This window comes from Ptychodera flava, chromosome 10, assembly GCF_041260155.1.
Source record: "Ptychodera flava strain L36383 chromosome 10, AS_Pfla_20210202, whole genome shotgun sequence".
Classification (NCBI taxonomy): domain Eukaryota; kingdom Metazoa; phylum Hemichordata; class Enteropneusta; family Ptychoderidae; genus Ptychodera; species Ptychodera flava.
Genome location: NC_091937.1, coordinates 1,829,988 through 1,974,166, shown reverse-complemented (window position 1 = coordinate 1,974,166; position 144,179 = coordinate 1,829,988). Strand labels below are relative to the sequence as shown.

General features: G+C 35.9%; 2 protein-coding genes across 3 annotated transcripts; both read left to right on the top strand.

The window, feature by feature from the left end:
* The first annotated feature begins 1,779 nt into the window (after positions 1–1,779).
* On the top strand, positions 1,780–20,996 carry LOC139141722 (probable ribonuclease ZC3H12C). Of its 2 annotated transcripts, none has more exons than XM_070711333.1 (7): positions 1,780–2,144; positions 9,463–10,241; positions 12,668–12,807; positions 13,436–13,670; positions 14,700–15,389; positions 15,832–15,958; positions 16,286–20,996. In XM_070711333.1, the coding sequence occupies exons 1-7, from the start codon at positions 1,944–1,946 to the stop codon at positions 16,817–16,819; spliced, it is 2,706 nt and encodes a 901-aa protein (XP_070567434.1). In that variant the 5' UTR covers positions 1,780–1,943; the 3' UTR covers positions 16,820–20,996. The 2 variants fall into 2 exon arrangements, with proteins under 2 accessions (XP_070567434.1, XP_070567435.1); XM_070711334.1 differs by lacking the exon at positions 1,780–2,144 and adding an exon at positions 8,308–8,460.
* Positions 20,997–76,979: 55,983 nt separating this feature from the next.
* On the top strand, positions 76,980–132,118 carry LOC139141721 (glutamate receptor ionotropic, kainate 2-like). The gene is made up of 14 exons (XM_070711331.1): positions 76,980–77,407; positions 84,664–84,831; positions 119,570–119,821; positions 121,556–121,731; positions 122,869–122,922; positions 123,810–123,971; positions 124,241–124,420; positions 124,943–125,050; positions 126,281–126,394; positions 126,500–126,709; positions 127,251–127,811; positions 128,259–128,487; positions 129,461–129,720; positions 130,131–132,118. The coding sequence occupies exons 1-14, from the start codon at positions 77,326–77,328 to the stop codon at positions 130,284–130,286; spliced, it is 2,712 nt and encodes a 903-aa protein (XP_070567432.1). The 5' UTR covers positions 76,980–77,325; the 3' UTR covers positions 130,287–132,118.
* The last annotated feature ends 12,061 nt before the right edge of the window (positions 132,119–144,179 follow it).

The following is a 144,179-nucleotide window of genomic DNA, read 5'->3' as shown; positions in this document are numbered from 1 at the left end:
CCAACCTCTTCATGTGATGTTTATCATTAATAGTTTCCATGACAACTAGCGGCATGGAAACAATATTAGAAATCCAACCATTTAGGTAACGTTTACAGGAAACAAAGTCAATATAGTAGTTCACTAAAGGAGGGGGAGCTGGTATAACTACCGGTCGTCATCAGAGGGAATGTATCACCTGCAAATAGTGGCTAAACATTTCACTTTCTCGAGAAGAGCAATGACCCGACTCGAAACCATTGAAATGAAAGATTTTATCGTGAAAAGTCCATGAGGAGAAATTGACAACATAATGGTTCCTCAAGGAACTAATGTCGTACGAGCTTACAGTACTTCCCAAACAGGTCAAAATCTCCTCTTCCGGGTTCATTTGTGGCAAACATCATCATGCCATCAATGTTCCACAAGTGTGTATGTGACAATTATTTTCAGTCACGCTGACACTCAAAAAAGTTGGTCAAATCAGGAAGACAAGGGGCTAAATGACCAGCGTCGTGCCGTGTAATGACAATCCCAAAGTGGTATTGTCTAACAATTGACCCAGGATATAGAATTTGTATCGCAGCTTCAAGATGCACAACACTCTCGCTGCCGTTCGTTTGGGGCCATATTATAAATAAAGTTCACCTTACAGATTCGAGCAGGTCATATCATGTTTATTGACTCCTTGGTGTTGATTTAAGGTCAACTTATCGCGTACACAATACTTTCTGTATTTGGTATCCCAAGAAGACAACAAAATATGGCCATGGTCTTTTCTGACGTATAGGCTGTTTGAACCCCGGTTTGAACACAGGAAATTTCGTAGAAATATGGTTGTCGTTTTATTTATGTGTTATTTGTCAATAAAACTGATGAACATTAATATGTTTTGCTGTTTTTCAATCATATTTATCTCGTTGAACACAGTAAAGGAACGCCGTAGGCCCTTATAGAAGGCTTCAACCGGGCAGATATAAAACAGTGCCCATCGGTCCCTCCTAAGCGTTTAAATTATGATTTTAAAATTGGATGTTAGACTAAACAGAAATGTAGATGTACGTAAAGATACTTAAACTTACCTCTCATATACCAACAAGAAATCCAAAACAACATCAAACTTTAGGCAGGCGAAAGTTGCACCATATAGAACTAAATAAGCCTATACGACTTAGCCTATACTCCTTGTTTGCCTTTACCATCCTGTAGACACAATGCTTGCTGTATTGAATTGACTGATTATTGGCTCAATGTAAGAACCATTTTAGTTTTGGCAAAAGTAGGACATTAGACGGATAAAATTTGAACTAATAAATAAAGAAAGAATTGGTCTTTTACTTTCACAGTTATATTAAAATAGGCCTACAGTCAAAGTTTTGAGAGGGGAATTCGTTCGGTTTAACATCTATAACACATTTTGGTTCGTAAAATGACGTAGGTTATTTTCATTCTACTTCAGTGAATATAACATGATGCTGACAACGAATAGAAATATTTTTCCGTCATTTTTCAGCGTCCCCTCTTTTCTGTTCTCGATGTGCACTATGGATTGTGCGTGTCAAATAGACTATAGGCCTAAAGCAGTGAATCATACAAATCGAAGGTTTTGTCTTTGATGTGAAAAACATAATTTGCAACTAGGATTAATATATCGGTAATTTGGTCGAAATGGAACCTGTTTCAATGAAACGGCTCCTTTCCATTACGATTCATGTTACGCACGTTTCCAAGTACGCTGTTGTTTTGCCCTTTCTGATGACGTCCGCATAAACTTCCGACGGTTGCCGAATAAAGTCGAGCTATTGACCTTTCACCTTTCTATTGATGACTCGTAGGGAGAGAGAGCCACCCCACAGTATTGAACTAAGTGTCGTCGTCGCTGCTCGGTTGCCGATCACATATCCCGCATACCTTTCGCTATGTGGATGGATTTTATGCGTAAACAAGTGTAGACCTAACAGGAGATGGAGAAAGAAGTCGAGTTCGTCGTACCTCTCGAAAGCATCGGGTTTTTAAAGAAGAATCAGGGGCGAGTTGAAGAACTATTTCGTGTGTGTGTTTTACTGGCCAATCTGGTTGCAGAAGGCCATAGCAGTGGCCAACAGTGGATCCGAGTTGTTGCCCGAAGTGACACAGATGGTAGTTCGACGGTTGAGAAAGCCAAGGTTAGTCACAATAACGTAATTTATTGCATCGAGAGATTCAAGTTAGTGGCGTAGACATACTAATTTCGACAGTGATTCTGCAAAAATGGATTGTTGAGGTATGGTGATTTTTTAAATTTTTATTTCCGGGTGTAGTGTTCATTGCCGCCATGTAGGATTTTGCCGTAGGTGGCTATCGGTATCAGACACGTAGTAGATGTACTGTTGTACATTTACCCCGAAGTACGCGTATACGGCACATTGCCAACATGGTCGTTTACTTCGGTTCGTCCAAAAAGGCGACATTCTTTGATATAGCGTATCATAAGTATAGTTTCTATGACATTATCTCCATATCCCGTAATATTTTTCAAAGGGAATGTGTTATTCCAAGCCAAGGTCACAGTTGAAATCAACATACATTGGCTTTGTTTTTATACACATGAAGTCTGGCGTCTGTAACGAATCCGATACGATCGTCGGTTATCGACCTTACCAACTTCAGGAAACGTTTTTTTTTATAACATTGTGAAGTGATTACATCTTCAACTTTGCATTCCAAGAAATGGACATCCACGTATTTACAGTGCAGTAGAAAATATTTGGTCTTCAATTGAATCACGAATGGCTCATGCGAATTAAATATGTACATTGGTTTATCGCCGCCGTCTTTACCAAAGAAGTATATTATACATGATATGATATGATATTTCCACTCCTAAACAAAAGACATCAGACTGGAGTGATAGGGCTGCGGATTGCAGCAATAATATATGCAGGCCTCGTAGGGTTCATTGGCCAGATATTCACATTTCAAGTGTGATGGATTTTGATGAAAACAAATGATGTTGGAAACATGCTATACTGCTCATCAAAATGAAAATCAGAATCTACTGTGGAACAATTTCAGTGATCAGAGAGAGTCATTTGGCAAGATACTATTGGTTATATGGTATGAGTCTAAAGAGTTAGCAAAAACTGAACTGTACACATGATACATTAGGGTCCAGAAGAGCAAGAGTATTTTTTTACGGTTTTGCATTTTAAATTCAGTTACTGCAAATGATTTGTTGTGGCATTCCATAAAGATCAGGCGATACACTGTGTATAACTCATTTTGCATGCTTTCATTATCAGAAATTGCTAGGGTAAGGTAGAGGATTGTTGAATACATGTACATGTAAGTCTGTTATGTGCAATTTTTAGATCAGATCAACTGTACAATGAGGATGCCTAAATACTAGTACCATACATTTAAATGAAAGTACATTGAACTTGGTTTTGGATTTCAAGTTGATTGAAAACGTTGTTCACTAAATACAAGCAACAAGGCATGCACCCTTGTGTTGTAGACTGCAGTTGTGAAGATGCAAAAACAGAATCAGATTGTACTTACATGTACGTACTTCATAGTTACATTTACATCACTTTAAGACATGTCCTTGTGACAGAGATATTGGTCCAACTTCAAGCATATTAATTACATATTTCAAGACTATTACGTGTAGTCTTTCCAACCTTGCCAGTTCTCAAGATTTGTGTTTTGCAAAGATTAAGCTCAGTTATTCTATCTGAACTTCCTGTTTTAATGCATGTCCATTGAATATAAAGATAGAGATAATCTATATTTAATCCCTGAGATGCCTTTGTTTTCATTTATCCTATTGATAAATTCTTGAATATTGGTGACATGGAAATCTGTACTTTCACACGTTTAACAAACAATGTATAAGGCTACAAGCAACAGATCATTTAAACCACCTTCAAGTGAAGTCACTTAGCATTGACCAGTGAGGGTGTTGAAACTGGAAAATATTATATGTTAGTTGCATTCTGGTGAAAACATAATGCAGTATTTAACATATTACCATTAAATTAATCATTTACATTAGACTCTGAAAAGACTGTTTCTTCAAGGAGTAAGATGTCTTAAAAGCAATGGCAGGTACAACACAATGAAGACAATGAACAGGAAAGAAACATGAAAAAAACTGTCAACATAGTAGATGATTATCAGATTATACTTTTGATGATATTAGATTCAATTTTGATTTAAATCAAAATCTCTATGAATTCTCATTCAGAAATGGAATGTAGTAGAGACAGAGAAGGATGTAAAATTTTAATTATTGGAGAAGGAAGGCTATTGACTCCTATGTTTAATTTTAATCTTCAGACAAAGTATGTCTGTTTTTGATGGTTTGTATCATCCAGTTTCACTACAACTGGCTCAGCATTTGCATTTTAAAAACCATTCTAAACATCAAAACAGCATAAGGGTAGAAACTGGTTTTCGCAACATAACAGCATTGATGTGATTGATTCAATACATGTATTAAGTATAGAGTACGGTACATGAATTATAGGCAAATCATCATCTCTATGAAGACCAAGCCTTAAGAGCTTGTTGCGCAGCAACAGAGCATAAAATTACCAGAAATTTTTTCAAAAGTTTCATCATCATTAGAAAATTATGAGCCTATTTTCATTTGTTTTTATCCCATAGCATTTTAGATATGATTAGATGTTTAAACTCCTGATCAGACCGTAAGTTTCAAGTGATGTGAAACATTACATTGTAGTAACATGTGAAACTAAGAAGGGAAATGTTGAGTCATAAAGAGTGGCCTGGTATGGCAGTTCAGATTGGACACTGTGTCTGCCAGACTTTCGGTTACCTCACCAGTGCACTTTTGTTTTCATTTTCAACAAAGTTCTGGATTAGATTTGCCATTATGAAGTTAAAATGATAAAAAAGACAACTTGAAATTTGATGAGTCACCATTACTCTGTCTTACTAATCCTAATGTCTTTAGACACAAAGGAATAAAATTGCACATCACACTTTGTAAAGAACGGTTTTCAGAACAGATCTATGTCTTCAGGGTCTACAAATTTGATGTATGTTCCTACAATTTTTCCTCTGAAAAATGTAGCTTTTAGTTTTGATTGTGCGGGAAACTCCATTATTTCCAAAATATATCTTCAATAGATTACAATTATGTCATTATTTTTCAAGTTTTAGCATTAATGTCGCAAAATGCCCACATAATCACCTGATCAGTAAGTTATCAGTCCAAGCTTGTCTGGCATATTGAGTAGGTTCCTCAAGATTTATCATATTTGTGTCCACCATCAAACAAACAAGGAAACTATTAGAAGGAAATTATTTGATGATAGTCATGAACTCAGTAGAGTACTGTAGAATATTGTATTGCAGATTAATTTACCACAGTGCGTTCATTGCATATTTCATATATATAGCAACTTGCAAGTAGTGACACTGGATACAAGTAAGTTTGCATGAAATAATGGTTGAAAGATAAAAGCCCCAAACATTATTGAGATTTTTTCCCTTGCAGTGTGATAACAATTGGGAGATCATCAATGTTTGCTTATTCTGAGAAACTGAAACCTGAATTCTTGGAATTGGGCCCTGGCTAAGCCATGGTTGCTAGTAGTTACTAACCTCAGAGTGAACTTGGATATAATGTGAAAGTTACAGGTCACAATGTCAAGGGCAATGAAATGATTTTAAAAGTCTTTTAGACTGGGATTATTCTTGTTCTCATTCAAAAGAGTTCTATTCCAGGAATATTTGAACAAAATAGTTTTAGTTGGAATACGTTAGTTCCTCTCTCAACTGAAATAACTTATGCAGTAATGTAGAGTCTGATTATTGCTAGCACAGCCTGCACGGAACTCAGAACTATTAAATACACAACAGTACACCAGTATTATTAGGTGTAGAAATTTCGAGTTTTACAGTGGCATGAAAGGATATCAAATTTAGCTTTCGATAAACTGAGTTTAAATGTTGTTAAACAATGGCATGTCAGTCTGTCATAACTTGAAAGATGTCCTATAACAGAGTTTCCACTGTAAAGTTCCTTGCATACAATGCATGAAATAAAAATTATGAATTTAATAGGAAAATTAAGTGCAAATCCCTTTTCAGAAATGATGAGCTTGTATTAACTAAAAGGTAACTTTACAAGAATGTTAATGAATTTATCTGTACCTTGTACACTTTGACAACAGTTGTAGTTGACAAATATGCTGTGATCAGTGAGTGCAATCATAACATAGTGAAAACCTTATAAAAATATGTGACAAAAGTTTTGCATTTAAAATATTAGACTGGTTAGGAAGTCATGAGACTTCACCACACATTTCAAAGTCAACTCAAGTTCATTCTGATTCAAATAATTCCAGAAACTGTGTAGGATACTGTAGTTACATGAAACGAAAGCAATCTTTATTATGTGGTATGACAGTAATCCATCCACCCACCTATCTTACTGATTTTATCATGTGACAAACATGTGAGCCTGATTCATTCACTAAGGTGCTAGGATTGTAATTTCCTCACAGACTACATGGAATTTGCTAGATTCAATGTACCTGGAATTCATAGCATTTTATTCCAATATGTTCGTGTACTTCATCCGGCAAATCAAATGACATGTATTGTACTGACTAGTACATCAGAATTTCTTCTCATAAATACCATACAATTTTAATGCAGTCAAAGATTTATCTTCCAAATCATACTGAAATACAACATTACAGATTTGTCAAATTTGGCATTTTTATATGTATCTCTGCAGTCAGAGACACGTCTAGCTTATGTAGAACTTTTGGTTATGCTGTCATACTTTGACAACATGTGGGCATGTTGAATGTATAAACTGAAGATTTCTTGTGATAATAATGAAATTTTCACTTTTTTATTTTGTAGATTGTCCTCTCATATTTTCAGAAGAAAAATAGATTTCAAAACCCCAAGTGTCGTATAGATTTCAAAGTTGCTTAAATAGCTTTGAAAGAATTGATAATAAGAAACAGATTGCTATAGATTGCATTGAACTTTCAACGTAAGAAATGTTTTTTGATATTTTCAACCTCAATATTTGTACTTCAAAATTTTCGTTTCCTTTGTCTCATATGAAGATCTTGCATGCTGAAAGTGTAACACTTCTCTATCAATTTTTATGCAAACATAAAATACTTGATAGATTAATAAGTTTCTATCACAAAGATGATTCCCTCGTAGACATTGCCTATGATAAGCTGTTAAGTGATGAACACTTTATAATATTTTAAAGTTTATTTTCATTAGGACCAAAAAAGCAAAGTGTGATCAAGAGATTTTGAATCATGTGCGATTGTTAGGTGCAATTTTGTATTCTTGTTTGTGGTCTCATACTTCACAAAATATGTGATTGTTTTGAAAACTGTAGGTATATTTACAAAAATGTTTATTTCAATTACTCATTAATCAAATTTAGCAGTATATGAAAAAATGATTTGAATCCTGAGAGAATTAAATGTAAGTAAATCAGCCACATGTAACTTAATAAGTTTATCTGTCAGTGTGTATTTGCATAGAAACTTGCTGTAAACAGTAAATACAAACAGATGGTAGATTTGATGTAGATAATCTTATTTGATTGTTGACATAACTATTGCAATAATGGGCATGACCCTTGACCAAGTATGGTACATGTACATATGTGTGCTGGTACAGTAGCAGGGATTGAAACCCTCATAAGGAAAATCCAGTAGTACTATCCTGGAAGTTCCAGTATTTCCTTGCATCTTGCATTACCAATCTTCCTCCTTAGACTTTATAAAAATCTGCATGTGTATTATCCCTCATTCTTGGGAAAGACCATCTGAATAATGTGACCTTGCCCACCATGTGCAGTGTGTGGTTGGACCGTCCCAACCATGAGTCACTTCAATATGACCCCATTGGAGAAGACAACTTTCATGAAACCAAGCAAAAAATTGGTTTTGCAGAGAACAGCATGTAAACTGACAGTCCATTCAGCTTGATGTTCATATAATGGCATTTTTGGAAATTTAAAAAAATTTTACTTGAGTGGAGTTTTACATTCGCCAAATTATTAGCAGCAGGTCTTTGGCAGAAATGCATTTTCACAGTGTTCAGACACAGCAAACTGTTGACAGAATGTACACATACATATGATAATAAGACCAAGGTCACCCACGCATTATGCCCATATATGGAATACCGTCTAAATAAGGGAAAAAGGGAAATCCCCAATGCTACCCCATACACAATACACTTTAGTATGTAAATGAAGGCTATGATTGGACTCTTTTGACGTCATGACTCACACTGATCGTCAACCAACTTCAGTGAAATTACGCACATAAGGCGTGTAATCTGTAAATTAAGCAAAACGCTGGTATAAATGTAGAGAGACCTTGCAGTCTTTTCAGATATACATCTACCTCGTGTTTGCCTAAGGCTTGCTTTCTACATAACCTCACAAGCAACATGTATGTGTACTCTGTGCCTGCTAAAGTGAGTGTGTCTATTTCGGTTGTATTGCTATTTATATCACAACTAACGTACACTTTCACTGAAATCATTTACTGGTGTTTAATCTCATGAAATCTGCCAAGGTACAAAGGTACCACTGATTTCCAACTGAATAAAGATACTACAAATAGTGGAGAACCAGTGAATATCTCACATGAAGCGACTCACTTGCTATAAACAGCCATTTCATAGGTGTTTGTTTACATTGTGTGTGATAAGTCAAAACATAGCCCTTACACATTGTTGCAACAGACAAAGAGCAAAATGAAAAGTTCTATTATTAGTCCATTACAGTTGGCAATGACTCATCGTTATCAATAGCATAACTTGCAAAAGACTCAGTAATTCAAGACCTTTAGTAAAATAGTGTTGTGTATTAACAAGCCGTTTAATCTCCTGTGCATGTTACATATCTATTCTGGTTGCTCTAAAATCTCCATAGATATGGTTGAACTTCTGATATTAGTAAAACTTTGGTGCATACATGTACCATATACTCTATGTATCTAATCTGCATTCTATCCATAATGGTGTTGTACATGTTGTTGCAACTCCCATAAAGATACTGACCACTGTGGCATAGTTTCTGAAATGGATCATATTTAAAGTGGCGTATCACATGGCAAAAGCATATATTTTGAAGGAAATGTGTATGACCTACATTTGTGACTTGTCAGTGAAAGTCAATCTGCAACCTCTGTCTGACAAAATACATACAAAGACACAAAGCCCCTAAACCATGATAAGAACAATCAATAAACGTCCTGCTGCTGCTCCTACATCCATGGTTTTGGTATAGTAGATACGTATACCCAGTCTCTAACAACTCTATGAAATTACATGTTGAACTATTCAATGAGATTGTAGAGTCATTTTTGGACTCAGTATACATGTATGACAAAAAGCTAGCTTTTAAATGTATTCCAATGTATTCCAAATATTTTTTACTGATTATTGAAAACGTTTCTCACATTTTCTTCTCAGGACTATATCTTGTCACTCTGTGATCCACAATATCGAAGAGAAGAAACATATCCTGCAGAATATGATTCATATTTGAGACGTTGCCGGGATACCATTGAGCAGAACTCACAAGCAGTAATAACATTTACAGATCGACATTCAGTGATTATCAGTGGTGATGAATTCAAAGTTATAATTGCATGCTCACTTTTTGAGGAAGAGATCAAGAATGCACAAAGCGGGCTTTGCCACGATGAGGATTATACTGATTCGGCCGCTATATTCGTTGAAGAGGCTCCAAGACTATCACCGGCAGTAAAATCTTCATCAAAAGACTTACATGACAATGATTCTGACACTTATACACATGATGGTGTGACAAAATATACTGATGAACAACAGAGTACTTGCATTGACCAGACTTGTGCAGACCAGAAAACTAAGAACAATAATTACAAATTCAGTGGTATTACACAAAGTGATGGTTTACCAGGATCCACAAAAACCACAGATCATAATGAAACTTTGAGCAAGCAGATTGACTTTGCTGCAAAACTTGGCTACTCAGAGTCACAAGTTTTCCAAGTTTTACGCCAGCGTGGAACTGATGTAGATCAAAATGATCTCCTTCATGCATTGGTTAAAATGACCAAACCTGAACCAGATGAGAAAACAATGGCACAGGAATCGAATTCACAGATGTTTGATATCCCTGAACAAATGCCAGCAGAGCAGATAATAGAGGATGATAGTTCCAACCTAAGACCCATTATTATTGATGGTAGCAATGTTGCCATGAGGTGAGTTGCTAACTCTCTGTTTTGTAACTTTTAAGCTTACCTGGCACCAGTACTTCATGACCTGTTCATTTGGATCCCCTGTAAATAGGTCCACAATCACCATTGATAACAATGGGTTTGGGCCAGATCTTGTGGTGAAAGGAGTCACTTTCATTATCACATGTACATGTGAAATACAATTACTTAACTTGTTGTAATTCTGTTTCTTACTTCAATTAATTGAATGGAAATGGCTGATATTCTTCTATCGTGGTTCATTTTTACTGTCAGAATAAATATTTAATCAAATCAATGTTTACCTAATAACAGGTTTATTCAGTGAAATTAGCATGGCTGATATGCTTGTCTATAATTTCATGTTGGCGTGTTTCTTTCCAATCTTTTATTATAGTCCTTACCTTCATATCTCCATTGTAAAGATACAGTATGTGCTTTCTCCATTATAAAATTAGCTGCATTCATGCAGTACATACATACTCAATACATGTATAATACCAATACGTCATTTATGAACATACTAGACAGCACTTTCCTAATTTAAAAATATTGTGGTATTGAATTTAAATAAGTTAGCATTATTACAGTCACAAAGCCACTATATTTTAGGCAAGAAAGGCATATATGTTAAGTACCAGTCAATGTGTAAAATTCTGGAACAGAAATTGAAATAACAGGAAACATTGTAGCCATGGGTATTTCATTCAGTCTTCTGAAATACCTGGCAGTCCTAAGCTATAGACATTTCATAAATGTCTTACAGGATGTTCTTTGTAGAATGTTAGACATGGTAGAGGGTTTCCTTGGGCACTGCAGTGTACAAATCATATATTGAAAAATCTTCAAAATGGAGATTTGCCATCCATACCCCATGCATGGTACACTGTTCAGTTATGCTGAAATAGTGTGTTCAATTTTAACCATGATGCATTATAGAGATATCATCCTGCTGTAAAGATTTTATTACAAATCATTTTATTTTGACCTTTAGTATTTGAGTAATTTCTTTAGGAGGAAATGCCATGAGAGTCAATACACTGATGAAAGCCTTGACCTCAAGGAATTTTCAAATGTCAAGGACACACTTTCCAATATCACCATGAAGAACTACTTATATTTTCAGAAATTCCTGAATGCTTCTAACAATTTGCTAAAACATAACAGAGTTTGTTAATACACTGTGCCACCACTGTGTAGAGTGACATCAGACTGTACAGCTTTCACATCATTGTCTGTATCTTGGTGTGAAATGAAATGAAATGAAGTGAAAGTTATGTTGGCTCAATGTCTGAACAACTGTGATAAAGAGAATAACTGAAGTGATAATCCACAACTCCTAAAGATTAGAATTACAATTTACACCTACATGTGTACTGATCTTTGTGTCAATGCTAAATTCATGTACATAACTATAACACCATAGTAGCCTGTACCACCATCTTTGACACCATTCATTCATAAAACAAAATGTCTGCCCATTGTATTCTATGAACACTTTCCTTTGACAGTTTTCATTCTTTCTATTTGTTCCAAGTCCACAAATATGCTGCATGACAACTGTTGCAGTGTACATAGTAAATGTAGAAAGTCTCCACCCATCAGCTGCACCCATACAGACATTGGGTGTGTTCAAATACTGGCTTGATGAGAAGCTTTGTCTAGGTGATTGGTCACCTGTAAAATATAGAACTAACTCATCGAAGCCACCTGTGATAGATTAGGCTTGAACTAATCAATATAAATAGCACATGTATTTATTTCTGTGTGGGCTAGTTCTATAAAAATTTCATTGTCATGGATATAGAATTGTTACATGTATGCATGTTGTCGGAGCATACACTTTGTACTTGAAAACTGCTTTTGTAAGTCTTCTCACAAGCAGCTACATTGTTAGAGAAACAAACTAACATCTGCCAATCAGTTCAATTAAAAAGAGTTGTTGTTTCCTGGTTGTGTACATGTACCTTTTAGACTTTGTTGATGTTATTGATGTGAAAATCTGTAAATCTGCCAGACTACCTTCAAATTTTGGAGTTTTTGTAAATATAAAATATAAGACCATAAATTTGGAATTAGTGATACTATTAATTTGGGATACACGTATCCCTTATGAAGCATGTTTGTGAAAAAATTATCTTTACATAAGACAATTTGCTAGTAATGTCACAGCATTTGTACATCTTCTAGTTAACATGTAGTTTCATTTCAGTGTCATGTAAATGAAAGTCTTACTGAAATATCAGCAGGGATAAAAATTCTTGTGTTATCAGAATTCAAGTACATGTAATAACAGTTAAAAACAGCTGACTTTGAAAGATCTGTTGATCAATTACATACATGTACTGTATACCAGTAACTCAATCCACTTCCATTTGACCATCTTTTAATGACAATAGTTGAAACTAGAATCTTTGTTTTTTTTCCCGTAGTCATGGTAACAAAGAAGTATTTTCATGTCGTGGTATAGCCATTGTTGTTGACTGGTTCATTAAACGTGATCATCCAGACATCAAAGTATTTGTACCACAGTGGAGGAAAGAAGCTTCAAAACCAGATACACCAATTACAGGTAAGATTAGGAACCAGGTGGCCTTATTCAATTTGTAGTCTGCACAAGATAATTGAAGAGTTTCATTTCCCCTGTGACTGGGGATAAGGAGAGATTATCCAGTGTGTACCATGCCAGTATGTGAGGACTAGCATATTACAAAAACTGTATAGAGTAATAATACCCAGGATAAGTATAGTAAATCATTGCTGATACTCAACTTATAACCTTCCCTCCAGCAAATGAAGTTGTGTTCTACTCTGTACATTTATGTGCCAAGACACAAGGATGCATTTGTAATTTAATGTTCAATAATGTCATGAATCATTCTTTGATCAGTTTTTATTGTAGTCACATGAGTTCTGTGGCAATCCATTTTGGATTTACAACTTCTGGGTATGTCAATTCATTTACAGTCTTCTGATGTAGTAAAAAAAACAACAATACCTTGTCAGCTCCACTGAGAATTACAATGATTTCAGAATAGTAGTGTTATCCAAGATGAATATCATTATTTGAATTCACTTCCGTTCTAAATCCTTATACACTTAACATATAGCTACTTTATAAAGAAATCCATCTCAGTTAAATATGAATGATGTCAGATCTTCTTATTTACACATTGAATACCTTTATTGGTATATTTCAGAGCAAGAAATATTAAATGAGTTGGAGAAAGATCGAATTATAGTGTGGACTCCCTCTCGACGTATAAATGGCCGTCGTGTTGTGTGTTATGATGATCGGTACATTGTGAAAACTGCAATTGATATGGATGGCATCATTGTGTCAAATGATAACTTCAGAGATTTACAGAATGAAAATCCTGACTGGAAGAAGTTTATTGAAGAGAGATTGCTGATGTATTCATTTGTTAATGACACGTAAGTTGATTGCTTTGTAGATATTAAAATCATGGATTTGTTCTCTACTGATTCATGAGAACAATTGCATTTCCTGGTGATACTACAGTTTAGTTTCCCCTGCATTTGTTGTACAAAATTGTCACATCTGATAAGACTTTATCGTTGATGTTGTGAACTCATTGACTATGTATGATGCCAAACTGAGATAGTTTGACCCTTTCACTGCTCAGCTCAGCTGTGTTCTTCTTCCTAATAAACTCTTTAAAAACTTCAATCTTCAATCTTTAAACTTCAAGTGTATTGTTGTAAAAAGGGGAAGGGTGGGATTAGTTGTCAGGTACAAAGTTCGCCACACTGATGATTCTTTCAACTTCCTTATTGGTTTTTGAAACCAGGAAACGATTTGGACTTTGTAGTCATGCATTGTGACCATACACAAACTGTACACGTTTGTCATTGAGAAACTATTCTTACAGCAATGGCTGTAGCCCAATATGGCAGCTTAGTGATGATAATGATGCAAACAAACTTTTACATATGATCTCTGCCTCGTCAAATAGCTGTTGGTTATTTTATGACTCATCAAAACATATATCTAATGCTTGGACTTGATGTATAAATTGTTTTCCTCAAGAAATAATAGTCTTGGAAAGAATTTCGACTAGAATTTGGACTCAGATTGTTTGAGTCAGTTTTTTCTTCCTCCTGTGTTGTTTTGTATACTTTGTATTTCAAGTAGACATGAAGCTTAGCTTCCATCCAAATTTAATTTTTAAGTACTTAGCAAGGATCTAGGGCCTTGAATCTGCGCTACAACTTAATTATTCACTGATGGCATGTCTGTATAAAACCACCCTGTTTTATTCACTTCACTCACATTGTTTAAAAATTTGTCAGATGTATCTTTTTCCTTACTGGATTTTTATTAAGTGGATCATTTTAAAATTCTAGAGTGGAAATCCTCTCTTTATTATGGGAAAAGGCAGTCAAATGTGAATACAGGGTAATAAATTTTAATGTTTACATGTGTTTGTTTCTCCTTTTCAGATTTATGCCACCTGATGATCCCCTCGGCAGACACGGACCAAGCCTCGAAAATTTCCTCAGAAAGAACCCCACTGCTCCAGAACCACAGGCACCTCCTTGCCCATATGGGAAAAAGTGTACCTATGGAAATAAGTGTAAATATTACCATGCGGATCGTCCACAGGGCCAGAAGAGTGTCAGTGAAAAGTTACAGGAGCAGGCAAAAACCAGGAAAGAAGTGCGTGCTAGAGGTGTACAACCAAGGAGTACTGCTGATGTGCCAACTACAACAATACCAACATCAGGTGGCGAGTTGAAAAAGAATGTCAGTCCTCAGAACTCTAGCAACCTAGGAGAAAGACGTTATGCTAATTTTTCAAAGGCACATCAAGGAATGACAAGTGATGTACCAAGGGAACTCAGACCTGACAGTGGTAGGCTTGAACAAGCACGATATGATCCATATTCTGAGCAAATACAAAATCCAACATACCGCCCAGTACCATTCATACGAGAACCATATCCATATCCAAAAGCACATACTGAACCTCTTCAGGCATATCACAGAATTCCACCAACAGCACAACACTACCAACATTTACCTCACACAGTAGAACTGTACAGACGGGATATGTACTCCAACCAACCAAGATATGATCCTTGTGATGAAATGACTACTGATATGAGAAAAATGAAAATGGGCGATCATGGGTAAGTCGCAATTAACTTCATATGTGTTTCAAAGAAATTACAGCCTGTAATCTATTACTACATTTTGTACTTTGGATGTAGTGCGGTCATTACATTAATGATACTTTATGTTGATAGCATGATAGTTAGGTGTGAATGACCACTGTGACTATGGCAATTGACTGTATTGACTGCATACAGATGATGAAATACTGAGTGTACATACACACCATACATGTACGTGATATGTCAAGTAGATACGGGCTCACTATGATGGATTTAAATGTGGGGGTTTTGTCAAAAGTTTTGATGACCACAAGAAGTGACCTGTGATTAATAATACAAAAGTACAGCAACATTTAGTATGTGTCCACATTTTGTTGAATGGAAAAGTAAACTTAACAATTTGACAAGAGGAAGAAATACATTTAGTGTGTTTTATTTTATATTTGATCTATAACAGGGGTTACCACGGTGGATTCCCATACAATGGACAAAGTGCAATGCCACAGTATCCAAGGGAAACATACAGACATCCACCTTTATCGCGACAACCAAGCTATCACCAGCCAGAAATGTTTCCACCACAGGTATGTAATAAGTTTAGATTGTCGTTGGATAAATGAGTGGTAAACATGAATAGTGCAGAACACGTTCAGTCATGCTGTTCTAGAAATCCTTCAGTAACCATTTTATGAATTTCCTCCCTCCCCCCCCCCCTCCCCAAATAAAAGTACTGTTACAATGTGAAATAGGTCCAACAAGAGTAACTTTCCTATATCACAAAATTACAATATGTCTTGTCAAACAAGCATTTTTACATCAGGATGTAATATTGTCAGATTATTTATACATTTATACTGGTCACTATTTTAGTTTACAGCGTTTTTAATCTTTGGTTTAATTCTCTTTGTTAGATGCATCTCCACCCTGACTACCATACTGAGTCACACAGTCTCCATCCAAATGTAACACGGTTAAGAAGTTACCCTGTAGAGGGGGCTATACCAAACATTTGTGAACCACGACCAAACATGACCAGGCAAAACAGCACATCAGATCCTCAGCTCTACCAAGATGACGTACGTTTAGGAAGTGGCAGAGTCTATAAAGCAGATGGGGAACACAACCAATGGTGTGGTGAACAGATGTACAGTGGTGGAAAACCCCCATCTCGGAATGGTAGTGAACCAATTCTTTGGCCCAAACCTGCAAATCAACCAGTTAGACTGTCATCAGCCCAGCGTATCGAACGCCCCACAAACATTGGTCCACCTCCAACTGTTAATAAGGATATACCATTTCAACCAAATGATCCAAGATACAATATCTTTCATAATCTTTCATCAATATTCCCAAGAGAGGATATCATAGAAGCAATGAAAAACCATCCAGAGGAGATGGATCCACAGAAAATATGTGGCTACATTATCAATAAGAAGAGTTTATAAATCTTCAAACTTAGTAAAATTGGCATCAGAGATTTAGGATGTCCAGAATCAGCAAGAAGTAACAATTGCCAACTTGTATTTTCTAAATATGGCTGGTTTATAAGTTAAGTGTATGATCTGCACCATACCAGTGGGTTTCATTGAGCAGGTGTGACTGCTGTAGTCGTGAAAGGTGAAAATCCTAGATGAAGTTGGTATACATTTATGTACATGTATATGTGTACTGACGTGACAAGGAGTTTGAGATTGAGTTGGTCAGTGAATGAGATCTAGGCAGTCATGAAGTCTGTTGCATTAAATATCTCACGTGATATTCAAAGGAGAGCACCCATCACATGTTCCTCTTGACAAGTGCCCACAAATTAAGCAGAGAGTGGAGGAATAGACAAATTAATCACCATGTCTTGTAGAAATGTACCGGACAAAATGCATCTTGAAACCAAGTGTTTGTTATGTTCACAAATATCATCACTTACAAGTTGAGATTCTTGGCAAGATTCAGCATATCTTTCAAAGGCAAACACCAATCAGATGATACAATTTTCTTCACAAAGGAAATATTCAGGGGATAGGTGTTTTTATTTGACCTCAGACTGTTAGGTTGAAAGTATTGAAAGTACATTGGTGTTGGAATTCACATTTTTTCATATTAAATCTTCAATCTCACACTTTGGAGAAATATTACCATATTTTGTAATAATCTCACAAGGTATAGAGTACTGATTAATATCAGTGAAAATATTCCTTTCTCTGTTGTTTTAATGTATATTTTAACTGCCTTTCTCTGTTCTTTTATTGATGATTTGACTAGTTGCAATCTTTAGATCTTGTTAGCAGTCAGTAGCGTGATTAGGTCAACTTTTTTTATGGAGAAAAAGAAGGCATGAGTACATTATAGCTGAAGACTAATAGGATTTCTGTGAATGGATTTCTATATCCCTATGGTGTTGATCTATATATGTGTCAGCCATACATCTATCATTGACATGGCCCTGCAATTATGTTTCCCGTAAAATCGATCCCATGGAACACAAATTTGATGATGTAACTAGAAATTTTGTATAACCACATGTTGCATAACATGTTATCAAGATGTTTGATTTCAAAGTTTGCCATTTGTGTAAGTTTGAACAATTGGCAGATAAGTTGCATCAGTGAACATTGAGAGCTTTTTAAAAATTAGGTTATTTTTGTCTTTTTTTTAAAAAAAGGATCATTTACAGATGAATGTCATCATTCAAAGATTAGAATGGCATGTTTTTGACAAGCATTGTGTGAACTCTTTTTTTTGTGTGTAAGGACTTATTTTGATGAAAAAATTTACAAGTAAGAATGTAGTTATTTTAATCCCATAATTGATTATTATTTCATTTGCTTCAATTGCAAAAACAAAAGATGATCTTAAGTAAGACAATTTAGAACATTTTAATGTATAGTCAATCTATTCTGTGAGTGTATGAAACTTCAATGAAGAGTTATCTCTGTTTTTGAGATGTATTAACCAAGAAAATAATTAATATATGGAAGTGTAAATCAGGCTCCTCTACATTTGGTAACAATTCCAAGTCAAAATAACAGTGTAGTTTGCTGAAGACAAACATTACTGAAATACCAATATAACCTTATAAAGACTGTCAAAATACAAACTATTTTAGTTCTGTAGCAGTCAACAACAGTTCTTTAATCGGATGTATCTGAAGATACGACGTTACAGTACTGGCAAATTTTCCTGACACTTTTCAAAATACTGCAGCTGTATCTCATGTGTGCTCAACTGCATCAAGTTATCATGCTACTTTGGATTTTCAACACAATGACAGCCTACTACAATGTTTACTTGACAATCAATTTGAAAACTAACTGTACAGGAGCTTGATCGTAGTGCAATAATATTTATTGTGCTGTAATTACACCCAAACTATGTTACAGATGATGTAACAGTCCTCACAGGTGACATGACATCAAGTGTGAAGCCTCTAGTATTCAACAAGATTCTATAAAAAGCAGGATAACTAAACATTTCAGAATTCCACAATACACAACCATTTGAAGGTATCAGAATTACAAGCAGTGTACAAATGATATGTACTACTGATGTACATTGACATACGTAGGTATGCCAATTACTGAATCCTGACTTCCTCAGATGGCCTTTTTAACTCTAGGAATATGAATGTGAATTCTGACAAACGTTGATATCAACCCCTTGACTACAAAGTACCATGCATGTTGGAAGTTCCAGTGCCATATTGCATTTCTATGTACCTTGATAGCTGGAAAAGTCTGACCAGATCCTGTTTACATTTAGTATGGCAGTTCTACTACACTGTGGTATTCAAGGGGTTACAAGAAGGATTTTGTGAATGCTAGAGCTGAACAAAAGAAAAAATCCACTTGCTGAGGACTTGCAGTAAAAAGTATAGCCGATGCAGGCTGCCTAGTAAAATTTTTACTCTGTTTATCTTAAAAATATAAATAAAAAAAAATATTCGGGTTGTCAAAGTAGGCTGATATTAAAGGATAGCACCTCATTATTGAGGCATTGACCTAGCTTAAGCATCTTTAGACTAGAAATAGCTCCTATTGTGCAAACAAGCAAAGCAATTCTTCTGTCGGTAGCTTAAGAGCGATTTGAACTTTGACATGTTCAGTTGCACTGTTTTGCATTGTTATATGTAGTGAAATTACATTGCTAAAATTATTGCAACTCAGAAGGATTGTTCTAATTACATTCATGTGATAAATGATTATTTGTAGTCTACTTAATTGTAACCTGATCATTAATATTGTAGCTTTCACATTTTTAGCATTGGTGGTAATATTGTACATATTTGAATATCTCATCCAAAGTATAGAATGTGAGTAGATCATTGATACAGCTGCAACAATTGAAACTCTCTCTCTCTGTTGTATTAAGAGTCAGTGAGTAAGCTTGAATGGAATGCATTTCTTTGATGTAAATTATGTTGTCAGTGTTTATCACATGGTTTGTATGCTAACCAGTGTATGATGTGGTCTTGTGTGTACTGTACAGCACAAAAACCCAATGCTTTCAACTTTTATCAATATGTGTTAGTTATATTTATTGATCAAAAGCCAATAATATCCCAAGAAGTAATATTAGTCGGTAGAAGTCATACATTGATGTTAATTTCCAAATATGCCGTACTCGTAGTAAGTTAACACAACATTTTGTATGCTGCTCTAACTTGTTGTACCATAAGGTTTGTAAGTCCACAGTCTGTTTGACTTTGTGTTCTCATGTATCCACATGCTGTCCTGTAATCTCCTTTTCTTTTCATCAGTTGTAAAGTACAGTGTGTGATATCAATGTATTCTTACTGAAGCACCAAATCAAAAGCAGAAATACTTTACCTGCACATACTTTATTGAGTCTGTTTTTTTGGAAGTTTCTGCTGTACTTCTTTGGTGTTTATTTGAAACCAGTAAAAACCCAGATCTGTCAGACATTTGATTGTCTAATTACCTTTGTTTCAAGTTTGGCACATTTATCATTTCTGTGTGATTGGCAGATTCATAATTGATTGGTTTACCAGAATGAATCAGTGACTCACCTTGCCAAATTACTGTTGCGATGGAAACAAATGTCAGTGCTTGTATGATCCTAAAGATGTTGTCTATGAAATAATGACTTGAAATAATTCACCTACATCTATTACGCAGTGTTACTTTGGTAACATCGTGATGTAGAAATGTTTCTACATTCTGTAGTTTCACCATCCAGTCAATGATGGTGTACTTAATGTTTGATTCCTGTCAAGTTTAAATCATCCTGAGGACAACATGTTTTATGGTCCGTTGTTTTTAATCTTTAGGATGACTCTTTCTCTGAAACACTGCTAAAACAGTACTCTGAAAATACTTGTTTTTATTGCTAAGGAAAGAAAACAAACAGTTCTGTTATTTTCAAAACGATTACAGAAAATCTGTTCAGCCGTATGCTTTACTAGAACATAAACATAAAGTGTACAAGGGCATTTTGCAGGGCCAACTGCCAAGAGTGTTCACCATCTATCCCAAAGTTTCAAATCGAAATGTTTTCCATTTGTAGGTGTAGTGTACTGTAGATTTTCATAGATTTTCCCTTAAAATGTAAATATGTGAAATTGTTGTGTGGTTGATGTAAAGTGACAAATTAAATGTACTGAAAATAAAACAGTGTTGCATTTTTTTATGTTAGTTTGAATGCGATTATCTGTTGTGTGCATGTCACATACTGAATTGCAAGAAGAGACAACACGAATGGTAACAGTCTTGGTGCTGGTTTACGTCTCTGTCCATCTGTGCAGGCTTTACAATCCCTTCATACCTTTTTTCATTCTGTGAGTTGATGAATGTGTTCCTACACCCTTTGTCCAAAAGATGACCAAGAAATCCACAGTCTTCGTCGTTTTTTTGAGCAGTCCTTTTTCTCCAAGACCTCCTTTTTCAAGCTCATGAATACTGGCCAATCAGAAGAATTTCAATGTTCACCAATAGAGGGCTCACTGTATCCTGCACATGATCAGTGCACTGGTGAAGGGTTGGTAGTGCCAATGGTAAATTGTTATGTTGACTGTCATACTCAAAATAAGTGAAACAACATCATAGAAATGGTGTTTTTATTAAACTAGATGAAACAAACACTAAAAAAGACATTTTCATACATTAAAAACAATATATTTGTTTCATTTGGTAATATGGAAAAAAGGAAAGTCTGTTTTCCATTGGTACTTTCTTTTACATAGTCCAACAAAATTCTCTCATGGGATTCTGTTTGCTAAGAACCACTTTAATTTAATATTAACTAAACTCATGCATGATAAACCAAACTGAATCATATAAATCTTCTGACTCATTAAAATCAGCAATATTAAATCCACCAATCAAACTATATAGTCATATAACAGTGTTATACTATACATGCTTCATACAAACCCAAACACAGGGAACTTTTTATCTGGTTGTCATTGTTGTTTATGTCATTGTTTGCTATTTAAATTGATGAACACCAATTTCAAGTTAGTACAGGGTAAAACATCACACATCTGGTCATTCTGCCCTGCTCTCTTTACCGGCTCTGCACTCCTGCCATGAAATAGCATCCACTTTTGGGGTTTTAATCTGGTAAAAGTACTTTTACAAGACTGAGTTACCAGTCTGAAACCCCAAATGTGGTCACTATATTTCTTGTTCACCTCACACTTGTACTATAATTGTAGCATTAAATCTATGTATAACCAATATACCTTAAAAGTATAATAGAGTGAAGTGCATTCAGTTTTGATATGTGACCTAATTACACAAATTCATTTTATATGCAAATGAGCCTCAGTATGTCATACTACTCAACTTTCATCATAACTAAATCTGAGTGTGACCAATGTATCACAGAAATCAGATTAAATTCATTGTATTGTTTTGGCAAAACACATAATTTCAATAATTCATTAAATTTACTGAGGTTAGTCAGTATGTCGTGCCCATCTAGCCTTACCTCATTATAAAATAGTATAGTTTTAAAGTTACATCAAATTTTGCTTTTGAGCTGAAATCATAATATCAAGTTATCTTAATTCTGCAAGCTAAAGAAAGCATCTAAAAGCTAATCAGATTGAGATCTATCTATGCATGAACATACAAAATTTCATCACTTTTGGCAGTGAACTCTTTGAGTTTTGAGTGGAACAAAACTTTAGTCATCAACACACCCACAGACACACAGTCCAACACATGTAGACATAGGCTAACTTTATGATTTATGCCCACATATGGGCCATTCATGGTGCTTAAAATTTCCATGTGTAAATTTCTGGGCTAGTTTTTTCAACTTTAATCTACTAACCAAATTTGAACTTTGTTGCACAGCTACTTTTTGAGAATGATTTTTAGCATGGGGTAAACAGTACCTTGGTTAATTTTTCCCCATGATGGTCACATATGGAATGTGGACAAGTGTCACATAAGTCCCTAAATGTGGTACATCATTGAATTTCAGGCTGTAGAAAGCAATAGCAAAATTTGTTTGTGCAGCATTTTTCAAGACAAGTGGAAGAAATTACAATAGAATTTCATTTGTAAAAAACAAAAGTATTTTTACTCATCTGACGGTGATGGTTTTCACACCGTAACATTTTGCATACATGATGTACTCTTATTGTGAAGTGACCATACATGTACTTGCACAGTCCTATGGTACTACTAGGTTTCACTGGTACAAATCCTCTCACTGTATTTTTTGTCTTTGGCTTGAAGAAACTAGAAAAACCCTGCAATTTCGAGCAATGGTTTTGGTGGTGATCCCTGTCTGTATACATATACAACCTCTGGAGGCAGCATATATAGAAAATATTGGCAGATATTCTTTGCTCAAATCCAGTGAGTTTTGAGGGAATTATTGGTACTATTGAGTGCTATTTAATTTTGTTGTTACATAGTTAGATATATTGCAGATACAGTTACAATGTCTAGTGAGAAAATGACCATCTGGTCTTTATGAACTTGAGTTCATTTGGGATTGTTCAAACTTCTGTTACATTGCTGTTTTAATGGTGACATTGAGTTTCCTACTCAACGGCTGTATTCACTACAACTGTATTCAAGCCCATCTATATTGATTGTCAGTAAGAGAAATAAAATATCTTCGTGATAAGAAATATGAATGAGTGAATCATGTTGCAACACAGTAAAAGAAATTACCCAGAAGTCCCAGTCATACTATTGCAGAGTACCTGTTTATTAACTTTTTCTGTTCTTAATTTTCATATAAAGATGATACATAATAATCACCTTTTCATAATATGCAATAAAAGTGCCTTAGTGTGTGGTGTAAAAGTATCAAATTTACTCCAAAATTCAAAATTTGCAGGTGCTGTGAATTCCATACTTGATAAAGGCAAGCAAAGACCTGGAGGTGGTTATTCTCTGTTGGTCTGTCAATATATTTCTTTTTTCTTATCCTTTGGAAAAACTTGATACATTTCCTCTAAAGTATTATGTATGGCTGGCAATACAATACTTTGAAAAGTTTGTGTCAATCAGTATGAGAAAAAAACTTCATTCAGGAATCTCCAAGGTATATCATCAGAGTGAATTATGGGATATCTCTATAGTGCTGTTCATTTTTCAAAGCAACTATCTGAAGAACCTGTAAATTCTTGGTTATAACAAATTTTAAATATTTTAATTGAGAATCAACAGTAGTATACTTGATGGCTTTCAAGCAGAAATAAAAAGTTCACTGTAACATGTATTCAATAGAACAATGCAACATGGAACAGTTCTTACAATATTTCCAAAAAAACAGGTCAGTTAATTAAAAAAAAGGAATACTTTTATGTTGGCACATCATAATAATCAGGATGATTACCACAAAAGCATAACACAGAAAATTAATATTAATTATAGGTATTAAATTTTAATGATTGAAGCTTAGCTATATTAAAGCAATTGTTAATCAAATATCAATTCATCAGTTTAACCCTTTGACTGCTGTAATTTTTTTCACAAAAATTTTAATGCAATATTTTACCAATTTTTGTGAACTTTTCTGAAAGATTTCTCATAATTTTGGACCAAATGGGTATCACATTTCATGGGCTACAGTTTTTTACCAAAATTTTGGCAAAATCAGAAAAAAATTGACTGTGGTATATTTTATAAAGGTGACAAAAATAGACTTTGGCGCTCAAAGGGTTAAATACAAAGGTCAAGAAATGTTCCAGTCCAGTGAACCATGTCTGCAGCTGTTGCCAAGGTTACCAGTCTGATGACACCATCAGTGCAAAGTTCAGGAAGACTGTGTATCACACCATTGCATCCATGGAGCTTTCACCTTAATTGTCATACAAGAGTGGAATTTTTACTGTTACCAAGGCTGGCACTGCATACTTTCATCTCATGAGAAATCATGATCTCTAATTTAGAATAAAACGAGATTCATCGAATACACAATAGACTCCTTAAGGTGCTGTGAATAGTGACAATCGACGAAGCAGATACAACCTTCTAAGCCAGTTGCGTATCAGCAGCAAATTTGCAACATGAAAAAGTTATTTAAGAATTATCACACAACTATTCCTTTAATTATTAGAGTCTGCTAATCCTACTTCTTATCTGAAAATCTGACAAAGTGACGGTGACATGTACAGAGATCTGAGTATCTAACATACTGAAAGTTTTTCTTGACTTTCCCAGTCACTGCTTTTATGCTAAATGTGCTTTATTGCCACTCCCTTAACCATGTTTCCAATTGTGAGGTGACTTCACATAAGGACCTGACAATACTTCAAACAACAAATTATTTGTTTTCATAGAAAAAAATTGTGCAATGTTTTGTATTTCAACAAGTTTTGAACATCTACTGGTTTCTATGACTTCAATCTAAGTGTAATGGACTTTAGTGGTGTCATTCTATCATGTTATTCTTAACTGATAATAATTAGTACTCTAGGAGCCATTAAATCATCAGCTACTGCCACTAACTCTGTTCAATTTATTTTAATGCTTTAAGAAAGCTGGTAACCAATTTGTTAAAACTTAAAGTTTGATGGCAAACTCTGGTTAAATGTGATTATTGCACAAACTCAATCTTATCAAACTATTAAATTTTTTGTGATAGATTTTAACAGAACTTGATGAGACACTGAATCATTATTATCAATTCTACATTTTTTGAGTCAAAATCAAAATATTACTCCATCACCTGTATTACAATCCTTCCAATATTGAGCCAATTGTATAATATTTTATTGAGCAATACAACCAAATCTACCATTGAAAATCCTAACTTGACTTCCCATGATGATATCAGCTTACATTTTCCAGAAAGATCAGTGTTCAATGAAAAGTAGCATTACATAAGGCTGTCAATTAACACAGTACTGTAAAGTGCTTTTAGTAAATTAATAGGTAAACCTAATTACAATTAAACTGTGTAAATACAAATATTCATTTGACACCGTGCACACATCTTATTATGCTCAGAAAAAATGAAAAAAATACTGTATCTCCCTTTATAAATGTAATTTCAATTCTCACTACCTTGAATAGCCTTTATCTTGTGCTGTGTGTGTGTGTTGGGGGAGGGGGATGGGGGAGGTATGGGAACCAAACTACATGATTTACTTCCTTATTCTGCATAATATAAAGATGCTGGTGTATACAGCACAGTAAAACCCTCACCTCAGATTTTACAATTGAGCAATTTGAATTATCCTTGGTTTTTCAGACTTTTGAAAGATTTTTTATACTTTACTCTGATCTAACAATCTCTTTGCAACTTGCTGTGTCTAAAGCCAAGTGTGCAGCTTTCCTTCGTATGTAGAGTAATTACCCATAATGCATTGTAACATGCCATATCTTCATATGAGAAATACAGCTTATGGTCTCAAAGTTGTAAATTCCAGGCCAATGGATGACAGTGGATGCTTTTTGTTAGATGCTTTACCAATGCTACATCATTTTTGTACATGCGTTCTTCAAACAATGTCTTTTAATTGCCACAAGATGGCGCATTTCAAGTGATATGAAGTACCAAGTGGATTGATCACCCATCAATGAGAGAAAAACTGACACAGAGATAATTATACTAAATTGATGATATGATGCAATGAAAGTCATCTTCAATGAGTGAATAAATAGTTGTATGTGCACTGTGATATTCACAATGTTGGAACATTAACTACTATTGCTATCACTATACAATACTTATGAGTATATATTATGCTACAGAATTGACTTGCATTGACATAATGATTGACTCAAAACAATTGTTATGGAGGTTATATTTTACTTGTACAGGTCAGTTTTGGATACAGTGTACCATTAATAACTGTTGAAGAATTGATTGACAAATATTAAAACTTCATTTTCCAAATCACTCAAGGAGATGTATTTGATAGAAGGAAGGAACTGAAGCGATTCAATCAAAGTCACTCCTTAATGGTTTGCTTTCATAAATCAATCATCAAAACCTAATGCAAACACTTCTGAATGTTATCTGATTTTCCAAACTAAATTAAAAAAAGGATTGAGAAGAGAGCGTGCATCATGCACGTATCATCATTTGAGCTGATTTGACAATGAATGAGCTTTCAGATATCGTATCAGAAATAAAATTATATGTATAACATGTAATTCAATCTTCTACTCAACACATATATAGCTACTGAAGAGTTCAATACATACATCAGAGTCTTAGGGCTATTTTAGAACATCAATTTTATGACCTAGGGAGAGTCACTGCTTGAAATTTTATGAAACAGCAGGGCAAACTACCTCTTCATCAAAATGTTCACTGAATCAAGTTATTATCAGTGCTATCAATACTCTATTTCCTTACAAATTTTATTGTTTGTAATATTGTATAGGTTACATTGGATTCAATACATTGAACATTCAGAGCTGTACTCTTAGCTTGTTTGGCAGAGCCAAGACCTAGGGAGAGTCACTGCTTGAAAGTCTCTGTGTATTCTAGAATAGTTGTAACAGGACTGCTATTATTGATGGTGAAAATAATGTTAAAAATTGATGGGAAAAGCAAAAACTTATTCTTTTGTCATTTTGCATATGCCTGGGCAAGGATTTGACCATGCATGTCTAAATGGATTTTTGTTGAATAATAAAAACTGACAAATTAATCACATCAATACTCAATAATGAATTAAATATAATGGTGAACTACTTCATAATGTCAACCACTTGAAGCTACAGTATTATTCAACTCATTGTTGGACATACACTTGAACCTTCAGAAGCAATTTCAATTGATAGATCAATGACCTGCACCAGTAACAATGCAGATAATCTGTTTTTTGTCTCATAAATTGTTGATAGTTTTACAAAAATTGAAAATTAATAGGGTCGCAAAATGAACTATTATTCATAACACATCATTCCCTATAAAGAATTATTTTCATCTTTTGTTAACTGAAACCTAAGCTTTAAGAGCTGTTATCTTTTCCTCAGTTTTTATTATTAAAAAATAGTTTACTGAAATCATTTCCAGTAAACATACCAGGATTGACACCAGAAATGTTTTCAATGCAATAGCTACACATGTAGAATAGACATTTTAATCAATATACATTGCATAGCTGAGACATCAGCATAACATTCAATCCACTTATATCATCAAAACAAAAAGACAAGAAAAAAAAGCATTGGATTTTGTTCAGTCTTATGACAGATAAAGTTGTTGAAATCTTGCTGTGAATATTTACTAACCAAAGGTTATAATCCTGAATGTAAAGTAAACCCATGAAAGAAATATACATCCTTGTTCAAAACTGGAAATGTGATATAACCATGATATCCACCATTATTTGTTTCAAGTGTTAACATATGTGGAAAGGAGCATATTCTCATTTTAGCAAAGTAAAATTCAATAATTGTGAAAAATATAAATTTTGCCAGAAACAATAATCCATCATTCCTCAAAACGTCAGCTTTTACTCTAGACAATTTGGAAAATTTTTGAAATGGCCGATAACATATTCATTCATATTGCAATTATTTCAGTGAAATGGCCGATAACATATACTTTCATATTGCAATCATTTCAGTGCTGTTGTAAAGAGGCTAAAATATTGGGTCAAAGTAAAGTGAAGGAGTACAAATGGCCACCTTTAGGACATTACAATGACAATATTACAATTCCTTTACTTTTGAGTGTATATTTGTTGTGCATATTTATACAGTTTTTGTTTTTTTTTCTGGGAGTATGTGAAAATGTTCAGACTTTGTTCTGTAAACACTGTCTGTAGGTATAATACCTCTATTACTATGGACAGTCACTGTCTGTATGTATAATATCTCTATTACTATGGACAGTTTGTAAAATCTAGACTCCAAGTAATCAGTAACAATTTAACCAGCAGGAGATTTTGCTGGTTTGTAAAAAAAATATTAAAAAAATATTTTGTTCACCTGAATCTGTAGCTTTACTGAAACAATCCGAGGAATGATAAGTTTTTTCTCTGGCGATAGGACATGGTTTATAATTCTTGACAATTTTTTTCACTGAGCACAAGATAGAGGAAAGGCATTACAGTTCTCATCAAGAGTTCAAGATTATCAGTCAGTGTATGATATCCTGCATTGATGAAAATAATGTCACAAATATATCACTGCAAAGTGACAGCTAGGTTACACATGGTAAATGACTGTTTCTGAGATATATACTGGAATAAAGCTCAGGAAAATTCCAAAGACATTTCTCTGCACATCCCTCACAATATTTATTAGTGCCTCTATCACCAACTGTGATTAAGCTTCAGCCAAACTTAATGGAGCCTCAAGTATTATTGGACAATAAAACATTGTAGGTTATGTTTTTGTCATGGATTTTATTTGCTTATCACTTACCTGTGTAGAGTCTGATTCATATTTTCATTCAGCTTTTTGGAAACATTATAGAAAGGTTCTTTCTTATGTTTTTGCTCATTTGTAACTTCTGTATATTTTTTTTGCACCTATTTATTTTATATTTTGGGCATTCATGGCCTGAAATAAAGAATAATAATAATAATAATTATTGCTTAAAATTCACTGTTTGTTTTTTATTACCATGAGTTTATGTCTCATCTATATTTTTGTAAAGTCTAGCATATGAGAATTTTCACTTGCATTTTGTGCCAGAACTGAAATAAGTAGATCACTGAGTGGAAGTATTAAAACATTCCATAGCATTTGCTTTGTGTATTTCCTTCAAAGAACAACAAAAATGTATGATGCTAAAATAAATATATTTGATCAGATGTATTCTCTCCGGATCCTTCGGCATATTCTTATGGAAAATATATCAAGTCTGCATTCCTACCAAAAAATAAAATTTGCTTATCACAACGTCAAGAAAAAGTGAAATACTGCTGTTGTAAAATACATGAAGGAGACTTGAATCAATTTCATAAATAGATTTAGTCAGCTTGTACACATAATTCCCGGGACAAAACCAGCAGTGTAAACATTCCCTACATGGCAACTGGGAGTTGGTTTTCAGATCATTTTGAAGATATAGCATCCCAAAATAGAGTTTAGTCAGTACATATGCAAATACGTTCATTTCTCCTGCACAATGTGGAGCTAGCTATCATAATTACACACACATTAATTTGATAAATTCTGTTTCCAAAGAATTAAATCATTTCTTATGATGTCATTTTATATAATTTCTCAAAAAAAAAAGGAAATGAACACTTTGACATTTTTCAAAATTACATGCCAGAAATATATTTGTTTTTCATTTCATGATAATTGTTTGTTTGTGGATACATTTTGAAAATTTTGGAAGATGGAAATGAATAAGATATATCTCATAGTACAAACTCTTTAGTAAACATAACTCTTTAGGTTGACCTATGCTTAATGATGTATATTGAAGGTGGGATGGTGGCTGTTAATTCTTTGATCACTTTTCTGATTAAAAATTATAACTGAGATTGGAACCACAAATTTCACAGAAACGGTTTTATAGTAAGTATAAACCACTTTTCTACAAATCAAATAGTTGTCAATGTCTCACAAAATATTTAAAAACCAATACTATTATTTTGCTATGATCCATTCATCCATACTTGGTGAATTTTAGCAACTGTTCAGGCTGTGAAAATTATGGTTTTATACCAGGTATAGGCCTAGAATAGAGATATACATTCTGTTTCAGCTTTTGCGTCATTATTATTCCGTGAAAGTGTTACATTGAGAACAAGTAAGAAATTGCCCGATACATTGCATTGTAATAACACAGTCTCATTCTGTTTACATATTACCTACTTGACCATTCCTCTCCAGTCATAACATCATTAAGATAGTTACCCATCACAATCACTGTATGTCTGTCTTGTAATTAGTTCTCTTTGTAACCATGACAACTGGTCATCAAAATAGATAACATCTGTTAGCGATGAAATTCATGGATGCTGTACATACAAAGGTTCAAAGTTGACAAGAATAGCTTGAGGTCAACATATTTTCATTTCTTCCCCAATAATTAATATTATAAAAAGATATCACAGATAATCAGTTGGTAAACATGTTTTGTGTTTATTATTAAACAATATTTTGATTGCAAGACCACTCCTGTTTATTTTCAAAGATTGATATATATGACTTACCCATCTTGAATGATGTTGAATTATCTGCAGTATCTTCACTGTCTGCTGTTTTAGCTTGAGGTCAATCTCTTTCTTCACATAATACATAAATAAATATTTAGGTGCATATGAAGAAATATGCATAAATCTGTCCCATCCATACACATTATTTTACAACAGGAAATTTACGCTGAATTATTTGTATTTGGTGTAAGATGTATGACTTATTCCTTTCATATGACATTTTGCACCGTAGGTAGTGATTTCTTCATGGACTGATAAAGTCTACAAACGTGAGTATACTGAAATGGCAGTGCTGTGCTGAATGTGTAAACTTAAATTGGATAGATGTTTTGAAACTTTTAAGATGCATTTCATCTGTTCTGGCATTTGTCAACTTCTGTATACTCTTTGTAACCTACAGTTACTAAATTGCAGGTGCAAAATTTCTATGAAACAATTTCATGGCTAAAGCGAAAATATAATTTCATTGTAGCAAATGTGTTCATAAATTATACTAGTACAGTCCCTACATCACCTTGAATATAAATTGAAATATCATCCAAACTAATGTTTTAAATGAATGTATAGACTTCCTCATGAATTTAGATCAAGATTACACAGAGTAATAATAGGTTATAATGTTTGCCATAGATGTCACAAAGGTGTAACATAGAACTTCATAATTGTCAGTAATTGTTCTTGGCATTTACTCCATTTACAAAAAATCTCTCTAATTTATGTATTTAATTGAATTAATTTTCATTGCATAAATACGTTATTTTACTGTATGAGACTAGTGTTTCCAAAGCTACAGAATAAGAGACTTTGTAGAAATTATAAAACTCGACCCAGAAAGTGTCAGCGAATTTACATGAGTAAAACATTTCGTCACTACTATTGCAGAAGTAGCAGAGAGGTGTCTCATTGTCCATACACCTTCTGCAGAGATCTTAAAATTAAAGGGATATAAGTATGGGACCCATACGACCAATGGCAACACTGTATCCAAGGTACGATGGTGATTGATGAAAGTTAGAACATGTCTGTCATAATCTACACCGTATAATTTAAATGTTGCAGCTATGATGATGAGGTGCATCTAGATATCGTGCACGAAATACATTGTTTGTAAACAAGAAACTCTGACAGGCGCAGTTCTGACGACTATATCCCTTTAAGGCAATGATTAGGCAAGAGACCAAGGATTGAATTCGACAAAATAATATATTTTTCCATTTACGATTATGAATGGATATGAAAATCAAATCCTTAGCAAGCTACAACTATTCAACACTCATTCTAAAGAAAATGCGTCAACATGCCTATTCCCGCTTTCTAAGACCCCCAACCCCCACCCAATCCTTCATATTATTTCAACGACCTGTCGCGTCTGCTTCGAGAAATGAAGAAGAAGAGCTGTATCGATGATAAACTATGAATGTGTTCTCAACATCTGGAACCTGTACCTTAGTCCATGAGCCAGACCCCCAAAATTGGTCGATTGGTACCATTTGGGTGGGCAAATTCCCCCATACATTTTCTGAAAGCCCGAAATCTGAACTTTCTGAAAATCTTTGGTGGACATGTCTCAGAGTAGCTTTCTGTCTCAAAAGTTGTTGTCATGGCAACCATACTAAAAATCTGAAAAGTTAAGAATACTATACAAAACTGACTATTTAGTGAACAGCAAAAGATATTTACATGATTTCATGACACATACTGGTACCTCACATTATGGCCTTTCAGTTGACCCCATGACATCTCAGAATTTCTGTAAAGGTCAAGCATTTTCACAACATCTTTTCTGCTACGCATTTACATAACATATAATAGAAACTCAAAAACTTGCTCAACAATAGCCACATATGTGTGCTCTTTGAAATTAGTATGTTTTGTATCAGGGATGATGTCATTAGTGAGTAATTACCAAGGCAACCATATGTGTGTTTTCAGTTATGCATGTAGCCTATGAGCCAGACCCCAAATTTTGTCAATTTGCTTCCATTTGACTCGAGTGGGGAACAAAGTCGCCTTTTAAACCTGAAAATCTGAATTTTGAGAAAATCTTCATTGGACAGTTTGCTGAATACACTTTCAGTGTAAATATTGTTGTCATGGAATCCGCATTCAAAGCATTAAATTGAGCATACTATGTAAAATAGATTATCAAATACACGACAAAAGATATTTGATTGATTTAAGGATGCATATCAATAGTTCGCATTGCTTCTTAATTGACCCCATGACCTTTAGATTTGTAGGTCAAGGTCAATAGGCATTGCCTTCAGCAACTTAGAAATTGTTTAAGGTGGGATTTTTTTTGCAAATAGCTTTGCAACATTTTTACCAAACCAAAAAGTACAAACATGAAAACCTAGTCAGCTATAAGAGCTAATGCGATCTCTTTAAAATACTAGTGTTTTTATCATATACCTTGTTGACAGGGCGGCAATCACCATAGCAACCATCAATGCATTTTCAGATACAGTAATAGAGCGACATTGGACATACCTTTGCATGTATATTAATGGTTATAAAATCATAACTTTTGTGTGCTAAGTACACAGCAATGTCAACTAAAGTCATATCGACAGTAAAAGAGGTCAAAAGGCAAATATACGTAAGTGTGTTTGATTGTTTAAAAACAAAATTTTAAAGTTTTATGTTTTTGTTTTCATGATTAAGAAACATGTTCACTTATCAAAAATGAGTATCTGTGTCAGGACCAACGTAGTTAGTGGGAGATGATTATAAGCTTGTCAACGAGTAGACAAGTAGTCTGATCTCAAGAGATACCGATATACTATAACTTTTTCCGGATTTCATGTTGAGCTACCCTGTATCTCCAGATAAATGCTTTTGGTTGTTATTTTCCATTGGGGCGGAGCTTAGGTCACACGGGGAAAAGCTTAACACAGGCCTAGCAACCGATAGACTTCTGCTGTTAAGTATTGCTTAAAAATAAAATGTTTAAATAAACTTTGTAATACTGATACATCTGCTTATGTCGATTTTAGGAACACTGAAAAGGACATCCTTGCAAATGCATGTATTACTATTATATAATAATGGGTTCTTGTTTTTCATCTCTACCATAAATATGCAAGTATTAGCAAAATTTGAAGAACTGAAGTAATACCTAGGAACCTTTAAAGATAATTGTGAGAAAATTGTGTTTTTCAAACAAAAACGAAAAAGGGCCTAAAAATTTCAAGTACGAAACTTTTCTTCTGAACTTGATTAACCTCACTCAGGTTGTCCCTAGGAAACCACATAACACATTTCAAAGTTGATAAAAAGGAAGAAATGCCCCAAAATACAAATATGTAAATTTCACCATGATTTGAACAAATCTAACTGAACTCAGCCAAATGAGTGCATACCAGTATTGAAAGCAATTAGACCAGCAGTTTCAGAGAATAAAACAATTGTTGATAGATGACGGATGACGACGGACATCCACCTATCTGATATGCTCCACGTCACTGACAGCGGAGGTAAAAACTGCGTAACCACCTTAATTCCTGAAAAATGATCTCTGTGTCGTGAATATCTTGGTCCAGTTAGTTGCGCTGATTTAATGACTGTCGGTTTCAATGTTACACATGTTGCTACAGCAAGTAGAATTGCAACTTCAGTTCGCCTTTTTTGAATCTATCTATTCGCCTTTTGTTGAAAGTTTTGAATTTTGTCTAGGCATGTACAATACACATATCATGCGCATATAATATCCGAGTAATTAAGTAACAAAGAAATCATCAACATATAAAATAATTCAGCTTCATGCGATATTTCTTATAAAACTGGAAAAGTGAGTTGTGTGTTGTGTAAGTAATAAAATCAAACATCTTGAAATTAAACTTCACTAGTACTCCAAGGGAGTGATTCATTTGTTGTACATCCTATTGGTTTTGTGGTCATATACTCACTTATTTTTCAGACATGGAAATTCACTTAACCTTTGGTGAATACAATTAGTCACCTCCTAAATAATATTTAATTTAATATATATTTCAATAAAGTAAAAAAGATTAAGTGGCATTTCTTTTTTCACGCAATATCATTGTCTCGATTGAGTTTGTGAAAAATTTTGTTACATCGAACGTAATGGATGTTTCAGAGGATGTTAATCAAACAAGCGGGCGAAAAATGTGCAAATATTACGTCCACGTATCATTTAAGGTGCTATGGCTCACATCTTAATAAGCTCGGGGAACTCAACTTTTGGAAAGGTTTGTTCAAAGCAACCAAAATTCGCAAATTTGAAACTGTATTACATATTGTATAATCTAGACCGCGGAGAAAAAGTGTTCCCACAAGAAAACACTTAGTAGACTTGAATGTGAAAATTCAGTTCAATCTACTATTAACTGCAATCTGAGTCTAGGGTGTCACAAAGGGATGCTACAAATGTAAATACTGGAGTCTATCAGAAAAAGATGTATAATTTGTGAAAGAACAAAATATGTAATAAAGGGGCTAAACACGAGAACCCCTACATCAAGCAGTAGACTTGAGGCCAAACATAAGTCTTTGGGAAAATGCTGTAGAAAGGATGATGGCTATAACGTCTAGGGGTATTGTAGCAGCAGAAGCACACTGCCACCGCAGCTGCTATACAGTACCCGACAGAACTAACGCAACAAAAGGCAAGCCTCGGGCAGGCCACAGGCTTGCCAGGCCAGCCAGCTCAGCATCACATAGGCTTGCCTGGGTCTGCTACAAAAAACCCTTGATTTTACAGAATGCACAGTCTGAGCTTGTGTTTGATAGCTGGCATACCTTACAACATTACCTTGTCGTGATTGGCGACAGCAGCTGGAAAATTTGTCATAGCTTACGCTTCGTTGTTATAATATTCGACAAATATTCGATATAATGGCTAATATGAACACATCTTGTAAGACTGAAGGACAGCCAGGGCGTAAACAAGTGACAAGATGGAGTTCAGTTCAGATACAGCGCTGTGATGGAGACACTTGTAGAGTTCAGTAATTTTTCCCACTACGTAAATGAAAATTGGTCAAGGAAAGAAAATTGGTCAAGGAAAGAGCCGATACCGTGCAACAAAATATTGGAAAATGGAATTCCATTGTGTGTCGTAAATGTCCAGAGTCGTTCATTGCCGTCACACACGACGTTAGGTCGTTATCGTTCAGCTGTCAGTGAATCTGATTCCGCTGGAGCCATTCAAGTCATTTCAAACCCGTCGAATATGTTCCGACGAAGATTCGCCCAAGAAGAAAATATTTCCTTCCTTCGCTATACGCTATATATGTCGTTTTACATTTCTGCCAAGTTTTTTTTTAAAGTACGCCGAAGTTTTCTTTTTTGTTCTTTAAAATGTATGGACAGGCATATTTCTCATCTCAAAATTGTATATGTCCCAGGATAATAGTAAAAAAACACCCTAGCTGTCTTTATTTTTGGGCACATTACTAACGCTAGGATTTTTTTCCAGAATCTGAATAACAGAACTATTATTGTTCAGAGTTTTCCACTGACTTTTGACGGCAGGGCGTGACATCTGGCCACAATTTAGGTAACAGAAAAAATTGTGTAGCCTGTCAATTACCATTCAGGCCTCAGTTAGGAGATGAAGCCATGCAAGTGGTTCTGAAAGTTTATTTTTAATTTACTAAACAACAGACATCAAAACAGGTCCAATAATCATTATCATTCAAGGTAACTAGAAATTTACCAGGTCCAAGGGATATATCAAAAAATGACAAAAGCAATGGGGTAATCTTGAACCACGAAATACTTTTGGTACCACTTGTCCGGAATGGGTACGCGTACCCTGCCAGCTAGCTGCCCCCATCAAAATTGACCCAAAGCGACAAATCTAATACAACGTTACCGGAAATTTGATAAATATCTGATAAACATTACGTCGATGCGCAGTTAGTTTGTTCAAGCGTTTGGTTGACAGTTGATGTCTTGATATCGATGATATAATGCGTTGATATGCAGTCAGCAACAGGCTGCCCTGGTTACATTGTCCGCTGGTTCTGTAAAATTAGATATTAAATGTCTAAACCTTCGCCAATTTCAAAATTAAGACTTTCTACAGCTGAGTAGCATACACACGCAGATCTAGATCGCTTAAATTTGATAATTTTCTCTTGATACATTTTCAGAAGCATTCCCTTGTCTTACTTGTTCGGCGTCGATTTTCATGATGAGCGTCCATTTTTAGTAATCCGTGTTAAGTACCCGAGGAGCCCTATACATGTAATTATAGGAAATACGTCAATCCGAAAACCACTGGCGCAACTGGCGCAGCAACGGGTTGTCTGATGAATCTGATTAAAATCAGATGTAGGGTACGCCGACGCCTATACGGTATTCTGCTGCTGTTACCTCACAGCACCAGAATACCGTTTAGACGTCTGATGACCCCTTTAAGGTGGTGTGGCATGAAAAAATGTGATATAAATCAGTACATCATATACTACCACCTTGTGAGGATTGCCTTTACATGCATGCTTTGCGTGCAAACTATCAGACTGCTGTCTGGAAAGGAAGCCTTGCTTGTCATCCATATATACTAAATTTTCATGAAGGGCATGGTTGGGTTAGTGAAGACCGTTGTTTGTCAATCAAATCGATAAGGGGCATACCAGGGTTGTTGGAGTTTGAGGCATGTAAATGTTCAAAATAGTGCAAATTTCGCCATGCCAATGTCTGGTAAACGGAATAAGGTATACTCCTATATATTTAATTCTGACATATGGAAATATTGTTGAGTTTGAAGAACAGCTAGGTTACTGATGATGATGATGATGATGATGATGATGGAGAAGAAAATAATAATGAGGATCAATGTAAAGATTGTTACCTAGATATTACTACTTTCTTATGAAATGCTTTATAGTGTGTTAGTGGTGGTTGACTAATGTACGTAAGAATTACTGGTACTGTATTTTGATAAAACCCATGCCAGGGAAAACGTAGAGGATCATAGAAAGTCAACATAACATTGGTCGTTGGTCATTTGTAATTAGTAAGTTAACGATGAACGTTAATATGTTTGTTTTATTTAGTGCTATTTACTTTTGATCAAGCGGTTCAAAACAGTAGTTTTATTATTAGCTCTATCAGACACATTTCATTTTGTTATCTATCATTGATATATTTACGGCTGATGTCCAGCAGCAATAAAAACTTATTTCTGACTGGTCTATTTCTTTGTTAGATCAGGTGCGGGCCACGCATATAAAGGTATAAGTACTGGGGCTCAGTACGTTGTTCAAATTGTCACGTTAAAGTTCAGATGTCATGTCACTAATGATTTTGCATTTACGTAAACGTTCGAAAAAACATTAAAATGACACATGTTTGTTTACAGTAGTATGAAAATTCTGAAGATATACATTGTTGGCCAATACGTATAGCTATAGCTAATAGCTGTAGGCTGTTAGCTAAATATAAGCTTGTTGATATTGGCTTATCATTGATAATTATGATGTTTAATACAAACTGGTACCATAAAATACTCTTTCCGTGTAAAAACATATACGTAACACCACAGAAATCACCATTTTATTCTATGTTTATACTTGTTCTCTCATTGACCTTGACCTTGGTTTGAAAAGAGCATCAGACAATGAGGTCAAATTGTAATACCGTAGAAGCCACATGTATCGTTTATCAAAGACAAGAGTGCATCTTTGCTGACAAGAGTGCACCTTGCTTGAAAATGTCAAAAAGTGCACAACAAAAGAGACACTATTTCTGTGCATAGCCACCTGAAATGTAAACTTTCCATGTTTTGAACTTTGACCTCATTTGGTCATGTACGCCTGACCTTGACTTAAAGGTCACATCTTGAGTGAAAGTTAGAATGTGTAACATATCCTATTTATGTTATCAATTTGGTATGAACATTTTCATAAAGCAGGATATTCACTTTTGTATACAATTGTACTTCTAATATTCAGATGTTTGTTTCTATGGCAACGGTTTTCACCCATTACTAAGCTACCAAAACTTTTCAGAAAATTCAGAGTTTCAACTTTCAAAAATATATAAGTGTGAGATTGCCCTCTGCTTGCCCCAAATAGTACCAATTGACCATAATTGGGGCCTGGCTCATAGAGTACATGTATAACTGAAAACACACTGATGGTTGCCTTGGTAATTACTCACTACCAACAACATCCCTGATACATAACATACTAATTTTCAAAGAGCACATATCTGTGGCTATGTCTGAACAAGTTTTTGAGTTTCTATCATATTTTATGTTAATGTAGCAGAAAAGTATTTATGAAAAATGCTCTATTTTATCGAAATTCTGAGATGTTTGGGCATGACCTATTGACCTTGACCCAGAATGTTCAAGGTCATGGGGTCAATTGAAACGCCATGATGTGAGGTACCAAGTCTGTCTTGAAATCACGTAAATATCTTTTACCGTTCCCTAGAAAATCAGTTTTATCTAAAATTCTTAGCTTTTAAGATTGTAAGTATTGTTGCCATGACAACAACTTTTGAGACAGAAAGCTACTTCTGCGACCTGTCCACCAAGATTTTCAGAAAGTTCAGATTTTGGGCTTTCAGAAATGTATGGTGGAATTTGCCCACCCAAATGGTACCAATAACCTATCTGGCTCATGGACTACCTATCTCATGCTAATCTCTTAAATTCTGTGAATGGATGATCATTTTTCTGGCAGTTCAACTAAGCTCAGGTGTTCTTTTCAGCGAGCCTATAGGAGTACCACCCCCGAGGTGGTCTCCCACCAATCTCTGTCGTAGGGCAGAAAAGCATCGGTATATTTTTGCTCTATAGACTGCCGTCACATCACTCCAGAGGTACTTTCCACAAATACTGATTTCTCAACGGTGAAACATTATCTTCCATAGTTCTGTGAAAGAGGTTTTCAGATACGATCATTAATAATCAAAGTATACTGAAGTGCTCGACTGATTAATGATTATTTCAACAAAGGGAAATACGAAGCACCTGCGGAAAGATGAATTTTGTTTCTGTAAATGCACTGTTTACATCGTGTGTAGCTTTAATCGTGTAATTTTTACGAGTAAATATTGGCCATCATCAATATCTCAAGAAAAGATGTTAATTACTTTTTGTCCCGTAAAAAGTCTCTTTAGAACTCTTTATAGTCCCGAGGCTGTATTTACAGTTCAAGGCCGTGTTTAAAGACATCTCCTGCTCATCCCTTCTCTTTTGTCTTCAAGGGAATAACGTTTTTTAATTCCACGGAGAATGTACAATATCGAGGGAGAATCAAATTTCCTTTACATTCCCGATGGGAAATCTTAATCTGTCTCTGAGTATATGAACAAATATCCAATGTACCGCTGCAATATTGAATAACGTTAGAGTGCGACATAAACCAGTTGTTATTGTCAAATATTCTAATTCAGTTCAAAATAATCCGTGACATTATTCGGCCAACCATTTTTAATCCGTGACATTATTCGGCCGACCATTTTTTCACCCTGAAATCAAAGAATGAAAGTCGAAATATGGGCAAATTTCATGATTTCATCGCTTCACTTGACCATTTACATTAAAAATTGGACCAAATTTCGATCTTGAATTTGCTCTGTTAGCATTCTATTTCTGAATTAAGAATGACAAGTTCAGCGCGGTATCTTTATCGGCCAACCTTATTTTTAATCAATAAATGCAAATAGAAATTAGGAATTGGGGTAAAATGCTAAATTGTATTTGGTTTTCCCGAGTACGAATAGCGACTTTACTGACGAAACCTCTATTTGTGCAATGTTAAAAGCAAATCGAAATTAGAAATTAGAAATTTGCACCACGTGATTCCAACTTAGCATTTCCGCCATTTAATTTTTGTTGACTCATTGAAAGGTACATTTCGTTTAAAAAGAAAAATCAATCTAAATTGATGTTTGGCAGGAAAAGATCGTTCCATCTACGGCAAAAGTAGACCCACAATAAAATTTGTACATTTTTGTCTTTATTTACTTTTCTGACGGGAGATTGGTAGTACTGCAGCGGCATACTTGTGGGCTTCTGCTTCTTGGCATCGTCGGCATACAAGCTGAGCTTTGCAGAAATGTCTAACAGTGAAATATCGTTAATAAACATAACAAAAAGTAGTGGCCCCAAGAGTGAACCCTGACGCACACCTGACGAAGCAGTGTACCATTTTGACGAGCAACTACCGAACACCATACCCTCTGTCGTCTAAGATGAAGATATGAAGCCAGCCAACTATGCAGGTTACCACATATACCAAATTTGGCGGATTTGTACAGGAGAAGTGTGTGACAGACACTGTCAAAAGCCTTGCTAAAGTCCGTGTAAATTGAATCTACCTGTTGTTTATTGTTCAGTGAAACAGAGATGAAATCTGTATAATCCGCTAAGTTAGTTGTAGTGGATCTGTTTTTGACAAATCCGTGCTGGTCGATGGAAATATTTGGTTTAATATGTTGATAGATATGAGGAACAATAACTGCCTCGAAGATCTTAGCAAAAAGAGGCAACAAGGAGATTGGGCGATAATTTTATTTCAACAGCTGATTGACTACCAGATTTAAACACGGGGACAACATTGGCCTGTTTAAACTGAGAAGGAAACTGACCAAGACAAATGGATTTTTGGAATAAAATTTGGAGGGGAACAACAAGAACATCGGTACAGTGTTTAATGATGCAGGCGGAGATACCGTCCGGGCCACTTGCTTTGTTCAAGTCTAGAGAAGCGATGCCCTTCTGTATACTGGATCTATTATACACTGGATATAATAATTCCTACAGACAAAGATAATGTTGTTTGAAGCTTTGTCTGCAGGAACTACAACATATTCGTTGTGTAAAGCATCGAGGCATGCTTTGACAGATGGGTAATCTAATACTGAGGAAGTATTTACATCTTTACTGTGAGAACAGAAATGTGAAAACCAACACCAAATTTAGTATTTCACCCAATTCGTAATTCCGTTTGCATTTTTGATTACAAATAAGGTTGCCGCAAATGATACCGCGCTGAATGTGTCATTCTTAATTGAAAAATAGAATGCTAACAGTGCAAATTCAAGATCGAAATTTGGTCCAATTTTAATGTAAATGGTCAAGTGAACCGAGGAAATCATAAAATTTGCCCCTGTTTCGACTTTCATTCTCTGATTTCAGGGTGAAAAAAATGGTTTGCCGAATAATGTCACGGATTTAAATGATCCGAGTGATTTTCATTCACATTTGTTGAAATTGTGACAAAATTAGAATATTGTAGTCAAGAGATATTTTTTGTCATTTTGATCAATACGATGTATTCTGAGAAACAGCGGGAAATTGCTCTGAAATCAAGCTTGCAAATTTTTAAGGCGTTGACGTTTTAGATTTATCAATTGATGACAAATTATGAACATTACATATTTTAAGAACTATTGAGAGAACTCTGTTGAATTATCATGATATTTTTCAACAGTTTTTTTTTAAGAAAATAGGGAGCTTATGCAAATTTAACCACATAGTTGTGAAAACAAAACTTGAAATCTTTGAGGCTTTGTTAAACAGTGCTCGGCGCTTTATTAAGCAATACGGCGTACAAAGTTCAAAGTAGGAAATAATATTGCAAATTTGCTCAAAGACCGATGGCGAGGCGTGAAAGTCAGAACAAATCTTTCAAATATATAAATGGGATTGCAAGCTATTGATATTCATTGGCAAAATTTTCACAAGCAGGAGACATCTTGAACGCTGTTTTGAAAATTATATTTTTATCAAACAGTACTTACTCTATAAAGTCCACCCATTTATTAAGGAAAGATCAATGGACAAAATAGTGCATTTCAGAAGACTGAACGATTTGAAGATTATTTCTTTTCGTATATTTACTAGTAAAAGTGCCTGCAAATGAACGTCTGCAGCAAAAACAATGACATAAGGCTGCAGTAGATAAGTAAAAATAACGATTTTCAACTAGGTTGTGTCTGTACTGAGTGTCTCTGATTGTCATGTGAAACACATCAGCTATCTTGCACTTGGCGTTACGTTACCCTGACAGGTGTATAATCAACAATAACTTATTTTCTTACTTAACCTTTACGTGTTTGAAATCATAGTAATAATACACACGTAACAATCAATTGTAAACTATAATCCTTGTTTTGCAAACGTTAGTGATCTTTGTATTGGAACAATAACATCTATATATCTGACAACACTTCTCTCTAGCTGTTCGGCAACATTCTACAATAAATGGAATGATTTCCCAAACGTTTACAAGAACTCATTGAATGACCCTCCATCCACCATGTCTACTTTATGCCCTGGTCAAAAGCACTGCGTACTATATCAAGCCCACTGGTTGTATTTTTTGTTTGGATTTGAGAAGGGAAAATAATTTTCAAGCTAACATTATCATTCCCTTTTCATTTCGGAACTTTGCCTGTTTAATTAATTAGTTAATGACTTGCCGGTTCTTATGATTCTTTACTGTGGCTGAAGTCCTACTCACGTTCATCTTGTTTAATATGTGAATGTTTTCTTTAATGAATCAAGCTGGCTCTTCTTTATCATTCATTCTCATGCATTCAAATGTACGCACATGCGCACTGTGTTTCTGATTTAGCATTCTAGTCACGGCTTTCATGTCAGCGGTGCCCCTCGGGATTCTTCCAAGGTTGTATTGATAGTAGGTATTTGGACATCGCGTTTATTCGTCGGCATTCCGATTTTTATTGCGTTAACACAGTGCCTTAGATTGAAGTACTTCACACATCAGCGAATAAGTTCCTTTGCACAGCCACATACGTAGAAGAGATAGGAAATATACAAAAGATGTTTAAATAATGGCAAGGTAAGACGATTTTTCCTTAATTTGGCTGTGATTTTATTTCATGTTGTCAATGCTGAATGACCAGCCCCAGACATGCTGTGTCATTGTTTCGGTCAAACAAAAGTAATTACACATTTCTTATTATTAATCATCGTTGTTTGTAAGTCTATCATAAATAATACGGCCCGTTGCTACTGCTGCATTGCTCAGTCTACAGACAAAAGTTAAATAATAAAATTGGCAAAAAAAACCCTGACTACTTCCCATGAGCTTTCCCGTTGAGCAGACCGGGAATCTTTGCTTGACATACCTTGTGGTTAAATAAACTGTGAGTGGTGTCTCTTTTCGGATCAATTAAATTTAATCAATCTGTTGCCAGAATGGCAAGTGTTATCTCATTTATCAATAACTTAACTATCATTTTGAATTTAATATGTTTGACAAACGGCATTTAATATGTTCAATTAGTTTGCTAGTCACGGTCACTTCGAATGTTATTGACTTTTTAATGACAGTCGACATCCAATAATCTGTTTTAATCTATTTTGTCAGAATGAAATTGATTTGAGGCATCTTACGAATGTAGTGTACCAGTCGAAATTGATAAAGAGAAAACAAGTGGCGTTTGCCTATATTGCTTTTCAATAATTGCTATTTTCAATAAAACAGATGCATGGTTGAGAAAAATACTATCGCCCGCTAGAAAACAACGAATATATTAAATAAAAGCTGGCAGACCAAGTGACTTCCCAAGAGATACAACGGAAAAGAAACGTAAATAAAAAGCAGAGGCAAAAAAGACAGGCATAAATGATAATTGTAGAGTGTACCCTAGAACGGTGCTCAAGCCTTCATTAAAACATAATAAGGCTTACAAAGTGTAAAGGCGCAAATCATATGAAGGGGATAAATTGCAATAAAACGACTAATGGAAGGGACGGGTTTTATCGAATCAAGAAAACTGAAAGTGTCACAGTTGTCATAGCTCGTTAAGCAGAGACAGAGTTCTGAAAAGAGGCCGTAAAGTAATCGGATAAATACGTATTAATAACATTTATGGGCAAATCAGGCTATATTTGTCGCATTTTCAGAGAGTTTCCAATACTTTATTTTATATGTCTCTCCAGAGACATTAAAAACTCTTATGAGACATTCAAGTCGGCCAGAATATAAATTGGGATTTATTATGAATTACAATTGCGCAAGGTCACAAATGATAAGACGCATAATGTATCGTTAGAGGTGATGTCTGCTGAAGTTATCAACTAGAATGGTTTATCAGTCATCCAGGGAAAATCCAAGTAAAAAGACTATCGATAGAATTATCGCTAAACGTGATTACAGTGTCCTGCACCTGCTAACTCGGCACTACTGTCAGACCTATAAATCAAAATTAACCAACTTTCCGATGATTAGCAAGAAAAACGTACAACAACCAAAGCTGAATTTCTAAAATGAAGGCGGTGATTTAATGGATGACAGAACTGTTGAGAGAAATGAACTCAATCATCATGATGTTTTCTGACATTTTTTAAATAAGCGGATTTATGCAAATTTAAGCAAATAGTTGAGAGAGCGAAACTGAAGAAAATTATTTGTATTGAGGGCCGTTCGTAAGTATATCCAGGTGGTTGGACTTTGCGATTGCTGGTTACATTGGTACCATTGAATACCAGTTTAACTTGGCATGAGGACAATATGAACGTTTTCAAATGTTTTGTAGCCAAATTACGTAAGTCACTTTTCAATGAATTGTATCACGGTTACTTTAGCCCACCGTGATTGTATCTACTTAGATGCGTTTGCTTTAGGAAGACACCTGTGTGAGGAATTTGAAACTAAAAGCACAACTTGCACTGTGTTTACTTTGGCTTAAGGAAAACTAAACACCTCGTTTGAAAGCACTGATCATGTAACGATCGTTTCTAATCGCACATTAGGACGCACTTACATGAAGCACTCTTGGCCGGTGCTACAGCTCATGTGATTCCTGTAAAGATCGCCGACGATTTATTGTCTAGATGTCTCTTCGGCAAATATGGAAAGCCTGTAACAAAGTATGTGAATTTAATCTCTACTGCATGGTCTGGAAACAAATCTCAACGACAAGATCTGGAAATAAAAAGAGAAATGTACTCATATGAACGTAGCAGGCCTGCTGATGTATAGGTAACATGCATATGTATTATTCATGGCAGTCCTGGATCCACACACGTAAGATAGTGTACGGACAATGCTCTATCCGCTATTGAGATTCAGTGCCCTACAGAGTCTGCAAATTTGGAAGGCTGAAGTTTCTAATTGTGGACACGCATAACTGTACAAACAAGATCTGCCAGAATTTCGGACAAATGATATCTGTGGTTTTCATGACGACCTGTACAGTTCTGTGACGGGTGACGTTTTGTCTTGGTACCAGCTGTAATAAGACACACTATCTACTGGATTGTGAGATTATCAACAAAATATCTGTGACAACTCTGTTAAAGCACTGTCGCATCTTTTTTTGACACCGACCAGTAATAAGGCGTTGTGATGAACCTGCAATGTGATCTGATTAACTTATGTTTTCAGCTGTGTATTCAGGATTTAACTGTCGGACAATGCTATCAATCTATTGGCGCTCCGTTTAATAACGCACATCACATGTACATCTTTGGACACCCTTTATTGCTTTAGCATGTCAATAGTGAACATACTCCTGTTTAATTCTTTTAAATGTATATTTAAGTATTCGCACACTTAATTAGACAATCAGATGTTTGTTTGTGTGGGAATGACTTGAAATGCCCCAATTGAAGCAACAGAAATTTGTACATGGAGTGACACAGTCAACATAGTTTGGTTTCTGTTGTGCATGCTAACGAACAGTGGCGCAGATATAGAGTGCTTCTATCTGCAGGGTTGATCTCAGCTAGGATATTGAGCATATCTGGCAGGTCAACGTGCGTCATTTGGTCGAATTTGGTAGAAATAATGCCGTGACGGTATATGAGCTATGACTTGTAATAGCGTTGACAACACCCTGACGTGTCGTAGGCACTATTTTGTCTGCCAAGATCAGTTAAGTACTGACTGACACTATCAACGAAAAAAACCCAAAAATCTTATTGATTTCAGTGAATTTAATTTCCGGGTGACGAGAGTCTAATTTTTTCAATTCAAATTAATACAGATCGCTCCACGAATATTGACGGCGCTTACAGGTCATCAAAACATGCTCGACAGGCTGTATGTTGTCAATATCTTGGTCGTTTAGGGCTTTGACAAAGTTAAAAGGGGAGAGAGGGCCGGTGCTTTTAAGGGGAGGAGGTACCGTTTCTCAAGTTGTTGGGGAAGGTCATTTGATTTGATGCATGGATTGAATAGACTGGTCTAAATATTGTCAGTCCAATTCTTCAACAAAGTCTTTCCATCACATTCTGTTGAATCACACTACAATTTTGGTATTATTGACTATGCACCCTGTGAGTGGAACAACCTTGGACTAACTGACTGAACTGACATATATTGCTCAGTGGATGTTGGTAGGATGTGCCTCGGTATTCGGACTCTTAATTTCTCACAATTCTATCCTCGTCTACAGCTTGCATGCACTCATTTTTCATTTTTTAGCTTGTGGAATAAATCAAGTTTTCACCTCATTTTTGTAAAAGCCAAAAATTTAATTTCTTCGCATGGAGTAAACACAAGGATCTCGGCCATTTTGAATTTCAAGTGCCAGTAAATATAATTGGGTATTTGTTATTCTTGAATCAAAATTTGCACGATGTTTCATTTTGTTGGTATTGGATTTCTCGCCGATTTGCAGTGTCAAACCTTCCATTATTTTAGCTACTACCGAGGTTCGTACTAACATTCCTTATGCCTTCGATGGACTTTCAAGGAGCGGCAACGGAGTACCTGTAGTCTACCCAAGTTAAGGTAGTTCGCGCCTCGAAAATCCAAGACTTTAACTTTTTCTCAAAATTTCCGCAAACCATCCCTGTGTTATCTCTATGGGGAAAATGAAATTCCCGAGCCAATGAAAATCTCACTCATTCCATGAGCTTCAAAATAAAATCCCATAAATGGTAGACCAAAACATACTTGTAAAAGTTTGAGCGTCTGGATATTTGTCCCCCGGAGCACATTCTACCTTAAGCTGATTTCAAATCATATTGAGTCATGCAAATTCAGTTTTGGAGTTCCTACTTCATACTTCATACAAGCTATACCAACCCACCTGTTACCAAGCACATTCTTCTCACAACATCAATTGTTAGAGTAACGACGCTTTCGAAGGGTATGAAGTCAGAAAATTCCCCGGCAATTGTAAAACAAAGTTCGCACAGAAAGCCTGTAACTTTGGAATACTGACCCTCTAACATTTAAAGGTATGTGTAAATTCCAGCCGTGCTCTCTTTATGCTAATCATTTTGGATATATTTATTTACACAAGAATATTGACGCTTTCACGACGAAACGTTGGAATGGTCAGCGGCGTATCATAGATGCGACACCCGTGCCGTTTTAATATGCAAATAACCTGTGGCCAGTTGCCTTCTATAAACGTATGATAGGGGCGGGGCCACCAAATAGTAGACATCTACTGCAGGGGTGGGGGGGGATGGGGTTAGCTGTCGGAATCATGATTGAAATCTGAATTTCTTTTGGTCACCCTGAATATCCTAAAACATTTCAAATCTCCCTTTAAATGATCATAAAACTGTTCAATATCCCTCTATTACATGGCTAAACGTTTATTAAGCCAACAGTATTTAACTAAAACTAAACTCTTTGTATTAATTCCAATATCTTGTTTTACACCCTATAATGTTGAAATATTCAGTATTCAGCTTATCAACACAGCCTGCATATATGTTATGTACACTTATGTTGTAATTTGAAATGTCAATACATGTATACGCTTGCCAATGAGTATTCATTTATTGTTTGCATTACCCACAAAAATGTTGAATCTGAAAATATGAAAACATAAAGAACCAAAATTTGATCTGATCCCAAACGTATACCCAGTGCAAACTCTCAACCCCCTATACTACCCCAGAACTTCGAAGTCCCCCTTAAATTCCTCCCGCCCCTATTAGGTATTTGTGGATTCAGCGTGACGACATTTTAATACATTTAACACATTGACTTCGATAAATAGATGCAAATATGGCAATTTTTTTATTTTGCGGTCTTACATTAATTGAAGAATTGCATCTGTATCTTTTAATGAGTATTGGTTTTCAGTATTTTGGTTGCATGTATCAATTAAATTTCTTGTGCTCGACTTCCTGATTGATATTTTTCAGGCCCCTGACTACGAATTTCTACAGAGTAGTTGCTTTTGCTTTTGCTATATTGATACGTTTAGTCGCAAACGGTCATGGGTGAGTTTTCATTTGATGGGCTATTTGAAGTGTTTCGTGCGGATTTTTTTTGAAAATTAACAATGCGCTAATACGTTGTAGCGATATGATTTGCGGCACACTGGCGTTGCGGCACACTGGCGTCGTCGGGCGTATTCATCAACGTATTGACACCTAATGTGTAGTCAACTAATCCAGAACGGTAAACTGTATACCGACCTAAGGCTCACTAGAGTATGTTTTGATAAAAAACCAAAACAAATGTAAACTGTATGATTTCCAGCAGGCACACAACACTGAATTGCTAACTTTCTGTACAAGATGTTAATGACCAAACAGAGATTTGATAAGTTTGTCTCTGTCAAAAGAAAAAATCTGAAAATGTTCGTTATTTACTCACACCTTATTTCGCAATATAACAATTGTTTATTCATTTATGTACGGGGAGCACGGTTTATTGGTGATATCACAGTCCCACCACACGGGGACTGTGGTGATACACTTTTTTGTAATACTCAAATACATTTAACACTATATAGTGTTCGATCAAGGGCAATTAGCATTACTTAATGGCCTCTGATGTGTTATTTGTGCTATACCAACCAATTTTCCAACTTGCCTATTAAATGAAGCGTATAGTCTTGTGTACGAGGAGAGAACTAAAACGTAGCAGTTGATGGTAAGGTAATTATGACTCATAGATAGTAATGCGCGTCAAGAAAACCTAAGTAAGTGTACGGTAAACACCTAGAACCAGTACCATATGCGCATGTTATGATGTATAAATTTTGAATTAAAAGGGTCGACGGTGTGCTGCATTATTTCTGAAAAATGAAACATATGAAATAAAACAAAAAAACTGAGCTTAGTTGTAATACTCCCTTGTTAAAAATCCAGTTTATAACCAAAGGAAAAACAAAACAAAAAGCGTTGTCAGCTCTGTTTTTGCTTTGAACGATGTTCAACTAGGATAGCACAGTTATAATCGACAAGTACTGCATACTATACATTACCAGTTTTGATTACCAGGGTAAATATTAAAGTGTTCCAAATATTTTTCGATACACGTATTTTAACCTCAAAACTTAAATATGAATAACACTGAACCATATAATGAAATCATCTTAAACCATGAACTTACTTATTAATTTCCAAATCCATTGCTACAAATTTAGCAAACTGATCAGGAGTGCATAACTTTGACCAGTTTCCTTCAACTAGATTCTTCATATCCGGCAAGTTTCAGCACTGAAGTTGGTTATAATTTCTTAAAATTGTCAACAAATTCTCAGTTTAATATTTGTCGTTCTATGTCCTTAAGATTATTGTGTAACTCCCTGACCTAAATCACAAACAAGTTTCCATGTATTGATTCAATTGTATCTTTATTATTGTACTTGGGCCTCAGCCCAAGTACATTTGTTTTCATTCCGTGGGAAAAAACTGTAAGGTATAACCATTTCTGGCTGAGACCAGGGAGGGCAAAATGTCTTGGCTTCATCTTTCTTGGCATAATAAATGGCGTAATGATGTTAACTGAATGGAAGTGCTGCTCTCAGCCAGTCTTGAATAAGTGAGATGTGAATATAAATGCTTCTCTATCTGAGTTCTGGCCACAAAATCTTCTGAATATAATCAAAATGTGCATCGAAATGCAACAATTAATGCACCCTCCGTTTCCTAGGCGATGGCACGACCCTTGCTACACCCACTGGACGAGCCAAAGTGGGAGGGGTAATTTCGGTTTGGTCGAACAGGAGGGCTCGAGACCAGAATTTAACATTTAAACTTGAAACATGTTTAATCACTGACAAGATGTGGATTAGTGTTAATCAAAGAGAAAGTTTGAAAAGGAAAGGTTTTATATCCCGGACACAATGAAAAACATTACGACTGGAAACTGTACCCCCGGTTGAGAATAGTAATGCCCACAGCGATGGAGAACACTTATCCTTGAGCTGAGAAAACCAGACCATCATTTCGAAATAGAGCTGCAGATTCGAGAAGCTCGTTAAAAATAGCTAGGTACACCCAAAAGGGGTGGTTTCGCGTCTTGAGGGCAAATTTCGCCTCCTTCATTTAGAAATCGTACGTTTGTTTTTCCAGGGGAACACATCATTTGACACAAAATTTGCATGAAAAGGGGTCGCCAGTAAGCACGTGGTCAAATCTGGCATAAGAAACAATATGAAATGTTGGGTAAAGCCAGTCCAAAATAAACTGATTTGAACTTTTGTGTTTTGTAATTTATACCACTGCAGTAACATGACTTTTTGTTGACAACATCACACAATGTAATACGTTTTGAAACTGAATACTCCGACGTATTCTGTGTCCCCTTTGCTAAAAAATACGGTATGCCGATTACCATGTAAGGAGATGATGACGTCAAGACAGATTTGTAGTGCGTTTGGTCTTGGATGGTGCACGAAGTTTTGTCGAGGTAGCTTGTGTATTTATTTCCTAAATGGGAGATATTAGGGTCGATCTAAAAGAAGGCCGAAAAATGTTATGATACTCTAAGCGAGCTGAACTCCAATGCGAATGGTTGGATAATTTGGAGGATGTCTAGACTGATCTCGTCTCATTAAGATTACATGGCGGTCAGTATTGAATTTCAACTGCGTCACAAGTTTGCGTCGAACGGTCAACGAACGATATTTTAGAAATCTGGAGACATGGCACATCGCAGTTTTATTTTAGTATTTTATATTTTACAAAAGATGTAAGAAGCAATGATTTTGTTGAAAATTCTGAAAAAAATATAGGAAGATTTGATCGCGAACCATTTTCACTTGGGGGTCAACTAGCCCTGCGTACGATGCTGTGTGTTCCGCTACAGCTAACCGCCCCGCACACCACAGCTGTGCAGCCCTGCAAAGACCCGTACGTTGGGTCGGTGACTTCAAATCCATTTTGGGACTTGACGTAAAAAGCCAAATTACTGCCGAAATTCAGCGTTCTGGGCCCAAGTCGTATCCCAGCCTACCTCAGCTACTCGATCGCTTCCAAAAATGACAGTCTTTTATTCACTTCTGAGTCGTAAAAAACCGTCGATGTCGGCAACTCTCTCGCTGGCCCAATCTGATTAAAATCAGATGTAGAGTACGGCGACGTCTTCTTATGCGTACGCGGTATTCTCTCGCTGTCGCCTCTCACTAGTAGTAGTGAGAGGCGACAGCGAGAGAATACCGCGTACGCATAAGAAGACGTCGCCGTACTCTACATCTGATTTTAATCAGATTGTCGCTGGCCCTGCGTACTATGCTGTGTGTTAGCTGTAGCACATAGCATCGTACGCAGGGCTAGGGGTCAACATGGGGTCGCAGCCATGTTGCCTCAAAACTTATTTCTGTCTGCACTCAAAACTCAAAAATGTCGCATATGAACCTGAAAAATCGATGCAATTTTGTCAAACTTCGGCGAAATTTCAGCCTATAGACAAAATTTCATCTAGGTAAGGTAAATTTACTGAAATTTGATCGACAAATAATCCTGAGCTCGAACGTGACAGCTCGCCTTCTCCGGGAAGTCATGCATCCGGCCAGCTGCCCATATGGCCGGGTGCATGAGATTGTTTTCAAGCGACGGCGGCAGACCGTACGGGGCTCTGGATATGAACCTACCGCCGGTGTAGCTGTAATAACTGTTGCGTTGTTTTTAATCACCACGGACGAAGTCAGAGGGGACTTATAGGTTTGGTCATGTCCGTGCGTCCGTTCACGCCTAGTACCCAACCCCATACAGATGCACGTCGATTTGTTTCACAATGCTTTCAAATTTGGCCGTGTTAGAGGACTTTTTAGTTTACACCTCCATAGACTCCCATGTATAAGGCAGTTCTCCATAGATTCGCATGTATGATGCCAAGAAAAATAGAAATTTAGTTTCTCATCGTATTCATATTGCCTAAAGGATGCAGTGACACAGTTTTTTTGTCCCCACGGATAAAGTCCAGGGGGCTTATAGATTGGCTCATGTCCGTCCGTGAGTCCATCGGTTCACGCAGATATCTCAGACATTTTGACAAAATATCATGTGACCTTGGTGACCTTTGACCTCAAATATACATTATTGTCCATAACTCAGTAACCACAAGTGCTAAACCTTTCATATTTGGTATGATGGGACACCTTATGACGCCACATATTGTACCCCATTAATTATGTGCATATCTAATTATGAGCGAGCCAATAGAGCAAGAGGTCTGATTTCTGGTATATAGGGATAAGTTAACAATATAATTTGTTTGACAAAACTTCACATGACCTCAATGACCTTTGACCTAAAATATACATATTTGTCCACAACTCAGTAACCACAAGTGCTACACCCTTCATATTTGGTATGAAAGGACACCTTATGACACCATATATTGTACCTCATTAATTATGTGCATATCTTATTTTGAGCGAGCCAATAGAGCTAGAGGTCTGATTTTTGGTATGTAGGAATAACTTAGCAATACAATTATTTTGACAAAATGTCACGTGACCTCGATGACCTTTGACCTCAAATATATATATTTGTCCACAACTCAGTAACCACAAGTGCTACACCCTTCATAAATGGTATGATGGGACACCTTATGACACCACATATTGTACCTCATTAATTATGCGCATATCTAATTCTGAGGCAAGCCAATAGAGCTGGATGTCCGATTTTTGGTATATAGGGATAACTATAGGGTAGAAATCTAAATATGCCCATCTAAATATTAGACATCTACCATCGAGAACAAAAGAAATTTGCTGTAATTTGAATATTTAAGGAGTTTAAGCAATTCCCGCTATAAATAAAGAACCCCTGCCTCAAACTCCACAAAAGTTGCTAGACTATTTTGCCGTTGTCATGCCATTGCTTCGTTTAATAACCAGTTAATCAAATGCCTCATTGACAGAAGGAAATTCAAGACCATATTTGAATAGTAGTATATATTGTCCTCAAAATTACTCTATCACGGCCCAAGTACTCATTGCCTTCAGCAATACTGCCTTGTTATTATTATTATTATTATTATTATTATTATTATTATTATTATTGTACTTGGGCCTCAGCCCAAGTACATTTGTTTTCATTCCGTGGGAAAAAACTCTGTAAGGTATAACCATTTCTGGCTGAGACCAGGGAGGGCAAAATGTCTGGGCTTCATCTTTCTTGGCATAATAAATGGCGTAATGATGTTAACTGAATGGAAGTGATGCTCTCAGCCAGTCTTGAATAAGTGAGATGTGAATATTAATGCTTCTCTATCTGAGTTTTTGCCACAAAATCTTCTGAATATAATCAAAATGTGCATCGAAATGCAACAATTAATGCACCCTCCGTTTCCTAGGCGATGGCACGACCCTTGCTACACCCACTGGACGAGCCAAAGTGGGAGGGGTAATTTCAGTTTGGTCGAACAGGAGGGCTCGAGACCAGAATTTAACATTTAAACTTGAAACATGTTTAATCGCTGACAAGATGTGGACTAGTCTTAATCCAAGTAAAAGTGTGAAAAGGAAAGGTTTTATATCCCGGACACAATGAAAAACATTACGACTGGAAACTGTACCCCCAGTTGAGAATAGTAATGCCCACAGCGATGGAGAACACTTATCCTTGAGCTGAGAAAACCAGACCATCATTTCGAAATAGAGCTGCAGATTCGAGAAGCTCGTTCAAAATAGCTAGGTACACCCCATAAGGGGTGGTTTCGAGTTTTGAGGGCAAATTTCGCCTCCTTCATATAGAAATCGTACGTTTGTTTTTCCAGGAGAACACACCATTTGACACAAAATTTGCATGTAAAGGGGTCGCCAGTAAGCACGTGGTCAAATCTGGCATAAGAAACAATATGAAATGTTGGGTAAAGCCAGTCCAAAATAAACTGATTTGAACTTTTGTGTTTTGTAATTTATACCACTGCAGTAACATTACCTTTTTTGACAACATCACACAATGTAATACGTTTTGAAACTAAATACTCCGACGTATTCTGTGTCTCCTTTGCTAAAAAATACGGTATGCCGATTACCATGTAAGGAGATGATGACGTCAAGACAGATTTGCAGTGCGTTTGGTCCTGGATGGTGCACGAAGTTTAGTCAAGGTGGCTTGTGTATTTACTTCCTAAATGGGAGAGATTAGGGTCGATCTAAACGAAGGCCGAAGAATGTTATGATACTCTAAGCGAGCTGAACTCTAACGCAAATGGTTGGATAATTTGGAGGATGTCTAGAATGATCTCGTCTCATTAAGATTATTTGGCGGTCAGTATTGAATAGCTGCACATACACAGTTGCCCATATGGCCAGGTTTATGAGATTGTTTTCAAGCGACGGCGGCAGACCGTACGGGGCTCTGGATATGAACCTACCGCCAGTGTAGCTGTAATAACTGTTGCGTTGTTTTTAGTGCCCACGGACGAAGTCCTGGGGGAGTTAGGTTTGGTCATGTCAGTCCGTTGGCCGTCCGTCCGTCCGTTCACGCAGATATCTCAGACATGCTCTGGTCAATGTCTTTCAAACTTTGCACAAGAATAGTACCCAACCCCATACAGATGCACGTCGATTTGTTTCACAATGCGATCGAATTTGGCCGTGTTAGAGGACTTTTTAGTTTACACCTCCATAGACTCCCATGTATAAGGCCAAGAAAAATAAAATTTAGTTTCTCATCGTATTCATATTGCCTAAAGGATGCAGTGACACAGTTTTTTGTCCCCACGGATAAAGTCCAGGGGCTTATAGATTGGGTCATATCCGTCCGTGAGTCCATCAGTGAGTCCATCGGTTCATGCAGATATCTCAGACATTTTGACAAAATATCATGTGACCTTGGTGACCTTTGACCTCAAATACACAATATTGTCGATAACTCAGCAACCACAAGTGCTAAACCTTTAATATTTGGTATGATGGGACACCTTATGACGCCACATTTTGTACTCATTAATTATGCGCATATCTTATTTTGAGCGAGCCAATAGAGCTAGAGGTCTGATTTTTGGTATATAGGGATAACTTAGCAATATAATTTTTTTTTACAAAACGTCACGTGACCTTAATGACCTTTGACCTCAAAGATACATATTTGTCCACAACTCAGTAACCACAAGTGCTACACCCTTCATATTTGGTATGATAGGACACCTTATGACACCATATATTGTACCTCATTAATTATGTGCATATCTTATTTTGAGCGAGCCAATAGAGCTAGAGGTCTGATTTTTGGTCAATAGGAATAACTTAGCAATACAATTATTATGACAAAATGTGACGTGACCTCAATGACCTTTGACCTCAAATATATATTTGTCCACAACTCAGTAACCACAAGTGCTACATCCTTCATATTTGGTATGATAAGACATCTTATGACACCACATATTGTACCTCATCAATTATGCGCATATCTAATTTTGAGCGAGCCAATAGAGCTAGAGGTCTGATTTTTGGTATATAGGAATAACTTAGCAATACAATTATTATGACAAAATGTCACGTGACCTCAATGACCTTTGACCTCAAATATATATATTTGTCCACAACTCAGTAACCACAAGTGCTACACCCTTCATATTTGGTATGATGGGACACCTTATGACACCACATATTGTACCTCATTAATTATGCGCATATCTAATTCTGAGCAAGCCAATAGAGCTGGATGTCCGATTTTTGGTATATAGGGATAACTATAGGGTAGAAATCTAAATATGCCCATCTAAATGTTAGACATCTACCATCGAGAACAAAAGAAATTTGCTGTAATTTGAATATTTAAGGAGTTTAAGCAATTTCCACTATAAATAAAGAACCCCTGCCTCAAACTCCACAAAAGTTGCTAGACATATTTTGCCGTTGTCATGCCATTGCTTCGTTTAATAACCAGTTAATCAAATGCCTAATTGACAGGAGGAAATTCAAGACCATATTTGAATAGTAGTATATATTGTCCTCAAAATTACTCTATCACGGCCCAAGTACTCATTGCCTTCAGCAATACTGCCTTGTTATTATTATTATTATTATTATTATTATTATTATTATTATTATTATTATTATTATCCTTTATTTAAACTCGATAAACTGTTGAGTCTTTGGCTCTTCTCGCACAGTGTCGAGTAAAACAAAATTTAAACTATTTATAATGAAAAAAATTGAGAAGGAAACTTTAAACTGAAAAAATACAAAATGTAAAAAAATCTAAAAACAAATAAAAAGAACTACATAAAAGTGAGAGGATCCCAACTATTTAAAAAATGGAACTTGCAATTTCTTTTGAATGATAGAAGTGAAGAGCTAGATTTAATCTCTCCAGGCAAAGTATTCCATATTTTAACCTCATTGTACATAAAACTTCTTTTGAAAAATTGGGCTCTATGCCCTGGAATATACAAATCTTCTCTGTTTGCAGACCTGGTATTACGTCTGTGGATCTGCTTTACATCTCTAAAAACATTCAGTTAATCAGAAGCTGAGGAGATTATTCAGAACTTTAAGATTAACATTAAAACTGATTCATTATATAAACTCTTTCACGATTTGGCAACCACCCTAAGGATTTAAATAACTTGGAGTATTAATGTCTTGTATCTTTGGTGTTATCTAAACAAGTAGCTGAATAGCTGCAGATTTTTCATATAAATATCCATCATTTCAAATGATAACTGAGAATATTTTTGGAGAAGGTGATGAATACACGACGGTATTTCATAATGTGTTTAACGACGATAAACTTTAGTGGATGTCTGGCTGATGCTTTGACAATACCACTCCGTTAAGAATGTTTTGAAACATGAATATATAAAAAGAGAAAGTACCATTAATCATAAAGCCATTCCTCCAAATTTCACGATCATCCGTTGTCAATAAAGTCCCTTCATTGGAAGGTAGACCCTCCCCCCTCCAGATGAAAAACTCTCCCTCGTAATTTTCAGCGTCAAATTAAGATAATCATCTGAATTTGACGATTTCACGTAATCATAAAGCGAAGACAACAAATTTATTCATCGAACACAGTGACACTTCCTGGCATCAGAGTGACTTTTACCACACCAACCGGACTGTCACTACATCGAGCGATGTTGTGATCTCACCGAACCAATCAGGGCTTCATTGAACCACTGTGTGATTGTATTTGAAGCAATTACCATAAACTTGCTTCTCTGGGAACATGAAAAATAGAAATGACCTTCATTTCAAAATACAAATAATAGTAAACATGTTACTCTATGTGGCCAAAAGTAACTTACCAGAGCTACAGAAATTTAGGTCTGTAAGGGTTAATTTAGGGAATGCAAAGTCAATATTTACACAGACGTTCAGTTGAAGCATAATGTAGTCACTTTATAGCCGTTCTAACACAGCATGAATATTCCATTAAAATTGAGTTCTTTCAGATGAGGTTATTTGCGACATATGTGTGATTAATAAAAACATAACGAACAAAATAACACTGAATGTGTTCGTTCTTCGTGGATTGAGCTTTAAAGGCACAGCCTTCGGCGTCACTGATTGTAAAATTATTAATGTAGAGTCAGAGCTTTGACAATCCTTACCATTACTGGTGAGTAAAAGAAACTTCGTCAACACACTTAGCGCGACGGGAAATTAAATTGTTGATACACATCATGAAAAATCGTTAGTTAAACGTGATAAGAACAGTATGTATAGCTGAGAGGCTATCCATACCATTGAGGTGCGATTCCTACTATTCGGGTCGTAATCAATACAGTCCATCTGCAGTACAGCTCGGCGGCAGACCGTATGGTACAGTGTCTATTTGTACAAGTGAGCTGCAAAGCGTTCAGCGATTTTAAAACGTTTGCTTCGACGACGTGAAAAGGACGATATGTGATCAAAGAGCGGATGTGTTTAATATTATTGTGACTTATAGCAAACACAGAATCGACCTGTATCTACACTTACCAATACATTGACAACATATTTAGAGTGGCGCAAAATTTCCTTCAAAATTATGAACACCGTTAAAGACAGGGAAAAATGACAAAGAGTGAAGTAAAGTGATGTAAGGGTGCTGTTATCCTGAAGTAACATTCAATTCTTTCCGGGAGGAATCGGAAATTTTAACTAATTTTCACGTTTGAGAGATCAATATAATTGGTGCATTCACATACCAACAGACATCAAACCAGCAATCAATTATCAGCCAACCAATCAGCTGATCGATCTATTAGGAATAAACAAATCAAAATGACATAAACAAGAAATAAGCGAGCAGAAAGACAATTTGGTGGCTTTAAATTAAAAGTACAAACGTAAAATATGATTTGAATGAGAAGCCAGTTACTTTAGATTTCTTGTTCTTTATACGATCCGTAGTGTCTGCATGTCAGAGAAGTAAAACATTGAGAAATGGACGGCATCTGAACACACTTTTCCTTCGATATAATGTGCTGTTCAGAATATCGATGATCGTACACTTGATAAGCATAAATATTGTAGACCGACATAGACTATATTTAAATAATGTCAGCAATGAAATCTGCATAATGTTGGTTGTCTGCTCGAGGATAAGCCTTGCTTTTGACTTAGCGTGAAATAAGTTACCCATGGAGTTCAGTACTAGTGTTGATTTTGTTGTGTTGTTCTCTTTTGAGTGACAGGGAAATTTGAGTGAGGTAGTTCGCATCATGTCGCATTGGTGCAAGTACGAAATTCTGGTTTCTTCCGGTTTTGAATTTAGTGAAGCTAGAACCATAACGGTCTGTGTACAAAGTGTTTCTTGAAACTTCATGACTACAAATGCACTTTTAAACATAAAGTGTTAAAAACTGACATTATGATTGTATAACAGGAATAATAGAACATTCGCGATAGAAAGGCTTGTGATATAAACTGTTACTTTGGCAGGTAACCGATGAAGTTATATCATAACATGAATATTACTGTGTATAGATAAATGTTAATGTTTGACAGAGTTGTAGTTATCTTGTAATAAAGGAAATTCTTGGAAGAAATTCGCAGACACAATCAACATATATATTTGGTTTTCATCTCTAGTTAATAAAAGTTCTTTTTAATGATTTCAAAGATTCTCTTGTTTTTATTATTTTATTTAAGTGGTAAAATATAAACGATTTTCCAAAATTCATTATACTAAGTGGATTTATTGAAAAGCGTAATCACACTTACTTTTTCGCCTTAGGTAAGATCAACATTCATAAAACAGATCATTCACGGCTTCTTTTTTCATTGACATCACTTCTTGATATCGTTTACATTTTTGTCGTCATTTGCTTTGAAATATGACCTTCGAAACTTGGCTCTTAAACATTTATGTCGAACATTTAAAATCATAACGTTTATGTTCAATCTATAACTCTTTATGTCAGTTTATATTATTACTGTTGCCACAAACCATTTAATGATAGTAAAGTAAACGAAGACGTAATCGAAAAGGACTGACAATGTGCAATCTTACAATACATGAATTATTAAAAGGAATCAACGGAGGCAATTCAATACGATTGCTGTACAATTTACGCTTTACGCACGTACGTACGGGGGGGGGGCGAATGATAGACTGCGGGGATCCTCGCTGGTGGGCATTTTGTATATAAAATCGTTAAGACTCGTGGATATATCAAATGTAAGTTTGCATATCTTCCGACTTGTAATGAATAGAGAAGATATTGCAAGTGAAGTAGGCTATAAAATATTGTGACGTTATAGCTGTTTATATCTTTTAAAATTTTATGTGTCCATTTTTTAAATTCCAGCCATTTCGACAATAGGTAGTTGTGGAAAATAGCACCAAATGCCATGAAAGCAGTGTTGTCTTAGCAACAGATCATGTAAGACTAGTTGTTTGAAGTGTAGTATACCTGGAATACCATTTAAAATATACACTAGTATACATTCATGAAATATACAATCGATGATATAGTAAACAAGCAGCCGAGAAATTAATCTTGAACATACATCGTAATGATGGCTGTACTTGCCAAATCTTCATGTCAAAGTCGATGGCAAGTAAGCAAAGAAGGTCAAGATTCCTGTGGACCCTTACAAATAATAGTCTAAGAGAAGTCTTTCTCATCTTCGCCTTTCGAACTTTCACGAAAATTGCAAAGTTTCTCCTGTGCATATAACAGATATACTTTATCACTCTGTAAGGTTTTGGTTTATTTTGTGAATTTAAAATAACTTTTCTGTTTGAAGAGTGATGTACGTGTCAAAGACGTTGTTAAGATACAAGCTATAATATTTGCATACTAAATGTGCATGGGACCTTGTGTTTCACTTACGGGTTAGTGTTGAGTTCATTTACTCTATCTACGTACATTATGAGTAGCATCTGTTACCAGCATCGCACCAACCCACATCTGTTTTGCAGGTAAGACATCATCGAGCGGGAACGCATTTGGACTGTTTTACAGCCACCAATTGCAAGCATTCTCTATCTCTGCTATCTCCCTCGTCTTTGCTGTAATCGAATGTCGTTATTATTATTGTCGTGCCGTGCCATGCCAAGTCAATGTCAGTAGTAACAATAATGTCCTGTCTCCTACGCTTTTGTTGATTTTTTCAGTTGCTATAAACAGCCTCATCAAGTCTGCGGACAGCAGAGTACACTTGATTTGTAGTAACAACTCCGTTCCAGGGACCTCTTCATGGCCTTTCTTTGTTGTTAGAACAATGACGAGCAGTTTTTTCTGTGCATGTGCGGAGAAATTGATATTTACCAATACGGTTGACAGCAACGCAGTCACAGATTATGTTACATCGTATTCTGCTTGAGTTTAAAGGCTTGGTAGTCTTCCGATTATCATTGCGAAATCCCAGCAGACATTTGAAAAGCATTGCTTGTTGGTCACAATGTGAACAATCTGTTGCATTAACCTTTCGATTTTTGAAGATTGCAAAAAGTTTCGAAGGCCGATGATAGTTTAGAGCTCAAGGAAACACACTAGAGAAACGTTGCAAACACGCCGATCGTTTTCCGGACAGAATACTGTAGTAACGTACTTCGATCGTTCCGATATATGAGCACGACGGTCTGACAAACTAACAATCTAAAATACGTGAGCGTAGGCATTACGACGATTAACAATCCGCCTGAAGCCTAAGTTCATGACTTAAATATTGATGATACTGTAGTTCCATTATCTGTATTCGAGTCACATGATGTCTCTGTAGGGCAAATAGAAAATGTCATCATTTCCTGGGTTCCTCATTCTAGCAACATGTCAATCGGAGGATGCAATTTGACGTATAGTATTACTATGGCCATTGTCTTTTTATTGAACGCTCACTTAACTATACACCTCCATACCATAAAATAAAATGTAGAGTCAACTTTATTGTCCCATGGGATTTCATATCATTTAAATGAGCGTCTTTCAATCTGTAGAAGTAGCAGTTGATGAATTATTAGTTTATAATATTATATATTGAACCTATGAACGATCTTGTTGCCCATACGGACATTTCTCTTCATTTGAATTGATAGAAGATTGCGTAGCTAAAATACCAAATTTATTAGAATTTCTTCGAATGCTGCCATGGTATCGGAACGAATAAGTTTTCTTTAAAACATTTCTCAGTTTCTAAATCACATTACGTCATCGCAGAAAATACCAAAACAAATCTCTAAGAACTCAGAATATTTTAAACAGTTATAGCAGAGGAAATTATTAGAAATAGCAGGGAAGGGTTGGCCCGTCGCTTTTAACCTTCAGATTGTGAAAAATTACCATGCTCCCTTGGGTGTCGATATAGCGTGCATAATGCTACCGTTTCCTGTATTCTTGGACGTGAAATGGTCACTCTCCCACCCCGTGGTTCCGCTAAGAGTTCAGGGTATACTCACATGTAAATTATTTTCTATTCCTGACATTTTAGTATTTTGATTTTGAAAAACGTTTTCATTTGAACTGCAACAATGGCGATACGAGTCAAGTATAACCTGGCAGTACCCTACTTTGATCCTTTGCCTATTTGTTTTGATAACCATCGGGTCATTTCCTTTATTCCGGGTCGAACTAATGTCAACGATTCCATCTACTGTCCTGTCTGTCAACGGGACTTGCCGTATTACCCACTCTTCCAGTGTCTTTCAAGATGGCATATGATTAACCTGACTTCTCAAAAACAAACATGGTGGTTGAGACATGGCATCGAAAGACAGAACGATTTTGTTTTTTAAATGAAATATTAAGGTAACATGGGGCTGAAATATAAGTAAAGGGTCTTTTTGGACGACGCAGCCTAGAACCATCACATGGTAATAAATCTTTGATAATACTTGAGTCATACCCTTATCATTCAAGGTCAAGGTGTTCAATATGTGAAGGTCAATTTACGAGCGGAGTGCAATCATCAAATATCTGAAACTATTGCTTGCAGCACTTTTTTATGTACAATAAGTCATTGACATCTGGATATATTTGCACTGGCCAATCACGCCAAAGCAGATGATCATGCTGTGGTTTGTTTGTCAAAGAAATCACCAATTGCCATTTTGGAAACTACTCGCCGTTATGGCAGTGCAGGCTTATTGGCTAAATGTGTACACTTTGGGTTAATCGTTGCTATGTATCTATTAGTAATCAGACAAACCCACAGCTAGTTGAAGATATACAATTGGTTATAGGATTTAGGTACCCGCTACGGAAATTGACAGACTGTTCTGAGAGTGAAATAGAGAATTAGACCAATCGCAGACAACCTCGCTAAAGAGAGCTACGGGCAACACCCATTATTTCAAACATCGCTTGCAAAGAGGAGTGGTCATTATAAGAACAGAGTAACACTGTCAGAGAAAAGCTAAATGATGAGTAATAGGGAGGCAACATGACTATATAAGTTAGTTTTGTAAAATATTTTGTTAGGTGACTGTGAGGCCGTAAAAATAGTGTGTCAGTCGCTTCTGCAACACATGTCCTGTTGACCAGTCTATAGTCCCTTGGAAAATGTACGTTTTTAAAGCGATAGACCGATATTATTGGAAAGTAGTCTCGAGGAACATTTTGAGTGATGTAGGTGTGCTACGAAGCTTAAAAATTATTCTCTGCAGCGTTGTAGGAAAATATTAGTCATTTGGTACTATGATTACCATTTCAGCATGTTTGCATAAGTGAAGCACATACAGTTTCTATCAAAAGTAGTACGGGCACTGTCCAACACATTATTACTAAGAATCGGCAGTTTACACCCATACTGATGATAAAACACAATTCTTTCAATGTAATTACTCTGTGGCAAATTACAACATTTCAACTCGGCTACATATTAAAGGCATCTCGTTCGGTATTCCCCATTGAAGTGATCACACATCATTATTGTACACATTACCTTAATTTCACACCTCCTGTATTTTGCAATCCTATCAGTCCGTTTCTATTATTGAATTACTAGTATCTTATCCATAGGTACAGAATTTCATCTTATACAGACAGGTCTGTGATTGACTTATCTCCCTTAGTTAAACATCGCATTGAATATAATGGCTGAGGTTTTCGAAAATAAACAATACCCTGTGGAACGGACCTTGGTGAAGATGTTGGCAAAGGCATTTTACGTGAAGCTTACGTCAGCAAACTCATCAGGCGATAGCTACTATGTGTTCGTTTAGCAAAGACTGGAACTCCAGCAAACTCATCAGGTGATAGCTACTATGTGTTCGTTTAGCAAAGACTGGAACTCTAGCAAACTCATCAGGCGATAGCTACTATGTGTTCGTTTAGCAAAGTCTGGAACTCCAGTAAACGCATCAGGCGATAGCTACTATGTGTTCGTTTAGCAAAGTCTGGAACTCTAGCAAACCTATTTAAACACAGAATGTTCCGTGAAATGATCTGAAAAAACGGCACTGTTGACCGTCGCTTGTACCGTTTTGACCTTTTTGACTTCGCTTTAGAAGCGACGCGACATTCTGACCGAGTACTTGTCAATCGAACCTCTTGCCATCGCCATAATTTAAACTCTTCTTACGAAGGTCTGGTCGGCCCTACTTTGAGTGTTTGCCAACTTTATTCCGTGTCATTGACTGTCTAGTCTTATTTGTGGCTTGAAGACCAGTGTCTCGCCGAAATGTCTTGATAATCCTCAAGTCCTGCCGAATCAGGAAACAGACAATCAGATTATCAGGGCTTGCATTACATCAAGGTTGACTTGTAGAACTACACAACTTTACGTCTTTTGTTGAGGCACAGTCCTCCGTGGTTATTAAGAACTCAAACTCGCGCACATTATGACCTGTGATTGGAAAGTATGGAAGATATGAGATTTAATGGTCAAGCAACGAGGCCATGAATGACCTTGGCACGTCGGCTTCACCCAAGTAGATTCACTGTTATTCCTAAATCCAAACAAATCAATGAACTCAAAGTTACATTAGGTGTAAAGCTTACACACTGTCATTGGTAACAGTGAGCTTTGCGGAAGCAATCAAGTGATCAAGTTAAGTATGGTATCAAGCTCACGATCAACGGATTGTGAGTTCGAGACCCGTTTGAGGCATAAGTATCTGACTGAATGTCTTATGATGGTAAGGTCCAGACTCTAACATGATGTTGTGCACATTACTCCTCATTGATCTATTGGGCAGTGGGTTATGGGTATCTCATCCAGCTTTTCGCCCTTTTGATGATGGAGACGACAATGACGACGACGACAACAACAACAACAACAATAAACCAATGAAATTAGCTGCTTGAACCTCAACTACCAGGCATTATGTTGATGAGTTCAGTCTAGTGAAAATCCCTACTTTAATTTTGCCCATAGGGTAAAAAGAGAATTGTGATCATTTTGAATATCAAATTCGACATATTTAAGTCGATTTTTTCAAATAAAAAATTGTAGGATGACCCCAATTTTCATTATCAATTATAAGAGATAATAACTTAAACCAGCTCTGAGCAAACTTTTAGAAAATGGTGCGTACTAACTTAATATACGTTGATATAATTATAGAACACTTGAATTTTTAACACAGTGAATGTGTGTATAGCAGGCATTGCTATTGCTCAATATTGTCCGGTTCTTTGTTTTTCTCTGTCTGTGTGTCTGTTTTTCATCCCGTCTGCCTGCTTCTCGTCGGCTCTTTTATTTCACATGTGTACTTTGGACGACACACAATTAAAATACAAGCGTGAACACAGTCGCACAGTGGGCAAAAGTAAAGTCTTAAAACTGATGTAGCCCAACATGGCCGGATGAAATCATTCATCGGAGGAAACTGCAGTATGTCCATTTTGCTGCCTTTTGAAATCTACCCTTAAACCACGTTTAAACATCTTTTGACAGATTCTTCTGAGTGTTTACCGACAAAGATTGCTCAATGAACGTTGTATAAAGATACTTATCCCCTACAGATTCGATTTCAAGTGGACCTGCTGTGATAAGTTTGGCGACAACACATTATTTAAAACAGACTAATATTTCCGTCACGTAGCAATTTCAGTTTTGTGTCACCGCCAATTCCTTGTCACTTGCTTTGCTTTGACGTGTGGACCGCATATTTTTGGGGGGAATAATTGCATTCAAGTGAATGTTCCTTGCAGTATGCAATTGCCGGCTTCTCTATATCAGAAACGTATGTACATGCAAGGAAAAGTATATTGTCAAAGAGACATTTTTCATGGTAGGAAGACATTATACATGTTCTAGTCTTTAACATTCTCTGTAGGGGTTGACCTCAGCTCTGTAATCGCCGTGTATCCCTTTAATTAAGTCGATAACTTGACAATTTGTCATAGATTCAATTAGGAAGCAGCGCAGCTGAACATAACTACTGTGATGTGTTCCACTAAGCATGATTTACAGTAAATCTACACGACAGCTGCCAGGAAAGTATTAGGGCCAAATGTAATGAAATAAACTACAGTCCTTGGAGACGTCTTTTAATGATAGTTTTTCAACTTCTTATAAACTAATCTTTCCTTATAATTATATAATTTAAACCCATCACTTAACGAAACAATATATCAAGATAGACTGAGTTTAAAGGGTAGACATAGCTCTTGGATGGTGTTTATAAATGGAAATGATGGTTAGTACAAAGTTAACCCGCAAGACTTTCTGAGATGTCGATTTAAGCTGTTGAAGAATACAATCATCTGGCATCCTGGTAATTATAAGATGAAGGGGACCTTGTATTGGACGAGTATTGTATGGATTTCACAACAAAAATATAGTAATGATCGGACTACCATCACTGAGCCATCACTGTCTTTACCGGCAATATGCATTGATTCTGATCTTTTGGTCGAACAAGTAAGATGGTTCCACGAGTAAGCATAAGATTGTGTTATCTATACACTTACTTTGTTAACAGAAAGTATATATATATATATATATATATATATATATATATATATATATATATATATATATATATATATCCGTGTGTGTGTATGTGTGTGTGTGTGTGTGTGTGTGTGTGTGTGTGTGTGTGTGTGGGTGTGTGTATGTGTGTGCGTGTGTGAATCCATCTATGTATCTATGTATCTATGTATACAGAAACAAATCACTTCAAGTACAAAGTAATAATATCTGTTACTTGCAATCTTCAGACCTGAAGATTACAGGATGCATGAAAATTGAGTAACAGATATTATTACTTTGTACTTGAAGTAATTTGTGTTATTGTTTAAAACGCTCTGCCTTCCGCATCGAGCACTGCAATTTCTCACGAGGACATCTGTATACTTATATATATATATATATATATATATATATATATATATAATATATATATATATATATATATATATATATATATATGCATGTATAATCGAAGTGCACGATCGAGTTTAATTGTATCATAAAAATAATTTATTCGGAAATAAATGTTTCACTTACGAATTAATGAAAGAAAGTCACACAAACAGTTAGGAAGATTTGATGGAGAGAGAGAGAGAGAGAGAGAGAGAGAGAGAGAGAGAGAGAGAGAGAGAGAGATGGCCTTCAGAATTATAACATTATGTAATGAATCTGCATTATATCTTGAAGCAAATGGCCAGGTATATGTGCCAACATACCTTTGAATCTCTCAAACCAAGACATTCCGCTTTTCTCGGCCAGCGTACAAAAATTGATAAGGGGCATTGATGCGGGAAAGATAAAAAATGGATAAAAAATGACTAGCAGACAAAAGATAACAACCGAGACAGAGAACTAACTGTGTCAAGCTTTTAGCAAAAATGTTTCAACACATCCCTAGTGTACCAGCATCTTTTTGTTATAACTGTCACGTGGACACTACTTTCATTTAATATCTCATCTATCCATTGGTAAGAAACATGGAAGTAACATGGGTACGACAAGAAATAACACTAATATTGATATACATGTAAAGTATTATCGTTGAGCTTTATTTCAGCAAAAGATTGTTCCAAAACGATACAATAACACGTAATTAATCTGTGAATTAATTCAAACTCGTCTATTGAGCTTATCATTCTTAGATTTTCGAGGAATTTCCTTTGAAACTATTCGTAATATTTGACGTCGTTGGAATACTTACAATAATGTTCATGTTCGAATCAATGCATTGGAAATATAGATTTATTGCAAAAACTATGACTTTTCTTAAAGTATTGAAAGTATCTCTTATTTTTCTTGCGATTTGAAAAATAAATTATATTTATGACTTTTAGGGAAAAGTTCAATGTTGCCAGTGATCTTTTCACAGGTTATTACTCTATAATTCTCACAGTCTTCTCTCATTGTTCCAACTCTAGAAGCATGCCAAGTGGCTCCGAGAATAAGGCCATTGCAGTGGATGTTAGAATGTCCAACATTTCCTCCATCAGACTATGTTGATTGTTTACGAAAGTAGAGTCAAGTATCGGAGTCTGATAGAATTTTATCCTCCTTACTCTTATAGGTATAAAGTTTGGAAATTTGCTTGTGAAAAGGCGGTAAGTTCTTGTCTCGAAGACAGTTCACATCCTACATCGAATATACACTACTACGGAATACCTCTAACATTATTAATATTCGCACGTGTTCTTGTCACACAATGCCCGTGATTGTAAATATCAGCGTTCATCGCATTACGTGTTTCCTTATTGTGCCAAACACAGTGTCATCAAGAATATGAGGTGGTGTTATGATAAAGACATACATCACTTGAGAATCAATGTCATCATCCAAAATAATTTCTCAGACAAGTGCGAAAATGGCTCCATCCAACCGCCAATAGGCCAATTACTTGTTTGTATGACGTAATATAACACTGTGGATTGACTCATCCTTATCAACTCTATTGTTGACATCAAAGTTCAGTCTCGCCATGGAGGTAGAATACCTCCATGGAGGTAGAATACCTCCATGGTCTCGCATTAAACATAAGCCCATGCTTGATTGTCACATAGACTGTAGAGAAACGTTCCTCTTCTTTCTATGATTGTCATAATTATTTATGCAACTGCTTGAAAATAAGCTGACAATGGCATGGGTCAAGAGTAATGGAGATTGTATAACAGCACACTGTTCCATGTATTGCAGGTGCAAGCCGCCTGAGGGCTTAGGATTAAGATGCTCGATAGGCCACACTGAAGTGACTTCTGGTGTTACTGAGCGTTTGAAAGCTAGCTTTACTCACTTAAAGCTTGCTTTTCCATCGTCCGCTATTTATATATCACTGAAAGCCTTCAAAATTAAATTCCGGCAAAGAATTAGAGATTCATTTGATACAACACTCTTTGGAAATATTCGATTGACAGAAATCACATGAAAAGGAATTTTCCTAATATTTATTGGAGAGAAGACTGGTAAACTAAAACGGAAGTGTTGAACGCGACAGGATCCACATGTGAATGGAAAGTCACAAATATTCCCTTTAAGGCTGCGTTCACAAAGTATTCAATGAGAATCACCCCTGTGAAGTGTATAGACAGATTCTATCATTCGAAATTGCTACGTCATATTGTGTGAATATCTTACAGTCTTTACCAGTCTGTTATCAAGAGCAAGGCTTTAATTCAGAGAGATGTGACAACTTAGCAAGGATAAGCCCCATTGACAGCAGACCACCTGCAATAATTTGCTGACTTAGTCGGACTGAGCGTTTCATGTTAATCGTCACTTTATGTTAACGTGTAAAGATATTCTCTGAATATGTTTCTGATTTCATTGTTATCCCAGATTTCAATATAAAAGACACATGTCAATATCCGTACTGTAAATATTGTTACGATTCTAGCTGCCATTCATTTCTGTAAATTCGAACATTGTACATGTGAAAGGAGAAACTGCAAATTTTGAATTTTAGACTCTTCTATTTGTTGCCGAGTAACTTCCTGAAATGATCAACAAACGTTTTACACCATGGTAAGGTTTTACACCATAGTAAGGTTTACACCATAGTAAGGTTTTACACCATAGTAAGGTTTTACACCATAGTAAGGTTTTACACCATAGTAAGGTTTTACACCATAGTAAGGATTTACACCATAGTAAGGTTTTACACCATAGTAAGGTTTTACACCATAGTAAGGTTTTACACCATAGTAAGGTTTTACACCATAGTAAGGTTTTACACCATAATAAGGTTTTACACCATGGTAAGGTTTTACACCATAGTAAGGTTTACACCATAGTAAGGTTTTACACCATAGTAAGGTTTACACCATAGTAAGGTTTTACACCATAGTAAGGTTTACACCATAGTAAGGTTTTACACCATAGTAAGGTTTTACACCATAGTAAGGTTTTACACCATAGTAAGGTTTACACCATAGTAAGGTTTTACACCATAGTAAGGTTTTACACCATAGTAAGGTTTTACACCATAGTAAGGTTTTACACCATAGTAAGGTTTTACACCATAATAAGGTTTTACACCATAATAAGGTTTTACACCATAGTAAGGATTTACACCATGGTAAGGATTTACACCATAGTGAGGTTTTACACCATAGTGAGGTTTTACACCATAGTGAGGTTTACACCATAGTGAGGTTTTACACCATAGTGAGGTTTTACACCAGAATTAGGCTTTTCATGCTCACAAATTCAAATCACTACAGCGTTCCGTCATTTTATCAAAATTACATCTCGATAATATCTGATCGTCACCAAAATTAAGTTAAATTAAGTTTCAATTTTACTGTAAACAGTTTCTCGACAGTTTCTCGACTTAAAATATGAGCTACATTACGGTATCCTAGGATGATAGAAGAGAGGATCTTGCCATGCATTTTAACTAGTTTGGAATGGGCCCCTTAAGATAGGGGTTCTTACCCCGAAATCCCCCAAGCCTCTTCTCAGTTGTTTATTGACTCAGCATTACCGAATGTAAGTGTTGGACAACTTTACCATATGACGTCATGTGTCATGTGACGCTTACGCGTAATCAATGTCACTAGTGTAGTTTAAGTAGGGCAGTCTTAATTACGATGAAATTATAGTACAGTTCAGAGACCTATGACATTTCATAATATTAAAACACTTTTAGTGATGTTATAAAATAAATAAATAAACAAATAAATAAATAGAATACCGGGAGCAGTCAGAAATCCGGGAAAGGTTAGATTAATGTAACTTTTAGCCCTTATTTATGAACTTTTATTAATATATAATTAAGCAAAGCAGAGTAAAAGGAAAATATCTGGTTATGATAAGTCTGCCAATTCTTGAACGAGTCATCATTCTTCGTAGTGTAACGAGTAACTGCTCTTCGGTACATGACGTGACCAATAATTCATTTTCGCGATGGTTTCATGGATCGTGTCTAAAATCGGGGTCGAATATATGCATGTTCACCCATTCATTCGGTATCTTTCAACATGTCAAACAAGTAGTATTTTGTATCAAACAAAATTCCTGAAAAATGGCCGACTTTGTCCCTTTAAATATTGTCTGATATAAATTACAATCACTAGAAAAGCGCGTATCTTAATCATTTATTCCTCAAAATTGACGCAAAAATTCCTCAAGTATGGAATGTACAAGATTGTTTATTGCCTTGTAGTTTATGATGGCAATAAAGAAGCTTATAGAAAATCAGTGGACAATCGCTGTACAACCACTCAAATAATTCTTGAGGAAAAAGCTGTGTCAACTCAAAAGATGACCCTACCGACTTTCCTGAAGTTTGTATAATCTCTTTTAGATTTGTCTTAGGAGTGTTAGCCATACAGCAATAGTCGATGACGGAAGGAAACATTGCATTAATGAGAAGACTTCAACGACTGCGAACCATTTGATATTATGCTGTTGTGAAAACTGACGTTGACGCTGTAGTGAAAGTTATTTTAAACCTTCTATCCGTTTCATAAACAAGTGCGTGTAGCTTTGAAAGCAGGCGATGACATTGTTAAGAAGTACGCGGAAAGAACTTTTCAAATTTGGTTTTTCACGATTGCAAGTTTCCACTTTAAAATGTGACCTTATCTCACCTTGCACGAATAGGTCATTTAATACATTTTTGAAGGGTATGTGTTTCACATTCTATGTATCATTATTTGACTTTACATCTCTGCCACAATGAGACAGCTGCCATTTCGGAATTTTCCTTCAGCATCGTGCAATATTTCTGGAAAGAAATGGTTATGAAATATACTGGGCAAGTTCAATAAATTACAGCATCGAGAAAACTCTTTGGGCGTGAAAATTGGATTTACGCTTGGAATGCATCACGCCCATAATTAATGATCGGTGAAATCGTGTTATCTTTAGAAATTGATGCATCCGCTAGAAGTTGTCGTATAGAGACAATTTGCGATTGCAATTTAAAATTAATTGTTATTACATAACTGGAAGGAGCTGCAATTCATCTCGTCTTTGTTAATTAATTGATTGTAGCGTACTGTCATTATCATTGGCGTTTTTATAGTGTCACATTAATTATCTCCATACTGAACTCATACAGCATTAAGGGTTAGAAAGACTACTTTATTACGTTCCGAAAAGGGAAGAATGGCAAATATTATTTTTGTCTTTTTGCGATATCTCGTTGTTACAATTTGGTCACGAATTATATTTCTATTAACGGGAAAACACCTTTTACGAAATATTTCTCAGTACTGTGATGTATAGTGTATTTGAAACCGTATATATGCTGTTCAATACGAATCTTTGTCTTATGGTTGCCATGGTTGTATGGTAATTCAGGACCACCGCGGTCGTATCGCTCACTTTGTCCTTGAATTATTACACTACTTATTTTGCAAATTGCAAAATCGAACTATTTGTGACATAAAATACGCGAAATATATAGGGAAGCACATGTTTGTGACAGACGCCGTCAAAACGGTTTAAATATAATCAGTCGTCACTAAACAAGAAATAAACGGAAAACCAACAATGTTTTGGCAGAGATTGAAAGAAACTGATAGAATAAACCAAGTTAGGAATGCAGGCCTGACCTCTTAAACGAACCACGCGTGAAACACGTAAACTGCTGTTTTGAAGAGAGCATGGTGCGAAAGCCACTAATTATCGGCAGATGCCAACCAACTGTGGAGTCGTGTTTAACTTTTGCAGAAATTCCATCGCCCCAAGGGCTGTCAAAGAATGCTAAACACCAGTTGTTTCTAGATCATAATGAAGCCGCCAAGTAGAAACGTGTTCACTGATTTATTAAGCAATTCGTCAGTTTGTTTTTGCAATTGTGGGCATCATGTTGGAACCCGGAGAGTGTTCAGGGTCCCTCGTTCTGGATTGATAGAGATGTATATCATTGAGATACCAATGTCTAATACATGTAGTAGCAATCTTGAACAAAATGTTCGTCATTTGAAATCTTATAAGCTCAGCATGCCCATCAACCTTGGTTCGTCACGAAAATATGAATTTGCTGCCTGGAGTCCTTACCGTTAAATCACACAAAAAATAGTTTAACTTTCAGGGAGAAATAAGACTTCGAGGTGCGTACAAGTACACTCAATTCATCTGCTCAAAGGGCTTTTACTAGCTGTAAAGCCAGTATTACGCTGTAGCATATACTTCCAGTGTTACGCACCGTCTTAGCAAGGCGCCCAGGTTAATTCACAGATATTGGAGTCGATGTATGACATCACGATGACGTACTCTGTGCTTTCCATTTTTATGTTTGCCGATACGTCAGTGAGAAATGAAACCATTGGCTAAATACATGGCTAAAATTAGAAAGGAATAAAAAACGGGAGTGGGGGTTGTATTTACGGTTGTCGGTTATAAAATCATATTTCGGTAGGATAGTATTTCCTTTATAGTTGATCTTTGATACCATGCAAAAACACCCCTAGAAATCAGTCATCTCACTCAGAGATGAATATAAAAATTGTTTCGTTTGTTCGTTTGTTTGGTAGCGTCGTGTTTGCAGAGCTGTAGAGTGTTTCGATATTTTATATAACATGCACCAATGGTTTTGCCGACAAATTATTCATACATAACATCTTAGGATAACTGTGTTTGTCAATATTTCTCACGAATGTTTAGATGAGAGAAAATAACATCAAGCTGATGTCGATAGAAATTTAACATCGAATTAAAATGAAAATCAGCTGTCAGGTGTAAGTGTAAATATATATACAAAGAAAAACTCACAAGGAAAGGTTAAAAATTGCTCAATAATTGAGTAAACCGAGCCAGCAGTGAATGAAAATTCCCATGTGGGGAGGATTAAATCATGACATTTCGGGATCAGCCCTTTCTAAGCCAATGAAATATTCCTCGACATTCCCTTTTCTTGAAAATATGAAACAATTCCACAGCAACAGTATGGTCAACAGAGGTTTAAGTAGTTTGTGAATGTTCAGTCGCGAAAAACTGAAATCTCTTCATCACAATATTAGAGAACTTGACTGATTTGAATTCACTCTGCTGTCACAGGTCAAAGGTGAATACGGCTGATACAGGCGAATGGTATGAACGTAACATGAGTACAGGAAAACATGTAGACTCATGAGATCTTGTGCGGGGTTGAGATTAACCAGTGTCTCCTGTGTTCGTTGCTAGCCACTCTTGAATTGGCCCTTATCAATTTCTATGGGGCAAATGGACACGCTACTAAAATATTTCTCTCTGTAGCTCGATGGCTTTTTGATAACCACTTTCCCTATGGAAGTAATTTTAATGGATGAATAGAAGCAACAAAAAACGATTGTGCATAATTTTTTTTTAATCAGCGGCTTTACATTCAGGCCTCGGGGATAAATTCAAAACCAAGGGAGCAAAATGCTTAACATATTATGTTGATCTGTTCGTTTACTTACTTGCCGTTGGCGATATGAGATGTCAAATTAACGATCTCCCGTACTATGCAAATTAAAATCAACACCAGCCAATGTGCAAAGCGATAGGCTCCATCAATTTTAGATAAGTACTATTTTCTATTGAGAAACGCATACAATGTAGTTCTATTAGTCACTGCAAGGCTGTAAATTCCAATATAACACACTTTGGTATTTCGCCATTAATCCAAAATAATCATATCATTTTAACCTCCGCATGTGTTTCTATCGCCGTGACCAATATTTGTATTTCAAAATATTTCAAAAAATGGTTCAGTCCCCATAAAAGATGTATCATTTAATTTCTATGTTGAATTTCTCTGCATTTTCATTTCACTTAGCTGCTTGCAAGGCGGTATCAAATGTAGACGACTCAAGCTCAATGTGATCCGAGTATCTTTAAATGCATCCTTTGTGTACAATAATTCAATTTGAGGATCTCTTTGTCATAGAGTGAAAATACGGCTTCGTTTTGATACAGACAGAGTGGTAACGAAAAATGGAGTGTGATGTCTGGAATGTAACCATAGCAACCACACAGACATTTGGGATTTTTGAATGAATGGCTTTTCGGTGAGAATATGGCCTTTTAACAGAGATAATGCTGACAATGGTTTGAAAGTATTATAAGAATTGGAACAAGTCTCCCAAATAATTACTTAATAAGTGTGATAAGTAACATTAACGTTCCGTCATACGATACATGAAAATTGGAATCATCTGTATTTGGGCAAACCGATATAGTTGCAGTGGTCTGCAATGTGTCAGAGCCGCCGGGACGAACTGATTACTTCATTCCGCTCACATATGGTGGACGACTAGCATTTGTATAGTCTAAGGCAATGCTTAGCATATCAATATCTGTCTTCACCATCGTTCACCAGAAATGACACTTGATTATGATTCAATGGTACAATTTATCTTTATGATGTAAAACAAAAAACCTATTCCAGCAAATTATAGAAATAGGTCGTTTCTTAATATCCTATCAATGACGGCAACAATTCTTATGCTTTGACATATACCAATGAACATATTGGCAAGACTTCGGCCTTTTATCGACAGATTTGAGTCGATATATTATTTCGATTTCCGTCAAAATATTATGTTGCGTGAAAAACTGATTTTTTGACCTTGCTCACATTAAGTAATTGACGTTATCATCGCATTATTTCCTGAATGACGTCTTCCATATTTGTGCTTTTTACTGACTGGTGTTTACATCTGGCCTTCCCTCTGAGTTAGATCCCAACTCTACTTTGAGACCTTGGTTCCTTGACTGTTTTTGACTTGGTAAATTATTATAGTATTGTGGTTTTCGAAATTTATCAGTCCCGGGTTTACCAATAAAACCATAAAAATCACGTTCAAACATGCATGTTAGTGTCAACATACAGCCACCCAAACCTTGTCAAAGTAAATTGAAATAGGTTTTATAAAGATCAATTGTTTTATGTTTCACTTGTATTTAATCTTTTATGAATTTAACCTTTTATGCTTGGACAAAATATCTTCAACTTTAGTACACGTGCATCACGAAGAAAAAATCAGTAAAACCTCTTCTGAGCTCGGCGTAAGCGGTGTCCTTGCTTGTATTCTATCCCCAACTAAGATGCAAGCTGTTTGAAAATGATGAATCACTTACCGAGTGGCTATTTTTGACTCCCCTAGGGAGTCCGATAAATAGCATGAAAATTGACGTGCTTGTGGATCATCCTTCTCATCGTTGTTGATTTCAGGTGAACCCTTGTGTGAAGACTACGTGGAGAGTGCTCATCTAAATGTTATGTGCGGTCAAACGGGACGAAGCGTATGCAATCTCACAACGGTTGAATATTTCTTCTTAGATTAGGACAAGATAGCTTGGATGCTGAAATGGAAACTGGACGTACGTGTGACAGTTTGATAAGTACTTGAAGGCTATCCCATTTGTCAAACTAGTCATAAGAACCATCTATTCAGATTGGACTTATTCTAACGAGAAAAAGCGGCCACAAAGTGTGAATTTGAGTGGAAAAGTGCTGTGGGAAAAACGAGCACGACTAGTTGTTTGTACAGAGAGTGTTGTGCCAATATGGAATTATCATGGATATGGTTGATAGCGTGCCTAACCATTTTACAGCTTGGATCCTGTCTGCCAACCTCAGTCAGGATAGGTAAGTTTGATACAGTTGTTATTAGAAAAGTAGTCATCTTGTCATTGGCTTCAACTGTCTCCAAATCAACATAAAACATTTCTCATCAGATTGTTTTTGAAGTAGCGACTCTTACGATATACCGTTACTTTAATCAGGAATGTATGTCTTTCAATCTGATGTGTGACGTCGCCGACAATCGTGGTTGATTCAAATCGCCGGTATTCGACTTAATTCTGAAATGTATTCTATGTTGTTCAAGGAAACTGTTGTCGTAATTTAGTACTGTGGGTTTCCTATTAGAGTTGTTTCGTAAGGCTTAGTCGACTGATTAAATTAACGTTGGACTAATAACTTATTGATTTGAAAATGAATTCCCCTGGAGACGTCACGTCAAATTGGTTGTAACTGCTTTACATTTCTGTATAGCCACTAAGTGTCCATGTACCTACCATGGGGAAACTGCTAACACTAGGTTCCAAAGTCATCTCCAAACCAAGAGAAAGACTAAAACGGCCTTTCAAAACACAATAAGATGATTTTCGTACTATACTATAGTATTACATAACCAGCTTAACTGAAGTCCGGCTAGAATCAGTGAACGTAATCTCCCAAATTAGAGTCACTGCGACACTTCTTCTGTAAAATCGTTTTGATTTTAACTTAAGATATACAATATACCGAACTAAATGAGGAATTTACCATTGTCTCCATAAACTTGAGAGGTATTTTATCGTTCCACGCAGGCGATAATGCAAATATCGATATCGAGATGTTAATTTTTATAATGATATGCTGTTTGCAAGACGTGTGTGTATATGTATGTATGTATATATATATATATATATATATATATATATATATATATATATATATATATATATATTTATTTATTTTTGTGTTGTCTGTTTCTTGCAAAACTTAGAAGTTTGAATTGTCCATTCAAACTTCGAGAAATTATCGCTGTCGTGCAGCAGATGTACGGTCCCCTCTAGGTTTCTTATCAAAAATATTTCGTCTCTGTTTTCAGTGTGTTTTAGACGGGTCTTTATATCATCTGAAGTCACAATCTAAGGATAACCACCCAATTAAAATACCAGTGTTCCCACGCTTACTATCTGCGTAACGAGCTTTACTGTGTCCTGTCACTTTAAGGTCTACATTACGACTTGTTCCTCTCACACTGAAGCCTACCGTCGTCTACGTCTGATTTCACAAAGTAGAATAGAATTCTTGAATGTTACAAGTCTGGGTATAGTTGGTGCATTGTATCTATTGTGAGGCGTCAGTTGTTGTTTCCATTATCGATCTTGATGACGATGTGGCGACCGAATCGTAGAATTCAAAAGTAGAAACAGACCTCCATATGCATACTGGTTAGTTGGCTTTCACTATCTACCAAACTAAACTGAGTGGACTTCGTAACAATTTCGATTCAGCAGTATGTAGTACTAACTTGCAAGTAGTTGTGCATATTTGTCCCTGGTAGTTCAAGGATACAACTTGAAATGAAGCAAAGGAAACTGTTATATCCCTACAGACTCCCAAAATTTAATACTATTGTCACGCTCTTCAAAGCCATCGATTTTTAACGGTGTGTCGGGTACTAGACGTATAGACACGAGGACCAACCTTTGTTGTGCCATCCACTTAGCTGTTTGTTCTTCCATTCAGATTTCAAGCTCCGATAAGATGTCTTTTGTTTTCCAGTTTCGATTAATTACAAGGCTTCCAGTTCTCTGGCCATAAACAACCCAATTAAATACCCGATTGTTCTTGACCACTAATATTAGATGATAAAATGAAACTGTTAATTCTGCTGAACAAATCTCATGAAAAATTAATCCACGGGGGTCTATTTCCGCATTAAACTCATTCTGGAACATTTCACCAAGACAGTCAAATGACTCATGTATTTTTTTAAATCCCGATCAACGTTCATGTTGCTTTGGTGCCGCCTCGGTTTATGTTTGCTTTCTATGGCGTTGATTATATTATATCGCACATATGGTATAGGTATGGGATATTGGTCCGTATCGAAAACATGCATCTAAATACAGATAATTTATTGTTATGTAGCATTGCTTTTTCACACCATTGTCAAGTACGTGAAAGTGAACACCGTAATGGAGAATATTACAACGACGCACGAACTGTAAATGAGCAAAAGCAACACACACAGTGATGTTATTAATTAGCGTTGCTTTAGTCCATTGTCAATCACCAAAACAATCAGCGCTCGACAGCGAGTCGCCCTGTCATTAAGAAAATTTGACAGTAGGAACAGACAATTACAGACTGTAGACTGTAATCTTTTGTTTTTCATATTGTCGAGCTAGCCCTCAACACGTTACAACGAAGCACGGTCTCTCCATGGAGGGACCGTGAACGAAGTTAAAGGGAAGCGCTCCGGTCACGTGGTGTGTTTAGACCAATGAAGATTGAGTTTTCTGTAGTAATTAATTTGTTTACAAGGGAGCATTGTATTACCATTCAAGGCAGCATTGAACGTTATATGTCGCTTGTTTGAAGTGAATGAGTACATAAATGTGGTATTGTCACACAGTAAACTTAAAAAACTAAGATAATGCTAGCATTTGCTGAAAGCCAAAGATGAACGGTATGTTTCACTTTCGAACCCTTCATGATTACCTTAAACTTGGAAGGTGACGGTACGGACATTGAAATGAAGTGTGCTGTGTACTCACATTGAACACATTGAGAATTACGAGAAGTGGTCCTGTGTTTTATTATTAATGAGATCGTAAAGAGTTCTGCTGTCTATGCATAATATATGATGACTCAATTAACATAATTCAGTTCAAAATAGACCAATAAAAGGCAGAGAAGTTTCATCGCATATACGTTTAAATAACTCAAATTAACGGTATTGTGTGGCTGTTTAATAGTGTCAAAGATCCACTGGAAATCTCTCTGCATAAATATAAAAGTTATCAAGGAGTACTGTTAAATCACCAAACAATGTCCGCCCTTCTGAAAATATGTGATAATAATACTTTTGAACAGCAAAATAACTTAATTGGAGAATATTAACCATGAGAATATGAGTTGTAACAACTATCACTCGGTAAAATGAAATGACTCGTTGACCGATACTGTAAACGTCAAACTGATTTTAAATAATAAATTTGAAAGCCATATCAACAAATCATATCGAATTCTCTCTCCTTACTTGTGTTATATCCCGTCCCAGGCCCAAATTTTGTTCAAAGTATGAAAAACGATAACATGTTCCACGATGCCTAGGTTTGTGGTTTATGTTCATCCAGTCTTGTAGAGGTACCTGCGAAACATTAATATTTTCACCAGAGCAATTATTTTACCTGAAAAACTTGACAATAACAAGTATTGAGGCTTAAAAAACCCCACTGAGATCGTCCATTAAACAGCGAATCTTAAAGTTGTAGTTCTGATGATTTGAAATAAAGTAATCTTTTAATCTGAGGCTTCGACCATTTCAGTTCCCCGCCTTGTGTCACATGGATTTAATCCTTAAAAACTATTTTCCCATTATTTCAGATGATAATAAATTTCCTTTGAAATATCATGTTAAGTGCTCAAGACACTTGTAGCCTTTAATACGTGCACAAAAGTGAATGCACTGTCTGCACAATGGTATAGTATTATTTTTGCCCTGTGTCCCGGTTCTAAACGCACTTCAAATATGCCATGTGTAGTTTATTGTCAATGGGAACGTAAGATAGCGAAGCTAAATTCTTCCGATTCGTTTCGGAAAAAAAACCCAGCTGTGGCTCTCAGAATAAAGTGTTAATGCGCGAGGCACTCTTAAGACTTAAACCTTGAAGTGTTGTGAAAATTACCAAATCAAATTATCAACAGCATTAACACTGCAACAATGGATTAGATGGGAAACTTCAAATTGAGAATGAGTAAAACTCTCCGTTACAAGGAAATCAGTGAACCATACTACCAGGATTAGAGTCGGATCTATGTTTAATGATTTAAAATTTCAATTTGTGTTCTGTGCCCAAGAGCGAGCGGACAGTTTTCCTGTAAAAGTTGGGAAATATTCTCTAGTGTATGACAGAATACCTGAAAAGCTGATGATAAATTACTCCGTGAATTTAGTTCTTGAGTGGATTTTACGACACGATTTGAAGAAACGCATCAGTAGAGATGATGCATAATTTGAGGCAGGAATACAATCAAATTTAACGTGCAGAACGTTGAGCTTATTTTAGAGGCCACATTACCTGACTGACTATCAGAAGGTAGAAGACGCAAATTGTGTTCCTTCGTTGACTGGGGGTTTCTTCTTTCTTTCGAGGCAGTTTTCCATTTTGACAATGATTGTGCTCAAAACACGAAAAGGCATATTTTAAATTCCACAGAAGTAGTATCGATGATGTGTACTGATTCAGTTCATGATATTCAGACAGAACTGAACATAAACGAGCTCACAAAATCGGTTTCTTTTTTTTCCTCGCGTTGAGCTTGTCATTTTCAATATGACCTAAAATGTCTGCCTTCGACCATACTGTAAAACAGGGGCAGTTTTGCCCTGCCTACATCTTCTGCGATGGAGCTATAATCGCTCGTTACTTTCACAATATGACTCATCCAGGTCACATGCGCTTTACTTGACGCAAGTCAGCTTTGTTTTAAGGTATATATAATAAAGTTTGCCAATTGAATCGGTGAACTAAAATGGCGAATCTCTCAAACAAATGATCGGGCTCATTCCCATGGTGAACGTGATTGTGACTTTTCGACGGGAGGAAGTTTACTAAATACGGGTCAGACTGACGTATGGCCGTCACAACATTGGCAGTAGGCTGTGTGCTCCTTCTGTGAAACAACAGCAATTATTTGGCTGTTCGTCCTAGTCCATTGAGGTTACTTAATACAGTTCCCCGCTTTGACTGTGTGTTGTGTCACATGGATATTTCCTTTATCAATCCTGTTACCGGACCTCTCATCTTTAAATGAACGACTTGTGATTGACATTAATGATTGCCTGTCTTTTTGCATATGTTGCTCAATTTCTTCTTTGTTTGATTACATCATTGTCATATTTCAAATAGCGACGTTACATGAAAAGTAACAGACTCATCACGTTCATCTGCACGAGATGTGACATGGAGAAGCATTGGAAACCAAGGGAAATAGGCGAATTTATGCATGCCTGATCTGTGAATCGTATCCTTCATTAAAAAACAAGAGTTGAATCTATTGACGAGACAATCCAATGCGAAACATACACAACATATCTTTCGACTATCTTTGAGAGAAGATTTGTTTAAAATATTGTCCGATATAAGACCCAGACTTAACATGTTTTCTTTTAATATAGGCAATGTTTACGAATGAATAATTTATTTGGAGACGTTGTTGAATTGAAACATGGCCTTTGTATCATCGATTGCCTGCATGATATAGGAGAATACTTGCTCAGCCACGCTGTCCCGATAGATATGATCTTCACTCATGAGAAATCGTGATGTTATTATCCAAACATCAGGCTGTATTAGTTTGAGTAATGTAGAAAATTTACTGCTCTTGAACATACTACTCAAACTATCCATACAGAATTAAATAACTTTCAGAAGTGATGAGAACGCAAGAGGTTAAATCAACACCTTTACATTTCTGACGTACATAAGCGTAATACTGACTGAATACTCAATCCTTGCTCATCATTCGAAATTGTTCAGTCTCTGTCCTTCTCACTTGGAGAGTTGTAAATGAAATGTTAAATAATTTTATTTTGTACAGTGATGCGTGAACCTTTGCCTTTCTCCTTCAGTAATACGTAATTTACTATGACTTTTCGTCAAATCTGAATAACTTTACAGACAAAGAATTATTATTGTAGTAGTAGAAGTAGTGTAGTAGTAGTAGTAGTAGTAGTTTAGTTTTTCAAATATCTTTATTTCACATAGGTCCCTACATACTAAAACTGTAAAAGGAAATTTTTACATTTCAAGGAACCAAAGGAAATATAAGATACAAATAAAAGAAAATCACTACAAAGTGATGGTCGGCACTGTACAGAAAACGTCATGAATGACAAAAGTAAATATCAGCAAGAAAGACATATCTTAAACCTATCACATAATATTTCAAAGATGACACAACCTAGCGATGCACAAAAGCAGGGAAGTTTAGTAGTAGTAGTAGCAGTAGTAGTAGTAGTAAAATAATGATAAGAATCACCGTCATCGTCATCATCAAGTTTCGACCTATCGTGTGTCATTACGGTAGGATATTAAAATCGATGCAAAACAAAGGCCTTAAATATTTTAGGAAAGTCCTGACATTAAAAAACTCACTTTTACATTTTCAAGTTGCCTAAGTAGTCATGTTACTCTGTTTTGTCATACATTATTGATAATATTTTATGTCAGAAAACAGGACAATGGTATCTTATGTGAATGTGGTTTGTTGATGTTCATGCGAACCCTGTATTCCCCATTGCAAAGCAGAGCAAACGAGTCGCTATCTCAACCAACGCAGACAATGGATATAAAATATGTAGTTTACATTCCCAAAAACTGATGCTTACGTGGATAACTTAAGTCAGAAACGGCCAAAAGATAAGATCGTCGCCATGGCAACGCCTGAAATATGCTGCTGGCACGTATTTTTCTCATAAATTACTGAAACATCGGTACTTATCTCTTCGATTTGTCTGATCACCTGCGAATAGATTCATAATTTGGGCGTCGAATCCAAGCAAATGCATTCGGCAGAATCTTCGATGAAGAAATGAGAAATGAGATGGCTGCATCCGATTGGAGTGATTGCACATTGTGCAACATAATACTTAGTGTCATAAATTCTGCATGATAAATCATTGGAAAATGGCAAATTCAGCCTCTAACTCTGCATTGGCCTGAAGAAAGTGCACAAAACTATAGAGTGAAATTATTAGCAATTTCATTATAAAATTTTATGTAATTTACCGAAATGGAATATTACCGTGTTGCCCAGCAGACCGATCCTCGGCGAATTAAGACAAAACGAAAATCATGAAAGAGCCGTCAATATTGGAAATTTGACTTGGAGTCTCAGTGAAAATCCGCCAAAACATTCATTCATTGTTTCTTTACATTTATTGCCCTCAGAATTAAAGATTTGATGAATGCCACTTCATGAAATTACAGGCTTGAATTTGAGGCTGGTTGTGTAATATTTTGACTGAATGTGAGAAAATCTATTTTATTGATAAATGTATTGCTAATACAGATTTAATATTCATTTGATCTGATGTGTGTTGTTCTTTTACTCTTTAGGGGGCATATTTGCAAAGCAGTCTCCGGCAAGTGACGCTGAAAAGGCGTTCAAATTTGCGATCAACAAAATGAACAAACATATGAACATCGCAGAATCGAAGAGGACCCACATCACGTATGATATACAACTTATCGAAGATGATAACACCTTTGATGCGACCAAAAAAGGTAATACAGATTTATTAAACTAACTATTGCTTTTTTTACATAAGCTAACATCAAAACAATTATGGATAGATAGAAAGATGCAAGCACCTAACATATACCATTCTACCTACACATATACATCTAATGCGATAAGGTAGGAGAAAAGTTATCGAAGTGTGAGTAAGCTTGTCAATAGACAAAAACGCGCATCAATTTCAGATCTGGACATAACATAAATGAAAACAATGTGAAATGGAAAACATACTTTATTTGACTATATTTGGTCAACAATACAGAAAAATGGAAGTAAAGTACTATTATTTGAAAGTGTGGTGCCAATAGATGAAAAATTGCTGCGCTCTCCTCATGGAGAACGTACATGGGCTACATTTTTACGGAATCACTTTTCAACAGATCGTTAAGCCCCTTTAAGCTTCCATTCTTTTGTTGCTATGGTAAGAGACCTTTAACTGTTGTCATTGCTATTGATGTAAGTGGCTGTGCGTTCATGTGAGGTAGCGGCTGGGTATTCTCTCCTAGTTCTCTTTTTCAACATGAGATATTTTCGCGCCATAAATAAACGGGGAAAATTGCGTTTACTTTAATTGACCGTAAAGTACAGAAACGATTTTCTTTGTTCTTTTACGTTGTTTGTCCGAATGCATAGGTATGTAGTGAAACAAGGCTTTGATATAATGTCTCTGTGAGAAAGAATATGTGTATGTTATGAATGTTATTTGACCTTGATGTCGGACATTGGCGTTTTTTAGTACGCTAGCCGAAATCAAAAAGATATGCTGTGTGTTGACTTAAGTCTTTCATACATTGATCAGAAAACAAGGTCAAGGTCATCGTCAATCTTACCGGAAAGATTGTTTATCCATGAAGAAAATTATGTAGTGAATCACATGATCTTTTTGGTGCATGTTAAATGGATAAAATGACGTAATGAAATCACTAAGTATTCTAGAATATCACGTCTTTATAAAAACGAACATGAAATCAAATTATGTCAACACAGAGCAGCTATATTGTGAGTATGATAACGTGTAAAGTAGCATCAGTTGATATCGTAAGCCAACAGCAACCAACATCTGTATTAATTCTTTTTATCATGTTATCTGGTACATATGTCAGTAATCCATTTTCTTTGAACATTATTTACATCCCATAGTGGAAACAATGCTATAGTCATGTTTGTTTCGGGGAAATGATGGCAGCAGTAAGATGTACATGTTTTAGTTTTCTGCAAACCTATTTATATTCAGAAGACTTAAGTCAAATTACAACATTCTTCAGAATTTGGATATTATAGTTTGATTTCTGTAGCAAAGCGTATCGGTTATATGCATCCACCAAGTTGATGAAAGTAGCTATCAAAGTGAGTGTTTTGGAACCGTTGACGTTTCCGGGTATTAATGTTCCGTGGAAACCTTGTTTCCCATAAGGAAAACGATAATGAACGACGGTAACTAAGAAGCTGCGTGACGTGAACTGCATAATTTAGCACGTGTGACCAGGGCATGGTTAAGGAGCATTAATACAATATACCGCAATGCAAATACTTATACAAGTACTTGTATAATAAGCTTACCCAACGTTTTAATTTAAAGTTGTAGAAGACACGCAAAGGAATTTTCCTGAATTCAATCAATAATAAACGATGGATCACATTTTGTTAATTGTAGTGTATCGTCCATGCGAACTCTACATCGAAGTTGTAAAGATGTGTTCTTGGGAAAATAACATAATGTGTTGTCATGTACGGCTGACATTATTTTTATGCCTTACACTTTCTTGGAGATTTATTCCCTGCCGTATTTGAATAAAATCACAGAAATAAACATTATAAAGTTATTACTTTTGCTTTCTTTCTTTCTGTTTAATTCAACTTAATATTAGCTCTGATAAATCTGAAATTGGACAGAAGAGTGTGAGTTAACAAATCTATTGACCCGATCTCTCGGACCTTGGCCTATGGTCACTTTGGCTTCATCTATTTTGCTGACTTAAAATGATGTCATCAAAAATTGTATTCGACTTGTATCTATTTGTATACACTATCGAAATTTACAGCACATTTTAATTTTCAGGAAGTTGCCCCTTCTAAAGGTAGTAGCGCGGAATGTCACTTAAAATAGAATGCTCCTTGGGGACAGATATTTGGAATCTTAATTGTTTTTCAATACTTGTCTGGTCTAACGCATTTTGGGGCTCATTTTAAAGCCATTGGTGAGAAAAGCGTACATTGTTGTAGCTTTTTGAAAATCGAAAATTTTATTTTTCTCCATAGAGTTAACACAGGGATGGCGGCCATTTTGAGTTTCAAATATCGATAATAGAAATGTTGGATAATTTGTCTCTCTTGTACCAAAATTTTACGATGACCTCCGAATTTTTATTCTTGATTTGGTAAGAGAGAGGTTGAATGGTGCCTCGGGGAAAGTTTGAGCAAATGAGCAAAAGTATTTCAGTTTCGAGGCTGGTTTTACTTTACACTTACTCGCAGCTTATTACCCTGAAACAGAATTATGAACTATTTGGTGACAGTATCTCTGGAAAAACATTGATATTATTACACTATTTAAATCTATTCATATCGATATATATATCAACGTTATAAATGTTTATTACCTAATACAATACACATGAAAACGAAAGATATCGCAAGGTGTAAATGTATCTCGAAGTCCTCAAGCATTGAATTTTTTAGATCAATTTTCACCATATGGACTCTTAGGTCAAGGCAAGGCATAATATACCATTGTACATGATGAGTTATAAGCATTAGTTCACCATGAAATAAAGAGCTGTAGCCAGTAGGGCAGTGTTTTCAAAAGCAGGGTTTGATTTCTTCAGATCGGGAGTAGCTGTGATGCTCTAAGTCCAAACGAAGTTGTTTCAATCTAGTTTAGAGCGCAATAGAGTTGAAAACATACCGTGTGCATTAACAGTAAGTTTATTTTTCGTTTTAGAGTCTGTGAATAAGCCTTCGTTAAAATCGCCATCATAAAGCTCCGATTTCTTTATCTCATCCGGGTCTTTTTGTGTTAGGAGAATGAAGATTGAATATATTGCTGAGTGAGAATTAAAATTCCTGATACAGTAGATGAGTGGAATTTTCGTATTGTTCTGACTAAGTGATATCATTCGTATCGGCACTTCTTAAAATGCTGAACATTATTGTTTCAATTTATGATGGAAATATTGGGAAAGTACCTGGAAGCTAATGCACGTTTTGTTGAATCTCGTTCTTCAGCATACATGAAATTTACTTTTTGATACTGAACGGAATTTGTGCGACTTCAAAATCTATGACGTCAGTTTCCTCTCAATCAGTTTCGTTGATGCGTGACACATAGTAATCCAATCAGCTTTCTTTACACGATGCACGTAAGCTAGCGTAACGCCAAATGCTTAGTCACCATGACAACAATTCTAAGTGTGTAAAACTATATACAGGTATTATCACTCTCGTTAATAATTAAATATGTTTGAGAGTGGTTGTTTTGTTTTGTTTTGTTTTGTTCTGCTCTTTTTCTTTGTTTTGTTTTGGCCATGATTTACGAGGCATAACCATGATGACGTGATGTTGATACCGAAAAATAACTTGTCTAAAACATTTGACAGTTGACTATGTCTAAAATCATATTTGTGGATTCGAAAATATGATAATTACCAATATGATCTTTTTAAGCGTATGAAAACTTGTCACTTGTTTGTAAATATCGAAGTATGATGATGAATCAAAATTAAAGACAAATACTAACTACCAGTCACACAAATGTGGCGTGAATAGAAAGCACAATATGCGTACTGAGAATGCACATGTGATATTTCATCTCCAATGATTTATTATCAAATTTCAACAGCAGGTAATTTTAAGATTCCAGTGCATTTTCAGTACCTATGGTAAGGTTGTTTTCCTTGCAATAGACAGTCAATATCAATTTGTTGTTGAAATCCTGCATGGATGTTTTCAGTATTCTGTAAATTTTTTCATTTTTCATCAACTAAATGCCGAATATGTATATTAAAGTTGGACCCTGTCTGAATTTGAACAAAACCAAAACTTAAAGAAATTTAGAAGACCAATGATTAAGCCTTCCTATTTTCTAAGAATAATTATCATCATGTTTATGACTGAGGACTTCTGTGTCATGGTCGTTCGTAATTTTGCATGGTAATGTTCGCTTCTACTGTACTTTCACTTGAGATCGACCCACAATTGTACAGTGATTCGCCCTTCTTTACTATAGTCTGTCAACACAGTTATCTCTAGCAAATCCCTGTTATCTACAAACTAGAATGCTGTATTGTATGTCAGAGTCACTTTGTTGACTTTGCATTAACTGCATATAATCTACAAAAGTGTTTAACAATTAGCATGTGGTATTGCCAGCGGCGGACAACGAGGTAATGATCGATCGAAATGTCATCGGCGTATGTGCGGCGGACCGATTTCAGAATCGAATTAAATACAATGAATCTATTCCATCGTTTGCCATGAAGATCAGACTGAGAATTAACTGTTAATGGCGCTCCATCTTGCATTTCTAATAATTTATTTGATCGAATATAAAATAATATATGGCGTATAACACTAGGTGTGATCAGCATAGAAGTTACATGCCATGTTCTTTATGTCTCATTTTAACAAAATCTGTGATTGTACACTCTTTATAAACATTTCGTGTGTTATGAACTTAGAAAAGTTCAAGTATTCCATGGGCACGTATGCGAATAATGCATTCAGCTTTATAATAGCCCCTTGGGACCTCAAACATCGTTACTCCTAGTGATACATTGTCCGACCCATGAAGGGAGCCCTTATCACGATGGCATTTACATAGTGTATGTAATGCACGCCCTGCCTTGTCCATGGCATACATACAGTCTGCAGATGTCTACATCTCGCAGCGAACTCAAAGTCAACTAAAAGCAAGATATGTTACGTTAACAAAAATGTCTTTTGGAAAGCCTTGCTCGAGTTGATTCGGTCATGTAATATGGTACATAATATGTGCAAGCGAATGCGAATACGACTTGCCTGGCTAATGTTAATTTGTAAAAGAAATGATTTGAAAAGTTGGATTGTTTATAATTGCTGTAAACGTTAATGTGATTCAGCGGAAATGTCGATGATGCAAATTTCACAACATCAATAGACAACAGTCTGCACTGGCATGTTAACGGTGATAATTTGAAGACAGCGAACATTTGCAATTACTTTGTATATCTCGAGGAATGAAAACCCTGAATGTTCGCCATTCTATAGACAAGTATATTTAGGCACAGCTTTATGTATGACAAACAATTATGGCATGGATTGCACAGTCACAGATAGTTTGCGTAATTAATAATCACATACATAGTAATATCTTGCCTTAGGGCAATGCGAAAAATTCTTCTCTCTGGACAGCATTTTGCAGTCAGGTAATTTGGCTCTCAGGAATCACGCTGCCAAAAGTCAAACAATATAGCGTAGGCAATATTTAGACAAGGTAGAATACATGACAAGATACAGAGGCCGTAATATTTACATACATGTAGGGCTACCGTGCATGATGAAATACTTGATCAAAACGTAATGATATAAATTCGGTGAAACTGCACCGAATTGTATTGATATATTGTGTTTAAAGGTATTAAGCTGTGTCATGTCTTGATAATTTGCATATTTAGCAGAATTTTCAGAATGAGTTTTAAATCTATAGAGGTAAAATGCCAAATATGAAAGAATATCGCATACAGAATGTTCATGCCGATATTTATACGTCCCATGATGATTTTGTTAATTTGTAGTATGTGGTACTATTGAAAGAAGTGTAAGAATGCATCGATAGTGTAAAATGCTTCAGGCTTTGTAAACAACTGGACACCATGGCTTGTAAATTAATGACAAGTAAGCACGTTGGCCATATTAGCTTTCCATTCGTTAAAGTCATTGTTGCTGAATTGTAAATACACAGGTATTCTACGGAGAAACGATTTTAAGTAACTGTAGCTCGTTATCACGTTTTCAAAGCATTTTATAGTGTGCCTTGATCAGCTGAATGTTTGCCTCATAAGATTAGTGTAATATCGAGATATATAATGAATCAGATATTATTCATAGATAAATGAAAGAAAAATGATTTGTGGATATGAAATGGTTACACGGTACGGTATAAAACATGATTGCAAAATACAGATTAGCACATGAATGCACGGTACAGTGTAGGACCTAATAGCACGGTCCATGGTTGTAGGACATGATATGGTACAGTATAGGAGACGATTGCACGGTACAGATTATGACAAGAACGTACGGTGCAATTTCGGACATTAATGCACGGTACAGTGTAGGACATGATTGTACGGCATAGTTTAAGACCTGATGGCACGGAAAAGATTAGGACATGGACGCACGGTACAGTGTAGCCAAATAAATGCAAGGTACAGTGTAAGACATTCTTGCGCAGTACAGTATAGTATAGTATAGAGCATGATAGCAAGGTATAATATAGAATACGATTGCACGGTACAGATTAGGACATGAACGCACGACACAGTGTAATACATGATGGCAGGGTACAGATTAGGACACTAATGCAAGATACAGGTTAGAACATGATTGCCAGGTATACAGTATGGGATATGATTGCTTGCAGAAAAATATTACACGGTATATATTACAGCAACTGAGATCTTGGTACAGTATTTAAGATTGTGGTCCAATGAATGAATTCTAGTTGCGATCTTCTTAAAATGGTTCCTCAATCAAACGGGCATGTATTTGTGATGACGATTTGATTCGCTAAAATGATGAATTTAATCCATCTGATAATGATAAATATTAACATGAATCCAAACTTTTCTGGACTAATTCGATTCTACAAAGTCATTTTCAATAGCATGCAATTATTGTGAACGATACAAACATGTCACGTATGCTGCTTTAGAGTTACAAATCCCCCAATTTGCACTTTTAATAAGTGATAACCCTAAGACACTGATTAAATATTGTGAAATGTCCTCTTCATATCAATCATACATGCCTATGTCGTTTAGTTGTTATCATTTTAATCAAACGCTTTGTTCGGATTCACATCTGATCATGTAGTGACATGTCAGCCGCAAATACTAGAGTTCGTCATTGCTCTCACAAACGTCAGACTTTTCCTCGAAAATTTTACAATACAGCACGGTTGAACGGCATTGGAGCGACCTTAGGACTCAAAAAGAAAGATTGTACACAATTCCTTACAAGGCTATATTTTAAAATGCTTTCTCCATGACTGTATGAAATTGTCTTTTGAAGCACCCTAGAGAATTTTTCACATCAACTTGGGGCGATGATATTCAATATTTAAATTTTACTCGCCACTTCAGTGAATACAGTCGAACCTGCAGTGCTTTCTGGGAATTGTGAGACCTTTCGAATGAAAGCAGTTTCAAGCTCTAAGAAAGAAAGACGTCACAGTAGATATTTTATCAGCTATGATAATAAATTTTAATATTATTATCAAAAACAGTTCATCGGAACATAAAAAGTACGAGAATCTTGGTAACTCGTCATATACGAATATAGTAATAGAGCGTCATTGTCCGAATTAACAAATTTCTTTAACTACCAGGCCATATCCCACCTTTATGCTATCAGCGTTTATAACTACCAGGCTACATCCCCACCTTTATGCTATCAGTGTTCATAACTACCAGGCTACATCCCCACCTCTATGCTATCAACGTTCATAACTACCAGGCTACATCCCCACCTCTACGCTATCAGTGTTCATAACTACCAGGCCATATCCCACCTTTATGCTATCAGCGTTCATAACTACCAGGCTACATGCCCACCTCTATGCTATAGAGGTTCATAACTACCAGGCTACATCCCCACCTCTATGCTATCAGTGTTCATAACTACCAGACTACATCCCCACCTTTATGCTATCAACGTTCATAACTACCAGGCTACATCCCCACCTTTATGCTGGCAGCGTTCATAACTACTTATGCTATCAACATTCATAACTACAAGGCTACATAGCCACCTCTATGCTATCAGTGTTCATAACTACCAGGCTACATCCCAACCTCTATGCTCTCAACTTTCATAACTACCAGGCTACATTCCCACCTCTATGCTATCAGTGTTCATAACTACCAGGCTACATCCCCACCTCTATGCTATCAGCGTTCATAACTACCAGGCTACATCCCCACCTCTATGCTATCAACGTTCATAACTACCAGGCTACATCCCCACCTCTATGCTATCAGTGTTCATAACTACCAGGCTACATCCCCACCTCTATGCTATCAGTGTTCATAACTACCAGGCTACATCCCCACCTTTATGCTATCAGCGTTCATAACTACCAGGCTACATCCCCACCTCTATGCTATCAACATTCATAACTACCAGGCTACATCCCCACCTCTATGCTCTCAACGTTCATAACTACCAGGCTACATCCCCACCTCTATGCTATCAGTGTTCATAACTACCAGGCTACATCCCCACCTCTATGCTATCAGCGTTCATAACTACCAGGCTACATCCCCACCTCTATGCTCTCAACTTTCATAACTACCAGGCTACATCCCCACCTCTATGCTATCAGCGTTCATAACTACCAGGCTACATCCCCACCTCTATGCTATCAGCGTTCATAACTACCAGGCTACATCCCCACCTCTATGCTATCAGTGTTCATAACTACCAGGCTACATCCCCACCTCTATGCTATCAGTGTTCATAACTACCAGGCTACATCCCCACCTCTATGCTATCAGTGTTCATAACTACCAGGCTACATCCCCACCTTTATGCTATCAGTATTCATGGCTACCAGGCTTCATCCCCACCTCTATGCTATCAGTGTTCATATCTACCAGGCTACATCACCACCTCTATGCTATTAAACTATGATATCATGGTATAACGCACGGGGTGCCGTGCTATGGAACCACTGTATATGTACTACCTGTCTATGCAATTATAATCGGAGGCACATTGAGATCTGTCATTATTGTTGAAACTCAAAATGCTTAATAGTATATACACTTTGGTCCAGCATAACACAGTGAGATTGAAAAATGGTGGTATCTTGTAATTTGTTAGAATTATTTTAATGCCAATGCTGTAATTGAGACATAATTAGGAGAAGATGATATATCGTCAATAGATTTCAATAAGAACAAAAATATGTTTTGTGATAAATGAATATTCATTTGAAGCATGTTGATAATTTCATTGTGAGGCGGGTAAACAGTGTTATCTTCCATGGCCAGGTATTGATCGAATTAGGACATTATTGAATTCAGGCCATTATGCAAATTGTTCATATGACCTCTTTCGAATTATCTGACATTTTGGAAGCGATATTTTACATTATGATCGTCAGTATCATTTTCCAGCACTTACCATCGCCGACTTCGAATTCTTTCACTGTTGTTATTTTATTTCCTAGTGAGTGTAGGGTAGAGATAAATTACAAGGGCAAAGGCTGCAATCTTTGGTGATCGAAAGAGCTTACATGCAGTGACTACAAAGAGGTGGACAGTCATCGGCAATTTTATCTGTGGCAAGACGCTTCCGTCGGCTGCAAAATGTGGTCGGCGTGACCAATGTTTACCAAAGCCACTGTTATGTTTGTGCATGAGTAGTAGAATATGTTTCCGGTTATCATCATCTGATTATGCTGGTCTCTCAGTGCAGCTTGACGTGACAGTACAAGCAGTGTACAAACAAACGAAGGATACATAAAGACTCCATTTAAAGTAATGTATACGATGCACTGTGCCAGACGTCTTTCATTACTTTCACAAAAAATGTCATTATGGCGATATTGAACTCTGTATCTGACTATCTCATAGCCATGGCAAAGAGAACACACAACGTATTCTTAATCTAACAAAGAATATCGCCATCTAATAATATATAATATTGCCATAATGCGAATGTACAAATCAAGAAATTTTATTACTTTGAGAATTGCTTTGCGAGAGATGCAACGAGAACAGAAATACAATTAATAGAATTAGGCTGTAAATGAAGAGCATCTCAATCGTAGGTACAACTTGATGTCCAAGATAAAAAGGTCACCGGATACATTCTGCACCTGCGTCAAAGTCCAACATTTCAACGAGTGTTTTTTTTTTCTGCAGAAGTAATCCCGAAAGAAGCTTTCCTATATTACTTTCCTTGGCTTAATATGACTTAGCTACATTATGGATTCCTGTGCATATTGTAAGTCATAAATAAAGCATGTCTGTCCACCAAGTTACATGTGCCCAGCTTTTCTGTTACTTTACTTTACCTATGGAACATACTTAAGCTCAAGGAGGATACATCGTCTGGTATTAACTCTATTTGTTACCAAGGCAACAGTCATTTCCTGGTCACATGTCACAGGTAGGTTTTTAGCAGGCCCACGTATGATAACGAGGGTTTCAATAAGATGATATGTGCAACTGCAGTTTCTCTCTGGAGGTTTCAGATCTAGATTTCAGGTTCATTTGGAATTTGTGCTACATTTTCAGTAATTTGCTATGGATTTTGAGTTGCAGCTGCAGTGTAATGCCCGTTAAAGTATTTCTGCCGAAGATGGTAACTATCAGATCTGTTTTTTTTTAAATTCATTGTATACGATTTGAGATATACCACTTAGCATAGTTCAAAAATTGATATTTCGAAACCAAGAATGGCTTCAGAATGCCTTCTATTGTGTGTAATAAGTCGTCTATCACTATTTTTCCGGCTAAGTGGAGTATTTGGAAAGAACATGTTATAATATTTACACAGTATACAGTGTGGTGTAATGTCAAGGTAATTATTGCACGTTATTCCATCTGGTCATCTTTGGCAAAATAATACAGTGATGCATTGTTCAAGACTTTTCTATCTAGGTTTGAAGTGAAATCTCTGAATGTCTGATCAAACTTAGTAACAAAGATCTGAAGCAGATCCGGTAACTTGAGATACCCAGAAAATATAATTCAATTATACCGTTAGATATGTATCGATTACACCCGACCGACTTCGATAAAGTTGGTTCATTAAGTCCAGTATACTTAAGTCGCTGCCCAACTTGCTGTTTCCATGGTCATGTGAAGCAGGCTTTGTTCAGGACAATTGAACACAGAATTTACGAGGAATAATAGTCATCTTGACATTCATTACTGTGAACGATAGTCGGATCAGTCATTGTCTAAGATTGGTTCAAATCGGGCACGGACTATAGAAACGAAGCAAATGAGTAGCTTGGCTTGTTACCAAAAAACTGTCTTTGATATGGTTCAAATTTCCCCCTTTCTTAAGTTACAAAGATGATTCATTAAATTCCACCTTCATCAGTCGTATACAGCTCTAGTTTATACATGTACATGTGTGACTCCAGTCTGTTCTTTTAGCAAGTTCCACAGTCCCTGATGTGCGTATCCCCTAGCTTATGATCTGTGATCTCCTATAGTCTAAGCTTCCTACCTCCTTTAGTCTAGCGTGTAAGCATTTCTCAACTGAAGCACAAATGTGTCGTAATCTTCAGTTTGAGATCATTAAATATCTCTTAAACTTAATCTGCAATCACACAACTTTTGAATTTTCCCGTTGCGTCAAGTTAAAATTCCATCCAATAACTATTTGATCTTTCTATTTTAATATTCTTGAAAAATTCTGCAGTATGATGATAGCAAAAGAAGTGACAAATGCACTGAAACAATTAATTGTAAGTTAGATGAAGGAAATCCATTCTTGCTTAGTCAACGTACGTTATTATATCTGTACATGTAGGTCAGTCAACTCCATTAATCTATGGTCGTTGTTCTTTTGACCATAGAAAACTCACGGACACAGTATTAGTAATCGTATTAATGTCAATGGTAGACTAATCAAAAGCTAGTGCTGACACTTCAATACAATGTCGTTTGACCACATCGACTTCACATCTGACGGTCGTACACTATATTTTGTCTTGTGAATGACACAGCGGTAGCCATTAAACGGTACGTTCTCTATGCCAGGGTAAACAAGACCGTGATCATCATCCTATCTTCATCAAATACTGAGAGTACCATGAAACCTTAACGTTTGTGAGTTTCATATGATTTTTTGGTGATAATCGTAAATTGATTGGATGATACATGGTCGAAATAAATCTTCTTGTCGATTGCATCAATTATATTCATTCAATTGCAACGACAAGAGTTGAATAGCGCATAGCCTCGATTACAAAAATAGTTTCTTACCATTATATTTCAGGACTAACGGGTTTTAATTTACGTGGCTTTTGCTATCACATGATATAGAATTTGTCTCTATGTTTAAGTCCTTGGCGTTGGCCTTGCAATATAGAGTAGCTCAGATAACTAAAGTCCGGAAAATATAGAATGCTTGTGGATAACGTAACCTATAAGTTAAACATTATGCAAACGTAAACCTTTCTCTTAGTGAAAAAGTACTTCTTTTATTAAACTCAAAGATGGAATTTTTTTTTACAGTAAACTTTTTTGCTTCTAAAGCTACTGTGTGGTGATACCACAGCATTAGACTATATCAAACCCCACATATAAGCAAAACGTGATGAATAGTAAACGTCATATTCTCCAGGGTACAGGACAGATTTTGACTGTACGCCCGTGGGTTTCTTATTTTTGTATACGGAATGTTATTGCGCTTGCTAAGTAGTATTTCCCCTGACAGTCCAACTCCATTTCAGTGGATTATTCACATTTAATACATCGTCAAGCTCAGTGGTATTTTCTTTGTAAGTCTCTCTCATTGATCTATTACATACCTTTCACTCTGCACTCCCTTTATTTTGTTCAAATTCTGTCGCAGCAATTCCTCTCGTATACCGAATGAATAGATCGATGTCACTTAGCAAAAAGCTTTCGTCTTCATATTTTGAATCTTTTACTTGGCCTAAACGCCATTGAGTGTGTATCCATGAGTTCACCGTAGATGAAATTCAATATTTTATTTTAGATTTTCTTGTACATAGCCAGTGGCAATATGAATCACAAATATTAGACTCAGAGTTAAAGACACATAAAGCTTTGAAGTTTTGTATTGAACCCTGGAAATTCGTCTTATGCTTTGCATATCATAAGCTGATATCAAACCTTCGGACATCTTCAGGGTTACTATTAGCAACAGGGGCTATTATATCTGTCGTCTTTTTTGTCATTCTTGTCAAACAGCCATTCTTCCTACCTGCATGGATTGTTAAATGGATGTATATATATTGATATACTTATTCCTACATACATACGAATCAACTCAGAGTCATGATACGATTTGTAAACACATCTAGGGCTGAGGTAGATCACTGAAATTGAAGACTCTGTTCAAAATAAAAACAGCCTAAAGAACTGTTGATACTATTGCTGTAGCTTTTGCTCTGACGTATCTTAGGTCGATTTTGTGCAGATTTATACATTTTTGATAGACTATATCTAAGAGTTTTTTTGTAACCTTCATACTATTCCTTTTAGATAAAAGATTCCTTTTTTCCAAAACGCGCTTGTCTACTGCTTTAAAACAGATTTCTTAGGATTTTCTCGTGGAGCTTAGTATCAATTTTGATGAAAGTCAGATGAAAGTAGTAAAATTGTACTATCGCTGATTGATCTAGTTTAAGTCAAACATTTCTTTTCTAAGAAATTGTTTGTTTGATTGCTCTGAAGTGAAAATATGTAGATTTGTCGAGACACTACTCGCATTATAATAAGTTAACGTTCAAGGTGGTAAATTAACTGTCCGCTGCTTTGAAGTTTAACACACAGATTTGAAGTATCCTACACTATCACGACATAAAATGACATATATCTAGCAAATATCATCATGTGGGCTATATTCTACGGATGATTTTGTTATGATGTTTAAATCAAAATAATCTCGTAAGAAACCATTTATTGCTTAGATGTTTCATTTGATGGCATAGATGTTTTATTTGTAGTTTGTTGCGAGCATCTCTTTCAGACGTTTAAACCTGTGATAAAATTAAGAAACACGGCATCATCAGTAGTATTTTACCATTTAGGTAACATACTTTCTGAGAAGCGCCCGATGATTTTCAAAGTTTCCTCGTGGTTTTTACTTGCGTGTCATTTTAAATTTGTTTATGTCTGAAAAAAGGATAGGCCAATAATCTACGATGTCCACGTGGCCTAGATCCATGTATTAATTTTGTTTAACCATATACCCTCGAGAAGACGAGTGTCTATAGTTTAACATGCAAGCATGTTGTCCCCTGGGTCTTTCCTCTTTGTTTATATGTGAGGAAAGAGTGAAAACATCCAATAACCAAACTGCAAGTAGCTTGGAATCAATTATATTCGTCTTCTGCTTTCTAAGCTATGAGTATGGCAGCATCAATCACGTTCCTTTCCAAACATACAAAGTAACAAATTCCACTCAGAAATATTCTCTGAAATTTGTCCACGTAATGCCAGAATTATAGACAACAGCTGATATTTGATTCCAGACTATAAGAATATGGAACTTGTGACGACTCCATCGATCTGGAACATTTATGAAAAATGTGATGTGGATCTTCGCAGAATGTTGGACAACATCGAAGTTAGATATTCCCCGGTAGTCTTCAAGTATGTTGTACTCGATGTAATTCTGCAATATGCTGCATTCGTCATTGTAAAATTTGACTACAGTTCTTAAAAGAATATCAGCAGTTTAGCTGTTTTTCCGTTCGCGAAGGTTTCTTTTGTAAAGTTGTACACCGAATAATAGTCATCGTAAGTCAGTTATCGCTAGTTGCAGCCTACTCTACCAATAAGAACTGGTTGCATTTTGAATTAACAAGAATGTATTCAATGGGCAATTTTCTTATCCATGGAATTACTGGAATGTCACTATACTTGACGCATACACTGGATATACCGATGGAATCCGCTGTAATGGAGGGCGCTTGAAAACTTAGCCAACCTATCCAAGTGTTAAAATATGTTGATTTTATCAGCCACTAGTCACACACTGAGACAGTCATCATCCTTTTTTTTCATACATACAGCAATAATGCTGTATGCATGCAATTATTGTGAGATGGTATAATTTACATTTCTGACATATTTGGGTAATTTTCTTGTTCTGTCTACAAATTTTTATGATCATTCCTTATCATTAGATCAAGTATATATGTAACAGTACGAAATATTCAAGTTTGAACAATTGATATATTACTGGTTCGTAAAAATTGAATTTCAATACTGTGTATCAACTCATCACAGACTCCAAATACTCTTGACAAGATGTAAGACAAATACTGCCGAAGATGTCGCCCCATACCGGTCAAGCCTCTATTTGAAAATCATTGAGCGTGTTTGATCTCCGTAAAACCATTATACTATCCAAGATATTTCACCTTTACTATTCATTTAATATCTATCTAATAGATATTTGTTTTATTTTTGTTGGAAAAATGGTTGTCATGGCATTTTCTGTGACACAATTCACATTTGTGATATTTAATTTCATTATCCTCCTCTTAGACGATACATTGTATAGTTGGCCATGTATTATTTCTTGATACCATGTATTCTGATTCCAGCTTTCCTTCAAGTAATCATCTATTGATTATCTTTGTCAAGTCTTTGTATAATGACATCAGGAGATATCCATGTACAATATTTTGAAGATTTCATTGAGTAGCAATCCATGTCCATTATATCGACAAATATTTAAAACAGTAAACAGGCCGGTTCTTACTCATATGAAAATGTGAACGAATTAAAAAATGCATGTTCCCTTCATGATTTTTTACTTGGTCGGCGTAGAAAAATGCATGAAGAAGAATATGGTAATTGAGAAGAGTTTGTCATGGGTCAACCATTTGATTAGATTTGTGACATACCTTGGGATGGAATGCATAAAAATGTCCAGGCCGTCTGCTTAGTCATCTTAGTGGTATGTTCTAGAAGGACATTGAAATGTGCCAAATTTTGGTCTGCTATGTGGCAGCGTGACGGATCATCATTATCTCTGAGGGGACATCATGTGATATAGCTAAGTAAAAACAATATCTGACATACATTTCGTAATCAAACATCATACCTACGTCTTTTTCTGTCTTTGCGTCTTTCTTTCTATCTCTCTGACTGACTGTCTGCCTGTCTCTGTCTGCCTGTTTCTCTATGACTATGTCTCTCTGCCCGTCTCTGTCTGTCTGTCTGCATGTCTGTCTGTCCGTCCGTTTGCTTTTCAACTTGCATTGTTTTACATGTAGCCAATTTCTTCTCAATTAGGTATACTCGCATTTTGTTGATATTAACGAATGGACACATTGAGACGGTCATAAAACGCTGACATTGCTTTCTCTAGACTTTAACTTTCTCTAGTTGCTGTAATAATATCGGTAATGTGCGCCTTTAACGATTCTTTGTTTGCAAAATTAGTCACTAATTTCATTATGCATCGTTATATTTCTACTGTGTATGTCAATTTATTTTTGGTTCGTTAATTGCTTACGTAGAGACATAATCAACCAGCTCAACAGGGCATTGACAGTCCAATAAATTGTGTGCCGTCATACAATATATTACTGATTTTAATATCATTGGTACAATTACTGAAAAAAAACAAACAAATAAAAACTTCCAAAGCTCCACCCATTCGCATACACTCTACTTTGCAAAATTTATAATTCTGAAAGACGATTAAAAATTCCGTGTGAAATTACAAAATTAGTAGTGTACAGTTCCGCATGTTTTACCATGAAAGTGTCTTCTCAAACCCGTTTCGTATTCAAAGGATACGTTTTCTTTACTTGCAAGCATTGTCAACTGTCAAAATGTTTTATGTACATTGACTGATATTCTGACACAATTGAGAGCAAAGAAGGAATTCTCAAAAAAAACCCTCTTCCGACAGAAGTTGAACAGTCCCTAATATCATTAATTGAGATATGGTCGAAACTCGGGGAATAACAGAAACGTTGAAATCAATACAACACTGTACAATGAGATATTTTTATAGATTGCAAAGTGACGTGGCACTTTGCCTGCAATCACAAAGAACATCGATAAACTATGTTCTTGCTGACGGGGAGGGCACGATTGGGAATATAGATGATACAACAAAAAATCCATATTCCAGGTGAGGACATTAAAATTGGCATTCAAAAGTAAAGACGAGAACAGAATATGAAGGAATTGACAATAGTCGGTAGAACTCCTAATAAGTCAATGTAAGAGTGATTTCCAGGCAGTCTTTTCGGATGTTTCATATCCTGTCTTCGCATGGATGATTTCAATTTGCAGCATGCAACTGACCTTTCATGTTATAGAAATCATTGGTCAGAAATAGCGTTGGTATTTTGGATGATTTCAATTGAAGAGGTAGATAGTATCACTAAGGCGGTAATGTATGATGCTGAATTGAAGAGGTAGATAGTATAACTAAGGCAGCAATGTATGATGTGAATTGAAGAGGTAGATAGTATAACTAAGGCAGCAATGTATGATGTGAATTGAAGAGGTAGATAGTATAACTAAGGCAGCAATGTATGATGTGAATTGAAGAGGTAGATAGTATAACTAAGGCAGCTTTGTATGATGTGAATTGAAGAGGTAGATAGTATAACTAAGGCAGCAATGTATGAATTGAATTGAAGAGGTAGATAGTATAACTAAGGCAGCAATGTATGAATTGAATTGAAGAGGTAGATAGTATAACTAAGGCAGCAATGTATGAATTGAATTGAAGAGGTAGATAGTATAACTAAGGCAGCAATGTATGAATTGAATTGAAGAGGTAGATAGTATAACTAAGGCAGCAATGTATGATGTGAATTGAAGAGGTAGATAGTATAACTAAGGCAGCAATGTATGATGTGAATTGAAGAGGTAGATAGTATAACTAAGGTGGCAATGTATGATTTGAATTGAAGAGGTAGATAGTATAACTAAGGCAGCAATGTATGATGTGAATTGAAGAGGTAGATAGTATAACTAAGGCAGCTATGTATGATGTGAATTGAAGAGGTAGATAGTATAACTAAGGCAGCAATGTATGATTTGAATTGAAGAGGTAGATAGTATAACTAAGGCAGCTATGTATGATGTGAATTGAAGAGGTAGATAGTATAACTAAGGCAGCAATGTATGACTTGAATTGAAGAGGTAGATAGTATAACTAAGGTAGCAATGTATGATGTGAATTGAAGAGGTAGATAGTATAACTAAGGCAGCAATGTATGATGTGAATTGAAGAGGTAGATAGTATAACTAACACGGCAATGTATGATGTGAATTGAAGAGGTAGATAGTATAACTAAGGCAGCAATGTATGATGTGAATTGAAGAGGTAGATAGTATAACTAAGGCAGCTATGTATGATGTGAATTGAAGAGGTAGATAGTATAACTAAGGCAGCAATGTATGATTTGAATTGAAGAGGTAGATAGTATAACTAAGGCAGCTATGTATGATGTGAATTGAAGAGGTAGATAGTATAACTAAGGCAGCAATGTATGATTTGAATTGAAGAGGTAGATAGTATAACTAAGGCAGCAATGTATGATGTGAATTGAAGAGGTAGATAGTATAACTAAGGCAGCAATGTATGATGTGAATTGAAGAGGTAGATAGTATAACTAAGGCAGCAATGTATGAATTGAATTGAAGAGGTAGATAGTATAACTAAGGCGGTAATGTATGAAGGAGGAACTCATATGTCTGATATGTCTACTATCAGCAATCGTAAAATTTGGAACTTTTACAATTGAATCACAAGTAACCATGATTTCAAATTATGACAGAAAAGCTACAGAAATGCAAATTAGCTGTGAGAAGTCAAACTCACATTAACATAAAAGTAGAATACCTGTACTTGTTGACAAGATATGCAAATAGACATCATAGAAATTTAAACATTCCCTGCTTGGTAGATTTACAACAGGTGATAGAATTGTTGGAGGTTAGCATTCGGGGAACTCTATTGTGTAAAATATCTCTGTACCTAGACAGCTATCAATATATGCACAGCGATAATAAACATGTACAGTGTATTTTATTTCTAAATATCCAACAACAGAAGAGATGAAAATGAAACCTCTCATTTCTACAGGATTCAACGAGGGTTGTTAGTTGAGAAACAGAAATACAATTGCTTTTAAGGTTCTTGTATTTTACAATATAAGGAGGTGGTAGAAACTGTTCAGATTTTCTACACAGGAAAATAGCCGCAAACCTGTTCTCATTGCTGTTAAATAATTCATTGTGTAAAGGGGCACCATACAAGGTATAGTAACGTAAGCTTACACCGTTCTTGTTTTGGAAAAGATAACATGAACCATAGGCTGCGTTCTGAAATGTTAAATAAAAGTTCAAATTATGAGTCAACACTCAGGCGATCATCTAGATTGTTCAGTTCCGTAGGGTTATTTGTTTTTAGAGGTGTATATTTCACACAAAAATAAACGTCAGGAAAACAGCCAGTATCATCTATACCCTGTGAATGACGTCATGGACTTAAAGACCAGGAACAGAAGATGTTCATTGAAAAGGCCAATGCAGCTGTAAAAATGTTTGACTGTTGATAGAAGCAAAGGAACCGATGATCATAGGGTAGATATATCTGTACACGGTGAAGTTTAACAGCGACTTCTCACTTTGAAAAATTCCCAAGTGTACATAGACACTCACATGAATTATTAATGATTAAATGTCGTAAAAAATATAGCTTTGATTGTAGGACTCTGCTTTTGTGTTGAAAATTACCGTTTGTAAAAATACTTTACAAAGTAAGCTTATATGTAAACATCACGAATGTTGAAGTTAACCACGGGAATCTATATAGATGGCAGATAAGCTGGTAAACACTGAAAATGTGAGCAAATATGTTGCCGCCTGTTTTATTTAGGGAACCGAGACATTATCCGATTACCAGACATTTTCATTCTTCCCTTATGATTTTGTGCATGCTTTAACCACAACACGGATTTTATTTCGGGAGTTACTACAGTCTAAAGGCCCTTGATATACATCACATCGAGGATTAAGCAGACTGAGAGAATGTTCAGCTTTGATGGTGTGAGTTGTTAATGACTACCAAGCTTACCTTCATCTCAGTCTTCAAACATGTCAACATGTCCTGTCACTACAAAGTCATCATCCACCTACTGTCTTGCTTCGACTCTTCTTAGAATGGATTATCAGCATTATCATTATCACGAATATATGACATCTTCCTTGTTTGTCATAAAATTGAAAATAGTATCGAAATTGAAAGACAGAAATTTTTGCTCAAACTTTTCTCAATTAAACTTTTAACCATTCTCTAAATCAGAAATAAAAACCAGGGATCACCGTGCAAATGTTGGCGCTAGAGAGATATATTGACTAAGATTTCTCTATATTTGAAATCCAAAATGGCCGCCATACTCGTGTTAATTCCATGAGTGAAAAGAAAATTTTCGATTCGAAAAACTAAGACAGTAAAAAGTTTTCTTACACAAAAAGCTTTAAAATGAGCCCTCAAAGCGGTAGACCAGAAAAGTATTGATAACATTTGAGAGCTGGAATTTCTGTCCCTAAGGCACGTTCTACCTTAAATGTCATTTATGAAGATGAAGCTTAACCGGTCCAGGGAAATCTTTATAAGGCAATGAGATAAGAGTTTATTTACAAACACGCAAAGTACTCGAAGCTATTGAGCTTACGAGAATTGAAGCATGTAAATGCAAATTAAAATCAATAAGACACTGTTCTGTATAGTGTGTAGCCTAGGCTAATATGCGGACATTTACGCGCCTTTTGCTTGTAATGGTGGACGTGTTTGTTCGATAGTCAAAATGAATAAGCAAGAGAAAGAAATTCTGAAAATATTCCAAAAGTTTGCCCTGTACTTAATCTCTGAGCGTATGCAAATGTTCATATCAGTTGAAGAAGCTGAGTTTTACAGAAATTTAGCGTGTTGAGATGTGTTGAGAGACCAGCGTAGGTTAGCTTCTAATCCAGTGTATTGATGTAGACTGGAAAGTTTATGACGCAAAGATATTTTGTTCAATGTCTAATGATAAACCCTAGGAGTACAAAATACTTCTAGACTGAAAGATTTGGTCGCGTATTGGACTCTACCAACTCAAACCCCACGGAAATAAATTCACAGTTGTCAGTTAGATATAGCATATGTTTCTTGAAGATTACCCATTGTAAATGGAAATCCCCGGTATGACATTTTGAAGAAACATTCTGGGCCCCTCAAGAGGTTGAATTTTCTGAAATCTGTTTTTGTGTGTAGAATTCTCAAGTAGTGTCAACTTTGCTTACACATTTTTCTTGCCATTATGCCTCAACACACCATTCGCGGTCAACAGTCTTGTCATGGAGGTCAACTGTTCGCGCTCACCGCATCAAATGGCCCGTCCTATCCATTTACGTCACATTATCGTAAAGTGCTCTCCAACGGAAAATTCAAAATGCAAGAAAAGACGCGCAATGTCATACGATTGAAAATGCAGTGCCTACACATACGATTTGTAGACGGAACTGCAGACTTCCAAACTGAAATGATTCGTTCGCGAAGATTTGTGTATCATTGCTCGTTTGAAAATTGGCCTTCATGTTGTAGTTTTTATTAATATAAAAATTAGTATGCTGTACAAAATAAAGTGCGACAAATTACCATAAATAACAGTCAGTTTCTTTGAGTGATCATTTTTCGCTGTCAACGCCACGGAGCTGACCAGTAGAAAGTTATTGCTTGTCGTTTTCCTTATCCCATTATAATAAGAGTATTTTTGCCTCAATAAGAATGCGTCTAGTAGCTGTGACAAATCGATTCTTGGCCTCTATGCTTTATTTAAATGTGACTTCATTGAACATCATCAATAACCAATTCGCCTCCTCTCAGAAACCATGCCTCTTTACTTTTGCCTCGAAGTTTGTATCGTTAGACGAGGCTTTTAGAAATTTTGATATTTTCCATCTAAGATCGTTCAATTTGATCGCCGCCGCGCTTGGTTCTAGAGTTCATTACCTTATGAAATATCAAAACAACGTTAATGCTCTCTCAACCGCCGTAAACGTTTGGCGAATCTAGCACAGTGTAGTGTGATATGACTTTAGCCAATACTACATGTAATGATGTGGTCTCACTCCACGAGATGAATTTCAGCTTGGGTATAGGTATAAATATGGTCTTTACAACACGCCTACCTTTCACCCATCAAAGCTACATAATGGAAGGCAAGTTTACCTGTCAGTAGACGCAAAGGATATATTGAGAACAAGTAAACTTTAAGCAGCTGAAATACATCAATACAGACACGTCAAGTATTTACTTAAGTAACAGGTGTTATGGTGATGATTGATGACATTAAAAGCTGAAAAAATAAAGTGTGTTTTCGCGAAATGATCCTGGACCATTAACAATATTGATAAATATCGGAAAGTCTGCAATGTTTTGATAATCAAGCCAACCGAATTGAGCATTTACAGTTTACAACAACAAGGATGTATGATTGATTGATTCAATTTGGTCCTCTGGGCAGAAAGTGTTATCACAATGACACCTACTTTGTTTAAGTTCTGACAAACGTTTTGATTAATGAATAATTGTGAAACAAACAATAGATAATCATAATACTAGCAGTATTTATAATTAAACGGTTAATTAGAAAATATTTCTTCAGGCATTAAGTCGACCTGAAAGACAGAGTAACGCTGATAGCCTTTCTACGTTATCTGCAAAAAAGTCAACATAACGCTGTGACATGGAAACATTTGAATATAACGCTGCAAGATGGAAAAAAATTTAAACATAACACCATGATATGGCAAAAGTGATCATAACGCTACGACATGGAAAACATTTGACTTATTCGTAAATGACTTTGATAGGGAGAAGGAAACAACGTTTTTTTTAATTGTTGAGATTTTCTTTTATTAAAATGATAATGAAACTCTAATTAAGATTTTTAGAATTCTACGATTTGACAATTTTATCAAGAGTTTTTACTTCTCTAGATCGCGATTAGCATCATGTATTGCGTCAGAAATAATATTCACAAAAGTAAGTATTTAGAATGGAGAACAAAAGCAGGGTGTAACAATTCAAGCAATATTCGTAAATTATGCAAGGGGATAGCAGAAATGTTCGCTATCTCCATTAAAAAGATATGACGAATTTTAAAGTGAGGTAGACATATTTTTATTTTCTTACCGTGAAAATTGGAGCTCAAAGTTAAATGCTCAATGGCAGTAAACTTTTTGTTCTTGAAAACTTAGTCTGAGGCTGATAGGCTCATCGCAAATTTAATATTTCATGAAAATGTTGTAAAATGGACGATTTAAAAAATTGGACCAATGCTCTATAAGAACTATAGAAGAAGGTTCATTTCCATCCAATGTTAATTTTCTCAGTAATTTTCGTAATAATTTAAACACAATCCTAGACATGGAAAATGTAAGTATCTGCACCACTGGTCATGAGCTGATTGTGATCAATTCTGCCCTCGAACAGTTGCCTAATCACACGTGGCATTAACCTTCCAAGTAATCTATGTTTAAGCAGTGACACCTTGTCCCTTGGGGCATACAGCCATACACAGAAGGAATTATCTTTAGGACCATTTCGATGTTTTAAAAAATCCTCATCTTTAAAAGAGTTGAATGAAACCAATTATGCTAGCTATTTGTCACGCAGTCTTCACCATTTGAAGTGAAGTGCACAGCTTTCAACGGGGTTTGTTTTTACTAACAGTTGGAGCCAGTGGAAATATCGCTTCACCACTTGGCATGCCGTTTGTTTAATGTTTAGCCCGTTGGGCTAGCTAACCTTAAACAGCTGGCTGACCTCATTATTGATAAAGGTCGGAAGAAACAGGCTGGTCAACGTAGTCACAGCTAAGGCCAATAAACCTTTAATTAGTCGGATTGAAGGTCAAACTGGGGCAGGACGGAAACATCAAGCCAACAACAAGATCTAATTCAGCCCGCTTCAGACATACATGAGCAAAGCAGTTAGGTTATGGCAGCTTTGACGAGTCTAATTGTCAGCCGTCTAGCATTGTACATTTCCACAAGGTCTGTTCATGGTCATTGTCCGAGGCTTTCTACAGAGTATATACCAAGAGAAAAATGAAAGACATTAATCTGTGATAACTACAGGTCTCCGAAAATCTTTGCTTTCAGTCATTCGTTTATAGATAGAAAGTAACTTCAATCATATTTTTTGTCTGGAAATATCTGGAATACGCCCAAGATATAGGATTTAAAACGCAACAAAGATTGATGATCCAGTGTCTTTCACAATATGTGACGTCTTGTTCTTACTGCTTTGAACGTAGCCACGCCATGATTAAAAGTACAATTTTACTGCCAGAGTAATATTTAATGTTTGAATTGCTTATTGAAAGCCATGTTTTGATTGTTTCTCTCTTATATTCAGTGTGTGTAGACAATTTACACAATATGGAGGGTAGACCAATGATGAGATAAGAAATCTTGCTGGGTGATGTTATCGGTCAGTACGACGCCATTAAATACATGCTGCTAATGTACTATATCAATTTATCGATAGGATGACCTTTTAGTATTGCTTCTTTTGATATAACCTCGATGGCCGCTTTCCTAGAAAAGACCCATTTCAAACGTCATTGTAACACCTGTCTCTATATTTTCATCGAGATGTGTAATCCCTTTGAATGCTGGTAAAAAGAAATCAAAGCGAATATCAATTCATGATAGGGAGAAGTCAATGGATATTCAAACGTTAACCAATCAGCGTCTACCAATTTATATCACGATTCGATTAAAGCAATCATATGTACACCGGGTCAACATATCTAATATACCATGCTGTATCTACAGCATATATTTTTTGAAATATTTTGATGATTCCGTGCGTGTAAAAAATAGTCCACTCCATGCAAACAACATGAATAAAGAATTAAGGTCATGGCAAGGAGACGCTGACCTATATTATTTTTTAAAAAATGCAAATAATTATGGCAACAATTGGCCTAACACACATTATGAAATAAGCTACTTTAAAAAATAAAACTTAACCAGCCATTTGATTGGAAATTCTCTATATTTTACAGAAGTGTAGTCTCACAGACGTGCTTTCGAAATTACAATTTTTTCAAAATTAAAGACAGCATCAAAACTTCGTTCAATGATAATTACATCTTTTACATTTCTCTTCGCCCGTTCACTTCCAGTAACTATGGTGTAAAGTATACAGCAAATAAGAAGTTATTATGAATACCAACATGTTAATTTCCCTGAACATATAACAATGAAGGATAAGAGTAAAAGAGGTATGATTCGGCCTCCTGAGGTAAATTTTGAGATTCTGTGTTAAATTTGCAAATAATACTGCATTGTCAAACTATCAAAGTTACATAACATTGCTGTACGTTGACGGGTAGTATGTCATTTACAGCGTCGACGAAACAAGTCAGTGTGCATACGCACAGCCAAAGAGAAATGAGAAACGAATTCATTTGTGCCAGTGTCACACCACATAATCGCAAAAATAGAATTTGATGTTTGAAAGACAGTAACTTTAATCGTTAATCTTGAGATAGAAGCATTTGTAAAGTAATGGAGTTGCAATGTAAAGAGGTCTTCTGTTGAATTGCATCGAAAAGTGACCGTCTGTTGTGACACTTTTGTAAATAAAACATTGTAATAACAATGTTTGTTGGATCATTTGTAGGAGGAATGAAAGCAACGATTGTAAATGTAAAATATGCTTGATGTATAATATTGAGTTGATGAGATGCTAACTTGATTGAATAAAGTCCGTTGTCACAATCGAAGGCACCAACAGTGGTTCTATAGGTTGATTTACTAGCATTGATTGTGCTATTTCCACGCCCTATCTCACCATTGACAGGAAAATTAACCAAGCAGAAGGAAACTAAAGGTCATTTACCTACAGAGAAGTGACTAACTGTGATAATTGACTGTACATGTAAATGTGTTTAATTAAGGTTTCTAATGACAATACGATCCATGCAGGTATGTGCATATCCGATACTGACTTGGTCAAAACCTGTAAATACTGAATCATTACATCTTTGTATTATCCATCATCGCAAAACGGTATATGTATCATTCAGTGTCTATATGCTGACTTACAATATGCTTTGTACCATTTCTGTGTGATGCCCCTTATCCTATGGAAATACAAAGTATTCTTCGTAAATGCAACACACTTGTTAGTTATTAGGTATACTGTCTTTGTCAGTTCCCAAAAGGAACTGTCGTGTGTGCAGTGTTTTATTTCGATGACCATTGTCGTCATCGATGTTATTTACATTTATTATCTCTTGATTTCGATCAACAATCACTTGTATCAAAATATCAGAGTCACGTAAACACAACTTCTGTCATTAAACTTACTTTACAGGAGATGAGAAAGAAGAATAATCAAATTTAAACATGGCTCCATTCACATCTCAAATCACCATGTGGAGTACTTTCAGGATTCGCTAAGCTGATCACATTCGTCTTCTACTTTGAAGTCAGTCAAACAAAGACGACTAAAGAGTGTCTTCATGTGTTCAAGCTCCACTGACTTTCACTCTTTACGTCAATCTGAATATCTATTTCCTTTCATTGACATCTGTTGAGAACAGTTTTAATCGACTATGGCCATCGTTCAGACGGTGTACTAAACCGTGCACTGTCCCATTATTCAACAGCTGAACTTAAAGAAAATGGGGATCTTAATCGTTGGATGTATGTTGTAAGACTCGATGATTGTTTTAAAGTGGTCGATTGGCTCACTGCTGACTGACTGACTCACTGACTTCTGGAATCGGAGAGGACAAATGTTTTCCCTATCTACGCATATCTTTCTTTCTTTTCACGGCATGCATGTATTGATATTTCATACTTGAACGAACCACTACATGACAACAAACGCATGTAATGGGTATTTTCACAGTGTGGAAAACTCGAAAGGCGATGTCGCCCTTGCAACATGTATCAGCGGGATACAAGACAGGCCTTCCTTTATATCTGGATGAACTCTAATTTCAAAAAACTGTAGGATACCAAGACTCTTTGTCACACTTTAGATAGTTCGAGTACATGTTCATTCATTTTCCTACATATTGAGAGAAGACCGTTTATATTTGATAAGTCAAAGATGAAATAATCGGACAATTGACACGGTGAACGGACATGGATTGTAGGATTTTTCTATCTGACTGACATTGACTTCCCTCTTCAGGATGCTAGCATTTATAAGACTGTAGACTTTCATGCAATGTTGGACCCTGTTATAACTACCAACGTATTCAATTGTAAAAGAATCAGCCTTTGATAACACTTATAATAAATGCAACCAGCATGAAAGGAGTACAGCGATTGTACGCCAAGCTTTATCAGGATATTGGAAATTTATGGTGAAATCGTAGTCTGTTGCGACAGAAGTTAAAAGGTCGTCACACTTCACAATGATTCTTCGCATATTTGGATTCTTCAAAAGACGAAAACAGCGATTTGTCTTTAAGTCTGTCGACAAATCATTACTAATTTGTTCTATTAAATGTTGGCTTTGATGTATTGTTTTTCATTGTGACCCAGCTTTAAAATAGAATTTCTTGCTACAATCCCAAAATCATGTCTAAATGGTTGTTATTTAATTTGTCAACATCCTGTGTGTATGTATTTCCAACTGTTATTATTGACAAACTGAATTATATTCCGGACCATAATTAATTTATCATCATCATAATCAACAACAACTACAACAACAACAACACGTATTGGACACAATACACACTGTACATTTTCATTTTAAAGTTATCATTTTGTATTTCAATTACTTTAGGGAAATGAAGAAGAAAATATGACTTATTTTCCAGAACAAAAAGAATACATATTTCATTAAAAGTAAAGTTATTGTTCCTTCAAGCATGTCCTACAAACCCATTGACCATGACTAACACTTCGATTACAAGTCAAGGAAACTGATGCATTTCATCTGAAACAGAAACTAAATTAATATATTTTTACGTAGCACTAACAGTGGGCAAATTGCAAAGGGCAGCAGTTCACAAAAAAGTTTTCAGACCAGCTCGTTTCTCTCTTACGTATAACAAGTAAGGCGTACACCAATCGCCACAGATAGCCATAGGCCTACAAGTTATTTGTATACTGCAAATGCGTTTTTGCTGTTAACAAGTTTACAGATGGCAAATGTATTTCTTTTATCTCATCACTACTCCATGGTCACGCCACCACATTAAATGCATCACCCGATGCATTAATCTTGAATTTGCCTCAAATTTATACTTATATCTTCAAACTGTAAAGGTACAATATGATGTAAGTATACCAAGTTCATGAACAAACCAACAAGCAGGGACTGAATACGCCCTCTGCCCCAGCTCCCCAGTTTACTAGTTACCCTCACTGGTGAAGTGATTTGTATAGTTACTGTCATTTTTGTAACTGTCTACTAAATGACAGACTCCATTCCCATGCATAAACGATTACACTGCTGGTTTTGATATCTACACTTACTCTAAACTTGACAAAACATGAAATACATTAATTAAACATTTGTTATTGTTGTCAGATCAGTACCGAATATTTCACTTTGAATAAGTGTTATGGTTGAAATTTTCCAACTCTGCTAAACTTATCTTTCGTATATTCCTCGATGAGAAATGGTACAACAAACTTAACACATAGCATTGTCAGCATCAGCAAATCTTTAAAAATAGTGAAAATGAGTGTACTTCCATGAAAGTTTATTCATGATTTCAAATGTAGTAGTTCCAGGATTTATCCCCAATACTCACAAATAATTATATCAGACATACCTGTTCAAAATGACAGAACACTTGAATGTGCAATATGCATGTTTATTATCGCCAAAAAATTATCACGGTATATTCTTTCAGCAAAAAAAGGAGAATATGATAAAATATGCGCCATATGATATTTTAGAGCTCTTCTAAAAGTGGCGTTTGTGACATTTTACTAACTTTAAGTTGAAGTGTCGAATAATGAGTACCTCCATAGAAAATACTCGTGTGAACAGATATTACATGAATATTTGTTTCAAATATGATTATCAAAAATAGTAAAAGTGTGGATTATCTGTGCACTGTCGATGAAGTAAATATCACCTCCAATGAGTTAAATATCACTTTTAATGACGTTAAGAAAGAGTTAACAAATCTAGGTATATGAGGCTGTTATTTATTGAGAACGAAAACGAGAGGTATACATAATTTTACCCAAATTTCCCTTTGTACAGCATTTGCCATTGACCTGATTCGTGATGACGTCAGAGTTCTACCATTTACATGCAAACATTAATATCTTTCCAAAATTTGTGACAAGACTTTTGAAAATGAATCTCATAGGAATCGTGAGAATGGCGTTTGATACAACGATGTTCTGAATGAAACATTTACAAATTATATGCCACAGGATACGACCACCAGCAGCGGCAATAGAGAAAGGTGTGCCAGACAAAAGTTTGCAGAATTATGTCGGCATTTAGCAAATGTCACGCCTGCGTTGCTACATTTCCTAACACACCTGCAATCGCCACCAGCGCTATATTTACTGACTGGCTTGTATTTGTCGAGAAGAAAATACAAGTCATGTTTACAAAACCGTTGTAATAGGTGAGAGAGATATATAAGTTATTGGTCGTCATCAGAAAATGTTTGGTCGTCATCAGAAAATGTTTGGTCGTCATCAGAAAATGTTTCATTTGAGTTTACGACGTATTTACCCATGAAAGCTTCCAGTTCAATCATTAAAAATTCACGTTGGTATAATGTGAAAGACACTGCTGTCTGCGCTATCAGTGATTCCTTCAAAACCAGTCATACTCTTTCAATCAACAAACTTTCATTAAGATGCCAATGACATGTTCTTGTAAACAACCTAGTTCCAGAAATAAAACACTGGCATGTGGTGGGCAGTACATTGTAATGCCAAGCATACTAGCATAAACCGAGTAAACAAAATACTTCCTAAAAACACATGACCATAAATGTTAACGCACAAATGGGAAAGTCACAAATCTGAAAAAAAGCTGTCGCACTGCGTTTAAATTTGTTACTACAGGACTTGTTTGCTCAGAACTCGTGTTCTTTGTTTTGACAAATGTTTTGTACACACATGCATACGTAGGTATCTTCTTTTACTTTTTTTGTTTATTATTTTAGACTAGATGTGCTTATCCATATTTTTCACTGTGTGTGCTGAAATCCCAGCACCTTGGGCCAGACTGCTTACTTTATTATTTCCCAGAAAGATTTCTTGGTGTATTTACAATTTAAATATGTGCATCCTATACACATTACATATTAATACTTTTCGCGGTGTGTCAGGCCTCACTTTAATTTTACAAGGAGCAATATAATAGCGGGAACAATACTAAGTTCTACTTTAGCTCTCTTTATCCCGGACATAGAATAATGCTTTTTTGTGTGTGTTTCTATTGCTGTATAGTTTACATATATTTACTATAATTATTAATGCCAGGCTTGCAATTACATTTTCTCTCTTTTTGTTTCCATGACAATAAATTCAAGACAGAAATGTATTTATAATGGAGAATATGAGGATGAACTTCTGAAAATAAAAAATAAACTTTTCAAATATCTGTTGCACATTGAAATGGTCAAAATGACAGGCTGCTATGGTTGATACTTTAATACCTACAAGTACACAGGCATGAAGTATGTGAGCAAAAGATGAATACAAGTTAAATTGATTGATTGCACTGGACATGTGAAGGACGCCTGTGAAACTAATTTACAAGACAGAAACTCTGTGATAAAACAGGCAGACGTGATTTGGCATGTGTTTGAACGATGACAGTGGCACGTGTGGAGGACAGATTTGGTGTATTGTAAACCAGAGTGTCTGTCAACTTTATCTTAAAAGGTCACTATGGTATAAATTGTGTACGTTGCCATCGTACAGAAATAGTTTATTGACACTAGCAGTACGCCATAGGAAAGGGTCACTAGAATTTTCGACCCGAATTGCCTCGGCCACAGATTAAACAAAATGTGTGTTAAATGTGGACGCATAATGTCACGGACTAGGTTGAATAAGTCTTGTAACCTGACTTCTTAAATGCTACCAGGCAGCCAGTCTCGTTTTGATCCGAAGACTGCAAACACCAACATGTTATGACAGATGCAATATATTTATTCGACAGTTGTCAAAACCCACTGTAACTCCAGCTTTTCGGCCGAAATGGAAAGTCTGTCCTGCAATATTTCTTTACATGGCTTAGTTTTACTAAATTATATCCCTCAATTTGTCGCTATAACCGGAAATTCGCCTGCTTGGGATTGTGAAAATTTGGGATGAGGGAACCGTCATTATTTATGGCCTGGGGTCGGAAGAATGTGAGGTGGTAACTCAAAAAACTGAAAACTTAAAGGTGGTTGCCCAAAATGTGGAGAGGAAGAAGAGGGGGGTCACTCAATTTTTGGAGCGAAATAAATTGAAACACCTCTCAGATTGCACAATTGCACACCAATTTCTCAAAATTATCGATGCGAGAGGGCGGGACACTCCCTCTCGTGCTTTGGGGTTTTCACAGTCGTACTAGTAAAGAACAAATTGAAAACACCTCTCAGATTACACCTGTACCATTGCACACATCAATTTCTCAAATTTTTCACAAAATCTCCGACAAAACTGAACTTGTGAATTATTCCTTTATTATCACAGCAACATATAACCATTTTGACATTTTAGGCATACTGTATTTAGACTTTTCGTTAGAAGCTGGCAGGGGAGAAATGACACAAGCACGTCACAGATTTTCCATTCCCGCATAGTCGTTAGTCTTCAATCTCTGGCAGACTGAGAATTGTTTTTTACAAAATGTATTGTACATTGCTTGGTTGTTGAATATTGTGACTCGAACACTAATCATGCACAAACTGTAACAAAAATGTCGGTGTTCAATGTCATTTTCAAACAATTTTACCCAGTGCAAAATTAAATTGAAACACCTCTCAGATTGCACCATTACACACATCAATTTCTCAAATTTTCGATGCAAGAGGGGGACCCCTCTCGTGTTCTCCCCTTGGAGTGTTCTTCGAACAGTTTTACTTCATAAAAAAGCAAACTAAAAACACCTCTCAGATTACACCAGACTGCACCATTGCACACATCACTTTCTCAAAATTTTCCACGTTAGATAGGGGACACCCCCTCTGACAATTTTACCCTCAGCCTCTCGCATACTCTCCCTATGTACTTTCAAATTCCGCCCAGTCAGATATCCAAGTGAAAACCCTGTCATGATACCTATCAAAATTAAACAATACTATATGGTTGGAAAATAGTTATAGCGTGAGATTTTATATCTGTATTTTGTTGTGACTTTGAATTTCATTTTGTTGGTTTCACCATTTTCAACCATTATGAGATAACGAATAATAATCTAGCAGGGTACATCAGGATTTGAAAGGTCTTTACTATTGCTGTATTTTTGTAAATTTTACAAATACATGTATTGGTATTTAACTTTTCTAAGTGGAGGGTCAGTCAAAATTTCTTAGTTAGAGAGGGGGTTACTCAAATTCATCATGGTTGGTGGTGGTGGGGGGGGGGTACTCGAAATTTCGGAGTTTCTAATGAAATTCCTCCGATCCCCCAGGCCGTAAATAATGGCGTCTCCCTAATTGACATCGTATGCGAAATCGTACTCGTGAAGCTAAAACGCATATTGCTGTTAGTGGATTTCTTTTTGTTTGAACCACTTTCGTAAAAGTCGCATTGAAAATTCAAAGGTATGATTAAAGCACATCGAGAAATCATTTCATCATGGACGTGGTACAATAATGTCTAACCAAAACTACCGAGGTATGTCGTCGACATCAGTCTTTCAAACCTTGTCTGTTTATTCGCGCAATAGATTCGGAGAGCAGCTGAATTAACTACGTCATATTCTAAAAATCATATACTTAATTAAGAATGAAGAGTATTCCACTTTAGATATCTTAATTGGTTGTTTGTTTTTCTCTCCTTGTGCAACTTATGACATTTTGCCTCAAGCTAAGGCCAGGGGAGACAATCACTGTTTTATTCCCTCTCTCTGCGTCGTGGCAGCCGGTCATCCTTTCTGCACAGACTGGGTCTGACTGAATGAATTTAACTTTGTAAATCAAATTGAAACGATTGTCCACACATACCTTGCCTACTTGTAGTTTGTGACCTTGCATTACATAGCCACTCAGATTAATTGTTGTCATTTACAGAAACTAGTAGACAGTACATTTTATAATTGTACAAACGCTAACGATGGACAGCCGAATCAAACACTCCTTGTGTTCTCCTAAGTGTCTGAAGTGTCGATGGTGAATTCTTGTAACAGTACAAAATTAATGCCGGGTGACCGCCGCAGTTATGCATACAAACAAAATTGTGTCTATGAATAGGGCTTTCCAACGTGTAATTTTTACAATGATAAACGTTTTGCAAATGTTCAGGAAATCTCTGAGCTTTTATTATATTAAAAGAAGCCTTTCGAAACTAATTAACAAAAATTCCAAAGCAAGGAACTTCATCATCATCAAGTATTATCGTTACAATGATGTCAAAAAGGACTGTGGTGTATTGAATCTGTACAACTTTCATAGCTCACCGTATGCACTCGTATTGGATTTCAAACGTGAACATGACCTTGATCTTGACACTTTTAACACGTTTTCAGACCTAAAAATGTATTTAATAAAGTTTCGCATTTAATATGACTTCAGCATTAAATTTCTAAATTTCTCAATCGAGAAATTTAGAGAATTTCTGTGGTTTCTTAAGAAACGTTTGCTGGGCGTATATTTTCAAAGAGGAACGCATGCGATATGGTGATCTTCATACAATAAACAAAAAGAAATAACAGACGGTAAATAACAGTCCTGTATTTAAGACACTGAGTACGTTTGCGCTATGACGCGCCATTGCTAATCACATGATGAATTGATGTCGGCTGCTCGTATTGTTGTCCCGCCAAATTTAAATGGCGACGATTTACGATCAGCACTTGCCCAGAGCGCCCTCTAATCTGTTCAGTGTTTGCTATGCTAGTGTATGGGGCTGTCTTTTGATTTACCCATCCCATTTGTGGTACATTTAAAACATTCAATGTTTTCTTTGTATGGCAGGTATTTTTTTCTTTGTAGAAGTAATAGATATTATCGCTTTCACATTATAAGAGTGAACGAATTTCAGTCATATTAAACTTGTCATGAAGTTTTTTATCGAATACTTGCTTGTACTTAACTTGGTCATATTCACGTTGATGTTATAAACTAAATGTATAACCGACTTTTATTTTTTGCACTTAACTAAATTTCAAATCATAGATGAATTTGATTTGAAAGCACATGTGACTTTATTCATTACATGACATGGCAGTAGACTGTATCATGAAATAGACATTTGCGATGAAATTCCCCTAACGTTGATTACAAGCTGTCTGTGATATCATGCATACACTGTAGATGATACCTGATAAGCCATGCCATAAAGCCATAATGCCATAATATTCACTTTGCAATCAATAATGGTAATAAATAATTTCGTAAACATACGTTACAAATACACAAACGGTCAATCATAAATATTGTGATTATTCCGTTCGATTTGGAAAATTCCAACCTAACATTTAGCCAATGCGTTTTTTATAACTTAATGAATAACACTGTGTCTGGAATAGTGAAGGAATTGAAACAGTTGAGACAATTGAAAATTAGAAATGACTTGATGAACTTTATGATTTTCACATCAGTGTGTAGACAACTGGATATGGGCGTTGCTGCTGTGTTTGGCCCTCCATCTTCGAGAGCGTCGCTAGGTGTACAGTCCGTCTTAGACGAAGTTGAAGTACCACATATCGAAGCAAGATGGGACCACAGAAGAAAACGGAATCAATTCTCCATCAATTTATACCCTGATCCGGATACCATATCTAAAGCTATAGCAGACACAGTCGACCATTATAAATGGAACAAAATTGCCATTTTATACCAAAATGAAGACAGTAAGTAGTATTAATGTTTTGTACAGTTTATGTAAAAATTAATAATCGAATTGAGGGTTTGATCACTGTTTAAAGTTATGACGTAATCTTGGCCATTCTTTCATATAACTTGAAAATGTTCAAGCAGGTATATTGTTGCAGATGTCCTCTTCACACCGTTTCTTGATCGATAAATATCTCTGCCGTAGTTGATACAATTGCGTATTTCACATTTCAACGTCAACAAATTGTCTGCTGACCACTACCTCCTACTTTAGTGTTAATTTATGCAAATATTTCAGGACATCAGCTAGTGACAAATGATGTGTTTATCTGCGTGCCCTATTTACAGCAAAATCGATGATGAATGAGTTAGCTTAGGCCATGGCTTAGTAAACCATAGTACATTTCAATTACATCACAGTTATGCCCAGATTTTCTGGCTTGTTTCATTGAAATAGTTTATTAACTTCCTTTAGGGAGGTTTCCATGCCAATGAAATACGATTTTTAATCAGAAATTTTTAATCGGTATAGTATCTCAACTTTGAACATTGTCCCAACCATCATCAACGTATATTCAACGGTTTGTCAAAAGCTTAACATCTCGCTTTAGGTTTATATTATTTCTGTCAAACTAATTTGAGAAAAATATCTATTCATAGAGTTGGGAGTAATAAACTGTGGTTCATTCATTGAGCTGCTGTTTCGATCAGTATGTGTTGTAAGTTATCTGGTGTACAGACCATCAATTCAAACACATCTCAATAAAATGCATTTTTCTTGATATGAGTAGAGCAATACCTTCATTGTCATCATTGCGTTAGAATAAATACGACTCTTTCAAAGCAGACTTAGAAAGTATTACACCTAAACTATTTCCACACTTCAAAAATTAACCCACTGATGTGTTGAAGAAAAGCGGCACCAAAAAAGTCTTAGCTGGATTTCTGACCTTTAACCTTACGCATGGAATTGGGAAAATAGATTTACACAACTAGTTCAGATAGAGTCGAGTATAAATCTGCCTCACTTTTGTCCTTTTATCTTTTGACTATCCTGAAGGCAAAGGGGAAATAAATTATTCAATGTGTGGGATGAATTTTTCTCAACCAACGTAAGCGATACAAACACAAGATGGCAATTCAACGTCTTGAAAACTCAACACGAGTTTTCAATAATTAATGTCAATCTATTATCTTTTCCAATAAAAGTGGAAGCACATCACCGGCGTTTATAAGTTAGGGGATATCAGCGGCATTTGGATTCTCAATAGGGATTAGAACTGAATAGCATAGCGCTGAATACAACCTTCGCCTCTGAATTCTCCACGGAGAAGATAGTGCATAAATTATGATTACCCTCATAGCTAAATAGATAAATCATTGGACGATATCTTATCTATTTCAAAGGCAAAGATTTTATATCAGATCAGTGACTTATGAAGTGACGTTTTGCGAAACGTTTCCAATATGCTGTAAATATTGTAACTTCCGACAGAAAAAACAGTTAAAGTTGAAAAACGCAATATCATATTAATCTGTTTCTTGGAGTCTGTAATTTTTGTTGGAATAGAAAATGAATTTAAGACTACTGTTGGTGATGATGATGATGATGATGGTGGTGGTGTTGATGATGGTGATTTTGCTGTAATTGTCAGCCATGGATATTAATAGGGAAACTCTAGCAGCGGTGATCTCCTCTCTGAGATTCATTTATCTCCGTTGGCATGACTTGTCTTCTCAATTTGTTGCAGGTTTGATCCGACTACAAGATGTTCTCAAGCTATCGGCTCATCAAAAAACAAAGATTAGCATACGTCAGTTAATACCACCGAATTTCAAACCCGTTTTAAAAGAAATCAAAGCATCTGGATTGAGCCACATAATCGTTGATTGTGACTTTGAAAACGTATTACCAGTATTGGAACAGGTGAGTCTGTCACTTTACATACTATAAAACAACCAACTACTTCAAAGCTCTATAATATACATGAAAAATGACCAACGTTGTAAAATATGTATAGTGAAATATAAAATATGATAGGGATGCAATATTTAGTGTCCGTAAAATATTGGACGTTCAGTGCTTCGTGACAAAGTCGAATACTGTTTCAATGAGAATATCGTGACCCTGTTTAGCCATTTAACAATTTTCTATACGTGATTCTGAAGAGTCTCTGTCAGCCATTTGACCAGAGAAGAATTTACACATCTTAAATTATTTCGGTCTAAATTTATGAGATGAAAATATTCTTTTAGTATACTTGAGGCACAGAACAAGGTATGCCTGATATCTGAGCATATCATTGTCAAACTAAAAAAAAACTGTGTCTGAAAAAAACCGCAAAAACGAAGACAAAGAGTATATGAAGCTTTCTTTTACCTACCATTGCCACGGATCTTGCTTAATACATTTAACCAATCAATGTCATCACCTTATGTCGGTTGGCAAACCAACATCTCTACATTTTCCCTTGAAAGAAATTTGAATTTGATATGCTGATGTATATACTTCTAGACTTCAATATCTCTGACTGCATTGACTTGACCGAGTTATATTGCGGTTTATGTCTTTATTGAGATTACGTGCACTCAGAACATTAATACAGAGTAAACAGCAACGTGATCTGTGCCAAAGTGTCCTGGAAGTCTGCCCTGTGCTGCCAAGGAATACAAATTAGCCTGCCTTAGTATACATCAGAACATACGATACTATGGCTAGGCAAGATTTAAATCTAGTCTCTTTTTTGGTGGACGGATTCGAATGTTTGCCGTCTTTGAGATAGGTCGACTAAAATTGGAGGTCTATGATTGCATACAATTGTCAGCCAATATTCTGTTATCGCTCTCAAATAATTGATAGACATTGGAAAACGGTAGATTTTATTAATGGCAGTCAACTACAGATTTTTAAAGAGCGAACATCGCATCGGTCATTTTAACAAAGCAGTTTTATTCAAATAATCACCATAAAAACCGAAGAAAAATAAGTTTTATAGCCTACTATAATGATACGAAATATACATTCCGTATGTATCCTAAGTATCTTAATGTTTTTTATCCATAGGCATTAGAAGTACAAATGCTGACAAGTCTGTTTCATTACTTCTTCACGACACCGGTAAGTTTAATATACAAAACCTTCCTTTCTTGCATTCTGATCTTAATGACACTGAGATTTTCGATAAGCGGCCCTTGACGAGGAATATGATCTTGATCTACTGGGCACATCGCAAGTATATTATTGTAGATGAATTCACAAATGATTTACAACGGACAATCATAGACCCTGGAGCGAGACAATTAACCCCCAAACAATTGACAAATTGACATAAAGACAATCATTAAAATGTAACTGGATCCTTGGCTTAAAGACGCCTCGATGACGTCACCACTCTGTTCTGGTTTTTTGAGATAGGGGTGCGATCGGAAATGTTCATTCCACCAGTAGATAGTTTTACTTAATGACAAATATTTTAAAAAGTTGCCGTCGGTTTATGCCAAAGAGACAATTACAAATCGGCTTTCTGATCGTATTTACTTGATACAATTGTATTATCGTCGTTTCAACACTGTGCTGCCGATGATAAGTCCTTACTGAACATCAAATAAGACATCAAGGGGGTTTGTTTTTGTGAAAATCGAAATTTGTATTTTCCCAAAAGAGGTAACACAAAGATGGCGGCTATTTTGAATTTCAAGTGTCGGTAACGTAAATTGTGGGTAGTTTCTCTAGTATCAAATTTTGAAAAGTGGACCCTGATTTTTTCTTGATTTCGAAAGGGAATGGTTGAAAGGTTCCCCGTATAAAGTTTGAGCAAAAGTTCAAGTCTTTCAGTTTAGAGGCATGTATTACAAAATCATTGTATGCAATGATTCAGTTTTATATTCACAAAGCATAGACAATTTATCGTTATTATTTGGAATGATAATCAGATGCACAGTGTCAATTGAAAGTCAATCAGTTAATTTTCGGTAACAGTGATTTAATTTTCTTTGTCTTTAAAGGACTTACATCTGCTGAACTTAGAACGATACAGCGAGGGAGATGTAAACATTACGTCTCTGAGATTACTACACACGACAGAACCAAAAGTACAGGCTATATTGACACAGTGGAGAGATATGCTTGACAATGAGGGCGCTGTACTTCGACCGAGAGAAATGACGGTGAGAATTTAGACATATTAATATGACAGATAAACAGCGGTTGCAAATTTTTACTTAGGGAAAAAATAGCATGCCTTAATTTCACTTATATCGTTATGTGAGTACATCCAATTATCATCACTATTTCAAATTTATGTTCTTGCTTAAATACGAATCAGATACACATATAGATGTACCTTCAGCTATAGGAGCATATCAAGTTTATATCTGGTTCAATTACACAACACTGTAAAACCAGGATACTTATTTGAATTGAAACTTTTTTACAGACAGAAGAGGCACTTATGTACGATGCGGTTGATGTCTTCGCGAATGCTCTTCAGTCACTTGACCATACACAAACTCCACGAGTGTATCCATTGTCATGCCAACGACCAAATAATACTTGGCACTTTGGTCACAGTCTATTCAATCAACTTACGTCTGTCGGATGGGAAAATGGTCAGAAGGTAATGTTATCGCTTTGTTTAGAAAAGTTTACATATATATTGGAACTAAATCGTATCGCATTTTCTGTACAGCACAATTTCCAAATAATAGTGTTTAGTTAGGAAGCTGGAAAATATGATGTAAACGACTGATTAGCACAGAATAGTCAAGAAGTCCGGATAATGTAGAGGTAGCTATAGTGTCAGTTCGGTCGATGGTAAAATGTTGAAGACAAAGGAGAAGCAAAGCTTGATTTCTTTTACAGTCTAGAATTAGCAGAAACATGACTAAAGAAGTAAGGAAGTTGTATTCAGGCGCATGTTTGTGAAATTCAACAAAAGATCTAGATTACCAGTCAATACTCTTTATTAATCTAATTGCAAACTTAATTCTTCAAGTTAATGAACCGGCAAGTTCAAGATTACAAAGATGAAATGTCCACCCTTCCTTTTGTTTATGTGTTTACCTATTTATTTCGTTTTCTCTCAGTTTACTTTTATCAGCTTGATAAGTTAACCTTTCACACTGTTACACGATTTCAGATGCACAACTTCCACGGGCTTACAGGGAAAATAGAAATCGGTGACAATGGAATCAGATCCTACGCCAAGATGGACATGTTAGAACTCCATGGAAATGAGCTTTTGAAGGTAACATTCTTTAAAAATATATGTGATGGCAGCGAAAATCAAAGTTTCAATTTTGGATTACCTATGCGAACACAATATTCGACATTACTCGAAACTGAAACAAAAGCACGTTAACACGATTGGAACTAATTTGGGATAATTGGATTTCAAATTTCTCAAAAATGTTAGGTGCCATATAGTTGAATGTTGCCATATTACAAATTACTCATAAAAACAAGTGTGTAACTTAAAAAGAAAAGCAGATAGGCTTTTATTTGTAGACATTAATTCACCATCCAATTATCTCAAATTAGTTCCAATCTTGTTAAATGCACTAAAACCTGTATCTATACTGGTATTAGTACTTACACACCAACACTGCATTCCAGTAAACAAGAAACAGTAGATAGAGACATCGCTTTAAACATCCCAAGGATGAAATGTGACACAAAGAAACAAAAAATGAATCTGAACTGTCTGTTAAATGAAGATGAGTAGGTTTATTCCAGCGAAGGGAGCACCTTGAGGGAGAAGGAGTGCAAAAATTGGTATTCCTAAAATTGAATGAGGCAGAGCGAAAAGACGACAGTATTCCTAAAACTGTATGAGGATAGAGCACAAAAAGATGAGAAAATAGCCAGGTAGTAACACAGATAATCTCATAGAGATAGGGGAATAAAATGAGGGTGGGCAAACGTTCGAACAAAAGTGGGTCCAACTGGGTCGATCATATTTGACTGATTGATAGTTAATCATGTAAAGTTATTTGTTTAACATTTTGCAATAGCTATTTTATGTCAATTATCAGGAGATATGTAAGCGGAATTTTAAAGGTGTGTGATAGACTGTGATATATGGTATTAAGTTCCACTACTTTTGACATACGGAACATTAAATTAAAAACAATATTATTGATAGACATCACAGATGTGAAAAGATGATCAAATAAGATTGTCGAACTATTGACTTCACTAGTTCAGAGATGAATTTTAGCTTGTCTCATAAAACTATTAAATATTATTGCCTTTGATTGTAATTTTTACATATATACAATGTACATATAGTTTAAACTGCAACCTTAATACTGCAAAGATGTTCATCTTTGGTTTTTGTGAAATTCTCGAACATGAAATGTTCAGTAGATCTCAACTGTCATGCATTATAACATACAAAACTTTATATTACTTGTATACAGCAATTTTTACTAATTATTGTGTATGCTTTATGGTTTGCTATTATGGTTCTTAATAGGTGGGTCATTGGGAGCCTCATCTAGGTACGAATGTTACTATGAAAACTACCAGTAAAAGTAGGAACGAGACCAGCATTCTGAAAAACCGGACGCTTATTGTGACAACTATTGAGGTGAGTTATTCACTTTACATCACGATCACCCCTAGGAATATTATTATAAAACTGTTCGACTCTAAATCAGAAAATAATTCGATAATTTTCAATTGATTACAACAGGAAGATCCATATCTTAGGTTCAAAAGTACGGAAGATGGCAAAACCCACACCGGCAATGATCGATTTGAAGGATTCTGTGTGGATCTACTGAAAGCAATAGCTGATATTGTAAAATTTGAATATGAAATCCGAATAGTTCCTGATGGACGGTATGGTGGTGAAGTGTCTCCTGGCGTTTGGAATGGAATGGTCGGACAGCTAGTTGAACGGGTAGGTGTCAATGTTAATAATTGCCAGAAAAAATCATACAGGACTGAAATTGTGTAATATACTACGTTCGAACGTTAGAGTCGATCGTACAAAAAAGCTCTAGTCTCAACTTACTAATTTGCTGAAATGTCAGTATTTACAACTTATATCAGCGTTCCATAGTTTTCTTTTTCAGTGTTACTGTTTTTACATAGCAGTTTTATGATGCGGTATTTACAGCAAATATACATATACCACAAATATCAAATATACCAAAAGCCTAATGACACAAATTCACTATACTGCTGGGGATACCACGGGGATATATATATATATATATATATATATATATATATATATATATATATATATATATATATATATATATATATATATATATATATATATATATATATTAGTATTATTATTATTATTACACCTACTTCCTAAAATGGTAAGACCAAACAAATGGACATAGGATGTATTTCGTATACATCGTTTCAGTGAGTGAATGGCCATTCTGGATCTGGTTACAGCATGTGTATTTATTTCTTATTTTCAGAAAGCAGATCTTGCTGTAGCGCCTCTGACAATTAGCTATATACGAGAGAAAGTCATGGATTTTGCCAAACCGTTCATGAATACCGGTATCAGCATCCTGTATAGAGTTCCAGAGAGTAAAAATCCAGGAGTGTTTTCTTTCCTTAGTCCATTAGACTTCGACATTTGGCTGTACATGTTATTGGCATACCTAGGAGTGAGTGTGATGCTATTCATATTGGCAAGGTTTACACCCTATGAATGGTACAATCCACATCCATGCAATCCGGAATATGACATGGTGGAGAACCAATTCAATCTGATGAACAGTTTGTGGTTCAGTTTTGGTGGATTGATGCAGCAAGGGTCAGAGGTCAACCCGAGGGCGCTGTCAACCAGAGTGATTAGCGGAATGTGGTGGTTTTTCTCTCTGATCATCATTTCATCGTACACTGCCAACCTAGCTGCTTTTTTAACAGTGGAAAGAATGGTATCACCCATCAAAGACGTTGATGATTTAGCTTCTCAGACAAAGATTGAGTACGGAACATTAGCTGACGGATCAACTGCTGCTTTTTTCAAGGTAGCGTATTTGTTATAAGTTGGGAAAAAACATAAAAAAAATCAATGACTTGATACACATATGCACACTGAAATGTCAAGTCAGATGATAAGATTAATGGTCAGCGGATGTTTTCATCTTTCGTTTTTCGATTCACTTTCCATATAGATTACACAGCGTCTAGGGTTACTGGATTTGTTACACTTTCATCAGCTGCAACTTTCTGTGCATTTTCTATTATTTTGATTATGTTTGTGAAATACTGTTTTGTTATTATATGTCCCAAATCATATCAAAATATCTAGTTTTCAACTTCTCAACATAGTGTACAACTGTCACTGTTTAGAACTGAATTTTATTTCGGACTAAAATTCATTAATAAACAAGAGCATTGTATATTGTGCACAATGCGTTTTCAAGTCATTTTCTCCAGACCAAAGTTACATTCTCAATTTGCTTTGTTTACAGAATTCAGAAATCGAATTATACAAGAGAATGTGGTCATTTATGGATAGCAGAAAGCCGAGTGTCTTTGTGAAAACAACGGAAGAAGGAATCAAGCGTGTACTGAGTACAAAAAATTATGCATTTCTGCTTGAATCTAATTTTAACGAATACCACACGGCGCGGAATTGTAACCTTACTCAAATAGGTGGTCTCCTGGACTCAAAGTTCTATGGTATTGGAACGCCATTAGGTGAGTTATTTATCTACTACAATAAACACATTAAGCAAACCTTATTTAATACAGTACTTCATTTTTTATTCTTAAAAATCGAACTTTTCGAATATTTGAAATAAAACTAAGCTGTGATAATAACAATGAATGCAAGATCTATTTCGATTGTTGTCAGTGAAAAATGAATCATTCAGTCAAAAACATATAAAAGAAAGACTTAATTTTTCTGAGATCAATCGTCCTCTAAGATAACCCGTTTTCGTGATAATGACATTGCTTCTCATTTTACGCATGATATGATAATATTCGACAAAAGGGACAAATATATTTTAAAGACTTGTGGGCGGTACGGTGTAAAGGGTCGCTTCGTATAGTCGATATTATGAGTACGTAATCGCCATCTTTGGCTTGCGGATGTGATTATTCCCAATTATGATTCGGGATAAGCGATCTTTAACTCTGTGTCCTCATAAATCCGAAACAATATCCTAACATGGAAATTCTGAGAATTGGTGTGATTTTAATCACTAAGTCGGCCTCTGCTTCAAATTACTATTCCAAACCGCCGTTGTATGTTACATCCAGTGACAAGAATCATTCCACATTGATCATTAGCTGAAAGTCTAGTGCAAGTCGAGGTTCCATCTGCAATTTTTGTATTTCAGTTGCTCGAAAAAAGGCATCTGTTAATTTCCCTTTAACTGCATGTGATATCAAGTGCATTGAAAAGGAGAAGTAGCGGTTGTACCATTTACATCCCTCTTACACACTTAACGAATCAGATTGCAATAACTATAATTGTGTCATTTTAAAGCTTTGACTTAAGCATCCTCAGTAGTTACATTTCCCGTAAGAAACACTGCACACTGAGTATATATTATTTATCAAAATTAATGTCGATAAAATTTTTCTTAATTTTCCGGTGTATTATTGTCCAGCAATTATGGTTTAGTCAAACGTTCTAATTTTTGTGTGTAACTTTTCTCAACAGGAGCGCCATACCGCGATGAAATCACAAGCGCTATTCTCAAACTTCAAGAAGGCGGACAAATTCAGAAATTCAAAAAACATTGGTGGTATTCAGCAGAGGGCGCTTGTGAGCGAAAAGACAAAAAGCAAGAAGCAAACTCCCTTGGCTTTGAAAACATCGGTGGTATATTCTTCGTTCTTCTTGGCGGACTTATTCTTGGAGTAATTTGTGCCCTTGGTGAATTTGTATGGAAATCAAGGCAGAATGCAGAACTTGACAGGGTAAATGTTTCTACGGTCTTTCACATAGAATTGAATGTGAAACAAATTATAATGAATAATAATGTTACAACAGTCATAGATAAAATGGCTTCCAAGGTCATCAGAAAACATGCGTCTGTATTACGTTAATAAAAAACCTGTGTCAAGGTTTAGAAAAGTCCCTCTTCAATCAGCCGTATTTTTGTTTACAAATTTTCCCTAAATGTCCCTCATATTCCTAGATAACCAAATTTAAATTTGTCTTGGAAAACAGCTGCGGAAGTTCCCTTCCAGCATTACATGACGTCAGGTTATAGTTACGGCCAGTGATGATTATCAAATAGGCCATACATCAATCCGACGGTCAAACTTTGAAAGAAATCATTGTCTTCCTTTTCTGACAAGGTTTTATTTGTCTGGTTTTTCACTAGAAATCTATTTGTGCTGAAATGGGACAGGAACTATCATTTGCCATGAGATGTCGGACCAAGAAACCATTGCATGGAGAGTTGGAGGAAAAATACCTAGAAATGGTGCAGACAGGACCAGGTGGAGGTCAACGCCATAACCAGTGTCACCAAACTTGAAAAATGGAAGTACAGTAACTATGCGAGAAAGTGTTGCATAACAGTGATTTGAATGATATGGACACTGAGAAAATATTATATTTCAAGTCTTCCATTCTACCTAATGGCTAAAGTATGTTTCTTTTTATAAAGAAATAACTGTTAAAGTCCTGCCGCTGCCAGTCTTCGCTGTTGAAGTCAAGTGTGAGAACTGCAATACAGGTAGAGACAAAACTATAATTCAGTGAAGTAATTTGGCCTAGTGTAATGTAATTATTGATAATTCACTGACAAGCAGTGACACTGTCTGAGCGGAATATGCAGCACTTGCTTCCTCTCAATTCAAATAATTACACAGCAATATAAATGGCAATATCCACTTTTTTACTTCTCTTGCAGTCATACTCAGTAAGTGTGTCAACGTTATGGCAATTTAAAGAGAAGTAACTCACAGAATACTCAATGATATTCAGAGCCAAGAGTTATAATGACTTTGTTTGTATTTGGTCGGTAATAGTCTTGCTATTTTGTTACCAATAGCGGCTGTAGCATGACAGTTTATGCTGTCATAGATACATCTATTTGCATGTTAGTACTTACAATTACTTTACAAATCCTTGAAACAATCTTGAAAGGTGTTAAAGTATTGGACCCACATTGGAAAACCAATGTATTATTTTAGAAATCATTCGCTATTTTGTGTGAAGAGATAACGTGTTTACAAGATTAATTTTTGAATTTTAAATTACCATATGATATGGGAAATAATTCATAACAAATAACAATTTTTAAAATATTGAAAACAACTTTCCAAAACCTTTAAATAAAATATACCTATTTTTAATATGAACTGTATGATTCCGAAGAACCAAAACTTACTTTTTAATGACTAATTATAGTAAAAGAGTGTGTGATCAGGTTTCAAAGTGGAAAATATCAATGATGTAACTGAGTGACTAGGTTCAATCATTGAACTTCATTAGCATACAGTGACGATCAAATCACTTAAATGTATAACAAACTTGTCTATTATGTCAGTCACTCAAAGTGACAAACGTCAGCTAATCAGTAGAACAAAGTTATAAAGACACCTAACCTCGCTTTTGGAGGTATATTTAATAGTTTTAGTTTTCTGTTAATAATTGTTTTGTCCGTGTAGTTTCAGTCGGACCAATACTGACATCGACGCCAGGGATATATCATATTAATTATCATTGAGTTTTCAAGTATCGACGGCAATGGTAAAATATATTGCGCAATAATGACTACGAATGAGAGTTTCTAACGCGAGAAAGGACTAGTGTTTTTGTCGAAAACATGTTTTCAACATCGAGACTGGACCGAGTGTGAAAAAAGCACAGGATTTCCATTAATTTTAGGAGAGAGCGCAAATATTTATTTCCAATGTAAATTGTTCCACTCTGGAATTATCTCAGAAGATAGTTGCCAGCCTACCTTCCTATAAAACGTTTCAAAATCATTGAAATCAACCTGACAAGCTACGTATTGATGATATAATGCAAAGACTAAATAGTTTAATTTGATTTCAACTTCTGCATAATCAGCGGAAAGTTCAGATATTAGCAGAAACTGCAGTTTACACCAAATGGCGTCGATTGAATTACACGAACCCGTTCTGTCTCAACTATTCATAGCCAGATTAAAACTCCTCACAAAAGTAAGGAAGAATATCCAAAAGCAAAGTATGACAAACTTTCTTGGAAACACGTCTGGCAAAAGTAAACCAAGATGTGTCATCAAACCCTCCCCTGTGTCTATGTATTTACTGTTTATGGGATTCGGATGTCTAAAATAGACCTATAGACCTAAAATGTATGCAGTGAGTAGATAATATATTCAATAGAAATTGTAAACAATTAAAAATGAAGTACAAAAACAATGATCAAAATGAATTAGAAATTATTGCCAAAATGGTCCGTTAATTATATCATTCTTTGTTAGCTGAAAACTCTGGCAAGTGGATTCCTTTGTTTTTAAAAACCTTATTTATTCACCGTTTAAAGACTCCGTTTGGGGACACATGTCAAATCTTGAATATCTGCCCTTCGTCACGTAAACCATGATCAATATTTAATTTGGAAAATTGCAGTATGTATATCATGTTGTCAATTGGCAATATTTGTATTCAATTTGCGGATGAAGGGCATTTTCGGGGCAGTGCATGCAAGTTCAGCAGAATCGATGTTGTCTCAATTAAGATGTAACAGAAATGAAAGTCTGATTCAAAATATGACACAGATATATTAGACGAGTTTCACGCTTTTTAAAATTGACTAGTTATAGACGGTCAAACATGAAGCGAGTGGTACAAGATAACACTTTTTTCAAGAAAACAATGAAACGATCAGAATCTATCTTTACTGAGTGAAATAGTGTGTAGGTGTCCGACAGATATGTAAATAGCAACAGCGATGAACATTTTCGTAGCCTAACTACAAAGATGGCTGAGTGTGATATCTTATGTGGGTACCAAGTAATGGTCTCCTAATATGCTGCTGCTGCAACTGCCGCCCGGCAGTCTTAGCTGCAGGTACAGCTAAATAGCAGTAGCAAAGTGTATGTTGATTTGCAGTACATACAGTAACAGTCATCTAAACAGACTGCAAGTTCAGCTACGTAGCCCTATACAGCGACAGACATCTACACTGACTGCATTTTCAGGTGATAGACATCTACACTGACTGCAGTTTCAGGTGACAGTCATCTACACTGACTGCAGTTTCAGCTCCGTAGCCCTACAGTGATAGACATCTACACTGACTACAGACATCTACACTGACTGCAGTTTCAGTTCCGTAGCTCTACGACATCTACACTAACTACAGTTTCAGCTTCGCAGCCCTACAGTGACAGTCATCTACACTGACTGCAGTTTCAGCTCCGTATCCCTACAGTGATAGACATCTACACTGAATACAGACATCTACACTGACTGCAGTTTAAGCTCCGTAGCTCTACGACATCTACACTAACTACAGTTTCAGCTTCGCAGCCCTACAGTGACAGTCATCTTCATTGAATACAGTTTCAACTACGTAGCACCACAATGACAGTCATCTACACTGACTGCGGGTTCAGCTACGTAGCTTGAACCAGCTGTATCTCTGTTATATTCAAACTTAGTCTTCCTGGGAAGAACAATAGAATGAATGCCATATTTAATAGTCAACACTGCACCAAAACAACTCAGAGAGCAAGGAAGTATACTGTGTACCTTTAGGTCAAAAGTTAAATCAAGCTGAATTGACGAAATAATAGGAAAATCTAGGATTATAGTTTTACTTGCATCTTAAACCATTTCTTTCGCTGTATCCCTCCCTCATGCTATTACGATAAAAGGCAGTATAGGTCCCATGGTTGAAGTTGGACTGACGAAGTAGTAATTTTTCCATGGACACATTTTTGCTTTTAGGCAAATGTTCAGAATATCCTACAACATATGCCTTCTCACCAAATTCTCAAAACAAGACTTTAATCTCAAAACCTCAAGTTATTAGACAATAATATGTAATCTGGCATAAAATTCTAAATTTGGCAAGTAGCGAAAGACCAACTGATCCATGTTTGTTATGAAGAAAATACCGACACTTAACATGACATTAGTTGAATATAATAACTGTGCTGTAAGTTATTACAGTTATTATAAGTTATTAATGTTATTACTGACCCTATCGCTTCATACAGTCGTCTTATTCCAATTATTTTCTTGGGTAGGTAAAAGTGCATCTGTTACGTACAATATCACCGTTTCAACCTGCAGCTGTCGAAGAGTAATTAATCGACTCAAGTAAGATCATATTCAAAAAGCTCTAAATTGACGTTAGCGTAATGTAATTACTTCCAAGGACAATGATAAAAAATCATGAATGTATCTTTCTTATAATAATACGTTGTTTTGTCATTGAATGGTTTTGTGTCTTTCTTGTCCTCACAAATTCCGACCTATGTATACAATTATTTATACCTAGACTACGCTCTTGTGTTCAACGAATGTAACTAGACTGGTACCCCTCACATGTGTTCATTGTCAGTCAATACCGTCACAATACAAGACATCTGCTGGTCTCTTTAATTGCCCATTAGTTCAGAAGTTAGACATTATTCTATACTATTTGATCGTCTTCTTAATTGCCCCGTCAGTTTTTTCACCGACCGTTAATGTCCCTTTTGTAGAATAGAAAATTTCCTTCTTGTTGTTTATAAGCATAACTCATGAAATTTTCTTTGAAATTCTCCATCTGATTTAAATTGGAACAATAAAACTTACCATCCTCCATTAGGACTGATAATATATTTGTCTCCTAATCATGCAGTACTTCTAAATGCATCACTCTGCAATGATGCTCGTTTTTTAACTAGTTCACTTTTTCACTTAGGATTTTCTGTGTCTCTCTAATTTTTACGATTTTGATCATTCGTTTCAAGGCAGAAGCAGCTTGATTTTTCTTACTTTCGTAGATCATGTTCACAAATGCTCTCTGGTTTTGCATAATGCACGCGGAATCTCTGTAGATCCTTAAACGCTATTTCTGTGTTTTTTCGGATCTTGATGGTACTATAGTCCTTTGCGATGTCTTATTACCATGTATACATGTATGATAGCACTGATTCATTTTCACAACTCCAATTCTGAACATATATTCTGTCAATCCTTTCCAGATCTAACTTTAGTACTTCAAAATAACATGCCTTTTTAATCTTACTACGTGCACTCATATCTCCGGTTACATTTTAATTAGGATTATGGTTGATTCGTTTTTAAATTCTGTATCTTTTAGTGACTTTGCCATCGTCAGTTAGCACCAATGATTTGCATACGATACGAGCTACAGTGTCTGAGAGCTTTGCCATGTAAATCCTACGGAATGTCGTATAGTGGTGTGCTGTGTACATTCATGTGTGCCATGTGTGTCAATGCCATCATATACAGTTCGACTCGTTTTGCATTTGTATTGCTTTACACGTACTTGACGGAGTGAAGTGTGCGACACTGACAATCAATTCTTCTCACCCTATCATAACTTCATCGCCAAAAATGGCATCCTTTCATTCAAACATGGCATCCTTTCATTGGTGTTTATCATTAGTGTAGTAATCTTCCAAGTGCCAACTATCCACTCCGATTATAGTGCACTATGGTATACTTGTAAATTGAGCATAACAAATTATTCCCCATCGCGTCTTTTACTGTTATAGTATAATCCCCAAACACCTTGATGCAAGTCATACTGATTACATAGGAAAATCATTTACCAAAAGATTGCACTGCTAAATTTTAAACAGTGATCAAAACATTGAGGCGGTAGTGTTTGGAATGAGTGATATGATAGAAATCAAAGATAAAGATTATCTACATTTTCAATGACCGTTTGTATCGACAGCGCTCAGAAAAATCAACACTTTTCTAATGTTGAACTGAACTCAACGGACATAAACGGATATATCAGAAATACGCACACTAATTAGCGTGAAATGAAGGAATAATTTAAAATTTCTAAATCTCCTGATAGGCAAAACGTCTGACAAATCAAATCAAGAATGCAATATGTCGATATTAGTTATAATTAAACAATAACCCATCTTCTTGACGACCTACAGATCATCGATTAAATCGTTTGTTGTGGTTGTTGTTATTGATTGTATGTATGGTGTAGTCACGGATGCAGTCAATATCAAGGGATGTGCAACGATAACTGTTACATTTATAATAATACAAGTAAATTATCAGAGAACGGAAAAGACGTCTGCATTGAACCTGAAAAATTGATGAGCAACTTCAAATAATGATAGGAATGCACAGCTTTGATAACATTTGTGTATCTTTCATTGTCCGTGAGAGGTACAAAGACATGGCATGTGTCGCACTTTATTACTTTATTTACTGCTTTCTGTTTTGTCCTCTTGTTTTAATTTGACCAAAATATTACACACGATATGTATGAAGATATATTTCTGAGATTTTCTGCGTCAACAAGAACAGAATATCACACACACACAGATACAGACACACAATTTTAATGATACATGATTGCTGTTTCTTTTGAAATTATTACAGCTATCTTGTAGAATTAATATTCTACTGTTTTTTGCGAAAATTATTTCAAGTTTATTCTTTATGAGTCAAATGTTGTACATGATTATTGATAATCTTTCAAATTATTTCACACCACTCAATGAATATTGCATTGTTTTATTGTCACGGAGAACAATATTGACCGATCATAGCCTCTCTCTTGGCAGCCCCGATTTGGTTACAAAATCTAGCCCTCTGGACCCCTGATTCTCAGCTAAATTAACCCTTCTGAGAAAGTTGGTGTAGCCTGTGTGCAGCTTAGTGAGACATCGGTGTAGGTCAGAGATGAAAAGCTGCACAGGAAATCAGGGCTGTGAGAGAGTTTAGTCCGACCGTTGACTTATTCTTAACTATGTTGACTGAGTTTACTTGTAGTAAACGTATCTAGCATGGTAATTTCCGTTCTAGGCATACTTTCAAAGCTAAATAAGCTGTACTGTACAGTTTATGATATGTTCATGACGCAGTATGAGACTTCAATCGAAAAAAGATGTTCACAGCGAATGAGTCTTGCTGCAGCTGTGTGTATGTTAACTTCTATTTATTGACTCTTATTCTACCACAGTAACTGTAAATGTATCTAAGATTTATCTTTCCCGTCGATAGGTAGGCCTGTAGTAACATATTATTCAGAGTAAACCTACAGAATTGAAATCAATAATCCATTGAGCAGGAAATTAAAGTCAACTGCATAAAGAGATGCGGTAGTAATTGAGACAAGCATTTCATCAATTTGCCGTCACCATGCTAATACATCATAAATTAGCATAACACCCAATAAACTATCGGACTTTGTTGATTGGGATTCGGATAGGGAGGGGCAAACCCCTTCCCCCGCACATTCACAAAGTCTTCATTATTACTGTGTTAACATTTTCATAATTCTACATTAACGAAAATATGCTCATAACATGTTTAGTGTTAATAACAACCCAATCTCAAGCAGCGTTGACAGAGATGCATTTACAGCTTTCTCTAAACTTCAGCCAGAGATGTGACTGTGCTTTTTGTAATATACCCCATATGTAAGCATAGATAGGCGGTTATTCTCCCTTTTCGACCAGTAGCAAGTACCAACAGTGGGTTGGGACAGAGGGCAAATGAGTTGCATCGTTACATGCCCAGTGGCGTGGAAAGCTGTAGTTTTTTAAAAATTATTTGTAAAATAACCGTGATAATAAAATGAATCATTCTTTTAATGAACTGTGCCATTTCTAATTACTGTAGAACGGTAGATTTGTTTATCGAACTTAGAGCACTACCATCGTCTTTCTTTGCAATCACGTGACCTAATTACATGCAGATTTCCCCCGAAAACTACGGAAAAGGAAAATGGCCGAAAAAAGAGATTAACATGTTCACTTTAAGCTTTACGCTGAGAAAATTACTGATGGCTAGCTAGCGTACTGTGCAGCACTCCGAGTAGGAGATATTTTGTTTTCTTGGCATTCATAAACAAGTACTATAACCTTGAATTGTATGCATGGCTCTCCAATATAAATGTAGATCAAAGTTGTCGGTGTTATTCAATGACGAAATTAATTTTGACATTTTTAAACGTGAATTTTACTCGTATTTTGTTGTAACCTCGGGCAGGATACACAACCGGATTGTTGTTGTTTTAGAGAAAAATAATCTTTGTATATTTGCAAAAAAACACGTTGTTTTTAACTTGTTGTATGTAACACAGTATTCAGACTTAGTGACATGTGATATCATGAGTCTAGCTGTCATGATGCGTAAACAGATTTTCCACGTTTCCGTTCAAACTTTCTCAAAAGAGACCTGACAAAACAGAATAATATTCCTATCAGAGTATTTCTCATACTTTGGCGAGCCAAATGAGGAATGATATGAATACGACAGTCTATTCTTTATCGAAAGGGATTTGTGAGACAAATAGACTCATTTTCAATACAGTTATGACGGTTTGAAACACGCGACACACCTGACCCGTCAATGACAGCAATACTGTGACTCTGATATTATTACAAAAAGTAACTGCATGTTTCGCAATGATTGTCAGGAACAGTCCAGAGAAAAGAATATCATGTACGATGTATGGAAAATTTGCAATAAATCAACTCCAACTATTTGCCAGTAAATATTTTATGATACATATATTTACTTGATGTTCACAAGTTATTTGTAAAATGAACATTAGTGTGCAAATTGTATTTTTTTATTTTTTTTTTACACTTGTAGTTTTATTGTAAATAATGAACATGTCAATTTTTGATCATGGCCTGTAAATTGTCCTTTTTCAGATTTAATTTAAAGTTTTTTATTGTATTTTCATTCGGGTTTATTTCTCTATTACTGTTGCGTGTAACTTTATGTTTGTAGTAGAATTTTGCTCTCTGCATCTGATAATGAAATAAACATTACATTTCGAAAAAGTTAAACATGAAGACTGTTTTTACCAAAACGTTCAAACTAAGAATATGAAACAGGTGGCACTCTAAACAAGGAAAGCTTTGTAAGCGAGAGAATCATGGTTTCATTAGCTTCACCATTTGTATACATCATATATATATATATATTGTTACGTGCAGAGAAAACGAACAAAAGGGTGAACTCAGCAGTTTCCGTTTAAACAAAATTTATTACGAAAATAAAACTAATTGCTAAGTTAGGGATAGAATACAAGCTTTAAAGTGTACAGACTACTTATCTCAGCTGGGACGGCAAAGCTCCAGTCTCAGAGTTGTAACAGTCAGTCGGATGAATGAACAGTCCTTTGGCTTGCAGGCTTGAAGCTGCACAAAGTCCACAGTATAAATCCAGCGTTGACAGTGAAGGTCTTGAAAATTCTTGAGAATGACTACTGCTGGAGTTTAGTAACACACAAGAGACACGATCCCAAAAGTCTGACTGGAAGCTGTGCACGTCCCTTTTATAAAGGCATGTAAGAACAATCTAGAACTTTTATTGACATGCTAATTACTGTTCTAAAATTATCTCCCTTACACAACTAATCAACTTTCCAGAACATTCCAAACATGACTAATTGAATTCAAGGTTGTGAGGTCATCAAGGGCAGTGACCTTGGGAATGTTCTAGACTAATTGAACTCAGGTCATGATGAGTGTGGGGGAAATGACCTACATAACACACCCCCTCTTCAAAAAAGAAAATTTTTCAAAGAAAAATCTTTCTTTTACAAATGTAATCTTGAAAAGGATTTAAGTACTCAAATTTTGTTTTACTCTAAAGTAAAATTTCTTGAAAGTGAACAACAATAAAATTTCTTGAAAGTGAACAACAATAAACTCTAAATACGAGAGAGACAGTCTGCAATTAAATTGTCTCTGCCTTTGATATGTCTAATGTCAAGATTAAACTCCTGTAACATTAAACTCCATCTTAGCAATCTCTGATTTTGCCTTTAAATTTCTGCAGAAAAACAAGAGGGTTGTGATCAATATAAACCACTATTGGCTGATTTGAAGAAGTAACATAAACTTCAAAATGCTGTAAAGCTAATATCAAAGATAAACATTCTTTTCAATTGTAGAGTAGTTTCTCTGAGATTTGTTAAATTGCGTGAGAAATAGCAAACAGGATGATCTACACCATGACTATCCTCTTGCAATAAAACAGCACCAGCTGCCGTATCACTAGCATCCACAGCTAATTTGAATGGCAAAGTGAAATCTGGTGCAGACAACACTGGAGCACTTTGAAGTATGGCTTTAAGTGTATCAAATGCCTGTTGGCATTGCTCTGACCAAACAAACTTTACTTTCTTTTTAAGTAAGTTAGTCAAAGGCTCAGTAATTGTGGAGAAATTTGGACAGAATTTTCTGTAGTAACCAGCCATACCGAGAAAGCGCATCAGTTGTCGTTTGCAGTTTGGTATGGGAAAACTTGAAATGGCACTGATTTTGGCATCAACAGGTTTTACCTCACCCTGTCCTACAGTATGTCCGAGGTAAGTTACCCTCGCCCAACCAAACTCAGATTTGGCAAGGTTGACAGTCAACATTGCTTTGCTCAGTCTCTCAAAGAACTTCCGCATGAGCTTGATGTGTTCCTCCCAGGTGTCAGTATACAGGACGACGTCGTCAACGTAAGCTGCACATCCGTCTAGCCCGGATATGACGTCGTTGATCATCCGTTGGAACGTTGCCGGAGAGTTCTTCATTCCGAATGGCATCACCTTGTACTGGAACAATCCGTCTGGTGTAACAAAGGCGGATATTTCACGAGCACGATCCGTCAGAGGGACTTGCCAAAATCCTTCAGTAGGTCAAATTTTGTCACATACTTGGCTTTTCCCACTCGGTCGATGCAGTCATCAATCCTCGGGATTGGGAAAGTGTCCGTCTTTGTTAAAGTGTTGACCTTCCTAAAGTCCGTGCACATACGATAACTGTGGTCTGATTTGGAACAAGTATGCACGGCGAACTCCAGTTACTTTTACTGGGTTCAATAAAGTCATTGTCCAGCAGGTATTTGACTTCTTCCTGGAGATATTTCGCTTTTGTTGGATTCAGTCTGTATGGATGTTGTTTTACAGGCTTACTGTCCGCAACATCAACGTCGTGATAGATGACGTTTGTCCTCGTTGGAACATCTTGAAACAGGTGTTTATATTCATGGAGCAGTTCTTTCACCTGTTGTTGTTGTTCTGGCTGGAGGTGTGCCAACTTTGTAGATTCCAGCTTCTCCAGGATTTCTGAGTTCTGAAGCTTGACCGAGCCCAGCTTTGAGTTTAGAGTATTTTCACTCAAGTCAGTTTCAGTATCACTATCTTCATAATGGCCAGAACTGACTGTACTGACAGGCTTTGTTTTAGTAGGATTATCCCTATCCAAATATGGCTTAAGCATATTTATGTGACATAGCTGTTTTTGTTTTCGCCTGTCAGGTGTTATTATGATGTAATTTAAATCACTCAATTTCTTATCGATTAGATATGGCCCAAAGTAACGAGCATGGAGTGGTTTGCCAGGAATTGGAAGTAGAACAAGAACTTTTTGACCTGGTTCAAACTTCCGTTTTGAGGTGTTTTTATCATATTTGGTTTTCATTGACTGCTGAGATGACTCAAGATTTTCTCTGGCTAATTCACATGCTTTAGAGAGTTTCGTACGAAAATCTGACACATATTGCAAAATATTCAGACAATCATCATCGTCTGATAGGAATTTCTCTTTAACGAGCTTAAGTGGGCCACGGACTGTATGTCCAAATACAAGCTCAAATGGGCTAAAACCAAGAGACTCCTGAATTGACTCTCTAACAGCAAAGAGCAGAAAATGAATTCCTTCATCCCACTGCTTCTCTGTGTCAAAACAGTAGGTCCTAATCATGTTTTTCAAAGTTTGATGAAATCGCTCAAGAGCACCCTGACTTTCTGGATGATAGGCGGATGACGTATACTGTTTAATGCCTAGCTGATCCATTACTTGTTGAAAAATACCAGACATAAAGTTGGAGCCTTGATCGGACTGGACACATTTAGGGAGGCCGAATAAAGTGAAAAATTTGACTAAAGCTCTCACTATAGTCTTTGTCTTTATATTTCTCAGTGGTATGGCTTCGGGGAACCGAGTTGATGTACACATAATTGTCAACATGTACTCATTTCCTGATCTTGTTTTTGGTAGGGGCCCAACACAGTCTATTAGTATCCTACTAAATGGTTCTTGAAATGTAGGAATTGGCTGTAAAGGGGCCTTTGGAATGGTGTGATTTGGCTTTCCTACCATTTGACATGTGTGACAAGTTTTACAGAAATGTGTTACATCCTGCCTGAGATTAGGCCAATAAAAGTGACTGAGAATTTTATGATAAGTTTTCCTGACTCCTAAGTGACCAGCCCAGGGGGTTTCATGGGCCAGGTGCAATATTTCAGCACGGTAGGGCTTTGGAACCACAATTTGATGTTTTATAGCCCAATCGTCATCAACCAAAACGTCTGGAGGTCTCCATTTACGCATGAGAATACCAGATTTTGTATAATAGGAAACAGAGCTATCTGAAGTTTTACCTTCATCATCTACCCTGTCAAACAAAGACAAAATATCTGGGTCTTTGTGTTGTTCTGCAATGAGATTTGATCTAGAAAATGTCTGACTTTGGTCAGCAGAAGTTTTACTTGAAGTTTCAAATCCACGAGGGATAACGGAATGATCCGTGTCAAACACCTGACTGAGAAAGGTGTCATTTAAGTCAACATCTGTGACATTATTTTTGAGAGTATTTTGATTCTCGGAAGTTTTCTTTGACATGGCTCGAGTAATAGCACATGAAGGAAATAAATCGGGTATCTCTTGTTCAATTGGCTCTGGATCTGATCTAAACTAGGATTATCAGTCACAAGTGGATTAGTAATGACCTTGTCCCCAGCAAGGTCGTTTCCAAGAAGAAGGTGAATCCCTTCAAAAGGCAAAAAAGGCCTAATACCTAAAGTCACAGGTCCAGAACAAAGTCCGAAGACAAATAGACATTATGGAGAGGAACAGGAATAAAGTCATTGCAATCTACCCCTTTAATAAGAACTTTAGAACCTGAAAATGATTTTTCACAAAACGGCAGGGTATCTGCCAACAAAAGAGACTGGGAAGCCCCGGTATCTCTTAAAATTTTGACAGAGGTAGCAGAAGAAAAAATCACTAGAAAGTGATAAAAAACCATCTAGAATAAATGGTTCGAAAATACCCATAATGCTATCCTGAGAAGAATTGACCTTTACCTCATTAATTTGGGATAAGAGGGGTTTAACCTCAGAAAATGTGTTGCACACATTATTAGACTCTAATTGAGTTGATGAAGAAATAAAGCCGGTGGGCTTAGATCCACTTTGACCACTTTGACCTTCACGTTTTCTTTTCAATTTGAAACACTCTGACATTAAATGGCCGTCTTTCTTACAATAATTACAAGAAAGTGTACCGAACTGTTTGTCAGAAGGAGATTGAGACTTGGGATCTGATGATGTGGGAGTGTTACGTGAACTCTGTGAACTGTTGTCATTTGATTTCCTACTCTCCTTTGAAAAATTCTTGGATGAAAAGGACGAGTTAAATTTACCTGCATTGTTTCTGTATGAAAAGGACTGGGATGGTTTGCTGAGAAATGAAGATTTGTGGGTCAATGAATAATCATCGGCCAAACGTGCAGCAACCTCCAATGTATCTGCCTTTTGTTCATTGATAAACGTCTTGATGTCACTCCGGATGCACCTTTTAAATTCCTCAATCAAAACAAGTTGTCGTAATTTGTCATAATTCTGACTGACCTTTTCCGAAGAACACCAACGATCAAACAGTTGTTCTTTTGTTCGAGCAAATTCAACATAAGTTTGATCCTTCACCTTCTCACAATCCCTAAATTTCTGACGGTAAGCTTCAGGCACCAACTCATAGCCCTTGAGAATTAATTCCTTCACAGAATCATAATTTGAAGCCTGCTCTACTGACAACTGAATATAAATTTCTCTGGCTTTACCCACCAAAGCACTCTGCAAAAGCATAGACCAGGACTCCTTAGGCCAATTCAGACTCTGAGCAATTTTCTCAAAATGAAGGAAATATTTATCAACATCCTTTTCTTGGAAAGGGGGAACTAGCCTGAAATGCTTAGTGATGTCAAACTTGTCTGAAGGGAAGAATTTTCCTGACTGTCCAAGCTCTAAACGTTTTATTTCTACTGTAATCGCTGTTCTTCTAATCGCAATTCTTTTCTCTCTGTCTTTCTTCCATTTCTAATCTTTCCTGCCTTTCCTTTTCTTTCTGTCTTTCTTCCATTTGCAATCTTCCTTTTCTAAATCCAATTTCTTAAGCTCCAAATCTGCCTGTCTCTCTTTTTCC

Bases quoted from the DNA above. Each gene is read 5' to 3' on its own strand.
- LOC139141721 (XM_070711331.1), top strand. From the start codon at position 77,326: ATGGAATTATCATGGATATGGTTGATAGCGTGCCTAACCATTTTACAG. The intron at 84,832-119,569 runs GTAATACAGATT...TTTTCACATCAG, and splicing joins CTTTGATGCGACCAAAAAAG to TGTGTAGACAACTGGATATG. The intron at 126,710-127,250 runs GTAGGTGTCAAT...TCTTATTTTCAG, and splicing joins TCGGACAGCTAGTTGAACGG to AAAGCAGATCTTGCTGTAGC.
- LOC139141722 (XM_070711333.1), top strand. From the start codon at position 1,944: ATGGAGAAAGAAGTCGAGTTCGTCGTACCTCTCGAAAGCATCGGGTTT. The intron at 2,145-9,462 runs GTTAGTCACAAT...TTTTCTTCTCAG, and splicing joins CGACGGTTGAGAAAGCCAAG to GACTATATCTTGTCACTCTG. The intron at 15,390-15,831 runs GTAAGTCGCAAT...GATCTATAACAG, and splicing joins ATGAAAATGGGCGATCATGG to GGGTTACCACGGTGGATTCC.